The 122,953-nt window shown below is 34.1% G+C and overlaps 6 protein-coding genes and 5 long non-coding RNA genes across 21 annotated transcripts in view; 7 read left to right on the top strand and 4 right to left on the bottom strand.

The window, feature by feature from the left end:
* Nucleotides 1-10,704, top strand: part of LOC142232305 (uncharacterized) — a 32,298-nt gene extending 21,594 nt beyond the window's left edge. For all 3 annotated transcript variants that reach the window (XM_075303057.1, XM_075303056.1, XM_075303058.1), the window contains 5 exons: nt 2,204-2,344; nt 2,405-2,483; nt 3,829-7,972; nt 8,078-8,295; nt 8,375-10,704. In XM_075303057.1, coding sequence (XP_075159172.1) covers nt 2,211-2,344; nt 2,405-2,483; nt 3,829-7,972; nt 8,078-8,295; nt 8,375-10,228 — 6,429 coding nt within the window. In that variant the 5' untranslated portion in view covers nt 2,204-2,210 and the 3' untranslated portion in view covers nt 10,229-10,704. The remainder of the gene's footprint in view (nt 1-2,203; nt 2,345-2,404; nt 2,484-3,828; nt 7,973-8,077; nt 8,296-8,374) is intronic.
* Nucleotides 10,705-11,615: 911 nt separating this feature from the next.
* On the top strand, nt 11,616-12,713 carry LOC142232303 (uncharacterized). Its single transcript, XR_012721087.1, has 2 exons — nt 11,616-12,073; nt 12,131-12,713. It is a non-coding gene; the product is annotated as an uncharacterized LOC142232303 (long non-coding RNA).
* Nucleotides 12,714-13,397: 684 nt separating this feature from the next.
* LOC142232304 (uncharacterized) lies at nt 13,398-13,984 on the top strand. The gene is made up of 2 exons (XR_012721088.1): nt 13,398-13,720; nt 13,787-13,984. It is a non-coding gene; the product is annotated as an uncharacterized LOC142232304 (long non-coding RNA).
* Nucleotides 13,985-15,761: 1,777 nt separating this feature from the next.
* LOC142231684 (uncharacterized) lies at nt 15,762-16,260 on the top strand. The gene is made up of 2 exons (XR_012720863.1): nt 15,762-15,993; nt 16,051-16,260. It is a non-coding gene; the product is annotated as an uncharacterized LOC142231684 (long non-coding RNA).
* Nucleotides 16,261-17,651: 1,391 nt separating this feature from the next.
* LOC142232301 (uncharacterized) lies at nt 17,652-55,969 on the top strand. Of its 2 annotated transcripts, XM_075303054.1 has the most exons (7): nt 17,652-17,793; nt 18,132-18,267; nt 18,415-18,555; nt 31,049-31,127; nt 48,495-51,762; nt 51,836-52,056; nt 52,119-55,969. In XM_075303054.1, the coding sequence occupies exons 3-7, from the start codon at nt 18,422-18,424 to the stop codon at nt 55,602-55,604; spliced, it is 7,188 nt and encodes a 2,395-aa protein (XP_075159169.1). In that variant the 5' UTR covers nt 17,652-17,793; nt 18,132-18,267; nt 18,415-18,421; the 3' UTR covers nt 55,605-55,969. The 2 variants fall into 2 exon arrangements, with proteins under 2 accessions (XP_075159169.1, XP_075159170.1); XM_075303055.1 differs by lacking the exon at nt 18,132-18,267.
* Nucleotides 55,970-64,409: 8,440 nt separating this feature from the next.
* LOC142232300 (uncharacterized) lies at nt 64,410-65,981 on the bottom strand. The gene is made up of 3 exons (XR_012721085.1): nt 65,406-65,981; nt 64,985-65,340; nt 64,410-64,920 (listed from the first exon to the last, which is right to left on the bottom strand). It is a non-coding gene; the product is annotated as an uncharacterized LOC142232300 (long non-coding RNA).
* A 465-nt stretch (nt 65,982-66,446) lies between these two features.
* On the bottom strand, nt 66,447-67,568 carry LOC142230254 (uncharacterized). The gene is made up of 3 exons (XR_012720626.1): nt 67,397-67,568; nt 67,227-67,332; nt 66,447-67,161 (listed from the first exon to the last, which is right to left on the bottom strand). It is a non-coding gene; the product is annotated as an uncharacterized LOC142230254 (long non-coding RNA).
* A 1,851-nt stretch (nt 67,569-69,419) lies between these two features.
* On the top strand, nt 69,420-87,972 carry Crag (DENN domain-containing protein Crag). Of its 2 annotated transcripts, XM_075303052.1 has the most exons (16): nt 69,420-70,352; nt 70,402-70,948; nt 71,009-71,159; nt 71,227-71,328; nt 71,390-71,559; nt 72,054-72,267; nt 72,321-72,476; nt 72,549-72,713; nt 72,783-73,017; nt 73,079-74,294; nt 74,359-74,658; nt 79,035-79,121; nt 79,490-79,871; nt 79,934-80,359; nt 80,420-80,598; nt 87,432-87,972. In XM_075303052.1, exons 1-16 carry the CDS (start codon nt 70,052-70,054, stop codon nt 87,748-87,750), a joined length of 4,950 nt encoding a protein of 1,649 aa, XP_075159167.1. In that variant the 5' UTR covers nt 69,420-70,051; the 3' UTR covers nt 87,751-87,972. The 2 variants fall into 2 exon arrangements, with proteins under 2 accessions (XP_075159167.1, XP_075159168.1); XM_075303053.1 differs by lacking the exon at nt 79,035-79,121.
* Nucleotides 87,973-93,216: 5,244 nt separating this feature from the next.
* LOC142229949 (uncharacterized) lies at nt 93,217-93,981 on the top strand. The gene has a single exon (XM_075300547.1). The coding sequence runs from the start codon at nt 93,282-93,284 to the stop codon at nt 93,861-93,863; it is 582 nt and encodes a 193-aa protein (XP_075156662.1). The 5' UTR covers nt 93,217-93,281; the 3' UTR covers nt 93,864-93,981.
* Nucleotides 93,982-97,345: 3,364 nt separating this feature from the next.
* Caf1-180 (Chromatin assembly factor 1, p180 subunit) lies at nt 97,346-103,125 on the bottom strand. The gene is made up of 4 exons (XM_075303050.1): nt 102,262-103,125; nt 99,497-100,745; nt 99,264-99,439; nt 97,346-99,193 (listed from the first exon to the last, which is right to left on the bottom strand). Exons 1-4 carry the CDS (start codon nt 102,982-102,984, stop codon nt 97,841-97,843), a joined length of 3,501 nt encoding a protein of 1,166 aa, XP_075159165.1. The 5' UTR covers nt 102,985-103,125; the 3' UTR covers nt 97,346-97,840.
* A 3,681-nt stretch (nt 103,126-106,806) lies between these two features.
* Nucleotides 106,807-115,896, bottom strand: LOC142232295 (uncharacterized). 7 transcript variants are annotated; one of them, XM_075303048.1, is made up of 4 exons: nt 115,365-115,503; nt 112,978-113,067; nt 112,816-112,923; nt 106,807-107,051 (listed from the first exon to the last, which is right to left on the bottom strand). In XM_075303048.1, exons 1-4 carry the CDS (start codon nt 115,441-115,443, stop codon nt 107,005-107,007), a joined length of 324 nt encoding a protein of 107 aa, XP_075159163.1. In that variant the 5' UTR covers nt 115,444-115,503; the 3' UTR covers nt 106,807-107,004. The 7 variants fall into 7 exon arrangements, 4 of the variants coding, with proteins under 4 accessions (XP_075159163.1, XP_075159164.1, XP_075159161.1 ...); XM_075303049.1 differs by having other exon boundaries at nt 112,825-112,923; XR_012721082.1 differs by adding an exon at nt 115,157-115,275 and having other exon boundaries at nt 106,914-107,051; nt 112,816-113,067; nt 115,365-115,505.
* Nucleotides 115,897-122,953: the final 7,057 nt, after the last annotated feature.

Raw genomic sequence — 122,953 nt, 5'->3', positions numbered from 1 at the left:
TATATATATATATATATATATATATATATATATATATATATATATATATATATATATATATATATATATATATATATATATATATATATATATATATATATATATATATATATATATATATATATATATATATATATATATATATATATATATATATATATATATATATATATATATATATATATATATATATATACATATATATATATATATATATATATATATATATATATATATATATATATATATATATATATATATATATATATATATATATATATATATATATATATATATATTTAAACCAAATTTGGCATGCATAGCTATAATGCTAATTGTACTCCCTGTGCAAAATTTCAACTAAATCGGAGCAAAAATTGGCGTCTGTGGTCATATGAGTGTCAATCGGGCGAAAGCTATATATGGGAGCTATAACTAAATCTGAACCGATTTCAACCAAATTTGGCACGCATAGCTACAATGCTAATTCTACTCCCTGTGCATAATTTTAGTTAAATCGGAGTAAAAGATTGGCCACTGTGGTCATATGAGTAAATCGGGCGAAAGCTATATATGAGAGCTATATCTAGATTAGGTTAGGTGGCAGCCCGATGTATCAGGCTCATTTAGACTATTCAGTCCATTGTGATACCACATTGATGAACTTCTCTCTTATCACTGAGTGCTGCCCCATTCCATGTTAAGCTCAATGACAAGGGACCTCCTTTTTATAGCCGAGTCCGAACGGCGATCCAAATTGCACTGAAAACACTTAGAGAAGCTTTGAAATCCTCAGAAATGTCACCAGCATTACTGAGGTGGGATAATCCACCGCTGAAAAACTTTTTGATGTTCGGTCGAAGCAGGAATCGAACCCACGACCTTGTGTATGCAAGGCGGGCACGCTAACCATTGCACCACGGTGGCTCCCGATAATCTAAATATATCTAATCTAAATCTGAACCGATTTCAATAAAATTTGGCACACTTGACTACACTACTAATTGTACTCATAGTGCAAAATTCCAACCAAATTGGGGTAAAACTCTGGCTTCTGGGATCGTATTAGTCCATATCGGGCGAAAGATATATATGGGAGCTATATCTAAATCTGAACCGATTTCTTCCAAAATCAATAGGGTTCTATTCTGAGCCAAAACACATAGTTGTGCCAAATTTGAAGTCGATTGGACTAAAACTGCGACCTAGACGTTGATTACAAAAATGTGTTCACGGACAGACGGACATCGCTATATCGACTCAGGAGCCCACCCTGATCTCATCTCCTTCTGGGTGTTGCAAACATATGCACTAACTTATAATACCCTGTTCCACAGTGTGGCGCAGGGTATAAAAACAGACGGAGTAACTAAAATACTGTGCAAACATGAGGAACACCAAAATAAATTTATATATTAAGTGGATTTTTTGTGTTTCCCAGGTGTGATATTTACATTAGATTTAAAAAATGGATCTGTTATGTTTTTGTTTTACTTAATAAATAAAAGTTTATATGAAATTGAAACTCAAATGTGACTGGTTTTGCTTGTCCCGACAAATCCCGGATTTCGGCAACCATCAACTCGGCGAAAACGACCCGTTATAGCAGATATCAGGAATGATATCTGTCGACTTGAGAATATTAGCATATCTTGTACCACTTGAAAACTAGAAAAGAGTAATTTTGTCGGACAACCCTATCGTATATCTCTTAACGGAAAAAATGTTTCGCCTACCGCCTTTCGCTATGGTTACATTGAAGCGGGCTTCTCTATTTAACATAGCCCCACACGCCGAACTTGTCTCTCAATAACTCCATTGTTACACCACACAGCACCATCTTGTTAAGAAAACATTCAATATTCTCGTTTCGATTCATTTTCACAGTTTTATCCACAATTTGGACATACACCAGATGAGTTATTATGAAATTAAATATTCAAAAGTTAATATTTGAACAAAAAATTGTGACCAGAATTAGGAAATTACAAAGTTCAACTTTGAGGAAATTTTCTCTTTACGAAAAACACAAAACGAAATGTCAGATGATTCATTTGGGATCTGTAAGATTTTCATCTATTAGTTGATTATCTATGAATTTACCTCCATCAGATATTTATCTTTTTCATAAGCACTACATAGCACTCAAACGACTAGAAAATGATTTTGTAATAATTTACAATATTTCTTCTTTTCTTTCTAGATTTACAATGGAGAAGAAAATCACGGAGAAACTAAATGCGCTTCAAAAATATATACCTTTTATCGATTTCATTATTGAAATCGATAAAGAAAAATACTTCAAATTTATTGAAATAAGAAAATGGATTATAAATAAGACGAGGTATGTAATTATATCAAATCAATCTTTATTAAGCCATAATTTTATATTAATTTTTTGCAGATATCCATTAGGTGATCTTAACAAAATAGAACAAAGTATAATAATACAGTATAAAAATATCATTGATGGTAAAACAGCGGTAAGTTTTCTTTATGTCTTAAAAGTTGGAACTATGTTCCTAAACTCAAAATTAAAAGTGCAAAATATACATATGATGATGATTATCTTACCAAATAATGAATGAAAACCCACCGGGATAGATCAGAACCCCAGGTCCACAGTATTGTGCAATCTACCGAAACCAAATTTAGCACCATACCCTTCCGGAACTGTTCCGGCCTAACATCACTGCGGGAGTATAGTCAAACTTGTGCCATCGGTATCACAATATACTGAATATTCTAAGTGAGCCTGCAATAGGGCTGCCACTGTATCTAACCAAACCTAAAGAGGATCTGTCCTTAATTAAAGGAAAATAAGATATAGTCTTGTCGGCAATTATTGTGCAAAAAAGCTGGTATCTAAATGAACTAATTGGATGTAAGATGATTGTACTAATTAGATACAAATTTGCTTCACTTACTTATGACGGGAAAATTGCCTTTGGCGTGAATAGTTGCTAAGGTTATTCCTCTCGGAAAAAAGGATCTAATGGTTTGCAATGCAGTCATTTCCTCCCGATTCTTTATTACCTGCACTATCTATAGTTTTGGAGATTGTACTTAAAGATCAGATTTATCTTTGATTTGTGCCAATCTGGTTTCAGAAAAAATCACAACAACCCTAATGTTACATCTCACAGTGACAATAAGAAGGACTATAGATGACCACCGGCCAGGTATACTTGTCATTTGGGACTTATCTAAGGCATTTGATTCAGTCGATAAACTATATAATCAGTTTAATTTTTCCCGTTCATCATGCAACCTTAAGGCTTCTGTATGTATGAGGACAATCATACAATGTGATTCCCAAAGGAAAATATTCGCAGACAAGAAATATTGCATTCGGTATATATCAGGGATCGATATTTGAATCAGGATTTACGGTTTACCCCAAACAAATTGGAAACTTTTTTGCATTATGGCTTATACGTTTTTTTTCAGGCACTATCATGACTAATATTTCAAGATTCTAATCATGTTACCATAAGATTCTGAGAAATGTTTATGGTTACAACTGTCATTATGACTATTCATTTTTCTCATCTGAATTTAAAAGATGCAGTTTTTTTAACTTCCTAATACTTTTACCAAATAATAAGAAGTGGAAAACCAGCTTATCTTAAGAACATCTTCATATTCTTCAGTTCAATGAGGAAATCCCAAGCTAGGATTGGGCATAATAATAGCGCTAACTATGAAAGAACATTAGCGACTCGTTTACCAGCGCAAGTGAAAAAAGTCAAATTAAAACATCGTTCCTTAAAAAAAGTATTATTAAACGCAATAAATAATAACTTGTCTAATTTTAATTTTTTTTAGAAAATACCCCAAGAAATAGAGCAAATATTCAATATTTGCATTGATCTTTCTTCAGATGATGAAGATGTACCTGAAGCAACGAAGCCAAATGGTGTGAAAAAAGAAAATAAACGTGTCTCAGAATCCAACTGTGACGACGATGATGATATTGAAATTGTTTCGTACATAAAACCTGAACCTCAAAATAAAACTGTAAAGAAGGAAGAAACTATAATAAACCAGGCCTTGGATGATACTTCCAGGGACTTGCTAAATTCTATTGATGGGTTTGGCAGTGAGGATGTCACGATTAAGCAAAGTTTATCACCTACAGATAGTCCTATAAAACTTAGTACTTGTAAAGAAGCTGAGAAACAGAAGACAACCACATCAACAGATCTGCCCGAAAGACGAAATTCCATTGATAAATCAATAGTAAGCCAGCATGGATCAAAAGAATCTGCCAATGAAAACTCTATAGATAAAGCCAAATGTGACGAACCACTCGAAACAATATCACTTGATTCCAGCGATGATGAAGATACTCATGAGATTGATATGGCCAAGACTGAATCTAGAAGCGATAATAATGAAAATAACCAAATATCATGGTCGTCCAATCCCGAAGAAGAAAGCAAATTATTATTTACCCGCCTCTCCGATGTAAAACAAAAACAACAACAAGCTAATGCTAGTAACACCACCAACATTCCACCTACAAGTAATTCTGATATTGATATTGCTAACGGAGAAAAACATAAAGAGAACATTCCTTCTCCAGATACTTCTGTCAATACCGTAGCCAATATTGATTCGAAACATCAATCCCATGAGTCTACAAAGGAAACGTCTGTTGCTAAGTCTAATGACGATTCAAGTACTATATTACTTGATTCAAAATCTTTAGAAAAACTTAGTCCAGAGGAATTTGTTAATCAAATATCGAAAGTGGTGGATATCAGAAATCTTTTGACCAGTGGAGTATTAGTAGAACTGATTAAACGTTTACCACCAGCAAAAACTGAAGAAAAATCTACGGAATCGAATTCCAGTAGTAATGCAACAGCAGATCATGTGGCTAATACATCGCAAACTAATTCAGGTTCTAATAATTCAGTACAACCATCAAATAAGGAGATGTTATCAAAACCAGACTATGAATCACCTCCTCCTCCACCACCGTTACTGTCAGCACAACCATTATCTCCACTATATCCAAATGTAAATGCAAACTATCAACAATCAATAGCAACACCACCAATTCCACCATATGGGGAAGATTACAGATATCCTTCTACTGGCCAAGCTTATCCAAATCAGAAAAGGCTAAATGTAAATGACCCACGCATAAGAAACCTTTTAAACAAAATTAAAAATTCGCCCCTTTTGAGCGCTTCCGATAGGGCCACGGTAAATGCGAGCATATTGCAGCAAACTAGTCTTCCACATGTATACAATGCTGCTGCAAATTCCTTCGTTCCTCATCCAATGATTAGTAATCAACCAAGCAATGTCTGTCATCCAAACTATCCACCTGTGCAAAGACCAACATACATACCCGGAGCTGAGAATCAAAACAGATATAGAGCACCATATCCAGCACCTGGATCTCAAATGCATAGCCATAAAAATAGACCACAAGCAGCAGGTTGTACGAAAAGTAGCATCACCTACTTGGAGTACAAACAAAGGAAAGAACGAGAGAAATTAGAGCAAGAGATAAAGGAACGGCAAGAAATCGAAAGAAAACGCATCGAAGCCGATAAAAGACAACAAGAAGAAGAAAAGCGCCTTCAAGAGGCACTTGATAGTGCAACAAAACGTGATTCTCTGAAAAAAACTGAAGAAATTCGCTCCATACTTTTAGATACTCTGAAACCTTATGGAAGTAAAATAGAATCTATGTGGGGATCCAAAAACGAGACTCTTAAGTGTAATTCAACAACACATAGTAGCCCCAAATCCCCTAAGAACGATGACAAATCAATGGATACTACACCATTGCCGACGACAAGCCCCAAGAAGAAATCAAAAGAAAAATCTATAGAAGATCAAAAAATTGGAAGAACGAATCGAGTTTTTAAGAGTCTTGAGTGTACGGTCAAAGGATTTGATGACTTACAAGACTACATTCCAAAGACAATAGGAGGTCGGAGGCGCTCAAGTATGCATGCCAGAACGGCTATAACGGAACAATTGAGCTCGTTAGATGATGGCGAACTTAGCTCATCACAATCAACGACGAATGAGTTCTCCGTTAAATCTCCCATCGCTAAGAGGAGAAAAACTCTTGACAAATGCAATTCGGACGGAAGAAAAAGAAGACAAAGTGCGTCTAATGGTAATGTATCAACATCTCTAGTGCTGCATTCAGATTCTGACGATGAAGAAATTCAGTCTATTTCCATCAGAAAGAGACAAAATTATAGAATCGACGATGAAGATGATGATAATGAGTGTCAGCGCTATAAAGAAATCATTGAAAAGCAACCCATGGTAGTAGTTACAAGACTCACGGAGCAGGAAATTCGAAAGCACACAATGTCACGGCATCAAGACAATACAACGGAAAATCCTGTTCTAAATGTACAATTAGTTGCATCGAAGACAACCAATATTGAATCGGAGGAGAATCCTACGAAAACTTCTACGAAGGCTGGTAGGAAGGCAGCTAAGCCAAAGAAACGTAACAATGACTGTGAAATGACTGAAAGAAATACGTCATTCTGTGCCTTATGCAGTTCTAAACCTTCCGACTTGACAAATCATTACATAAAAAAACATAAATCCGAATCCTACGTCTCGAGACTGACTTGGTCACAGTTAGATGATCTCTGCATAAATACTCAATTTGCCAAAGCAGTTGCAAGTAGCACAAAATCTGGTTTCATTCGTTATACCGTGAAATGTCCTTTTTGCGATGACGAAATAACAGAACCCTTTATGAAACTATACAATCATTTTTCTACGCACACCGGAGAATATGCCTACCAATGTTCCAATTGTCAATTAGAACAACCATATCGTGTCCATATTGAATCTCATCAATTGCAACATAAACCATGTAAATCATCTAATCTTCAAATTTTATATCGCTATCCACCCAATAGTATGGTCATCTATTTGCATTACTGCACCATTTGTAATTTTGTTCAGCTGAACGAAGCTAATATATTGAAGCATCTAAGGGAACACCACGATGAAAGGCAAGCTAATGCAAATAATGTTGGAAAATGTATATTGGTAGCTATAAACGATGGACCTGATATATCAAATGGTAAGCCGAAGGAAGTGCTTGGCAATGAAAGTAATAGGGACATGTCCCCAACATTGACGAATGTCCCAAATGATTCAGTGAAACTTGAAAACACATCCTCTGAAATGCACGCGAATATTGATGATAACATACCAGTCTGCAATGAGGCTGTTAACGAAGACGAACTAGTTGATCCAATAACGATGCAATTAAACAAACAACTTAAAGCTATGCATGACGATTCACCAAACACCAGTAATATATCAGTTCCCATGACCATAGTGCATATGGATAAATCGAATGTATGTAGTGGTGATGGGCAAAATTCTTTTGCTGGTAAGCATATTCCCAAAATTCTTAAAGACGAACCTTTGGACATTGGGCATATACCAAGCGCTTCATCTCCACCTCCTCCCAGACCTATACCTATGGAAGCTAAAGTATGCCCAAACAAGACCTATTCCTATAGATCAAACTATCGTGACTATCCCTTGAACGTAAAGTATTTGGGATTGTTTAAATGCTTAGCTGACGATTGTTATTATTCAACTGATTCTCCAAATGAAATGTTGAACCATTTGGAAGATCATGGAAATCAGGATATCGTGATGATACCTGATGATTATTTGCAGTGTGCCTATTGTATCAATTCAGAAGGTCCATACCGAACGCCACAACAACTTGTAGATCATATACAAGAACATCATCTACACATGATATATCAATGTTCGATATGTTGTTACCGCAGTTGCGAGCCGTATAATGTGGTGCTCCATCAAGAAGCTAATCATTCGAATATATTGGAAAATTGTCGAGTATACAAAGGTCATGGCGTTGATCCAACCACACACAAATATCAAAATCTGAACGATAAAATTGCCGAAAATGTGAAAAAGCTGCAATGTATATGTAAGTATTATTTTACACAGGAAGAAATAAGTGGCCCAAATGACCATATTCTTTGTACTTTTTTTTAAATATGGAATAATCGGGATTTTTTTTTTTTGTTTTCAGATTGCAATAATAAATCATTTTATCATTCGAATATTCTGGAAAACCATATTAGAATGGATCATAGAATTCAACTGCAAATGCCTTTAAAATATTCTTCTTGTATTTATTGCTCGATGAGAGATTGTGATGAGCTGCTAATGAGAAAACATGTGGCCATAAAACATCCTGAAGATTTGCCATATATTTGTAGTCATAACAAACCAGCAATAGAAGGCGAGGTAATTTTTTTCTTCTACCAAATAAATCTGACACTAAGCTCTACCACAGCACTTGCATTTAATAAAAATTTTCTTTTAGGATTTTCTTCACAATCTCCAGCCATTTACGATTTCCCAAGAAGTTCCCGTTATAGAAGTTGAGCCCACTTTGAATTCAGTTATTCGTGAAACATCAATGCCCATGGACCAAGATATTAAACCAAATGCTGCTGATCTAATTAAGTGTCAAGAAGAGATAGTTGCGAACCGTATACGTAAATTAACCCAGAAAACGGGTGTGACTCCTGATTGTCTATACCACTGTCCAGAGCATTCATGTGGAGGATTCTTTTCAAACTACGATTTATGGTTGCATCATATGCGAAGAAAACATTGTTGTTTTGAGTGTCAGTGCCCCCATTGCTCCACAGTACTACCTTTGGAGCAATTCCAATGGCATTTCGAGAATCACCGAAGTCACACATACATTTGTTTTCATTGTCCCTCAACGTTTAGAACCAAGCAAGAAACTTTTGATCATGCTGGAAATGTTCACATAGCATTGGGACCAATGCGCCTCGAAGTCATTCCTTTCCATGTGAATTTTTCGTATTCCGTAATCATACAAAATCAATTGCTAGTGGACCGTATGGAATTCATGGTCGACTTTTTGAATAAGCTGGACGAGCGACTAAAGGAAATGGAATTAAATGAATCGAAATCATTGAAATATAGTTGGCTGGTATCTGTTTTGTACTCCACTTGGCTTGAAGATTATCCCAGAGCTATTAATCGTAAACTCAAAAAGAAATGTTTCACTGGTAACTGTGACTTTGCCACTACCGACTCTGAAATATTGTACCAACACGTTCGTGATACACACAATATAAAGGGAAGTACATTTAATTGTTGTCACTGCGATTTCCACATAGAAAGGTGTCAACAATGGGATGAAGTTTTAAATCACATACGAAATCATTCAGATGGCAGCTTTTTCATATGTGGTGCTTGCTACACGCATCACTATACTCGCTCCAAAATAGCTCTCCACATCCGCCAAGAACATGCTGCACGCGATGTACCTACCATCAATCTCATCCAAGAAAATGGTCAAATTTATTTCAGTCTATCCGTGGTATTTGCCAACGAATGTTTGTCTTTTTCCACCTTGCGCAATTGTTTTTGTTGTGAAGAGCGGGGTATGAAGAGTGATGCCTTCATTTCCCACTTGAAAAGATACCACAATTTTGTACTCAAATATTTTTGCGAATGGTGCAACAGTCCCCTTGATTCATTGCAATTAGCCCAAGACCACTACCGAAATATTCACACAGTGAATAAATTGAAAATTCGTTGTGAATTCGGTTGCAAGAATGATTTGTCAGTTGTCTCAATAAGGAATTTCCAACTGCGTTTTACGGATAAGCCAATAGCAATTAAACAAGAACAATGGTCACAGGATCCAGACGATAGTGTAATACTAATGGAAGACGATGACATTGTGGTGGAGAATTATATTAGAGAAAAACAGCTAACTGAGGAAACTATTGAGAAACCTACATTGAAGTGTATTCCCACGACGAATTTACTTAATCCATCGGTAGTTTCATCATCGCCACCTAATAATTTGCAAAACCCATTACGAGTAATACGTTTACCTCCAAATATAAAAATTGTACCCCTGAATAATGGTACAGGATCATCAACGCTTCCTGCAACTTGCTCATCAGTAAATTCTACTTCGTACTTACCATCATATTCTATGGCAGGAACCTCTCATAGCTTTAACAACAATGTTGCAGTATCACAACCGCAATCAACTTCAGCAGTTCATAATTTAAGTAGCGGACATATCTACCATTATTCGAATTCAATTCATTCCGGACCCACCAATGTAAACAGTGTCCATAGTAACACCACTACAGTCGAAAACAACCCCATAAGTAGGATTTAAGAAATACGTACCTCAAGAATATTTAAATGTTTAAGCTATGGCAAAGTCATGAAGTCATGTGAATTACTCATTTTACATACATATATGTTTTTAACATGAATTGTCATGTCCTAAGACACGGCATACATATTTCAGTCGTCACTTTTTTATGTGAGAATATCTTAATTTTGAGATTTAAAAAGATAATAATAATTATTAATGTGTGCCATTACCAAATTCAGTTTAGTTCTCATACTAAGCATAAAATAATTGCAGCTTGGCTGGATTTTTTATTTTACAAAATAAAAAAAAATAAAAAATAGGTTAATTTTTATTTTAGATTTTTTAGTTTTGATAAAATATCGTTATTATTCTTTAAACTCATAGGGATGCCCTATTAATTTTGTTCGAAATCATATTTATCATTTGTATGTTCTTATGAAATTTTATTTAAATAAAATGTAATTTAATGAATTTTTTATTTATACAAAACAAAATTGTGATATTTTTATTTGATCCTCTTGTTGTCCTAAACATCACAGCATATATCACGTGGCAACAACATTATTTCGAATACACCCAAAGAAAATTGTTAGTAGACACGGCACAAACACTTGCTAAAACAGCAAAATGTCTACTGGAAAGGGTATAGTAGTCAATGCTTCTTGAAATAACAAATATTTTCTGCTATTGTTTAAAACATATGGATGAAAAAAAGTGAAATTGGTTGAAAAAAAAAAATTTTTTTCGCTTTTTAAATTTATTCATTCAAATTAACTTCCAGGGCACAACTTCTAAAGCAATGCAAAGGATCCAAAAAGGGAGTACTTCCGTCCTATGACAAGCCCATGTAAAATTCATTGGAGATGATCCAAGTTTGCACTACTTCCGGATCACAGATTGGGGATCCAAACTACTTTTTTGGAAGCTCTTTTTTTGCTGGGGAAATAAAAACATAAGGTAGTCTAGAAAATATATTGTATTAAAATTAAATCATAACATCAAACAAACTGGTGTGCTGGATCTCATAAACTTATAGTCTGCAAACCGCATTAACACTACCAGCATTTTAATGTTCCATTTCATCCATTTTCAGACTCGTAAGTGACACTACAACAATCGCCAACTGTGATGGAGCAAGCGTATCAAAAAGTACAAAATGTACATGAAAGTATTTTGCCATCACTATTGTTACAAGAGCCATTTTATATTTTATGAGCAACTAGCTTCTTATAATTTATTTACATAAAAACGAAAATGAAGTCCTGAAAACATAGTTATTACGCTTAAAATTGTAAAAGGTATATTCCCTGCCAGCATTTCAAAGTTCAATTTCATCCTCATCGCTACCACAGACTCGTAAATGTCACCACAAGTATTTTGCCATCACTACTGTTAGAAGTAATGTTGGAAATTTTGATTACTTTTGACTACTCGTTACTACTCGTTACTTTTGAATTGAGTACTCGTTACTACTCGTTACTTTAATAAAAAATTCAAAAAAGACCATTTGTATAATTTTTAATAATATTTTCTTTCCCAACAGTTAATAATATATATTTGGTGCTTTTTGCATTTCGGGAGTTGGCATCACTGATAAACGGCGTAACAACTTTGAAAGGCGTCAATTTTTGTTTGACCGCCTTTTGCAGAACCGATTTTTTTATTTGATAGTATTGTTTTGTTTACTTACATGTATTATGTATGTGTATCTATTTTATATGTATTAGTAAAATTAGTATTTTCCAGAGTATTTTATTTCAAATTGCCTGCATATTAATGAACAATTTTAAATGGCTTAAATATAAATATCAAATTAAAAATATCTGGATGGAACTGTTTGGAAATTATTTGAAATTATATTTGGTAAGTTAAAATGGAATGAAATGTTAAAGAAGTCTCTAAACGCATATTTATTTGCAGAAAACTAATATCTTTGGATGACACATTTTTGGAAGCATTCAGAAGCTGATCGATGAAAAAATATGGTGTCTCATCGACAAGTGCAATTTTCCACAAATCTTTCAAGTGCAACCAATGGATGGATAATCTATCCTTTTCCATATCTACTAACTACACCTAGAAAATAAATTCGTTGCCTCAACCGAATTATTCGCCAGCTGTTTTGGGATAATTATTTTATTATTATTCAGCTGTTGTGGGAATCCTAGTCGAACGAAAGCATTCGTTTCGGATATGAGAAATTGGTTGTTATTTATATGGTTTGTTGGTGATAGATATACTTACCAAATTCCAATATTAAATGAAAAGGGCAGATTATATTGAGATTATATAATTCAATTTTCATATATTATGCATGTACGTACATATTACAGTTTTTATAAATATAAAATTATAATTCATAGACTTATACTTACCAGAAATGTCCTCCTTAAGTCTCTAGATATAAATACAGATCTCTGAAGTAGTTCTAGAATTTTATGTGCTTAATACAATAAAAGTATTTGTGTTGGTTGGTGTATGAAGCCTGCAAACTTTATGGAAACTTTTGTAATATTCCTTTTTTATAAATCGGTGCGATACTTACCTTAAGCCAAATTCTATTCTATGGGATAAACTATTCAATTTATTGCGGACTATTATTAAGTACATTTAGTGACGCTGTTCCCCGTTTTGCAAATTATGTAGCGTCATATCATCTAACATGTCGATGTTGATATTAATAGTTATTTGTTTGCAACAACTGCCTTAAGCGCGTCCCATAATTTGACTAAGATTCTATTAGTTTACTCAACTTTTGGTTGTACCAACCATTTGTTGATTCCCATGCTGGTGGTTAGCTCAACAATTTTATACGACATAAAACCAAATTTATCGGCATTGGTTATCGTAACCAATTGAATGGTTATGGGAATTTCTATTTGATCCTGTGAACTTTTTTATGGTCGTGTTGAATATATAATGGGTAAAATAATAAAAACATTGTTCTTGTAGCAAAAAATAACTGCCTGTTCATGAAACTCAAAATCGTCCCGCGACGAATCGTTCGTCTAGAGTGAAACTAAAATAACTTTATATATATTTGCTACAAATCCTCCAACTTTGCCATGGACTCATCCTTTATGATTTACTATCGACCACCGAAACAATTGTGATTCAACGGACTCTAGTTCTCGAGATATCAACGAGTGATTTTTGACGTTTCTTTCGTCTCGAGGCGAACGAAAATTCCAGTAAGTTCTGTAATGATCGAATATTATAAATATTCCCTAATTGTTTGAAAAACAGATGAATTTTAGCATTTTTCAAACGTTTGTGTTTATTGGGATTGTATTGTAGATATTGAGTACTCATTTAACTGTAACGAGTACTCAAAAGATTAGTCAGTAACGAGTACTTGCAATCAAATACTCGTTACTTTCCCAACACTAGTTAGAAGAGCCATTTTATTTTTTGTGAAACGCCAAGCGCAACCAGCTTGTTATATTTTATTTAAATAAAAACGAAAATAAAGTTCTGAAAACATAGATATGACGCTTAAAATTGTGAAAGGTATATGGTGAACAATTTCGACTTTCCAAATAGAATAAAGTGATCGTTTTTCAAATATTTTTCCAGGCACGCTGTCTCCATCGAAAACAAACAAACTGGCTGATAGACGCTGCAATATGTAACTTGCTACTTAAAACTCAACATCATGCAAAAAATTATGTTAAATGTGATGAGATAAACCGAAAAATGTTATATTTATAAGAAATTATAAATGTTTAATCAAATCAATAAACATCTACACAATCGTGTTTTACTTGACCACAATGATTCTTCTACAATTACCTTAAAATGCAATTTTTCTGATAGTTTACAGGGGTTCTTATTGTCGTCCTTCGAAATTGATCTAAATAGGCACCTAGTAATTGCACTGATGAGAAACTTTTTCGTAGTAACTTGGCGTGGTACAACTTCTCAATAGTGACGGCGCTTTTCCGACGAGTTTTTGATGTCGTATATGATTGTTTTCGACGTAGTGGGGATTCTCAGAAGCGCCCCCAAATTCAAAAAATGTTGGCAGGGTTGGTGCACAATTTTCGACTTTCCAAATGGAATAAAGTGTTAGTTTTCAGATTTTTTCCAATGATTCTTTGAATTTGAGGCGGCTCTTATTGACGTCGTTCTAAATTTATCTAAAAAGGCAGTTTTGTTGAATTTTGGATATCGTATACGACTGTTTTCGAAGTGGTGGGGATTCTCAGAAGTGCCGTCAAATTCAAAAAATGTTGACAGGGATCGATTTTGCTGCTTGTTCATGGGATCGATATCACATTTATCGTATTTTACTTGCGTCTGACAATTCTTAGAGTTCGGCCACAAGTTTCGTTACAAACACAGACATTCCGACCGGAAAAACTTAAAGTCTGGAAGGCTCATAAAATCCCAATAAACACAGGATGAGCGTTTTTCAAATGCAACAACTTTTCAGTTTGAGGGTAAATATAATTTTCAACATAAATTCAACTTGACTTGAAATAGCTCATCTTCAATACATCTTCAAATTGTTTGCGAATTACTTCCAATTTGCCAAAATGTTGACGAAATCTTTGAAAAGGTGTTGAAGATACTATGAGAAAACTTTGACAAAACACTACCCCCAAAATGCAACGAAAAAACCATGTGGTTTTCAATACTTATTTGTGCAACGTGGTCAATTGCAAGAAATAAAAAAATGGAAAATTTTAGACAAATAACCAAATAGTTTATAAAAATAGGTAAGTGAAAATAAAAAATGAAATAAAACTTTGAGGAAGTCACTAAATGTATATCTCTTTGCAAAATACTAAAATTATGGATTCTACGTTCTTGAAAACATTAAAAAGCAGACCGATGAAAAATGGTGGACAATTAACTGGAACTGCTTCAAATAGTTTATAATAATTGGTACGTCAATATGAAAAATTAAATCAACACTTTAAAGAAGTCACTAAATTTAAATCTCTTTGCAGAAAACTAAAATCTTTGGATGCTACATTCTTGCAAACATTAAGAAGCTGACCAATGAAAAATGAGTGGCTTATCGACAAGAAGAAGTATCCAGAAACATTACAAGTGCAACCAATTATGTTTAATAAGATTATTGTTTATCAATTGGTATTATAGTGTATTATGTAGTGTAGTGTATTATTATATATTTTATTTTGATGAAAATGAATAAATTATACAAAATTCACAGAATTTTGGCTTTGGCTTTCGATTTGAAGTGGGTATATCATTCATACAAATTTAGGTTGAAAAGTATTTGCAACGATGTTAATTTTGAATTTGACTCGCATCGAAAATTGTTTGACAAATTATTGAGTAGCGATGCATTTCAATTTGAGGATAACACTTGAGATATTATTGCTAATGTGTTGAATTTCACTGTTGAGGGCAATGTCTGCTTTTTATTGAGAACGCGATTTTCTCAACTTGAATATTACCCTAATCCTTTGAAAAAATGTTTGAAAAGTAGTTGAAATTTAGCATTGTTCAAATGTTTGTGTTTATTGGGAGTCGTCTAAATAAAAGTATAGTTGAACTGTACGATTTGAACAGTCCCTGCCAGCATTTCAAAGTTCCATTTCAACCTCATCGTTACCACAGACTCGTAAATGTCACTTCAACCATCATGAAAAGGTACATCAAAAAGTACATGCAAGTAATTTGCCATCCCTACTGTTAAAAAAGCCATTTTTTTGTGAAACGCCAAGCGCAACCAGCTTGTTATATTTTAATTAAATAAAAACGAAAATAAAGTTCTGAAAACATAGATTATACGCTTAAAATTGTGAAAGGTATATTGGTGAACAATTTGGTGATTTTCCAAATGGAATAAAGTGATTGTTTTTCAGATATTTTACAGACACGCTGCCTCCATGGAATAAAAACACTTGTTGATAGACGCAGCAACATGTAACTCGCTACTTGTAACTCAACATCATCATTAATGCCAAAAATTATGTTAAATGTAATGTGATAGTGGTATAAATGTTATATTTTGAAGAATTTGTAAATGTTTAATCAAATTAATAAATATCTAAACGTGTTTTACTCGACCACAATGATTCTTTTACAACTATCTTAAAATGCACTTTTTCTGATTGTTTGGAGGGTCCCTTATTGGCGTCGTTCTAAATTGATCTATAAAGGCACCTAATAATTGCACTCATGCGAAACATTTTTGTAAAGGGTGATTTGTTAAGAGCTTGATAACTTTTTTTTTAAAAAAAACGCATAAAATTTGCAAAATCTCATCGGTTCTTTATTTGAAACGTTAGATTGGTCCATGACATTTACTTTTTGAAGATAATTTCATTTAAATGTTGACCGCGGCTGCGTCTTAGGTGGTCCATTCGGAAAGTCCAATTTTGGGCAACTTTTTCGAGCATTTCGGCCGGAATAGCCCGAATTTCTTCGGAAATGTTGTCTTCCAAAGCTGGAATAGTTGCTGGCTTATTTCTGTAGACTTTAGACTTGACGTAGCCCCACAAAAAATAGTCTAAAGGCGTCAAATCGCATGATCTTGGTGGCCAACTTACCGGTCCATTTCTTGAGATGAATTGTTCTCCGAAGTTTTCCCTCAAAATGGCCATAGAATCGCGAGCTGTGTGGCATGTAGCGCCATCTTGTTGAAACCACATGTCAACCAAGTTCAGTTCTTCCATTTTTGGCAACAAAAAGTTTGTTAGCATCGAACGATAGCGATCGCCATTCACCGTAACGTTGCGTCCAACAGCATCTTTGAAAAAATACGGTCCAATGATTCCACCAGCGTACAAACCACACCAAACAGTGCATTTTTCGGGATGCATGGGCAGTTCTTGAACGGCTTCTGGTTGCTCTTCACTCCAAATGCGGCAATTTTGCTTATTTACGTAGCCATTCAACCAGAAATGAGCCTCATCGCTGAACAAAATTTGTCGATAAACACATTTCGAACCGAACACTGATTTTGGTAATAAAATTCAATGATTTGCAAGCGTTGCTCGTTAGTAAGTCTATTCATGATGAAATGTCAAAGCATACTGAGCATCTTTCTCTTTGACACCATGTCTGAAATCCCACGTGATCTGTCAAATACTAATGCATGAAAATCCTAACCTCAAAAGAATCACCCTTTAGTAACTTGGCGTGGTACAACTTCTCAATAGTGACGGCGCTTTTCCGACGAGTTTTTGATGTCGTATATGATTGTTTTCGACGTAGTGGGGATTCTCAAAAGAGTCCTCAAATTCAAAAAATGTTGGCAGGGGTAGTGCATATATATTCCGTGTTTCTGAACGCAACATTATACTGTCATTACATTGTTGTACCATGCTAAGCGTCTCGATTTAGTGATAGTTTTTAGAAACATTAAATGCGCACCAACTGCGTTTATTTTATTTGTCAGTTACGAGTACTTATAATCAAATACTCTTAACTTTCCCAACACTAGTACATAGGAGTCGTTGTTTGTTGCGGTTCATAGCAGACTGCTGTTTGTTGTGGTTCCGTATTCAATAAAAATAATAATAATATGGAAGAAAAAATTAAATATTTATGATAATTATAGTGCATGAAAACCGAAGTGCTGTGTTATAAAAAAAGAAACAATAGTGAGTTCTCCTAATTGAATATATATGGAGTGAAATTGTATTGTATGTAATGTGCGCATTCACCTGTTGCATGGATCCCAATAAAATCAAAAATAGTTATTAGCACAATAATAATAGTACAATAATAATAACTATAATAAAAACTACAGTAGTAGTAGTGGGGCATAATCAAGAATCAAAAAGGGTTCATTACACTTACTGCCGGTTTGTTTACGCCGACCATAGCTAACGAAAGATGGCTCCCACATTGCAAAGATTCAATGTGCAAAAGATTTTTTTGGAGACTAATAATGTAATTCTGAGTTGCTGATTAAAAGTTCTCTGTCTCTACATTTTAGCACTTATCCACCACTAAATTAAACCCTTGTAAACGTGTCTCAGTCCATTGACCGAATTCTCATCCTCCTCGTAATACGAGTGCCTGATAACGTGGAGAATGCTTTTAATTTAACGAAAAAACGATTAAGAAGAATATTAAGTAGAAGGCTTCATTTTTAAACAAAATTAACCTACTGGGTTCAGATTTAAATAAGTTTCACAATGAATTTTGTATATAAATTTTTGATCATTGATTATAAATTCCTAAATTTGTAAAATAAATTAATAATTTTATATTTCTAGGCATAAAATGGATCCTCGAATTAAATCAAAACTGGAAACCTTTTCAAAGTACATCCCATTCATAGATTTTATTGTTAAAGTTGATAGAGTAAAGTACGCGAAATTCGTTGATATAAAAGGATGGATTTTGGATAATAAAAGGTTAGTAACATTTAATAAACTATAATTTTTCAAGTACAACAAAACCGAAAACCGGTTGTTGTGGTTTTGAAAACACCATTTCCACCAGTCCAACCAATTACGTTTGTATCAAAATAGGGATCTCCAGAACTATACAAGTAACAACTAGATTCATTATCATCTCTCACATTTCTCACATTCGCTATTAGTTTTTCTTTCTGTACCCTTTACATATGGACAGCTATCTTTATCAGTTGAAGGCTTCCGTTTGGACATGAAAACAAAAAACCAAATACTGTGATTGCCTCTCTAAATGTGTTAGAAAATTATATTGAATTTTTTTTTCAAAGTGGAAAAATATACTGCAGTGACTATGAGAAAAAAAGGGACAGTTTTTAAAGTCGACGGGAGAAAGCACTGATTTTCAGGTAATATTGTACCTGTTTGCTTATCGAATTATAAATCGTTATCATGATATTGATAAAGTTGTCAAATGCAATTGCAACAACACAAAAATGGTTCAGCAAGGATGGGACAAAAAAAAAATGAAAAGAAAATAACGTTTTATAAGTAAAAATATCTCAAAATTTTGCACCATAACTAATGTCATTGATAAGATCAACAGCAATACTATTCTAAAAACACACAAAACTAAGATATACAACAACATAACTAAATGCAAACCATAAATATCAAGTTATTGCTGCCTTAACACAATATCTCACTAAGGGTGCTACGCACACACAGAGACACAAAGTTTCTTATCCGTATTGATTATTATATGACATGCTCATAAATTTGGGAAAGGATATAAAATATATACCTGTATAAACGTATGTTTAGACATTTTTTTTTTTATATTTTCCTTATAATTTTTATAATTTAATTATTAAAAAAATGGATTGCTAAATTTGGATTTCTAAAATTTTCAACCGTTACTAATTTAAATATTTTTTGTATAACAGTTTAAAATTAATGTGTATCTGTTAATGTGTTTCCACCAGTCCATCGAAGATAAGCCGGTCCTCCGGTTTTGATCACTCTATTATTTATATAACGAATACAAATTTGTTGCTCTGTGTGTAAATTGTTACTTTTGTATCGCACAACCAATTACGTTTGTATCAAAATAGGGATCTCCAGAACTATACAAGTAACAACTAGATTCATTATCATCTCTCACATTTCTCACATTCGCTATTAGTTTTTCTTTCTGTACCCTTTACATATGGACAGCTATCTTTATCAGTTGAAGGCTTCCGTTTGGACATGAAAACAAAAAACCAAATACTGTGATTGCCTCTCTAAATGTGTTAGAAAATTATATTGAATTATTTTTCAAAGTGGAAAAATATACTGCAGTGACTATGAGAAAAAAGGGTCAGTTTTTAAAGTCGACGGGAGAAAGCATTGATTTTCAGGTAGTATTGTACCTGTTTGCTTATCGAATTATAAATCGTTATCATGATATTGATAAAGTTGTCAAATGCAATTGCAACAACACAAAAATGGTTCAGCAAGGATGGGACAAAAAAAAATGAAAAGAAAATAACGTTTTATAAGTAAAAATATCTCAACATTTTGCACCATAACTAATGTCATTGATAAGATCAACAGCAATACTATTCTAAAAACACACAAAACTAAGATATACAACAACATAACTAAATGCAAACCATAAATATCAAGTTATTGCTGCCTTAACACAATATCTCACTAAGGGTGCTACGCACACACAGAGACACAAAGTTTCTTATCCGTATTGATTATTATATGACATGCTCATAAATTTGGGAAAGGATATAAAATATATACCTGTATAAACGTATGTTTAGACATTTTTTTTATATTTTCCTTATAATTTTTATAATTTAATTATTAAAAAAATGGATTGCTAAATTTGGATTTCTAAAATTTTCAACCGTTACTAATTTAAATATTTTTTGTATAACAGTTTAAAATTAATGTGTATCTGTTAATGTGTTTTCAAAGTACATCCCATTCATAGATTTTATTGTTAAAATTGATAGAGTAAAGTACGCGAAATTCGTTGATATAAAAGGATGGATTTTGGATAATAAAAGGTTAGTAACATTTAATAAACTATAATTTTTCAAGTACAACAAAACCGAAAACCGGTTGTTGTGGTTTTGAAAACACCAGTCCATCGAAGATAAGCCGGTCGGTCCTCCGGTTTTGATCACTCTATTATTTATATAACGAATACAAATTTGTTGCTCTGTGTGTAAATTGTTACTTTTGTATCGCACAACCAATTACGTTTGTATCAAAATAGGGATCTCCAGAACTATACTAGTAACAACTAGATTCATTATCATCTCTCACATTTCTCACATTCGCTATTAGTTTTTCTTTCTGTACCCTTTACATATGGACAACTATCTTTCTCAGTTGAAGGCTTCCGTTTGGACATGAAAACAAAAAACCAAATACTGTGATTGCCTCTCTAAATGTGTTAGAAAATTATATTGAATTTTTTTTTTCAAAGTGGAAAAATATACTGCAGTGACTATGAGAAAAAAAGGGACAGTTTTTAAAGTCGACGGGAGAAAGCATTGATTTTCAGGTAATATTGTACCTGTTTGCTTATCGAATTATAAATCGTTATCATGATATTGATAAAGTTGTCAAATGCAATTGCAACAACACAAAAATGGTTCAGCAAGGATGGGACAAAAAAAAAATGAAAAGAAAATAACGTTTTATAAGTAAAAATATCTCAAAATTTTGCACCATAACTAATGTCATTGATAAGATCAACAGCAATACTATTCTAAAAACACACAAAACTAAGATATACAACAACATAACTAAATGCAAACCATAAATATCAAGTTATTGCTGCCTTAACACAATATCTCACTAAGGGTGCTACGCACACACAGAGACACAAAGTTTCTTATCCGTATTGATTATTATATGACATGCTCATAAATTTGGGAAAGGATATAAAATATATACCTGTATAAACGTATGTTTAGACATTTTTTTTTTATATTTTCCTTATAATTTTTATAATTTAATTATTAAAAAAATGGATTGCTAAAATTTTCAACCGTTACTAATTTAAATATTTTTTGTATAACAGTTTAAAATTAATTTGTATCTATTAATTGTGAATTTTATATCGATAAAAAATAATGTGTAAAAACGATTAGCGATACATCCTCGGATGTACAAACCCAAGAATTACTTCACTTGCACTTCGACTACCAACTGGTGAGCCACCTATATTTAATAAAGGATTACTTGCACTTGAAATATATTCTGTTTTTCTTCTTTTCCCTCGTATAATGTCTCTAATACGGAGATTTTATACCACATAGGAATTCAAGTCGCTTTCCCTGCAACTCCAGTTTGATATTGGTGGGTCATTTCATTCCTGCTGTGATTACAACAACCCCGCAATACAGTCTACAATTTTATTTCCATTCGTGTTTGGCAGCACACAAGCAGCAAGTGGATGATAGTGACAAGATCCAAACATTGCACTCCTGGGTTTCAATTGCTCTTTAATCCCACTATTTCTCAACATCCACTCCCTTGGTCTTTGCTCAGCTGTCATCCAAATGTTCAATATCTGAACACTGTAAATATATGGAAGCAATGCCTTATCTTAGTAAAACAACAAGTGTGAAAGTAGAAGTAGATAAGGCAAAACATTTATTAAGTCAAGTATAGAGTTTTTATCCCCAATGGGTAATCAATTCAATGTCAAACATAGTGTGTGTGGGCGAATAAACGAATGTCTTTCAATTGTATACTTTCTATTAGGATACTTATAAGAAATATTTTTGAACCTCTCTTAAATATTGTTCTTCAACGACAAAGTGGAATTGCGCCTTCACAATTTTCAATTGCCACTATCATATTTCTTATGCCTTTTTAGCACAAAAACCTATCATGTTTATAGCAGCCGCGGTGCAATGGTTAGCCTTGCATACACAAAGTCGTGGGTTCGATTCCTGCTTCGACCGAACACCAAAAAGTTTTTCAGTGGTGGATTATCCCACCTCAGTAATGCTGGTGACATTTCTGAGGGTTTCAAAGCTCTCTAAGTGGTTTCACTGCAATGTGGAACGCCGTTAGGACTCGGCTATAAAAAGGAGGTCCCTTGTCATTGAGCTTAACATGGAATCGGGCAGCACTCAGTGATAAGAGGCAAGTTCATCAAAGTGGTATCGCAATGGATTGAATAGTCTAAGTGAGCCTGATACATCGCGCTGTCACCTAACCTACGTTGCCAATATATAAATTCCATTATTTAGTTCTTATGACCATTCGAATATAATAAATTTTTTGACCTGAAATAAAAAAAACTGAATAAGTTCCAATATTCTATTGGATTTAAAAATGCTTCCATTATGCATTTTAACCTTTAAAACGTATTCATATAGATTCTGAAGAAATCAGCCTCATTAGCAAAAAAAACACAATTTCGGCCGACAACTGAGTACATAAAAGTATTACAGTAATTTAACTCTCTAATGGGTAGCAAGGTTCTGTGGAAGTTTTTGACTTCTATTATTTCATAACTCTATATTTTACCTGGCTCAAACATGATCGTTCATGACTACCTGTACTAATTGGTACAGAAAGTTACAAACCATCATATCTAAGATCATATAAGATAGATTTATGCATGAATAAAGGAACAAACAGTAAAAAAATGGTGGAATTGCTTTATGTAAGCGGTAAAACATTAAAAGTGTCATCGTTTGTCTGATTTGTGGGCAAAAACCAATCACTAGCGTGACAAATTAATAGCAAAAAATGGTATAGAATGCATACAATTTGAGGTGAATATTTCGCGACCTTGGAAATATTACCACAGCAGTGAATATTTAATTCACTACTAAACAGATACAAAAATAAAAATGTTGTACAACTCGTTCTCCCGAAGATTCTAATCAACTTATTGAATACATAAGCGTCAAAGGCCAAAGAACATTAAACAGAAATCAATAATGATAGAACCAGAATAAGACCTCTGACAATGTATTAAGAAACAAATTCATTCCCAAACATTCCTCTCTATCTTTACACTTTAACACTTTGAGATAATACAAATGCAATGAATAATTCATAGTGTTCTTCAACACCAGAATTACAAATTTCTTTACAACTCTATTATTTGAAAGAGAAGTTAACAACCAAATAACTCTGGACAGAAATCACAGACAACAGAATCAAGAGTTCTGATAATAACATTGTAATCAGAACCAAAAAATCGAATTTTAATAAGAGTTAAGGTTGAGTTACATACCATGCGTTAATGCGTCTGCTGAATGAAGAGTTGAATTTTCTCTTTGAAAGCAACAGTTTTGTTAGAGTGCTTCAAACTGAAAATATCAACCCTTCGATCAACGCACGGATTAACGAATGATATGTAACTCAACCTTTATTCTTTTAGAATTATTATTTTTTTTAGATGTTTTCAGATTTTGAAATAGTCTATTTTCTCTAGACTTTAGAGAGTTTTGGAAAGTCAACTTTAGTATAACTTAAACTGTAATGTCAGACCCCTTGAATAATTGAAGGAATTCTTACCTCAATGATTGTAAAAAAATTTTATAAACCATTTAATGTTTATTTTTAAGACCGATATGTACCTCTTGCGAAAATTTTGGGTGCCAATAACACAGTTTTGTCATGGATTTTTTTTATGGAAGAAAAACGTAAAAAAGTTAATAACGCCTCACGAAATTTTCGTTAATAAATATATAACAATGCATTTGTTATGGGAAATTTCCACTAGATGTGCATACCGCCCTTAATTTGTCGGAGTTGTCAGCTATCATTGGTGTAGCTAGTAACTTACTCCTAACTGGTAAAATCTACAATACATGCACCTTGTTAATATACCTCAAAAAATTGGGGGGAGATGGGAAGAACACAGAATATTTAAATGTAAAAAATGTGTAAAATCTAAAATGAATACGTAAAAAAGTAATAAACATAAGAATATAAAATAAAACAAGTAACGAAAGTCTACCCTGCACCACTTTGTAGATCTAAATTTTCGATACCATATCACATCCGTCAAATGAGTTGGGTGCTCTATATAAAGATTTCTCCCAAATACATACATTTAAATATCACTCGATGTGGACAGAATTTGATAGACTTTTACAAAATCTATAGACTCAAAATTTAAGTTGCCTATTGCACTAGGGGTGAACACAATTTTAGTAAAAAACAAGTAAGGAAAGTCTAAAGTCGGGCGGGGCCGACTATATTATACTCTGCACCACTTTGTAGATCTAAATTTTCGATACCATATCACATCCGTCAAATGTGTTGGGTGCTCTATATAAAGATTTCTCCCAAATACATACATTTAGATATCACTCGATGTGGACAGAATTTGATAGACTTTTAAAAAAACCTATAGACTCAAAATTTAAGTTGGCTATTGCATTAGGGGTGAACACAATTTTAGTAAAAAAAATATGGGAAACAATTAAATCTGAAGCAATTTTAAGGAAACTTCGCAAAAGTTTATTTATGATTTATCGCTCGATATATATGTATTAGAAGTTTAGGAAATTAGTCATTTTTACAACTTTTCGACTAAGCAGTGGCGACTTAACAAGGAAAATGTTGGTATTTTGACCATTTTTGTCGAAATCAGAAAAACATATATATGGGAGCTATATCTAAATCTGAACCGATTTCAATCAAATTTGACACACATGACTATATTACTAATTGTACTCCTAGTGCAAAATTTTAACCAAATTGGTTAAAATTATATATGGAAGCTATATCTAAATCTGAACCGATTTCAATGAAATTTGGCACACATGACTATACTACCAATTGTACTCCTTGTGCAAAATTTCAAGCTAATCGGGATAAAACTCTGGCTTCTGGATCCATATAAGTGCATATCGGGCGAAAGATATATATGGGAGCTATATCTAAATTTGAATCGATTTCAACCAAATTTGGCACGCATAGCTATAATGCTAAATCTACTCCCTGTGGAAAATTTCAACCATATTGGGCCAAAACTCTGGCTTGTAGGACCATATTAGTCCATATCGGGCGAAAGATATATATGGGAGCTATATCTAAATCTGAACCGATTTCTTTCAAAATCAATAGGGTTCTATTCTGACCCAAGTTAGGAACATGTGCCAAATTTGAAGGCGATTGGACTTAAATTGCGACCTAGACTTTGATCACAAAAATGTGTTCACAGACAGACGGACGGACGGACGGAAAGACGGACAGACGGACATGGTTATATCGACTCAGGGACCCACCCTGAGCATTATTGCCAAAGACACCATGTGTCTATCTCGTCTCCTTCTGGGTGTTACAAACATATGCACTAACTTATAATACCCTGTTCCACAGTGTGGCGCAGGGTACAAAAAGGTGTTGTAAAAATTCAAGTTGTGATAATGTAACAATATTGATGTAAGAATAAAAGATAATTAGAGTAGTACATTGTAACTAGAGTAGTATTACATTGTAAGTCGTTAATTTGGTAGTACATTGTAATTAGTTAAATTGGCCTTTTAAGGGCTTTCAATTGCTTGAATAAATGGAAATAAATAAATAAATACCAAAATGTAAAAGAAAAACTCATTAATGTAATCTGAAGATGACAGAAAATATATCAGATATTTATTTATTGGTTTTTTCCGACCTTTTCTTATATACAAAAAAAATCAAAAACAAAAGAATTTCGGGCGACTAGTCGACTTTTTGCAAAAAAAGTCAAGTAAATAAATTGAGTCTTTGCTCAATAAAGCATAGCTTTGTAATAAACAAGCCCAAGAACAAATCCTCCATCAATAATGTGGCTGATTCGCCACAATCGGTAAACAAATATTTATGCAACATAAACAACAATGTAATCAAAAGTAAACACATTGTTCTACAAATAGGTTTGTTTACGACTGCTTTACTATACAGTGAATTGAATGGATGCCATGATTCAATTTATATTATTGTTTGTTTATTGATTTTTTTTTTTGATTGATTTGGTGTAAACATAAATTTTAATTAAAAAACACTCATGTATATTGCTTTACTATAATATCCTTAAAAGCTTGTAAATGCGATCTGATGTTATGTCTTAATTTGATAGATATTGAGATTTTTGCCACGTATATTCTTAGAATGGATTTTCATTTCATTTATTTGCTCAATATTGTAAAGCCGTAAGGCCGATGCAAGATAAATTACAATAGAACTACTCAAAAAATATAATTTAAACATTTTGTGATTTTATTGATTTTTAGAACCTCTTGTTTACCTTTTTTGTTTTTCAGCCAAAGACAAATATAGCAGACAATGTTTGTTATTTTAACAAACTGTGGCTTTCCCTGTTTCAGCAGGCTTTACTGCTGTCTCTACTAACAATTTTTTTTTTGGGTGTAGCTTTGCTTTCGTTTTACATAGAAACAATGTCGATTGGCTTCCCAAAGCGGAGCACTAAACGAACAAAAAATTAGGAATCGTCATTCTTCACTTTCATTCCTTGAATGGTTATTACACAAGGGAACAATGGTTCTCTTGATTAAGAACTGAATATTGTTTTTAAGATTATTTGGGACGCTGAATCCAAATCTGCAAACGGTATATCTCGAAAAGTCGAGCTGATAGAAAAAAAACCAAGTGCAGATTTGGATTCAGCGTCCTCACATTAGTAAAAATTTGCTATAAATTTCAAATCAACACAAAAAAAGTTCACTTTTGTTCCCTTGCGTTATCGTTCCAATCTTCTATGAGATGCATCTAGTGAACAATATGCTTTTCATACCAACGATATTGACTAAAATAGTATAAACAGTTAATTTTCAGCCATGCAAATCGAACTGTAGTGTCCATTTCCAATTTATTCTTTTAATCTATCATGCATTCTACGTACGTATTTCGATATCAATCTATCTATCTGTTTATCAATGCAGTTACTTATCTGTACCTGTTCTATCTACTTATTTCTTTGTCTATTTACTTATTTCTATCTAATTCTATCTGTCTATCTCTATTCGACCAATAGGAAACCGAAATCCATAAAATATTTATGTTTGGCTAGAGGACCCCTTTTGTTGATACTTGATACGCACAATTCTACCCGACTGTTTTTGTAACCACGAAATTTTAATTTCATGGACTCAAAATTGTTGTTAAACTCTTCTCCTCATTGTTTCCATATGTTTATACAAACATATGAAACGGCAATTTGTGGTGAAGTAGTTTTCATTTTTCAGGAAGCTCTTGAAAAAAATTAAGGTTTTATATTTCAGCATTTCCAAAAGAGAGAAAGAAGAAAATTTTATTTATTAAACCAACTACAACAGAACAACACTTCTGACATGAGGTTGTATAACCTTCATGTGGGTGGCCCAAGATGACAGAGTAATTTCTTTCGATAAGTCGAATTAGATACGCAAAACCCTTTATGTTAGTTGGGAGACAGTTATATGATCTGGCGATATTATGGCGATTTTGGCAAGTGGCACAGTAATATAACGATAAATCGTGGAGACTGAGCTTTGCATGTCTTGTGGAAAAGAACAAAATTAATTAAAATACAGAATATATTCTAATTAATTTTTCGATAAACACCATATCCCAACACAAGCACAAACAAAAATATATCCAAAATTTTTCCAATTTAAATTTCAATTGTATTCTAAAAAATTTTTCAATTAAAATTTAATTGGTTTAACAAAAATTAATGAACAAATTAATTGCATAAATTAAATGTTTTATTGGATCAATTCATTTTTTTTTTTAATTGACGTTGGTGATTGAAGAAATTTCAATTAAAAATTAATAGTGATTGAAGCCAAAAAAATATTGATTTCTGCGTAAGAACGTTTGCCTTTTTTCGAAAGAAACCTAAAATCCATAAAACATTTATGTGCAGCTACAGGACATTTTCCGTTGATACTGATTTTGTGACGTACAATTCTACCTGTCTGGATAATATTTTATTGCTTTTGTTTTTATAACAATGGAATTTTAATTTCGTAAAGTCAAAATAGTTTTCATACTTATTCCTCATTGTTTCCATGTGTTTTATAATGCTGAAAGTGAAACGACAATTCGAGGTGAAGTAGTTCTCATTCTCAAGAAACACTTAGCATTCTTGATGGGTGGTTGTTTTTTTTTCTGAAAATGTCTGTAAAAATATTTTTTATTTTATTTTTTATTAGTTATTGAGGTAGGTAGAAAAATAGTTAGACGCCGCTACTACTACTACTACGACAGATAGAACGATATGCGGGTATAACGACAGATAGAAAGTAATATAATTCGATAGTTATATAGATATATGTATTTATTAGTCATGGATATACAGACCGATATGTCTGTATATACAGGACTAATAAATTACACTAGTTTACAAAAAAAATTCATGTACACTTAATGAAAATCAACTTTTCTTATGTATTTTGAGCTGCTGAATTCGAGCAAATTATGGAACAGTTTTGGAGATATCCCGTTATTTTAAATTTTCGCTCTTTTTTCACTAAACGCAATATATATCGAGTTAGAAATGTCCGATTATAACGTTGTTGGTACTTAAATGAAAGGTAATAAGATGACGAATAATCGTGTGTAATAGGGTCTGTGAGAAGTTAAGTGGTTCAAAAAATATCAATGCGAAAAATCAAAATTTTCAAAAAAATCTTATTTTACAATGGACCTTTTCCGCCAGAAAAGTATAAACCATTAAAAATTTTTTTCTCTTCACGGTCGTATAGACGATACTCTAACGTAAGTAATAAGACCAACTAGAAGAAAAACGACAAACGAAAAATGACAAAGTTATAAGCAATTGAATGATGTGAAATCATGCATATATGAGCCAATCACCTACACAAAAATTTCTCTCGGCCACAGAGAAATGTATTTTTTTTTTTGAAAATGTTGACTTTTCGCATTGATATTTTGAACCACTTAATTTATCACAGATTATTCGTCATCTTATTAGCTTTCATTTAAGTACCAACAACGTTATAATCGGACATTTCTAACTCGAGATATATTGTGTTTAATGAAAAAAGAGCGAAAATTTAAAAATAACGGCATATCTCAAAAACTGTTCAATAAAAAATTTTTAAACATTTTTTTTTCGAATTCAGCAGCTCAAAATACATAAGAAAAGTTGATTTTCATCAAGTGTAAATTTTGAGTATAAACTAGTGTTATTGATTAAAAATTTATTTTATCAGTTAACCCTCTCATGCCCGAATTAAAATGCACGAATTTAACAAAATTTTACGCGCTATATATGTTAGTCTTGACTCAAACATGAAATGAAAAAATTCAAAGTCCTTGCTATCCTGGTTCGTCACACAATGCAAAAAAATCGCATGTCGAGCAAATAACGAGACTTAGAATCATATAAGCACAATATTTCTATAGGTAACATTGGGCATGAGAGGGTTAATTTTTTTAATTGACTACGTTTTCAACTGTTCCATTGAACCTTTTAATTGGAAATATTTTGGTGATATTTCTTTTTATATCAAATGTGGATTGTTGTGCAAATCCAATTTGTTGGCATTGAATATTAGAATTGAAATTTGAAGCGGATGACATCAGATACAACCGATTCTACACTGAAAAAAAAGCATGCCCGGTTCCAAAGATTTTGTCTTTACTTTAAAAATTTTGGTATTGATTCCGAGCCAAAGAAGCGGAGAATACAAGTAAGGATACTTTTAAGACACAATTCTCGTTTAAATATAGGTTTTGTGTATTTGCTTCTAGGAAGCAAATTTTAATTTTTCGCTTTTTCTGCTTTTGTTCTTCATATGCTATCAAATTCCTTTAAAAGTTAACGACTACTTTATTTTTCAAATTAAGACTCGACTTTCAGTAGAAATTATGATATGTTTCAAGTAAAAAACATCTTTAAAATAAAGTATTGAAAAACATGTCCTATATTTGAACGATTTTTTGCTTTGTAGTCATGATGCAAAAAGACAACAAATTTAAAGACAATTTCATTAAATTTAAAAAATTTTTCTGAATTATTAAAGTCAAGGTGATCTTAGACCAAACATTTTTTCTTTCATGTTATGATACCCATTTTTATGTGAAGTCACTTAATTATAAGGATAATACGACTTCATTGAAAATTTTATCGACTTTTGGACAAGGAAAAAAAATTATATTAGAGAAATACGTCTTCTATGCTAAGAAAAATTTGCATTCGTATTTTAAAGACATGAAATCTTTAACCTCACGACAATATTTTTTTTCAGTGTACTCATACTTGTCAATGTATGTACATATTTTTCTTTATTGTTGGTTAACGTTTTATAGATACAATATTCTATGTACAAGCCTGGGAATCACATGATCAGCATCTGTTAATCTAAATTAGAAGTTGTGTATTAAAACTTATAGAGTTTTACTAAGATAAACTTGTAGTTGAGTATATCACTTCTTTAAATATGATGTAATGTTTTTGGCCATGTAATAATAATCAATCATTTTTATGCTTATTTTACAGATATTCACTTAGTGACCTTAAAAGAATCGAGCAGTCGATAATAACGCAATACAAGAATCTTATGGTTTTAGATGATAAGGTAAGTGTTATGTATTCGTTAATTGGTACGTTAACAACATCGTTAAAATTATTAATGCATTCACCAGTGATCCACCCCCAGTCATGTTTTATATTTTATATCTTAACCAGCTATCCGATTTTTAGGGACTCTAAAAATTTGATCTAGTTTAAAAATGCCTGTCTACCAAATGACATGTTTTCTAACTTGTGGAAGAACGGCAATTACATGAGTAGTATTCCAAAGAAAAGGACATAAGAAAAACTATCACCAAAACATTCCCAATTAATTAATTGAATTTTAAAAAATATTCAATTAAAAATTTAATTGGTTCAACAAATTGTTTAATTGAAACAAAATTCAGTCACAAAAATTAATTGTATCAATTAATTTTTTAATTAAAACAATTAATTTTTTTATTGACTTTGGTGATTGATATTGTATTGATTAATTTTCAATTGAAATGTCTTCAATCACAGAAATGATAGTATCAATGAAAACATTAATTGAAGGTGAATTAAAAAATTAATTGATACTATTTGTGATTGATTTTTGTTTCAATTACAAATTTTTTTGATTCAATTAAATTTTTAATTGAATATTTTTTAGAACTCAATTAAAATTTTAATTGGAAAAATTGTCGTGAAATTTTTTTCTGTGTACTATCATTTCCGTCATTGAAGGAATTTCAATTTAAAATTAATTGGATCAATTATTATCATGATTGAAGCCCATTTTTTTGTGGAGTGTGGAGCATATGTTCTCACATTGTGATCATCATAGACCAATTAAATATAAGACATCTCAAATGAATTCACAGAGCTGTAGTTTGTCTGCACACCATAGAGGGCTCTTTTTCGTCTGCAATTGAGTGATTTTTTAATTTGGCTTTATTTTTGTTTTCTTTCCTTTGTTCTCTTGATGAAACACAAAATATTGTAAAAGCTTATAAAATTTTATCCATTCACACCTTTTTTGTAATGCAAATTGGCTGATTTGTACGGTAATTCTCGTTTTCCAAAAAGAAATTGAGTCACTTGACTGCGCAATTGAGTGGAATGACTGCGCTCTGCAAATAAACAAAACCATGGTGAATTCACTTGAGATGTCTATACCTTCCTTGGTCTATGGTGATCATAGACCAAGGAAGGTATAGACATCTCAAGTGATGTCTATACCTTCCATCTACGGCTGTAGTTTGTCTGCACACCGTAGATGGCTCTATTTCGTCTGCAATTGAGTGATTTTTGAATTTGGCTTTAATTTGTTTTCTTTCCTTTGTTTTCTTGATGAAATACCCAAATATTGTAAAAACATATAAAATTCTATACATCCACACCTTTTTTAATGCAAACTGACTGATTTGTACGGTAATTCTCGTTTTCAAAAAAGAAATTGAGTCACTTGACTGCGCAATTGAGTGGAATGACTGCGCACTGCAAATAAACAAATCATGGTGAATTATCAAGGTATGTCTCTATATTTTCTTGGTCTATGATTGTGATAATTTGAATTGCACTTTATTCACAGTTAGTAGTCCATTGTAATTTATTTTAATGAAAATAATATAAATAAATAATCATCCTGTCCAATATTTCTGATACAAAATCACCAAACTTACTCTTGTATTTCATAGTGTTAGTACAAACCAACATACACTTATGCACGGCAATAAAAATTATTCTTATTTGAATTTCTTCTTGATCAATATGAATTTTGAATTTTGTTCTCTTGAGTTTTGTGAATATCAAGAAGTCCTACGGTGCCAAATCAGACGGAAGTTGTACGGTACGACTTATCGAAAAATGTAATCTTGTTCGTTTGGTAACGACAAACGTAAATATATTCTCCATTGCATGCATACTTTTGGCCCAGCTGATGTCATCAACAATCCTGTCAACTCGAGAAAAAAATACTTAAATACGGGACTTTGTAGTTTGGTTTTAATTTCTCATATCTTTAATGTTTATTTACATGGGTGGGGAGCCTTTCAAGATTATAAAGTAACAATCGCAAAAGGAGAATAACAATTGCTTACCATATTTATACATAAAACTAAACAGAAATAGATATTCAATATTAACAGAATGGTATACTAAATCAATAGCTTCGGGAAGAATAATAAACTTTCATTCGACCCAACCACTTAAACAAAAGATAAATACAGCTTTGAGTATAATTCAAAAATCAATTAAATTATGTGATGACAAATTTCAAGAATCAAATATACAAAAAGTAAAAAAAATATACTCTTCAACAACTAATTCTCACAACACATTATAAATAATTTAATTAAGAAAGCCACTAACAAATCAAATTCCCAAAATACTACCGACGTTAATCAATCTGGCAATATCACAAAATATTACAGCCTCTCATATATTACAAAACTCACAGAAACTGCAATGCTTAAAGAAATAATATATGACAATCAATAACCTTCGCTCACAGGCCCAGCAAAAAATTAAATGCAATATTTAGCAAAACAAAAACAACAAGTTTATACGGCCGTAAGTTCGGCCAGGCCGAATCTTATGTTACCTCCACCATCGATTGCGTAGAAACTTCTACGAAAGACTGTCATTCACAATCGAATTACTTGGGTTGTGGTATCTTAAAACTTCTTAATATCGTTTTCTAAATTGTGAGTTAGTCCATACATGGTATATATTAGATAAAAAGGATATGTGTAGGTAAGTCTACAAATAATTACGAATCGATATGGAATCGATTGCACGGTACGTAGAGAGCCAGAATTGAAATTGATATGGACCAATTTTTGTGTGATTGGGGATCGATTTATCTGAGGGCTATATATAACTATAGACCGATATGGACCTAGTTAGGCATGGTTGTTAACGGCCATATCGTAGCACAATGTACCAAATTTCAACTGACTCGGATGAAATTTCCTCCTCCAAGAGGCTCCAAAACCAAATCTCGGGATCGGTTTATATGGGGGCTATATATGATTATGGACCACTTTTGGCATGGTTGTTAAATATCATATACTACCACCACGTACCAAATTTCAACCAGATCGGATGAATTTTGTTTCTCCAAAAGGCACCGGAGGTCAAATCTGGGAATCGGTTTCTAATGGGGCTATATATAATTATGGACAGATATGAACCAATTCCTGCATGGTTGTTGGATACCATATACTAACATCACGTACCCAATTTCAACCGAATCGGATGAATTTTGCTCTTCCAAGGGGCTCCGGAGGTCAAATCTGGGGATCGGTTTATATGGGGGCTATATATAATTATGGACCGATTTCGACCAATTTTTGCATGGGTGTTTGAGGCCATATATTAACACCACGTACCAAATTTCAACTGAATCAGATGAATTTTGGTCTTCCAAGAGGCTCTGGAGGTCAAATCTGGTGCTCGATTTATATGGGGGCTATATAAAATTATGCACCGATGTGGACCAATTTGTGCATGGTCATTAGAGACCATATACTAACACCATGTACCAAATTTCAGCCGGATCGGATGAAATTTTCTTCTCTTATAGGCTCCGCAAGCCAAATGTGGGGATCGGCTTATATGGGGGCTATATATAATTATGGACCGATGTGGACCAATTTTTGCATGGTTGTTAAAGACCATAGACTAACACCATGTACCAAATTTCAGCCGGATCGGATGAAATTTTCTTCTCTTAGAGGCTCCGCAAGCCAAATCTGGGGATCGGCTTATATGGGGGCTTTATATAATTATGGACCGATGTGGACCAAATTTTGCATGGTTGTTAAAGACCATATACTAACAGCATGTACCAAATTTCAGCCGGATCGGATAAAGTTTGCTTCTCTTAGAGGGTCCGCAAGCCAAATTTGGGGGTCCGTTTATATGGGGGCTATACGTAAAAGTGGACCGGTATGGCCCATTTGCAATACCATCCGACCTACATCAGTAACAACTACTTGTGCCAAGTTTCAAGTCGATAGCTTGTTTCGTTCGGAAGTTAGCGTGATTTTAACAGACGGACGGACGGAGTCGACGGCTCAGGTCGACTCAGAATTTCACCACGACCCAGAATATATATACTTTATGGGGTCTTAGTGCAATATTCCGATGTGTTACAAACGGAATGACAAAGTTAATATACTCCCATCCTATGGTGGAGGGTATAAAAATAACAAAAACACAACAAACAACGTAGTCTATGAAATCAAATGCATAGACAAAGAAACATGCAACAAATAGTATGTGGGGACAACTAAACGTAGATTAGCGACGAGGGTAACAGAGCACGAAGCAGATATAAGAAAAGCAAAACAAACGACAGCTTTGGCTCAACACTGCATAGAGTTCGGACCAGAGAATGAAGCCGCCGAGTCGCGCCGCCGATTTCAGTCGCCGCCGACCATTTTTTGCCAGTCGACGCCGCCGCCGAATATGTCGACTCACCTCGACTCAAATTTAGCCGCCAAGTAATGAAAAATATCGATTTAAATCAGAAAAATGTTTATTGAATTGTCGTATTTTTTCCAAAATTTTGAACACAACCAATCATATTTAATCTGCTATAATAATTTAGCAAAAATTTAGCTCAGAAAATTTGAACGAAAAGTAAATTTGTTTGTAAGATAGGTTGTACAACTAATCTCATTACCATTCGATTAACTTCAAATTGATTTTATAATGGATAATTGTCCGCCGCCGAGTGAACAAATTTATATCGGCTCAGCCGTCAAGCCGCCGCCGCCGGAGGCAAAAATTTAGTGTCCGCCGCCGCCGACAAAAATGGGTCGGCTTCATTCTCTGGTTCGGACATACAGCAGGTTTGGAGAATGTGAAAATCTTAGACAAAGAGAGAAGAGTAAACAAACGATACACTTTAGAGAGTCTAAGAATACAACAAAGAATTCAATGCGCAATACACATAAAAGAGGACAAAGACAACACTAATGCTGCTTATACATTAGCGCTCATTTAGTTTAAGTTCAATCATCTAGTTTTTATTTATTTATTTTTGAAATTATTTTGAATTTGTGGTTAATATTATAGTGTTCATCAAGGTATATTTAGGAAGGTAGTTTCAAGCTATCAGATGATTACAATTTTTTCATTTGAGCAGAATTTTTATTGTCGGTATCTGCTTAATGGCATAGGCGTAGCTAAAGGGGTTTTATGGGTTTTTCATCTCCCCCTACCAAATACCATTCAGTATTTCTTCAAATCATGATTATATATCATTGAATTAAATATTATGGTTTCTTCCCATCTATAAGTATTTATTTTTTCTCTTTTTGAGGTATCTTCACAATGAGCACACATCGTAGCTTTTACCTCCTACGAAAATGTTGCTACACACAAAAAAAAATTTTTTGATTTCAATCACGAAAATCGCGGATTCAATCATTTTTTTAATTGAAATGTCTTCAATCACGAAAATGATAGTATCAATCACCCATTTTGATTGAAAACCAACACGATTTTCAATTAAAAATTTAATTGACTTTTGTCACGGAACCAATTAAATGTGTGAGTGAATCAATTAAAAACGTGATTGATTTTTAACATAAAATTCAATCACAGTTTTAATTGAATCAATTAAAATTTTAATTAATTTCGCGACACAAATCAATCAACTATTTGATTGATTCAACTAAATAATTAATTGAAATTGGCTATAAATTTCAATCAAAAAATTTATATTACGCCCCCAAAATCGTATTTAGTTTTATTTGAAATAAAAAAAATATGCGTTTCTTATAAAACATATTCAATATTTTATTATTTTTTGAATTATGCAATAGATAAATAAATTTGGTTCTTGTCATTTGTGTGTTTTGTTCTAACATAACACATACAATTACTATCAATACAACTAAAGGGTGAAAAAATAAAATATATAAATCATTATCTTCCTTATCATAATAACCATGTCAGAATGTTCCTTCTAATAACATATTTAGATGCGCAATAAATCAGCAGCCTGTAAGCTAAATTAGTTTTTCTGAAAGTAAACAGAATAATTCGAATTTAATTTTGTTCAATTAAAAGTTAATTTGTTTAACATTACCTGCATAGAATATCAAGTCCAATTCTTAGTTCCAGGTTGCAGATTTATAATCTTCCTTTGGAGTTGTAGTCTTTTAGCATAAAAAGGTGTATTAAGGAGCTCGGTAATTTAATTTTAGTATCAATTCCTTTGCAAAATGTCCACATATTGAAATCGTCTATTAAAATTTGAATCAATCAAAGACAAAAATAATAGGAAAGCAATGTAATATTTGGTATTATATTGATGATACTTTGAAATTCTGGAAATAGAAAAAAAATATAAATGGAAAATACATATTTTTAAATTCAAAAGAGAACTTTTTACCATTATATAATTGAGCTCATTATTTTATATACCAGATAGGTATACTGATCTCTACTTGGGTACAAACTGAAAAAGGCAGGTAAAACAAAACTGCAATTTAATACAAACGCTACTTCGCAACATCAAGGTGAATCTTCCAACAAACCCATACCGCTCTTGGTTTTAAGAAAACTAGGAGTGAAAAAAAATTTACAATTTTAAAAGTTCCTTTGATTGCAAACATATTCTTATATTCTTACATATTTGATAAAACGATGGAGTTGATTGGTCAATTTCACGAAATAAAATTGCTTACTATGTTAAAAGAAATGAATAAAAATATATTATTTTAGTCCGTTTAATGTAAACAGACTTAAATGGAAAATGGTATTCACATTTCACAATTACTTACCTTCAATAACCGTAGATTGTTTTCCATTTTTACAATACCACACAGGTAATTTCAAATGCGTTCTGCCATATATTTTTTCAAACCTTTACCACGTGGCCATTTGTTGTTGCACACTTTATTTATTTCAACCCTTTGCTATGATTTGTTGTTGCGTTCAATGCATTTATGCACACATTTCGCACGCAGCAGACAGAATGTCGCCAATAATGTTTTTCAATTTACGCGAAAAAGAAAAACTCAACCGTTCGCTACGAGTTACTTCCACAGACTGATCTCTCCATCATTCAACAATGTGCATAAATACCCATTCTCTTGTTCTCTTTTCGCTCTTTCCATAGCTCAAAATTATTCAATTTCAATCACAAAGATGATTGGATCAATCACATGTGTAATTGGAAACGGAAAAATTTTCAATCACGTTTGTAATTGAAAATTATTTCCGAATTGATTAACAAATTGATTGAATCAATTAATATTTTAATTGGAAACGTAACAAATATCAATCATTTTTTTAATTGGTTTTTATTCGGATTTGATTAAATATTTAATTGAATCAATTAACATTTTAATTGAATCCGTTTCCAAATTCAATTAAGTGTTTAATTGAAAAAATGTTGGTGATAATTTTTTGTGTGTAGCTACGCCAATGTTTAATAGACAATTGTGACAAATAAAAATAACAATTCAAAATAAAATTATTTTATACCAAAAATTTTGAATTTTCAATTTGCTTTAAATTTATGACAGAAAAGTATCGAAATAAATTATCCTCATAATTGATGGTAAGAATTACTTCAATTATTCTTGTAGACCGTATCATATTTCGAAGCATACATCGATCATTTCCAGATTTTCTCTATTTTAAATTTCCAACTTGTTGAACATATTGTTCAACAAGTGAGAAATTTAATTCAATTTGACTGACAATCAAAGTTTCAATATGGCGACTGACATTTTTGTTTTTTTAATACTAAAACTACCTTACTAAATCTGCCTTGGTGTTGGTGTGCCGTCACATTTTACCTTTTAACAATGATATCGAAAATATGAAAAAAGACTACATGTAAGTTTAGAGATTGACTTATGGTACTCCACATAGATGTAATTTGTCCCCCTTTTTGTCAGAGAGTATTAAGAAAACAAGAGAACGAAACTGTCAAGCGAAACTGCGACAGTATGTGGCAGTCATGAGGAAATTTATCTAATGTCATGCAGTTTTTGTCGGCGCTTCTCTCAAATATCATACAGTTAGCGTCGGCGTCACCCAGTTCAGTTCTCTACCGGCCTTATGAAACGTACGAAAAATAGGATTTGGAACCTACTTTGTAGTAACAAATGTTCTTTTATATAAATCTTTTCATTCTATTAAATTTTTTGGCAAACAATTTGAAATTATAACTGCCGACGCCTTAATAAAGAATTTATCAAAACAGCGCTTCGACCGCAACGTCGGTTATACCAAAGCTGCAGGCATCGTGCGACATCTATACGGTTGACATTTGTTGTTTTTATAGAAGAGAAATTTTCGTCCTCTTGTTTTCTTAATACTCTCTGTTTTTATACCCACCACCATAGAATGGTGACGGAGGTATAATAAGTTTGTCATTCCGTGTGTAATACATCGAAATATCGATTTCCGACTATATAAAGTATATATTCTTGATCAGGGAGAAATTCTAAGACGATATAAACATGTCCGTCTGTCTGTCTGTTGTAATCACGCTACAGCCTTCAATAATGGAGCTATCGTCCTGAAATTTGGCACAGACTCGTCTTTTGTTTGCAGGCAGGTCAGGTTCGAAGATGGGATATATTGGTCCAAGTTTTGATATAGTGCCCATATAAACCGACCTCCCGATTTGGGGTAAATGTAGTTTTTATCCAATTCACCTGAAACTGGAAATCTAGAGGTATTTTAGGACCATCAAAAAGTGTACCGAAAATGGTGCCTATCGGTCCATGTTTTGGTATAGCCCCCATATGGACCGATTTCCCGATTTTACTTCTTGGGCGTCTAGAAAGTGTATTTTCTATCCAATTTGCCTGAAATTGGAAATGTAGAGGTATTCTAGGAAAATAAAGTGATGTGCCGAAAATGGTGATTATCGGTCGATGTTTTGATATAGCCCCCATATAGGCCGATCTCCCGATTTTATTTCCTGGGCTTCTAGAATCCGTAGTTTGTATCCTTCCATGTTTTGGTATAGCCCCCATTACAACGAACTCCCGTTTAACTCCTAGGGTTTCTAGAAATTGTAGTTTTTATCCGATTTGCCACAAATTGAAAATATACTAGCATTACAGACCCATAACAAAGTGTATATGATTTAGTTTTATCGGTCCATTTGGTAAGGCCTCCATATAGACCGATTTCACTTATTGAGGGTAGAGAAGGCGCACTGATCTGCTTGGGAAAATATCTGTCATCAAACCTCCCTGAAATTTTCAAAGGAAACTATTATATTTGATTCATGGTGGTGAGTATTTAAGATTCGGCCCGGCCGAACTTACTACTGTATACAGTTGTTGGCAAAGATAATTGAGAAGAAGATGCAGTCTTGTCATAGCAAAACTGAAGCACCAGAGGACTCTGCCAACAAAATATCATAAAGTTTGCGTCGACGTGTCTCTCAAATGTACTGCCGTTTGCGTCGGAAAATATCATAACATTTGTGTTTTTCATACATTTCTGAATAAAAACCCACAAAAGCAATACCGAAATGATTGTAGAAAATTAAAATAAAACGTATGTGTATTTTAAAGCGAATATTCATTATGATTTTATGTGAATATTGTCGTTATGAATTTATTCCTGGGCAGAGCTGCTTTGGAAAAAATTGACAAAACAATTTTTTTCTCATAGCCCTCTACACCTTGACATTTGCTTTCTCTTTATAAGAGCACAATGCTTAATCTTGTTATACTCAATTATCTTTGGTTGTTGGTACTTCTATCGTTGCCAGATTTCAATAAAATTCATCCCAGAAGAAGTTGGAAATTACCAACGAAACGTCGGATAAAAAAATGAAGTAAAGTCTTTTTATTTGCATATTTAGAGATCTTAAAAGCCCGATTTAGAATAAATCGTATAAAAACCACCAATTTAACATACATTATAAAGTAAAGAATTTTCATAATTTTTACTTTATAAACTTTAAGCAGTTGCCTAATGTATCGATTTTGATCATAATATGTAGAGCATATAATAAGCAATGGGCACATGATACATTTCATATTTAGGCAAAACAAAATAAACATACAAAACGTAGTAAAATTTTATTTATCTATTTTCATATGTAACTAAGCCTTACAAAGGCCTTATACAGTTACTTAAAACAACATTGTAAATACTACTCAAAACAATTCTCTTAATTCTAACATTAATATACTATCAATAATAAAGGGTGATTCTTTTGAGGTTAGGATTTTCATGCATTAGTATTTGACAGATCACGTGGGATTTCAGACATGGTGTCAAAGAGAAAGATGCTCAGTATGCTTTGACATTTCATCATGAATAGACTTACGATCTGCCACAACGTCGAATTTTCAGTGAATGGGCCCTAGAAAAGTTGGCAGAAAATCCGCTTTTTTATCGACAAATTTTGTTCAGCGATGAGGCTCATTTCTGGTTGAATGGCTACGTAAATAAGCAAAATTGCCGCATTTGGAGTGAAGAGCAACCAGAAGCCGTTCAAGAACTGCCCATGCATCCCGAAAAATGCACTGTTTGGTGTGGTTTGTACGCTGGTGGAATCATTGGACCGTATTTTTTCAAAGATGCTGTTGGACGCAACGTTACGGTGAATGGCGATCGCTATCGTTCGATGCTAACAAACTTTTTGTTGCCAAAAATGGAAGAACTGAACTTGGTTGACATGTGGTTTCAACAAGATGGCGCTACATGCCACACAGCTCGCGATTCTATGGCCATTTTGAGGGAAAACTTCGGAGAACAATTCATCTCAAGAAATGGACCGGTAAGTTGGCCACCAAGATCATGCGATTTGACGCCTTTAGACTATTTTTTGTGGGGCTACGTCAAGTCTAAAGTCTACAGAAATAAGCCAGCAACTATTCCAGCTTTGGAAGACAACATTTCCGAAGAAATTCGGGCTATTCCGGCCGAAATGCTCGAAAAAGTTGCCCAAAATTGGACTTTCCGAATGGACCACCTAAGACGCAGCCGCGGTCAACATTTAAATGAAATTATCTTCAAAAAGTAAATGTCATGGACCAATCTAACGTTTCAAATAAAGAACCGATGAGATTTTGCAAATTTTATGCGTTTTTTTTTTTAAAAAGTTATCAAGCTCTTAACAAATCACCCTTTACAACAACAACAGGATACTACTCCATTAAAATTGTTCCTTTTGGATCTATAAGTGGTTCAAAAGTGGCGCAGAAACGATGAATTTAACATGGGTTTGTCATAGGACCGATGTCCACCATTTCAATTACCGTTGCACTGAATTTGCATCGCTCCTGAATTAAAAAATTTTGTAATATTTTGCCAAATCAATAATTTTTATAATTTTTTATGATTTTTAGCATTAGACAATGACCTCAAATATTTTCAAAAATTCATAATTTTTCTCGATTCGATGTTTTTCGATAAAATTTTAACCCTTTCACTACACAGAAAAAAAATTCACGAAAATTTTTCCAATTAAAGTCCTAATTGAGTTTTAAAAAATATTCAATTAAAAATTTAATTGAATCGACAAATGTTTTAATTGAAATAAAAATCAATCACACAAATTAATAATATTAATTATTCATATTCATCTTTATTTAATCAAACCGAGCCCATGCGGACTATATGTTGATAGATAATACAAATGATTACAGGTATTTGCTTGAAATGATTAAACTAACTAATACATATTTTAAAAACATTAAGTGAAAAATACTATAATAAAACGAAATATATATGAAAATTATGAAAATAAAAACAAAGAAATGTGATGTTTAAAACTAATATCCTAAAACTAAAAAACCTAACGCACACTTTTATAAAAAAAAAAATAAAATAATTATGAAAAAAATAAATGGTGATAAAATTATTGTCAGTGAGAAACATGACTAGTTCAAACGATTATTATGAAAATGCAAAATCAATCTATCTTTAAATGTATGAGAAGAAATTGAAAAATCCTTAGCAATAGCAGGCAAATGGTTCCATAGCCTTGTTATGCGAATTGCAAAAGATTTCTCAAAAATGTTGTGACTGAAATGTTCCACACGGAGTTGTGAATTTCTTGTGGAGTGTAAAAAATTGAAGTTATGCAGAAGATAAGAAGGTTGTCTGCGTTTTATGACATTAAAAGAGAAACAAAGACATTTTATGGATACAAAATCGTTAAAAGAACAACCCAAGAACTGCGAAGCAAAGTAGTCGTAGTCCCTCCTACATAGCTGGCCGTAAACAAAACGAAGAATACCATGAAAACACGAAATAAGTCTGTTAACGCAGGATCGATTAGCACCCGTATAGACCTCAATACCGTAAAGTATATGCGGCATGAGCAAGGAATGTGCCAACATATATTTAATTTGTGTAGGAAATATAACATTAAGGGAATATAACTTCTTAAGTACAAAATTCAATTTCGCACACACATGGGCGATATGTGAGCCAAATGTAAGACCGGTGTCAAGTTCGAATCCGAGCGAAGTAATACAACTAGACGGAACGACAACACTATTCTGGACAACAATACAATTATTAGCACGTAAATTGTGAGATCCACCAAATACTATACATTTAGTCTTATCTACATTAATCCTAAGTTTATTGCAACGGGCCCATTCACAGATACGACCAATATCATCATCTAGATTGGACACAGGTATCCAGATCCTCCGTATTACTTGTACTTAGCAACTGAATATCGTCAGCATATATAGCTAAGTTAACATGCCGAACGTAAAGATGTAGGTCATTCACATACAACGTAAATAGAATCGGTCCCAATATAGAGCCCTGGGGTACCCCGGCAAGTATCGTGTTGACACCCGAACATTGATCCCGATATGACACGAACTGCGAACGACCAGACAGAAACGAGGACATTAGCTCGCATGATGACACTGACAAGTTGAATTCATGATTAAGTTTATAGCACAGGATGTTGTGATCTACAGAGTCAAAAGCTTTGCTCAGATCCAGAGCAGCCAGAATGGCTGGGTTACGATTATCCATCGCACGCCTGATATCATCAGTCAACTTGATCATAAGCGAGGTAGTGCTATGAAACCTCCTAAAACCGGATTGACTAGTATCCACCAACGAGAAACGATTGAGATGATCCACTAACTGATCCTTAATTAATATTTCGAAAGCTTTCGACAAGGCAGGCAGAATAGAGATGGGTCGGTAATCAGAACAATTAAAACCTGATGTACCTTTTTTCCTTAGTGGAATGACTCTTGCCAGCTTCCATGCCAAGGGAAAGTTGCAAGTCATTAAGATAGTATTGAACAGGTGGAGAATGTGCTGTTGTATATACGGAAATATCAACTTGATAAACCGTATTGGGATATGATCTGTCCCAATAGCATTAGACCTAATACTAAATATTGCACTATGTAATTCAAAGGGATCAACTCTACGAAAATTGAGACGATTGTCACGCATATCAGAAGTGTAAGAAGTACTTAAACTAGGCGAAAAAAGGGACGACACATTAGTATAATAATTGTTCAAGTTATCAACATCTATATCACAGTTGGCATTACAGGAAGTTTCAGAATCAAGACCACCAGTCGAGCGAATCTTGGACCAGAGATCTTTAGAACTTGTAGTTCCGCTGAACAAGCGAACACCATATGATCGCTTAGCACGTCTTATATTTCTCCGAACAATAGCATTATACTCTCTATATATAAGTTTATCCCTAGTTGAGTTCGACTCCAAATAAGCCGCATATGCCAGATCTCTGTTAATGATAGCATCCTTTATGTTCCTATCATCATACCAAATTGGTTTGCCGTGCCTAATCAGACGTGTCTTTTCGGGAACATGATGTTCGAACAAATTAATCAGTATACTATTCAAGTGGAAAAGTTGCACATCAGTATTATTAGTTCTGTAAATAGGGACAAAATCATTAGAGAATAAGTCATTTAATAAGTATCCCATATCAACTGATTCGTAATCACGAAAAGTGACATATTCAGGCACATTGCACATAGGTAGACGATATTGCACTAGCATAAAAGCATGGTTGGATCTAAGAGCAGGGAAATTGAACTGACTACTACTGACGATTGCACCTGGATCACTAACCAAAGCGTAATCAATTAAAGAAGAAGAATGCCTTGTCACATCAAAATGTGTCGGAATATCATTGTGCAAAACAGCCAAATTACACCGCGTAAGCATGAACTTAAGAATAGAATATTTCCTAGGATCCAAAATATCACAGTTGAAGTCACCAATAATAATAACATTAGAAAATCTATTAACAATATCAGTAGTAAACGTTTCTAATGCGTCAATATCACCAGTCGGCAGGTAAACAATCCCAACAACTAAATTTAAGTTTCCAGAAGTTATATTCACAAACAATGCTTCGCAAGAATTTGAATCAGATAATGTAGCCACAATTCTACTTTTAAGACTTTTAGATACGTATAATCCGACGCCTCCTCCGCGTCTGCCGGAACGATCGTTCCGAAAAAGATTATATCCCGATATATTCACTGATTTAGTGGGAACGTAAGATTTAAGCCATGTTTCCGAGACTCCTATAATATTCAATAGTCCATTACTCAAAATGTTGTTCACCTCATCGAATTTAGAAGATGAATAACTCGGTTTCAAGGACTGAGCATTAAAAAATCCAATATTTAAATTATTACCAGTGCAGAATCTTTGAATATAAGAGTCGTCACTGACAATATCACCAATACAGCTAGCCGAAATCATAATAAGAATTTATAAAAATGTGCGTTAGGAAAATGTAAAACCTAAAAATTAATAACATAAAAAAAAACATATTCTTCCATTGCTGACTACAATGAAGCTAAGAGAAAACATTCGAAATCATCGAATCGGGCTAATTATATCATGAACTGCAAAAAATGAAGGAATTCTCGCTCAATATATAGAAATAAAGTAAATAAATAAAAACAAAGGAAATTTCCAAAGGAAAAAGTTAGTAAATAGATAATAGTAATAATCATAAGCATAAGCATACGAGGTAAATGAACGAAACTTCCCTCAGATTAGCAGTCAAATAGAATTAGCCCGATAACTAACCCACCCACCCTACCATAACAAATGGAAGTAGTAATTAGAGTCTAGTGTAACGATATGTAGTTTATGCCAGCATAAACCACATATCCTTACCCACCCACCCAACCATAGATCCAATTACCATCCATCAATTTGCGGAAGGAGTTCCAAACCGAGGCGTTCCAATAATAGCGGATTGAGGTGCAGCACTTCTGCGACCCGGGCGACGATGTATTAAAAAGTTTCCTTCGCCGCATTCGGATGCAAATGAGGATAGCTGAAAAGCATTATAAAATGATTTATCACCATTGATGTGAGTTACCCTGGCAGCAGGAATTGATGCAATTATACGGAAGTTTTTTATATGTCTGTTCTTCTGTAGACTTCTGCATATATTTTTCGCTTTGACAGCCGCTGGAGCCAGATTATCATTTAAGTAAATCCTTGATCCTATTTCAGTTGGAACGATTTGGTTCAGCTTGAGATTTTTCTTGATGAAGTATTTCTTCATTAATTCATCTCTTTTAATGGCAGAACAGAATTTAATTAACATCGTCTTCTTAGATTTACCCAGCCAGAAACAGCAGTCAATATCCTCCATCTTTACATCAACACCAACTGCTTTCCCTATATTTATGGCCATTAGGGATGGTTCAACATTAGGTGGCAGACCGTAGACGAGAATATCGTTTCTACATTGTTGTTGTCGTACTTTATGGTTTTCGCGCTCCAAAGCATCCAATCTGGCATTAACTAGGGACTGATACTCTCTATTCGATGACCTTTCCTCTTCGATCGAGTTTTTGATAGAGTAAAGACTGGCATCAATCTCTTGTTTTATGGAGGAAAAGCTATTGTCAATCTCCTTCTTAATAGTAGACGGCAGGCTCTGAATTAGATTGTCTAATTTTGACGTCAAAGAATTAAGAGCTTTCCATATTTTTTCATCGTCATGCAATATGCTGAAGGACGAACACTCTTGACATCGCCAGCGTATAATTTTATTTTTAGCTAGCAAATTATAAGCATCATCCGTAATTTGCGAACAGTTTTTACGATGAAACCAGTTGCAACATATAAAACAGGAGACACCACCAGATGTTTTTGTTAAATTTTCTTTGCACACTGGGCAAACAATATTTGATGTTGCGGGCGCCATTAAATGTAGGTGTGTTTATGTAAAGAAGAACTGAAGAAAATAGCACGGTAAACAAATGAAGATAATGCCAAAAATTAAAACTTGAGATGGCTGTTGATTATTGTGAAAATCCAAATAACTCGATGTTTTCCGCACAGCAGGAATGATGTAGATTGTTTTCATTAAAAAATATATGGATAACTTGTTGTTAAATTTAAAAAAACTCAGATAAGTCAGCAGTCGCAGAAAAATTACTCTTTCATGTTACAGTGTTGCCAAATACAATTAATTATTTTTTTAATTGGATCAATTAATTTTTTAATTGACTGTCAATTAATTTTTTAATTGATACTGTGATTAAAGCCATTTCAATCAAAAAATTAGTTGGATCAATTAATTTTGTGATTGAATCAGAAACAATTTTTTTTTTTTTGTGTGTACTGATGTCCACTTAGAAGGACATTCGAAAAAGACATCAAATTCTATTTTCCCACTTAGTTTCGATTTATTTCTCGATGTTATTTTAAAGTAGAGGCTTTAATCTAAATAAGCTATAAATATTGTCCATATTGGTGAGGTCTAAAATAAATTTTTATAAACTTCTTTAACAATAATCGAAAAATACGAAAATTTGAGACAATTTTTGTACTGTATGTTTCTAGTAAATGGACATTTATACAAAAACTATAGCTTATACTTTTACGGTTTTCTTTGCGGTATTTTTTTCTCACACTTTGAAAGATGTTATTTTCGTAAGTCCATTTGGTCACAATTGGAAAATCAGGTTTTCAGAACAAGTTCATATAGCTGTTGAAGTAATTGAGGTAGGTTTTCAAAATGACAATTTTTGTTCTATGTTACATGCTTTTAGTACAAGTAAAAACAGAAGAAAAATAAAAGTTTTTATCAATAGGTTTATTTCGGTAGTGAAAGGGTTAATAATTTATACCATTTTATTAATTCTTAATCGGGTTTTAACCTATGTGAGATAAAAAAGTTAAAATTACTCATTAAAAATATGAAAAATGCAAGTTATAAAAAATAGAACTAAAAGAACTTCCTATGTAGTTAAAATAAAGAACTTCTTTGGTAGCACATTTTTGGAAGTGCTTTTAAAGTGGTGCCTTCCATTTTTTTTTTTTGCTGAGATATTAAATTGAATTTCTCAACCAAACTTATTTTCATGCACATCATCATCATCTTTATACCACGATATCTCTATTGTGTATATTCAACAAAATTTTATTCTCTTACATTTTCTCCCTTTAGAAAATTCCTCAGGAAATAGTTAAAATATTCAGTGATGATGTAAAAAATCAATATATTAATCTATGCTCCGATGATGAAGATGAACACAAAAATAATGCCAAAGAAATTCCAAATAGTGCTAACAAAAACATTGAAACTAAATCGCCTAGCAATCCTGAAGTCAAGGAAAAGCAAGCGACGGGTGATTTTTTAAATCAAATTTCAGATGAATTGTTAAGGCAAATTGAAGAGGTTTCCGGTGATCATAATAAAATTAATAATAAAAATGTACATGCTCGAGAACAAATGAAAGATTTCCATACGAATGCAAATGAAAAAGTAAATGTAAAATGCAAAAATCAAAATGAGAACAAAAAATTCTCATCTATTCCTATGATAATCGACACAATATCACTAGATTCAGAAGATGAAGACTCTTGTCCTATCATACCAAACGAAAACAATGAAATTGCAACTTTGGATGAGAATGTTAACTTTTGTTCAGATAAACAATCGTACAGTATAACAACGGGTGATGAGAACAATCATAAAAATGATGTGAGTGCCCTTGATGACTGTGAACAAATAAACTGTCTCGATCAAAGAGCAATTGCACTATTAAATAATCAAAATATGGGCTCACCACGACAAGAAAAATCTGGCCATTGCGAGAAAAAACGAAAATTAATCAACGATATGTCGTCAGAATCGGAAGCAGAAAATAGTACCAATAAAGGATCCCCTAAGCGTCAAAAACTGTCCGAAATGGCATTCGCAAGAAAAAACACAGAAACTATATGTTCAATACTTATGGATACCTTGCAACCATACGAAGGAAGAATTGCTTCCATGTGGGAATCACATAAAAAACCTGTGAATACGAAAAAAAATAATCATAATGACAATGTTAATAATAACAATTCGCCAAAGCCAAATAAGCCAACGAATGAACAAACTCAAATGGCATGCATTGAGAGGATAGTTGGTGAGGAAAGTCGGCCCAATAAGGTGAACGAAAATGTTGTAAAAACTGGCGAAAATCACAAGGCAAATAAGGAAAACAAAACAAACTCCTTGGAAAATGAAGATTTAATGAAGAAAGTTGATCAGGACACGTTGGACAGACCTCTTGCAACAGAAAATAAATCGCAAAGCGTGAACGGCTCTAGCGAATCTTTGAATGCCCCGGACAATGCAAAGAGAAAAGGCAAATACCATATAACAGCTGATCGTCTTTTCAAAGAATTAGAATGTTCCTTTAAAGGCTTCGAACAAATACAAAACTCTTTGCCCCAGCTTATTGGATCAAAGAGACGTTCAAGCATCCATGCTCAAACATTAATATCAGAATTGTTATGTGGACAACAATCTACAGACTATCAAAATGATAATAAGCGGCGTTCAAGTATGCAAGCTCGTACCGCCATATCGAAACAATTAAATCCAGAGTCTGAGGATTCACGTGATGGTGCTGATTTTAGTTCTTGCCCATCATCCCCGCAATCATTTGTGAAGAATGTGAATTCGGAAGGAGAAAATTCAACGGATGACAGTGAAACTAATTATTCACTGACTTCAAACAAAACCGCCACAAGCTCACTATTGTGCAAAAAAGGAAGATCCCTCCAAAGCAAACGCTCTTCAGTCGCCTCTAGGAGAAATTCACAGTCAGATTTCTGGGCAAACAACAGCAGTAGTTCCGATTCCGATTCTGATTCAGAATTAAATGATTTTGAAAAATTTCGTTTAGCTAAACTAAAAAGAAATATCATAGAAAATCAACCCATAGTTCTATTAAATCCATTAACCAAAGATGAAATACAGAAGCTCTCCAGACCAAAGAAAGCGGATGTTTTAGACGTACACTTAGTTGCCTCACGCAGTATGCCTGTCTCCACGAACTGTAACAGAAAAAAATCCACAGATGGCAAAAAAACTTTACGAAAAAGGCCTAACAATGACCCATCCATGATATCCAATAATACTACCTTCTGTGCCCTTTGTAGCTCCAGACCTTCAGACTTGACAAATCATTATGTCCGCATGCACAAATCGGAATCGTATGTATCTAGATTAACATCCAACCAATTAGATGAGCTTATAGCAAATACTCCCTTTGCCAAAGAAGCAACCTCCTCGAAAGCAAGTAATCATGGATTAACCACATATTCTGTCCTATGCCCTTTTTGCGAAGATGAACTAATAGAACCTTTTATGAATTTATACGATCATTATGCCTCACATACCGGTGAATACGCCTATCAATGTTCAGGATGTAAATTGGCCAAACCATTTGAAGCAGACATTGAATCGCATATATTACATTCCAAACCCTGTAAGAATTCAAGTGTACAAATTATGTATCGCTATCCATCCAATATAATGACTATTCAGATGCACTATTGTAAAATTTGTAATTTTGTTCAACTGAATAAAGCAAATGTAATGAAACATTTGAGAGAACATCATGATCAACGTCAGGCCATTGAAAGTAATGTGGAAACATGTGTACTGGCAGCAATAAGTGATGGACCCGAAGAGGAAGAGCAAAGCGTCAACGAAGAACAAATATGTAATGCCATACCAAGAGAAATGCAAAACGGAGAGCCGGATGATGATATACCCGTATGTAATGAGGCTTGCTTGGATGAGACCTTTGATAATTCCACATATCAATTGGATCAAAAGCATATACATGCAAATGAAAAGTGTGTTAAGAGTGCAATATCGCCTCCTCGATTGTCGTCGAAGGAAGCGTCAAAGCGTTGTCATATTGAAATTTGCGACAATCAATTGATAACACCACCCCGACCTTCTTTACATAAAATTGTAGAAGAACCAAAGCCTCTAGGAGTGGCGAGACCTGTATATCGCATTCACCCAGAAAATGTCAAATATTTGGGTTTATACAAATGCATGGTTGACGATTGTTATTATTCAACAGATGATTCAAACCAATTTCTCGATCATTTGGCAAAACATAGCCGTGAGTTAATGACAAATGAATACTTGGAATGTCCCTATTGCAATTTGATTGAGGGAGCCATAACCATGCCAAATCAATTATTGGATCATATAAAAGCACAACATCAGCATATGGTCTATCAATGCTCTGTTTGTTCTTATAGAAGCTGTGAGGCTTACAATGTCATCATTCATCAAAAAGAGCTGCACCCATCTAACATAGACAAATGTAAAGTATTCAAATGTCCTGGGGTCGAAAGAGCTGAAAAGCCTGGTTACACTAAGGATAAAATTTCCAAAAATGTACAAAAAATTCCATGTCCATGTGAGTACAAACAAAACACAACAGCATTCATCAGCAATATTTGCTTTAACACAATTTTTCTTTATTTCTACAGATTGTACTGGAAAAACATTTTATCACTCGAATCTACTGGAAAAGCATATATTAGATGACCATGAAACAATGGTTCCTCAAATGTATAGAAAATTTTCGTGTATTTACTGTAGCTTAATGGATGGTGACCAAAGAGTCATTCGGCATCATGTGGCGCTCAAACATCCCGATGAACTGCCCTACATCTGTAGTCACTGTAGTACTAAGGTTGCTGCATCCGAGGTATACTATTTTGCATTTTAACATTGTTTATACACTAATATTAACCGATTGTGTCTATTTAGGATTTTCAACATAATTTACAAATATTCACACAAACTCAAACAGTGCCATTTATAGAAGTTCAGGCCACATTGGATGAAGCTGTAAATCAATCGTGCAATGAAAAAGCGAATGAGACGGAAAGAGAATCTAAACCCAATGCGGAACAACTACTTAAAGGTCAAGAAGAAATAATCAAAGTTCGTTTACGTAAACTAACCGAAAGGACGGGCATTGCCCCTGATAGTCTATTTCGGTGTCCCGATGCCCTATGTGGAGGTTTCTTTTCTGTTTACGATCTATGGCTGCGCCATATGCGTTTAAAACACCATTGTTTAGAATGCCAATGTCCCCATTGTTCCGAGACCACAACGATCTCATTGACAGACTACAAGTCTCATTTTGAAGAGCACCGCAGGCACACCTATATTTGTTTTCATTGTCCTGCAACATTTAGAAATAATGACGCTGCTAGTGATCATGGTTTAAGAGAACATCATGCCTTGGGCCCACTGAGGCTAGAGAAAGTTCGTTGCAATTTAAGTTACTCATATTTCATACTCCTACAAAGTGAAATGCTGACAGATCGTTCGGAATTCGTGGCCGAACTATTGAATGTCCTTGATGTACGTCTAAAGGATTTGATTGTTAAGGATTCTCTTAATATCAAATGCAGCTGGCCAATATCCAGTCGTTCGTCACCTTGGTTCGAAGATTATGAGAAAACCATAACACGAAAATTGAAAATGAAATGCTTCAATCATAGCTGTGATTTTCGGGCCGTAGAAATCAAAGCAATTTACCAACATGTTCGACAAAATCATAGTATCAATGGCACTTCATTTTCCTGCAGTCATTGTGATTTGCATTTGAAGACTTGTCGCAATTGGGATGATGTCATAAACCATGTTGATCAGCATTCAAATTTTGGATTTTTCATTTGTACATCCTGTGTTAGTATACATCATTCACGCTCCAAATTAGGTAATCACATACGACAGGAGCATGCTGCCCGTGATGTGCCAGTGATAAAATTGATGAGAAACAGGAACAGGCATACATCCATGGGCATAGCTATTGTTCTTGCAAATGAATGCTTGTCGTTTTCGACGATACGCAATTGTTTTTGCTGTGGCGAACGTGGTATGAGAAGTGATGCGTTTATTTTACATTTGAAAAGGTATCATAAATTTGTACTGAAATACTTTTGCGATTGGTGTAATCTGCCTATTGAATCATTGCAATTGGCAAATGATCATTACCAAAAGGTTCACACTACGAATAAATTAAAACTGCGAATTGAATTGATGTCGAAATTCAATATCTCTGTTGTTTCGTTGAATGACTTACACGTTCACATAGATAGTGGTGGCCCCGATGGTGCAAATAAACAATTGACGGCAGTTAAAACCGAGTTGGAGGAATGTCCAGGCAATGATGATAGTGTGATAATTCTAGAAGATGATGATGTAGTGGCTGAAAGTCATGCAAAAGAAAAGGAAAAGCTAGACAATATGAGCGAAAAGCCAAAATTAAAATGTATTGCAATGACGAGTCTGTTAAACCCGTCAAAAACATCCATTGAATACTCAACGGCTACACAGATGAATTTAAATTCCAAAAATTCGCAAAACATTGTGCAACGTATGCAAACCATTCAAGCGTCCTCCAATTCAAATCACCAAATGAACACATTTCGTGGACCCTGCCCTGAACCAACAAATAACGATTCAAATAGATTAAGAATACAAAGTAATTCGTATGTGCCATTTCAAAAATCAAATGAAACGAATCCAACCCAAACAATGTCTTTACGGCCACCTATGAATGGCTCCAGTTTAAACCCTCCTTCAACACAAGGCATTAGAGTCTCAGCTGTGGATAATACTAACCAACCCATAAATGGTTCTGTTAATGTGGAAACGACCCAACAAGTCCCAAGTCAAACCAGGTCTATGCGACCTTCCTTGAACAATACGTTCTCGAATACTCCTTCAACACACACCATGATTCATTCTTCAGTTATAAGCCAAACCAATTACCAAAGAAATGTACAAATCGGAATGCTACCGCAAGTCTCCCAAATTATTCCGCAAAGTTCTGTCCCCAATAATCCACAAATGGGTAATTTAGTAAATAATAATCAGTTAAGAGTAACGAACAAACAGACACATTACACCCAACACCCAGGAATACCACCAGCAGCTAATAGTGGACTTCAAAACTCCATAAACCAGGTCGTTGTAAATAGCGAATCAACAACTGGTAATCGGATATCTATGAATTCCAATGGAATTTCACACAGTTCTGCCCCCAATATTCCTCAAATGGGTAATATAGTAAATAATAATCCGGTGACAGTAACGAACAAACAAACACATTATACCCAACATCCAGGAATATCACCAGCAGCTAATAATGGTCTTCAAAACTGCATAAATCAGACTGTCATAAATAGCGAATCAACAACTGCTAGTCGGATTTCTATGAATTCTAGTGCGAACCATAATCAATTGACACCAATGAACAAACAAACACATTACACCCAACCCCCAGAAATGCCACCAACAGCTAACATTGGCCCACAAAATCCTGTGAATCAAGCTAACGTAAATAGCGGATCTGGAAGTAACCATATGTATTTGAATGCCATCCCAAATCAATCGGGACATTATTCCTATTACTCGAATTACTACCAACCACCAACCATGAATTGTGAACAACCCACAGTAGCTTCATATGGCGGTTATGCAAACTCAGCAACAGCTCCTCAACATTCCCCTATTAGGTATATAATGCCAAATAATCCCACGGCTAATCAAGTACCCTATAATCCAACAGTGATAAATAATCTACAACCGATCCCTCCATCGTATGTCCATCCAACATATACAAACTACCAGGGATCTTCATATGTTTCACATGCCACAGTTACACCACAATACCAGCATCACATAGGGAGCAATCGGCACCAACCACCACAATCTTCATCGGTAACCATGAATTATGGCCAAAATGGCTTTACATCGACATCAGGGTATGGCCATGGTAATGTTGCGTACGCTAATACTCCTACCTATACAGAATCACTAAGGAATAACATGCAAATGTACCCCACACAAAACCACTTGGGATCACCTTCAATATACAATCCACAACAACCGACGGTAGCAATGATGCAAAATGCAAATAATGGCATACAAAACCAGCATCAATCAAATTACATGCAACAACCAGCAACAGCTCAAACGATGCAATATCCAAACAAAGGAAGTCAAGACCAACACTTAGCTGGACTAGGATATAAACAACAAAATCATTATGTGCCTCCAACGAACACAACAAATCATACCGCTCAGACTATTAAAGGATCAATGTCAACCTCAAAAGCTCCCACTATAGCACCAAGAACAATTACATCGACAATATCATCAACTACAGGACCTACAATTGTTTCCCAAAAGCCTATAGCTACTGTGGCCGCCACGCCTAAGCTTCCACATGCCTAAAAGGTTGAACCAAATAGTCTGTAATCTCATTTGAAACATTAACATTACATTATTTTTTCTTTTGTATTGAGTACAAGAAAATTTTTACAGCATCTGTGTATGTGCTGAATACAATCTATATATAACGAATTTATTATAATGAAGTCTTGGGCACAAGATTCTATATATGCATTGATTATTTTACATATAGCTTTATATTATTTCCATAAAATGTTTACTTAAAACATATATGTTCCAATTACATATATCATTTATTTTTCCCCCCTGTTAACTATATTGATAGTATTAAATGAAGATTTTTATATTTTTTTTTCTTGTTTTAGAAAGAGTTTAATAAAATGAATGAAGTTTTTATTTTTTTATTACATGTATGTTTTATTTATCATGGCGAGTTTAGAGCTTAAAATTTCCCCGTGCAGAGAGCGCGAACATTTTATTTATTCTTTTTTCACGAATCCAAGCCGCAAGGCCAAATACGGATTTTAAATCTACAAAAACGTAACAACAATTATAAATTATAAAAAAGGTACATGAGCTTAAAAACTGGATAAAAGTAACATAAATAGTATTAATTAATTTAAAACAAAGGGATACACATTAATTAAAACAATTAACAAACAAATTATTAAAATTTCAAAAAATATATATATAAACAAGTAAGGAAAGTCTAAAGTCGGGCGGTGCCGACTATATTATACCCTGCACCACTTTGTAGATCTAAATTTTCGATACCATATCACATCAGTCAATTTTGTGCTATATATAAAGGTTTGTCCCAAATACATACATTTAAATATCACTCGATCTGGACAGAATTTGATAGACCTGTACAAAATAGACTCAAATGCACTAGGGTGGAACACAATGTTAGTAAAAAACACAATGTTAGGAAACATTTAAATCTGAAGCAATTTTATGGAAACTTCGCAAAAGTTTATTTATGATTTATCGCTCGATATATATGTATTAGAAGTTTAGGAAAATTAGAGTCATTTTTACAACTTTTCTACTAAGCAGTGGCGATTTTACAAGGAAAATGTTGGTATTTTGACCATTTTTGTCGAAATCAGAAAAACATATATATGGGAGCTATATCTAAATCTGAACCGATTTCAACCAAATTTGGCACGCATAGCTATAATGCTAATTCTACTCCCTCTGCAAAATTTCAACTAAATCGGAGCAAACAATTGGCCTCTGTGGTCATATGAGTGTAAATCGGGCGAAAGCTATATCTAAATCTGAACCGATTCCAAAAAAATTTGGCACACTTGACTACACTACTAATTGTACTCCTAGTGCAAAATTTGAACCAAATTGGGATAAAACTGTCTTCTGGGACCATATTAGTCCATATCGGGCGAAAGATATGTATGGGAGCTACATCTAAATCTGAACCGATTTCAATAAAATTTGGCACACTTGACTATAGTACTAATTGTTCTTCTTGTGCAAAATTTTAAGCAAATTAGGTTAAAACTCTGGCTTCTGGGGCCATATAAGTCCATATCGGGCGAAATATATATATATATATATATATATATATATATATATATATATATATATATATATATATATATATATATATATATATATATATATATATATATATATATATATATATATATATATATATATATATATATATATATATATATATATATATATATATATATATATATATATATATATATATATATATATATATATATATCTATATATATATAGACGGACATGGCTATATCGACTCAAGAGCCCACCCTGAGCATTTTTGCCATCGTCTCCTTCTGTGTGTTGCAAACATATGCACTAACTTATAGTACCCTGTTCCACAGTGTGGCGCAGGGTATAAAAATTAATTTTATTTACTATTAATTTTAAAAATTAAAAATAAAAAGTAAAACAAAATTTAAAAAAACCCACATGAATACAAAACTACTCCGTGAGTAAGTCAATATTACTAACATAAAAAGCTAGTAATAAGACTCAATAAAATAAAAAAAAAATAATTGATATGAAATAATATATAACGAAATAATAGAAAAACATAAAACAAATGAATTAAAGAATTAAAAACTACTCATAGCAACTAGTCAACATCTGCTATCACAACGTTAGGGATGCAAATTTTATTAACATTTAAAAATTTCATTAACATTTCAAATAAACAAAAAAATATATATTACTATTTGACATAAATTATATAGAACATAGTACTTATCACACATTTGACTCATGAATTATATTTTTTATTTATTTCATATGTAACTTAGGGTTGAACTACACACCATGCGTCAATCCGTGCGTTGATGGAAGGGTTGATTTTTTCTGTTTGCGGCAGACTATTCGGGCTTTTGATTTCAAAGAGAAATTTCAACTCTTCAATCATCGGACGCATTGAACGCATGGTATGTAATTCTACCTTTACAAAGCCCTTATACAGTTACTTAAAGCAACATTTTAAATACTACTCAAATTTTTTACGAAATTTGAAATGCATTTTTGCTAGAGAAATTTTATCACCATCTGCACCTCAAGCGGACATTTCGTTTGCATACACTTTTTATGGGAGATAAATGCGAACTATTAATAGTAAAGCTCGAACGGAGTTCGGATTCAGCGTGATAAGGTCGATTAACCGAAGCCGAAACTTATTTATCGTTCGTACTATGTTGGGGTTGGGTTGCTAGAGATCGCTGTAATTTGGTCTCTTCAGTCAATAAGGAAGTGAAAAATTTCAATAAGATCAGAAGCAAAATGTAGCAATTGCTAGAGCTCGACCGAAAAATTAGCTTGGGCATTAGGCCAAAAATCGAATCGGCCTTCGTGAAACTGCAAAGTAATCCGTAGATTATTTCATTATTCATCACTTTATAAGACTTGGTCGACAATTCATAAAGCCTAGCCAAATCCTACCTAAATGAGCTCAATTAGACGAAGAATATGCTTAGACTGTTTCTGACCACAAAACCAAACGTGACGTCCGATAAAACTTTGCAACTCACAGAATAAACAAGTATAAACGGCCGTAAGTTCGGCCAGGCCGAATCTTATGTACCCTCCACCATGGATTGCGTAGAAACTTCTACGAAAGACTGTCATCCACAATCGAATTACTTGGGTTCTAAATTGTGAGTTAGTCCATACGTGGTATACATTAGACAAAAACAAGTATGTGTAGGTAAGTCTACAAATAATTACGAATCGATATGGACTTTTGCACGCTTATATAAAGGGTGATTCTTTTGAGGTTAGGATTTTCATGCATTAGTATTTGACAGATCACGTGGGATTTCAGACATGGTGTCAAAGAGAAAGATGCTCAGTATGCTTTGACATTTCATCATGAATAGACTTACTAACGAGCAACGCTTGCAAATCATTGAATTTTATTACCAAAATCAGTGGCAGAAAATCCGCTTTTTTATCGACAAATTTTGTTCAGCGATGAGGCTCATTTCTGGTTGAATGGCTACGTAAATAAGCAAAATTGCCGCATTTGGAGTTAAGAGCAACCAGAAGCCGTTCAAGAACTGCCCATGCATCCCGAAAAATGCACTGTTTGGTGTGGTTTGTACGCTGGTGGAATCATTGGACCGTATTTTTTCAAAGATGCTGTTGGACGCAACGTTACGGTGAATGGCGATCGCTATCGTTCGATGCTAACAAACTTTTTGTTGCCAAAAATGGAAGAACTGAACTTGGTTGACATGTGGTTTCAACAAGATGGCGCTACATGCCACACAGCTCGCGATTCTATGGCCATTTTGAGGGAAAACTTCGGAGAACAATTCATCTCAAGAAATGGACCGGTAAGTTGGCCACCAAGATCATGCGATTTGACGCCTTTAGACTATTTTTTGTGGGGCTACGTCAAGTCTAAAGTCTACAGAAATAAGCCAGCAACTATTCCAGCTTTGGAAGACAACATTTCCGAAGAAATTCGGGCTATTCCGGCCGAAATGCTCGAAAAAGTTGCCCAAAATTGGACTTTCCGAATGGACCACCTAAGACGCAGCCGCGGTCAACATTTAAATGAAATTATCTTCAAAAAGTAAATGTCATGGACCAATCTAACGTTTCAAATAAAGAACCGATGAGATTTTGCAAATTTTATGCGTTTTTTTTAAAAAAAAAGTTATCAAGCTCTTAACAAATCACCCTTTACAATTATTGATATGGACCAATTTTTGTGTGATTGGGGATCGATTTATCTGAGGGCTATATTAACTATAGACCGATATGGACCTAGTTAGGCATGGTTGTTAACGGCCATATACTAGCACAATGTACCAAATTTCAACTAACTCGGATGAAATTTGCTCCTCCAAGAGGCCCCAAAACCAAATCTCGGGATCGGTTTATATGGGGGCTATATATGATTATGGACTGATATGGACCACTTTTGGCATGGTTGTTAAATATCATATACTACCACCACGTACAAAATTTCAACCAGATCGGATGAATTTTGCTTCTCCAAAAGGCACCGGAGGTCAAATCTGGGAATCGGTTTATATGGGTGCTATATATAATTATGGACTGATATGAACCAATTCCTGCATGGTTGTTGGATACCATATACTAACATCACGTACCAAATTTCAACCGAATCGGATGAATTTCGCTCTTCCAAGGGGCTCCGGAGGTCAAATCTGAGGATCGGTTTATATGGGGGCTATATATAATTATTGACTGATTTCAACCAATTTTTGTATGGGAGTTTGAGGCCATATATTAACACCACGTACCAAATTTCAACTGAATCAGATGAATTTTGGTCTTCCAAGAGGCTCCGGAGATCAAATCTGGCGATCGGTTTATATGGGGGCTATATATAATTATTGACCGATGTGGACCAATTTTTGCATGGTTGTTAGAGACCATATACTAACACCATGTACCAAATTTCAGCCGGATCGAATGAAATTTGCTTCTCTTAGAGGCCTCGCAAGCCAAATCGGGGGATCGGTTTGTATGGGGGCTATATATAATTATAGACCGATGTGGACCAATTTGTGCATGGTTGTTAGTGACCATATACTAACACCATGTACCAAATTTCAGCCGGATCGGATGAAATTTGCTTCTCTTAGAGGCCTCGCAAGCCAAATCGGGGGATCGGTTTATATGGGGGCTATATATAATTATGGACCGATGTGGACCAATTTTTGCATAGTTGTTAGAGACCACATACTTACACCACGTACCAAATTTCAGCCGGATCGGATGAAATTTGCTTCTCTTAGATGCCTCGCAAGCCAAATCGGGGGATCGGTTTATATGGGGGCTATATATAATTATGGACCGATGTGGACCAGCGTGGTTGTTAGAGACCATATACTAACACCACGTACCAAATTTCAGCCGGATCGGATGAAATTTGCTTCTCTTAGAGGCCTCGCAAGCCAAATTTGGGGGTCCGTTTATATGGGGCTATACGTAAAAGTGGACCGATATGACCCATTTGCAATACCATCCGACCTACATCAATAACAACTACTTGTGCAAAGTTTCAAGTCGATATCTTGTTTCGTTCGGAAGTTAGCGTGATTTCAACAGACGGACGGACGGACGGACGGACATGCTCAGATCGACTCAGAATTTCACCACGACCCAGAATATATATACTTTATGGGGTCTTAGAGCAATATTTCGATGTGTTACAAACGGAATGACAAAGTTAGTATACCCCCCATCCTATGGTGGAGGGTATAAAAATGACTTTTTACCACAAAGACGAAGATATTGGAACACTCTTGACAATATAATATATAAAATTTAATAATGTAATAATAAAATAATTGTCAACTTATATAACAAAAGGATATAACTACTTATCAAAACTTTAAATATGGTAAAAATTTTAAACAATGGTCGATTTGCACAAAGATTATAAACTTGGGGAGGATAGGAAATTGGCTTGCGCCATACCAAATATTGCTTTTACCATGTTAGTTCAATACATGTTTATAATCTTTTAGTTGTTTTTCGTTTTTATTTTTTAAATGAAAAATGTAATTTTATTAATAAAACAATGTTAAATTTTAGGCAACAATTTTGTTGCTGATTTTAGGCGCTAATACTTCTTCTTAAGATTATGAGACTTACGCGCTGCCTACTGCGCCATCGAGGCAATATAGGCGCCAGTGTTGGGCGTTATTCAATAAATTTTTATTCAAATAACAAATCATTTTTTATTCGTTATTTTTCATTTGGAATTTTTTGAAATCAAATTTCAACTGTTATCTGTTTATTTGTGTCACAAATAATTATTCGTCATTCGTTAGTTGTTATTTGTCATACAAATAATAATTTTTTTGAATCGAAAAAAATAAATTGAATTTATTGAATTCTTCTGATAAAATAATCTTTTTTTGAGGAGCGATAATTGTCTTTATAACTAGGAATGGAACCGGAAGTTACAACATTCACAAATAGCGATTCAAGTTAATCTGGTTTTTCCATTTTTGATGGAAAATTCTACAGAATTTGTCCTTGGAATCACTCATTATACCCGATGTCTGGAAGATGGGATGACTGATTCCACTACGGAAGCCAGGCAAAGATTCGAGTAAAGGTGAATCGTACAGACCGATATCCCTTCTCTCGCCGGTAGCCAAGACACTTGAGGCACTACTCTTCCCCAGCCTTGTGGAGAATTTTACAGCTGCCCACCATCAACATGGATTCCGTAAGATACACAGTACGACACCAGCCTTACATGCCATTTTGACACATATCAATAGGGGACAGAATTATATGTGCGGACGCCTTTCGTACGTGGAATTCAGGGACAAGAAGAGTTAAATAGGGAGTTCCCCAGAGTGGGGTGATAACTCCGGCACTGTTTAATCTCTACCTGTCCTCGATTCCACCCCCTCCTGACGGCGTCGAGATTGTACAATCATGGCATCCGGACCCATTTTTGATGACATATGACATCGATTGAACGTCTACCTCGCTGATCTTACCAGTTATTTCACTGCAAGGATATCTCCCACCAAATCCTCAGCCACACTATTCACTACATGGACTGCGGAAGTACACAGACAGTTGAAAGTCAGAATCGACGGCGAACCACAAATTACCCCAAGATTTTAGGGGCACATTCGACAGTCTTTTCAAGTCGTCTGCCCATGCCACTGCAATTTGTGATAAGCTCCGCGGTAGAAACAAGGTCCTCAAGTCGTTTGCCGGCAGCACTTGAATTGCGGATAAAGAAACCTTGTTGACTAATGGTGTTTTCTTTTCTGAAAAAAGTGCTTTGCCTTCATTTTGTCTGTACAGAATGCGCATTTTTAAAATGTTACCAGCAACCTAAAAAAATGCTATCATTTCAGCGGGCAGAAAAGAATTCAAAGAAGGAAACAGGGCAATCGCAGCACTCTCGTTTGTTGGCAGTGCTGAAAATGCCCGTAATTTGCCTCCCAGCGTGGCGCTATTTTCACAACAGAATTCGAAGCCTTTTCGCACTTTTGCCTGTTTTTTTTAGAAAAGAACCTAAAGAGTACATTTTCCGGGCAAAATGCAAAAAAAGTGTGCATTTTTTACAAGAAAAGAAAACGCCATAAATATAAGGCAATTGTCCGGTATGTGGTAAATTATGCAGCGCCAGTGTGAACACCTCACTGCGACAGGATGTACCCGCAGCACACCCCTGGATCACCTTTATGCGGAGACCAAGATCATCCCAGAGCATCGACGCAATAACATGTTGTCAAAGCAGTACCATCCAAATCACCATCTTGTGGTATACCCAGCACCCAGGAATGTAAGGATTGATCTTCACCTTCTAGGGATCCAGCGTTATAAAAGAGAGCCTCTAGATCAGGCAGGTCTGAACTGAACAGGATTGATGAGGATACTGTAGCTGAAGCGGTGAGATGTTACAAGGTTAATCACCGAAGGAGAGAGACCTCCCACGGCAGACAGGGGTAGTTTTGGCCCAACTAAGATCAGGGAAGTGCAGCCGCCTCAATTCATACCTATCAGTGATTGATAGCAGCGTAGCTGACGTGTGTCCCATCAAGGGCCACATGACACTCGTCACCTTTTTGCTTGCCCAGCTAAGTCTACCCGTCTCACTACCAGATCACTCTGGACACACCCCATCCTTGTCGCAGAGTTCCTTGATCTGGCTACCAGCTGAACTACACAAGCATAGAACAAAATGGATGAAACTACATTCAAAACTGTTACAACAACAACCACAACCCAAGTAGTACCATTGTGGATGACAGTCTTTTGTAGAAGTTGCTACGCAATCCATGATGGAGGGTACATAAGATTCGGCGGCCTGGCCGAACCTACGGCGGTATATACTTGTTTACTGATTATATTTTCAGTTTCAATCAATTTTTTAATTGTATTGCTTGCTCAGCTAAACGTACCCGTCTCACTACCAGATCACTCTGGACACACCCCATCCTTGTCGCAGAGTTCCTTGATCTGGCTATCAGCTGAACTACACAAGCATCCCAATAAACACAAACGTTTGAAAAATACTAAAATTCAATAATTTTTCAAACATTTTTTCAAAGGATTAGGGTAATATTCAAGTTGAGAAATTGTTGAGAAAATCGCGTTCTCAACAAAAAACAGACATTACCCTCAACAGTAAAATTCAACACAATAGCAATAATTTCTCAATTGGAATCCTCAAATTGAAATGCATCGCTACTCAATAATTTCTCAAACAGTTTTCAACGTGAGAAAAATAAAAAATTAGCATTGTTGCGAATACTTTCAAACCACAATTTGTATGAAAGTCAATCCTAGTTCTAACTGAAAGTCAATACTAAATTTCTAGGGATTTTGTAAATTTTATTATTTTTTTCGTTAACAAATATAATAATCTGAAAAATGACATTAATAATATATACAAATAATAATATAATACCAATCAAAATGTAATTATCTTATTAAACGTATTAATAAATAAAACTATGAATACAACTTAAAATGTCTTAAACATTTTTACATCTATAATTCCATTTCCTCCATAATGTTGGTGTCAAATAACTATTAATTAATATGCTGGCAATTTGAAATAATTAGTATCGAGGAACTTGCTGGCTTGTGTGTTAGAATAGATTCCAGCAAGAGGAAATCACAAAATATCAACCTGATGACGGGATGTAAATTGATGTAATGCACATTTTCATCCAGAAGTTCTTGATATAGGAATTGTTGCACTTTGTTTTAATTGGTTGCACTTTGTAAGTTTTCTGAAAACTTTTCTTTGTTGTTTCCTTCATTGGTTTTTCATCGGCCAACATCTTCCAAGAATATACCATCCAATGATTTTAGTTTTCTGCAAAACAATCGAGTTTTGTGATTTCCATTATGTTTTCATTTCACTTTTTATTTTGACTTACCAATTTGTATTTCTTCCAACTGACCACGTACTTCGTGATTTCCTCAAGAACGTTGGTGTAACAAAATTGTTGTTATTAAAATATTTCAGGAACTTGATGACCAGATAATTGGAATAAATTTCCAGCAATTTCAATTCACAAAATAGCAAATTAAACCGATGATGCGATGTAAATTAAACTATCGATGTGATGCGAATTATCATCCAGTAGTTGTTGATATGGAAAAGCATAAATACCAAGTTTTTTTGGTTGCACTTTGATTTATGGAAACTTTCTCTTCTCGATAAGCCACTACCATTGTTCATCGGCCAGCCTCTTAATGTGTCCAAGAATCAGCATCCAAATATTTTAGTCTTCTGCAAAGAGATTTGAGTTTAGTGACTTCCTTAAAGTTTTCATTTCGTGTTTTAGTTTTACTTACCAATTATTATAAGCAATTTCAATTGATTATTAAAAAATTTCCACATTTTTGTATTTCTTCCACGAACTTTGTTGTCCAAAGTAGTATTGAAAACCATGTGGTTTTTTTCGTTGCATTTCAGGGTAGTGTTTTGTCAAAGTTTTCTCCAATTATCTTCAACACATTTTCAATGTTTTCGTCAACATTTTGCCAAATTGGTTGTAATTCGCAAACAACTTGAAGATGTATTGAAGATGAGCTTTTTCAAGTCAAGGCCGGTATGCACCTCTAGCAAAAAATTTCATTCCCATAAGAAATGCATTGCTATTTATGCTAACGAAATTTTCGGTAGCGTTCAATTTCGTAAGCTGGTACGCACCTCTAATGAAAATAACAGGGTTGTCAAAAGCATATTTTGGCAGCAAACATTTAATTTATTACAATCATTGTGTGCGTAAAAGTTTTAAAAGGTCTGTAAATAATAAACAATTTATTTGAGGAATATTTGGAACATATATTAACAATTTTTAAAAGCGATTAGCTGGTTTAAAATTTGTGTACACAGCCCTGTTTTTTTTGTTGTAGACTTAAATAAATTTTTGGTACCGAAAATTTCGCTAGAGGTGCATACCGGCCTTCAAGTTGAATTTATGTTGAAAATTATATTTACCCTCAAACTGAAGAGGTGTTGCATTTGAAAAACGCTCATCCTGTGTTTATTGGGATAGAACAAAATGGATGAACCCAATAAACACAAACGTTTGAAAAATGCTAAATTTCAACAATTTTTCAAACATTTTTGCAAAGGATTAGGGTAATATTCAAGTTGAGAAATTGTTGAGAAAATCGCGTTCTCAACAAAAAACAGACATTACCCTCAACAGTAAAATTCAACACATTAGCAATAATATCTCAAGTGTTATCCTCAAATTGAAATGCATCGCAACTCAATAATTTGTCAAACAATTTTCGATGCGAGTCAAATTCAAAATTAACATCGTTGCAAATACCTAAATTTGTATGAATCATATCCCCACTTCAAATTGAAAGTCAAAGCCAAAATTCTATGAATTTTGTATAATTTATTAATTTTCATCAAAATAAAATATATAATAATACACTACACTACATAATACACTACAATACCAATTGATAAATAATAATCTTATTAAACATATCGACAAATAAGAACAAAGAAAAACAAAACAAACAACAAAACTTTAAATATCTTAAGGCCGGTACTCTATTCGGTTTTCGCGTTGAAACTCCATACAAAACCAAAAAATGCGAAAAATTTGCGAAATTTTTTCCATTTTTCGCAAGAATGAACATAGTACCGGCCTTTAAACATTATTAGTAAACACTTTTCCATTGATAATTCGATTTCCTTCCTTTTGGTTCCTTCCTTTTATTAACATGTGGGCAATTTGAAATTAGGAACGTACTGGACCGCGTGTTAGAATTGATTTCCAGCAGAAGGAAGTCACAATATATCCATTTTAAACTGATAATAACATATGAATTAAACTGACGATGTGATGCACATTTTCATCCAGAAGTTGTTCATTTCAACAATTTTAATTGGTTGCACTGTGGTATCACAATGGACTGAATAGTCTAAGTGAGCCTGATACATCGGGCTGCCACATAACCTAACCTAACCATTGGTTGCACTTGTAATGTTTCTGCAACCTTTTTCTTGTCGATAAGCCACTCATTTTTCATTGGTCAGCTTATTATTGTTTGCAAGAATGTGGCATCCAAAGATTTTAGTTTTCTGCAAAGAGATTTAAATTTAGGGACTTCTTTAAAGTGTTGATTTAATTTTTCATACTGACGTACCAATTATTATAAACTATTTGAAGCAGTTCCAGTTAATTGTCCACCATTTTTTCATTGGTCAGCTTTTTAATGTTTTCAAGAACGTAGAATCCATAATTTTAGTTTTCTGCAAAGAGATATACATTTAGTGACTTCCTTAAAGTTTTATTTCATTTTTTATTTTCACTTACCTATTTTTATAAACTATTTGGTTATTTGTCTAAAATTTTCCATTTTTTTTTTATTTCTTGCAATTGACCACGAACTTCGTTGCAAAAATAAGTATTGAAAACCACATGTTTTTTTCGTTGCATTTTAGGGTTGTGTTTTGTCAAAGTTTCTCATATTATCTTCAACACCTTTTCAAAGATTTCGTCAACATTTTGGCAAATTGGAAGTAATTCGCAAACAATTTGAAGATGAGCTATTTCAAGTCAAGTTGAATTTATGTTGAAAATTATATTTACCCTCAAACTGAAAAGTTGTTGCATTTGAAAAACGCTCATCCTGTGTTTATTGGGAAACTACCCAATAAACACAAACGTTTGAAAAATGCTAAATTTCAACAATTTTTCAAACATTTTTTCAAAGGATTAGGGTAATATTCAAGTTGAGAAATTGTTGAGAAAATCGCGTTCTCAACAAAAAACAGACATTACCCTCAACAGTGAAATTCAACACATTAGCAATAATATCTCAAGTGTTATCCTCAAATTGAAATGCATCGCTACTCAATAATTTGTCAAACAATTTTCGATGCGAGTCAAATTCAAAATTAACATCGTTGCAAATACTTTTCAACCTAAATTTGTATGAATGATATCCACACTTCAAATTGAAAGTCAAAGCCAAAATTCTATGAATATTGTATAATTTATTCATTTTCATCAAAATAAAATATATAATAATGCACTACACTACATAATACACTACAATACCAATAAATAAAATAATAATCTTATTAAACATATCAACAAATAAGAACAAAATAAAAACGAAAAACAAAACTTTAAATATCTCAAACACTTTTGCATTGATAATTCGTTTTCCTTCCTTTTGGTGTCATAAAACAGCATTAAAATTTATTAACATGCGGGTAATTTGAAATTAGGAACGTACTGACCGCGTGTTAGAATTGATTTCCAGCAGAAGGAATTCACAAAATATCCATTTTAAACTGATAATAGCATATGAATTAAACTGACGATGTGCTGCACATTTTCATCCAGAAGTTTTTTGATTTCAACAATTTGTTGTTTTTAACAATTTTAATTGGTTGCACTTGTAATGTTTCTGGAAACTTTTTATTGTCGATAAGTCACTCATTTTTCATTGGTCAGCTTCTTAATGTTTGCAAGAATGTAGCATCCAAAGATTTTAGTTTTCTGCAAAGAGATTTAAATTTAGTGACTTCTCTAAAGTGTTGAATTATTATAAACTATTTGAAACAGTTCCAGTTAATTGTCCACCATTTTTTCACCGGTCAGCTTTTTAATGTTTTCAAGAACGTAGAATCCATAATTTTAGTTTCTGCAAAGAGATATACATTTAGTGACTTCCATAAAGTTTTATTTCATTTTTTATTTTCACTTACCTATTTTTATAAACTATTTGGTTATTTGTCTAAAATTTTCCATTTTTTTATTTCTTCCAATTGACCACGGACTTCGTTGCACAAATAAGTATTGAAAACCACATGGTTTTTTCGTTGCATTTTAGGGTAGTGTTTTGTCAAAGTTTTCTCATATTATCTTCAACACCTTTTCAAAGATTTCGTCAACATTTTGGCAAATGGGAAGTAATTCGCAAACAATTTGAAGATGTATTGAAGATGAGCTATTTCAAGTCAAGTTGAATTTATGTTGAAAATTATATTTACCCTCAAACTGAAAAATTGTTGCGTTTGAAAAACGCTCATCCTGTGTTTATTGGGTACATTCAAAACTGTTACAACAACAACCACAACCCAAGTACTACGATTGTGGATGACAGTCAGTCTGTAGAAGTTGCTACGCAATCCATGATGGAGGGTACATAAGATTCGGCCTGGGCGAACTTACGGCCGTATATACTTGTTTAGTTATTTTCAGTTTCAATCAATTTTTTAATTGGATTGTATTGAAGATATTGAGTACTCATTTAATTGTAACGAGTACTCAAAAAAATTAGTCAGCAACGAGTACTTGTAATCAAATACTCGCTACTTTCCCAACACTATTACACTATTTTGAGTTATTATAGCCTTTCAGCCTTTCTTAAAAAATAAGGTGTTTTAATAAAAATGGTTTAAAGTAATCAGAACTAGTTGGATTTACTTTAAGAAACAGCGGGAACTAGTTCCTATTGGAATATTGCGCAACACTAATAAGTATTTGTAAAATTTTGATCCACGGGCTCCACAAGATCCATCCACAGGCAAAAAAATACAATGCAGAAAAAATAGGAATACATAAACAAAGGCAGGCAGATTTAACAAACGGAAACGAATAATTTCCATTTAAGGAGAATCTGGACGCAGCTTTTGCTGTTTTTATTCACGCAACATAACATAAGTGAAAAAATAGGGAGTAACATACTATTGAATCATCAAAGCAACTTTGAGACATTCAACGAACTGAGATTAGTGGGGAAACAAGCAGAACTTGTTTTATTGCAGAACTTCATTCCTTAAAGCCTTCGATGGTTTTCTTTTGTCATTCATGAGTTGTACTCAACTGTCAAGGACATTATACAATTCATCTTTATTTGTGTTTGTTGTAAATTTGTAACTATTGGACATATATTTGCTACGAATACATACATATGTAAGTCAGTGTGTGCAACTGCAATTGCTCTGATAAGTTGCTATGGAAGACCGTCGAATTGCGGATTATTTTGTAGTGGCAGGCATGCCAAAACAGCCACAGCTATTACAGGAGAGTAATTTTAAAGAATCGGGTCATTTACGAGCTGCGAGTTCTATAGAGCCAATTACAGATATAGGAGTGTTTTTTCCACTATTGGGCGAAGAAGTGCCTGAAGGTTATGAAGTATTGGAATCAACACCTTCCGGTCTGCCGGCTAATTTGAACTTTGGTTCATTGAGATCCACAGAATGCTTCATATACTACAGACGTGGCAAAGACCGTCCACCCTTAGTGGACATAGGTAGGAAACAAAAATGGTTAAAAAACAAAACTAACATATTCTCTTTCAGGTGTTTTGTACGAAGGTCACGAACGTATCATGCCCGATGCGGAAATTGTTGCTGAGACACCTGGTGGGCGTATAGCAAATGTTAATAATTCGTCAGCCAAGACGTTTCTAACATATCGTCGTGCCCCACCTGATATGCCATGCAACGAGCTTGTGGTTACGGATCTGTGCGTCATCATTCGAAGCAAAGGTGAAAAAGCACCACATGCCTTTTGTTTAATTTATAAGTCCCTCAACAAAGCCTTTACGGGTAGCGACGTTTATTTGTGCTACAAAAAATCCATGTACCGTCCAAAACACATCAGTTATAAGCCGGAGATTTTACTTCGTTACCCTGCAGAGGATCATAATGATTTTCCTCTTAACTTGTGTCCAAGCGTACCACTGTTTTGCCTGCCAATGGGAGCCTCTTTGGAAGCATGGCCCCATGTTGGGCAGAATAAAAAACGAAAACCTACAGCTCCAGTATTTTCAACTTTCGTATTAACGGTCAACGATGGCACCTACAAAGTTTACGGATCCGCATTAACATTTTACGAAGATTTTGAGTAAGATTCCTCATAATAAATGTGCGTATTTATCTTCTAATTATTAATTCCACCAAACAGTGCATCCCAATTATCCGAACAACAAAGCGAGTTGCTTGGATGGAACGAAGAATTTGGCCAAAAGCATTCGTTACATATCATTAAGTCCATATGCCTTTTATCTCATTATCCCTTTGGTGATACATTCGATAAATGGCTCAAATATTTACATGTAAGAATTGGTTATTTTTGAGGAATCTGTAGTCTCATTTCACAGAGTTTATTTTACTTATTCATAGCGTATGGTTGTATGTGGTGAAAATTTACCGATTCCAGTTGAACGTTATATAACACAATTATTAGACGAAGTTCCATTTCCTGCTCCAAGCATACATTTACAGGTGAATAGTGGTAGTCATAGTAGCATTTGCGAAAATAATTACGTCTACATATGTTTTATAGTTATCAAGCGAATCAAATGATCGTATACTACTGACTCAACCTGAGGATTCACCTTTGCCCCGCAGTGGTGCTGGTTTTCATATGTTATTGCAGAATTTGGGTACAGAGAACTGTTTGCTTGTATTGCTACTCGCATTAACGGAACAAAAAATACTCATTCATTCATTAAGGTAAGTTTGTTCGCCACGGAAGAAAGCTATTACATTTTGTAGCATTTAAAAGTGTCGTAAGTAATTCACATTTACGATTCGATTAAAGACTAAAATTTAAAAGTTTTCAAACAAATTAGTTGCAAGCTGCACGGTGTGCGATTTCTTGGTTCATTGCGTCTATATTGACATGTTTTTAAGACTTTAGCTTTAAATCTTTAAAATGGCCTGATTGTTAGGCATGCGTGGTTTATATGAAGATCGATCATGGCCACTGCTACATTTATCGCTATAATGATTTATAATGCGTAGACATTTTGTTCACATAGAGACGGTTGTGACTTCCCAACCAAATATTAAACGCATGAGCTTTTCATCTCTGCAACACATTTCAAATTTCTCAGACTCATACACTTTTGTTAGCTTGCAAAAACAAAATGGCCCTCTTTTCTTATTAAAAAAATCTTATTGATCTCCTGCTGATAACTTCATCCTGTACTTCTATATAAATTTAGACCAGCAACATTAACCGCTGTCGCAGAGTCCATTGTTTCATTACTGTTTCCATTTAAATGGCAATGCCCCTATATCCCATTGTGCCCACTTGGACTAGCTGAAGTTCTTCATGCACCGGTTCCATATTTAATTGGAGTAGATTCACGATTCTTCGATTTGTATGAGCCACCAACAGATGTTACATGCATAGATTTGGATACAAATAACATTAGTGTAAGTAGGACATTTTTATTTAAATATTTTTACTATGGTCATAATATTTATAGCTCTGTGAATCGCAAAAACATTTGAATATTAAACTATTGCCAAAACGTGCTGCTCGCATTTTGAGCCAAACTTTAGATAGCCTGGAGGCATTAAAACCCTTAAATATCGATTGTAACAATAGTCTGGATAGAGACTTGCGAAGACGAAGACGCGAGGTAATTTTTCTTTAAATTTACAAGCCCATTGTAGATTTGAATTTAACCATATATTTGTTTCTCTTTTGGCAGCAACATTTGGAGCAGCGCATACAGGAAGCTTTCTTACTGTTTATGGCATCAATTTTGCGTGGATATCGAGATTATTTAGTACCTATTTCGAAAGCGCCATCGGTAGGAGCCACTGACCCCAGTGCCTTATTTCAGCTCAAACCATTTTTACGTTCAAGAGATAAGGTATAAAAATTTACATTAAATTTGGAAATTCTAGTAGCTGCTTGATATTTACAAAATTTCTTTTTGTAGGCTTATCATAAATTTTTTGAATTACTTATGAAAACACAAATGTTCATACGGTTCATCGAAGAGAGGTCATTTGTTTCGGATGGCGATCACGGATTAACTTTCTTCGATGAATGTGCAGAAAAAGTAGGTTCATATGATGATACACCCTCAGATGTACGTTTAGTTGATTGGGAAACTGGCCAAAGTAGTGAGCGAACAAAATATATATTTCCACCGGATGTGGGACCGTCCAAAGGTATTTTTCAGCATGCGCATGATTTCTTGGCACGCACATTGTGAGATTATTTTTATTACAGATAATACCGCTCCTGAGCCAGCTTATAACTACGATAGCTTTACTTTAGATCCAAGCCTATTAAAATCATCAAACAAATCAACATTGACAAACTTAATACAACAACAAATCAATGGTTGTTTGGCTCCTGGTTCACCAATTGCCCGTCGTACCAAACATGAAATAAAATTATCACAGAAAATGGCACGTCGATGTCTAAATCATCCAGAACTATGGTCAAAATATTTATTAGCAACATGTTATTCGTTGTACTTTTTGATTCTGCCCGCCATGGTCCTGGACAGTAGGAGATCGGGAAAAGAGCACGAGACTCTTAGGGATGCATACAATATATTATTAAAGGCCAGCAAAATCAAAGTTAACTGCGATGAGTTTTGCTATCGAATAATGATGCAATTGTGTGGCACCTATAATATGCCAGTATTGGCAGTACGTCTTCATTATCTTATGAAGAGGTCAGGTGTTCAACCTAATGCCCTTACATATGGTTTCTATAATCGCTGTGTTTTGGAATCTGAATGGCCCAGCGACAGTACGACTCAAAGTCAATTACGCTGGAATCGCATCAAGAATGTTGTCTTGGGGGCTGCCCATTTCAAAAGGGCTGGTAAATTGAGAGCATCTAAGAAGCCACTGTCAGCTTCTTATGACAATAACCTAAGTACATTGGAAAGTGTGGATGGGACTTCTAGAACAAGTTTGGAATCGTCGAACTCGTCGCAACACCTTGCAGTAACAAGTGGAGCAGTTGATAGTTATGGGGTTAATATTTTGGATTTTTCTGCTTTTGATAAATTGAGAACAAAACTGGGCAGTATTGTCCGTCAATCGACTGGTTCACAGGATGCAACGGACGATGTCATATCGAGTGCTGGATTGTTGATACCGGGTGACTCCAAATATCCTGCTGGAACAACACATTCTAGTATTAAATCCCACGTTGCATCTAATGCACAAATGGTGGGCAGCGATGTGACGAAAATTCCAATATCAAATAGTGGAATTTTTGGAGGTGATACTGATCTTTTAAATAAACTACAAAGACAGAATACAGCAACTGAATCGCATAATAAAAAAATAATGAATATTGGTGGTGGTGATGACGATGAAGAAAACGATATTTGCCAACAAACACACATTGATGTAAGCGGTTCACAAGAGGAGTTAGAGGACAACATAGAGCATGATTTGACCAAAGAAATACAAAGCCCCACAAAGTAAGTGTACCTTTTTTTAAAAACACAAAACCCAAAAAAAAAAATGACCCTTTATATTTTGTAGAATATCGCCACGAACCCCGGTTACACAAAATGATCCTCTAGGAGCTTTAAATGAAGATGAACATCCGTCCATTCCAACGACAACCACGTCCATACAAGATCAATCGTCCGAAATTACATCATCTTATAATAACAACACCATGTATAGTGATAAACCAATTTTGTTCAAAGGCCAACGAAGTGCCACATTCGATGAGTCCACACAACTAAACAAAAATATGCATCGCTCGGAAACAATGCCAGGTTCAAGTGTTGCTTCTAGTTTAGCCAATCTGGGTTCATCATTCAAACTAAACTTTGGGTAAGTATCAAGCCATTCATAAAATTAAACAAATTCCATCGACATAATTGGTGAGATACGATACGATATCGTTTTAGCTGTTTTACGTTTCACGTTACTTGGCCAAATATGAAGGTATCCCTTTGATGAAACACTATTATTCCATAAATTTCAAAATTACTCGATTGGATTATACTTATGTAGATACTTGAGTCAATTATTTCGTATGGAACTGTTCATTTTCATTTCAGAAGCACCAATCATTTTAGAAACAACAAATAATGTTTGTTGTGAATATGATTTCTACACTCATGTTTTGTTTTTATTGCTAAGACTTTTTTAATTACAATCACGTTATGACGCTTTCTATTTTGATGAATTGACTTTAAAGGTACTGTAAAGGTAGATAGTTAAGTTTTAAGAAATATTGTGCTTTTAGTTCTAGTTAGGTTCATCCATCCCTATATTTCAATTGACAAAAAATTTCAAACTAAAAGAAATATTCTCTTGAAACTTAGCTCAAAGACCTTTTATTGCAATAGGTAGCCTTGTATTGCATATATACCATATATCGATCCAAATAAACTTCATTTGAACTGCCTCCCGAAAGCCTATTTTTCATGCAGTGTGCTCGAAATTCTGTAGTAATTTGCATTCGATTTCTGGGGATCTTCCAACTACAATGAGCTACATTTTATGGATTTTTTACAACTGTATAATTATAGAATATATATCAACACTTCGAATATATATATATATATATATATATATATATATATATATATATATATATATATATATATATATATATATATATATATATATATATATATATATATATATATATATATATATATATATATATATATATATATATATATATATATATATATATATATATATATATATATATATATATATATATATATATATATATATATATATATATATATATATATATATATATATATATATATATATATATATATATATATATATATATATATATATATATATATATATATATATATATATATATATATATATATATATATATATATATATATATATATATATATATATATATATATATATATATATATATATATATATATATATATATATATATATATATATATATATATATATATATATATATATATATATATATATATATATATATATATATATATATATATATATATATATATATATATATATATACATATATATATATATATATATATATATATATATATATATATATATATATATATATATATATATATATATATATATATATATATATATATATATATATATATATATATATATATATATATATATATATATATATATATATATATATATATATATATATATATATATATATATATATATATATATATATATATATATATATATATATATATATATTTACTGATTACGTCTTTAGATGTTGCAACCCAATTTTTAGTTTGTTGTTATCTTCCACATCCCTAACAGGTGCGTCGTACTTTTGAGACATAAGGTGGGTATTATGTCAGTATTTCGCTGTGAGAATCATCATTTTTCCAAGACTTTTTTTTTTATTTTGTTTGGACTGGAAACACATAAATTTTTCGATTTGATTCTTTTGGTTCGAATTAGTCCAGCCAAGTCTCGCCGAGAAAAGGCATGTTTCATTAAATTTTTGCACTTTTGTTGTGGTTTTTTTGATTTCAGCTTAAAACCATACATTGACTAAACTACAAGTGTAGCTTAACCAACAGAGGAAAATAATGTTAGTCAAATTTATTTGGGCAAAGCCCTATAGACTGCAAGATGGTTGGATGGACGCACGTTTCGGAATTACCACATTCCTCATCAGTATCCTCTACTTGCAGCAAAACTATCAACCAATTATCAGAATAAATTCAGGCAGTTCATTAAACCCAACAATGAACCACATTTGAACCCTCCGAAAAAAGGTTTTACATGATAGCCGGCTTATGCCGAAATAAATTCATCATCAATTTGAGTGCAGTTGGCACTTTTATTTTTAATTTTTTCAGTTAAACTCGGTACCAGTATATAAACTGTACTGATTCAGTCTGCTAAATTCCAACTTTCCTATTTCTTTAGTTCAGTTTCAATCACCATCAACTCTCTTAATATCAGCACTACCTTTAACAGATTCGCTTTTCCTCTTGCCAACCCATAATCGCACTTGTCGCATTATATGTACTCATGGGTTTCTTCCCTTTCACAGCAGTTCGATTTTTAGAGCATTACTAGATTGATTGGTTGTATCACTTCACTTTAGTAGATATTGAAATGATTCTGGGAAAGATGGGAGCAGCAAGACACCTATGATATATGGTCAATGAAACTTTTATTCCCAAAAATTTAGACGCCATAAACTTCTCAAGTAGTTTTTTGCGTTTTTGCACGCTTTGGGCCGAATTCGTTATGACCAATTATCATTGAATCATTTGAAAGTGCCCAGCAAAAAAAGCGTCGGCAAAAAAGTAGTGAAAATGTTCTTTTTGGATCCGGAAGTGGTGCAAAATTGGCGCAGAAGCGATGCATTTAACATGAGCTTGTCATAGGACGGATGTCCACCATTTCAACAGCCGTTGAACTGAATTTGAATCACTTCTTAAGGTGTGCTGTTTTGGATGAGAATTAAGAAATTTTGTAATATTTTAATAAATAAATAATTTTTAAAAATTTTTTATGATTTTAATGCATTTAACACATGTCTGAAATGTTTAACATCAAATGTTTTCAAAAATTCTCAATTTTTCTAGAAAGTATTTAGCATTTTTTTCGGCAAAATTTTAATAATTTGTACCATTTTATTAATTTTTAATCTGTTTTTAACCCATTTGAAGGGAGCCACCGTGGTGCAATGGTTAGCATGCCCGCCTTGCATACACAAGGTCGTGGGTTCGATTCCTGCTACGACCAAACACCAAAAAGTTTATCAGCGGTGGATTATCCCACCTCAGTAATGCTGGTGACATTTCTGAGGGTTTCAAAGCTTCTCTAAGTGGTTTCACTGGAATGTGGAACGCCGTTCGGACTCGGCTATAAAAAGGAGGTCCCTTGTCATTGAGCTTAACATGGAATCGGGCAGCACTCAGTGATAAGAGAGAAGTTCACCACTGTGGTATCACAATGGACTGAATAGTCTAAGTGAGCCTGATACATCGGGCTGCCACATAACCTAACCTAACCTAACCCATTTGAAACAAAAAATTTTAATTTTCCTATTAAAAATATGAAAAAAGCGATTTATAAAAGGAATGACTCAATTGAACATCCTCTGCAGTTAAAATAAAGAACATCTTTGGGAGGACATTTTTGGAAGTGCTTTTAAAGTTGTGCCTTTAGAAGAACTTCCAATTTTTTTGCTGGGTGCTTTAGTCATGCATAAAGAAGATGACTGATTCGATTTGTGGCCGGTGTGCCGAGTTCACCACTTGTTCACATGTCTGTTACATTTACATCCGGTCGCACTTCCATTGCATAAATAAAGAAGGCTTTATCGACACCAACAAAGAAGCCATAAATATTGCTAAATAGCACATTCACCCCCTGGAGAATAGTGGCGAAACTCACCCATTAACAAAACAGCTATTAATCTAAATCCGGATAATGTAAACAGTGACATTAAAACAGGCTATCATAATAATCGGAATGAGGAATAATGATTTTCAAATCAGTTTCCCCAAGCTACTTCAACAACAAATATCGATTGGAATTTGGAATAAATTAATGTTTCAACCATTGTCACATATCAACATAAAAACTTGGATTTTTTGGGTGAGTTTTATGCTCCGGGAAAAGTTAACACACAACTCACACTTAAATATTCGTGAATGATATGATATATAAGTTCAATTGTGAGTTTTTTAGGGTTTTCGCCGCTAACAACCTCTTTGCAGACTTCCTAGTGTTCACAGTTTCCGGTGTACATTTCATTATGCCGAAACTAAATTCTTTCTCAACATATCTTCTACAATAACAAAAATTGCTCCGCTCAAAATGCTACAAGTCATATATTTTTTGCTACAAGTATTAAATGTATACAAGTGAATTTTCCTATTACCAAGGATGTCCTGGTATCCTTTTTCAATTTTTTTCCTTAGCATATTCTTTTTCCAAATTTCAGAAAAGAAGTCAACCTTACCTTTTCCGTCTTCAGTATTGTGGAATTTCTTATTTTGACATAACATAATAGAATTGTATGTACCTCAGTCAAGTACTATACATAGGTCTTCATCAAAATTGGGTAGACGTGTTTTTATTCCTTTCCATTTTACTTTTTTTATCCTATCATTCAACTGTATGAATGTCTTTGTTTTATTTTTTTTATAAACCTACCAAATTTTGTAAAAATTTGTTCATAGACGTTATTCACCTGCACGCATGTCCACCTTTAAGAAAGACTTGAAATTGCCCACCAATATTATTGAAAATATTGCTCAAAATATGAGGTAAGTGCTGCGACTATTGCCAAATGTTAAGGGCTGTATTTAACGTAGCCATTAGTAGTTGTTTTGTATAATTACATTTCTGTTTGGTTTATTGTGTTCTAATATACAACAAAAAAACAAAAATTATATTAAATTATGTAAGGTGATAACTAAATGCATAATTCATGTATGGTGATGGTTGTGGTTGTGGTGGGTACAACATTTGAATTTAAATTTCAGGTCACATATCACTAATTCTACATACTTACATATTTTACTTCATACATTTATCCTGGCTTTTTCTTAGAAGTCTTTTATTTGTTATTATATATAAATTTAATTTCACAACCATGAACTTACCGGTTTTACTATTCTGTTGCATTTTGTAGTCCAAGTTTTAGCGGAAAAAAGTCCAACGAAATTATACAAGGAAGCTTAAGTAGCATTAAACATGCTGCCACTTCCATTACTCGAAAGTTTGATGAAATTAAGGGTGCCATATCGGCCAATACAACACCGGTAAAATCAAGTATGTCAGCACAAACGTATATCGACAGCGGCACAAATGAAGAAGACCTAGCTATCCATGAAGATGGGGTATTAAAAATACGTAGAGTTTCCAGCGACTTAGAGCATCCATGGGGAAGATTAAGTGAATCTCGTAAATCGAGTTATAATAATTTAGTACCGTTGGGGGAGAACACATCTACAATGAACTTAACTACAGCCCTCCAGGCATTGCCGGAAAATCTGTATACACCTCCACAAGATGTAAACCATTTTCACTTTATTATATGTTTAAAATCTAATATTTACTATTTCATCCTATTAAGGGCCCTGATGGTATAAATGATTGTGATGTTCTGATACAAATGACTTCATGTTCTCAATGCCACAATTGTTCGGTCCTGCTGTATGACGAAGAAATTATGGCCTTGTGGTCTGCTGAGGATTCCAATTTAAATACCTCATGTCATGCTTGTAAAAAGTTTACCGTTCCATTTTTAAGCGTCCGCTTGATTATCAAGGATGCCAAGAAGGAAGAGAGCAATAAAAAGTCGGAAACACTAACTATACCATATTTGAATCCTTTAGTTTTACGCAAGGAATTGGAAAATATTCTAACGCAAGATGGCGATTTAGCATTACTAAAACCTAGTTTTGTAGAAGAACATCCCATTATATATTGGAATTTACTGTGGATAATGGAACGCATAGAAAGTAAAACACATCTGCCCGATTTATGTTCACCCTCAATGGTATGATATTTATCAAAATAATTTGGATATACTTTGAAAAGTATTTTCTCTTTTTTGCAGGATGACAGAGACATTGATCCCTTGAGTAAGGTTAAAAATGTTAAAATTCAATGTCTATGGGATAATTTACAACTTCACAGTGAGGCTGGTTTACCTATGTATATTTTATATAGGCAAACTCAACCTACAAGTCCACTCATCAAAGCCTTGCTCACTGACCAAGCTCAATTAAATAAAAGGTACGTTTTTTTTTGTTAAGATTTGGAAAATTTCTTTTTTAGGTTAATTTAAAAGTCTACAATTTTTGATCAAATGAACACCGACCCTTCAACTTTTCGATACCAGTTTTGTAGCATAATTTGTCACTTGCTTTAAAGAAGGCCTCAACTTCGACAGAAAATAGTTTTGGAGAACCAGATCTAGAGAAAACGTTAGTTCGATGTCCAATTCATGAATATTGACCAACATTTTCGCTAGGGCGCGTTGTTTTGTGTAGTAAAATTCAATTTTCTTTAAATGCGGTCGTATTCTAATTTGACGAGTTCGTCTTTCATACGACCCACAAATTATCCTTTCTTTTTCAAGGTAGTCAAATATTTGTAAATTGTTTGCAGGTGATTTCCCAACTACATCACTCAATTTAAAACTACTGTCACTTAATATTGTTTCTCTTTTTTGTGAAAACCTCTATTGCGTCTTCGGAAGTAGTTTTAACGAAGCATACCAATCCTTGGTAGTTGTTTTTCCTGAGGTTGTCCCAGAAAATTGATAACATATATAATATAATTCATGAAATTTTCTCCCTTTTGTATACATACTGTGACATCTGTGTAACATGCCGCATCAAAATACTATTAAAGACCTAATCCCACGGCAGCGGGTTCTTTGTACCGGATTGACCCGATGGGCCCTACTCATCGGCCAGCGGCTGCCACACCAGTGTGCGTGTGGTTTCGTCCGTATTTTTGTGTTTGAGGAGGTGCATCCCGCAGAGCCTTCTCCATTTGCTGTTGGTCCGACCCGGTATAGAGGAAAACCCCGGACTATGGGACTGTTTGGTCTGCCGAAACCTGATTCACAACCGTTCGGTTTCAGTGGGGTGTAAACGGTACTTGGACTTGGGCACTTCCGGAACTGCTCTGGCTTACATCGCTGCAGGAGTATAGTCATACTGACCACTTGGCTGGATACTGTGCCAACGACAGCAGCAGACTATGCGAACCCCCCGAAATTTACCGCACAACAATATTCTCCGGCGCAGCATCTTACACCCAATATTGTTGTACCAGATTCAGATAGTGAATCGTTTTTGCAATTTAATTGCAACGAACTCCGAGGTAAGATTAGTGAGATCGTGGACTTTATGAATCGGAAAAGGGTCATGGTCACGGCGATCCAGGAAACTAAGCTGAATGCCTCCCCATAGTTATCACCACTCACCATTAATCGACCTTTCGACTTCATAACATCTGAACGCCGGACGTATATCAACCAAAAGAAAGCCAACTGGGAAGGTTTCAGAGAACATACAGAGGTCCAACTTCCCTAGAATCAGGGAACTGAATCTAGAGATTAGTAAGATAGTCGACGAGCACAAGCGGAGCACTTGGTTAGAGCACTTGAAGCAATGTAACTTAGGCACAGGAACAGGTAAATTGTGGTCAACAGTGAGAGCCCTCTCGAACCCCACCACAAGGGATGATGGGTTCGGAGTCACCTTTGGCGGCGTGACGGTGACTGATCCGAAGAGATGCGCCAGATTTTTCAACCGACAGGACGCTCGACATCCTGAGAGTGATAGAGCAAAAAGAAGAGCCACTCGTGCCATTCGTGGTCTCCGAGCCGATAATACTTCACTACTATATTTACTATAGCCGAAGTTACCAATGTAATCAACAGCACGAAACCATCTATGGCGCTGGGCCCCGACGGAATCTCTATGCTAATGCTGAAGCATCTGTGAACACTGGGAGTTGAGTATTTGACCAGACTCCTTCATTTATCCTTGGAATAACTCATTATAACAAATGTCTTGAAAATGGGTAGGGTAATGCCACTACTGAAGCGAGGCAAAGACGCGAGTAAAGGTGAATCGTACAGACCGAAATGACTTCTCTCGCCAGTAGCCAAGATACTTGAGGCACTATTCCTCCCCTGCCTTGTGGAAAATTTTCCAGTTGCTAATTATTAATATGTATTCCGCAAAGTACACAGTACGACCACGGCTTGCATGCCATTTCAGCATACATTAATAGAGGACTCATAGGACGTTCCTCGCGGCGCTTGACCTATCGAAGGCATTCGATAGGTCAACCATGGCCGACTCTTCGAGGACATCGAGATTACGTCCCTACCGGCAGGAACCAAAACTTGGGATTTAAATTATATGTAAGGGTGCCGTAGAGTGAAACATGGTGTTTCTCCATGGCGTTTTCGTTTCGCAATAAATATGTTGCCTTGGTGTTACACTACTTTTTCCCTCATTGTATTTTCGCCCAAATGATAGTGTAATTCCAAAGTTATTATTAATTCATAACATTTTGAGGGATACAGGATCCAAAATCACACTGTCATATCCTTCATATGTGGCAATCTATTTCGAGAATGTTGCACCTTTTTTCCAAATCGAAATCGCCATAAGTTAGCGTCACAAAATAGAATGTAGAAAAAACATATTTTTGGAGGTTTCAAAGTAAAAAGTAAATGGTATTGCATTATATCTTATGGACCCATATCTCTTTTTACATTCCTCCGAATTCCTTCCTAATTGGAGGATGAGATGAAAATAAAAAAATTCGGCGACAAATAAGGAATAAATGTGCACATTGTTATTGGTGAAAGTAAATGGTTTTGAAATGGTATGCACTGACAGAAAGTCACCCTTTGCAGGCTCAATGGACGATTTTTTCGAGTGGAAGACTTCATAATTCACTATTCTTACAAGGTGGTCCAGAAGCGTTATGTTGTCACGGAATGGTACGATAATGGGTTGATCACAATCCCTAGGATATCGATCTAGCATGTGCACTTTATATATGGTTCTTTGCCAAGCTAGGATGCTCACTCCCGAACTCGGCTATGACCAATTTTTGTTTAACTTTTATTGGAGTTGCATTAGTCCTAAATATTCAAAACATGTTAATTATATGTAAATTTACTACAAATTAGGAACAACTCGAACTAAAACTAATATATTTACTATTCCTATATGGCGAAAACAATGTAAAAAACAAGTGAAAAATGTTTTACGATTGCAATTTACCAATCGAAAAAATTGTCGATCAAAAAACCTCGATATCGACTCCCGAGATCCGAAAAATTTAGATTTCGATCAAAAGTTCTCGATATCGAATGCCGTGATTAGCCCCCTGTTCTCGGAGCTCGACCACCGCCCATAACACCGGAGGAGAGAGAACTCTCACGGCAGACTAGTGCAGCCGCCTCAGTTCCTACATATCAGTCATTGATATCAGCGTAGCTGACGTGTGTCCCATCTGTTATCAAGGCCCCCCACGACACTCGTCACATTTTCGCTTGCCCAGCTAAACCAACTCGTCTCACCACCAGATCACTCTGGACACATCCTATCCTTTTCGCAGAGTTCCTTGATCTGGATACTAACTGAAGTACCAAAGCGTAGAACAAAGTGGATGAAACTACATTAAAACCCATTACAACAACAACTCGTAAATATCGGATTTATGGATCGACAACTCTTGGTTTTTGCAACACAATAATGTATCATCGCATATATCTCCCCAGCCTTGTGGACAATTTTCCATCTGCCAACCATCAACATGGATTCCGTAAAGTGCATAGCACATTCTCGGGCAAAGTGTACAGGCTTTCCGCAATTAACAGAAGCACTATGCTTCTTGCCTTTACTGATATTTCTCTTTGAAACTGCATTTCATGTGCGTCCCTCTTCCTTTGCCTGTCTGGCTTGGCCTTCTTCTACAATTTTTATCCTTAGCACTGATGGGCTCGCTAAAGTCTCCTGTTTCTAACATCTCAAAAGATGTTGGCAAGCTATACAACAATAAAATCGTTGAAAGGTCGTCGCCAACTGTAACATTTATTTCGTTTAATTTCGCAAGATTACCAAGGCAATCATTTAATGCCAATGCTACTCTATTCAGAAGGAAACTAAGAAAATGAGCTTTGCCTTCCGCGCTTGCCCTTTTTGACTGGAAATTTGACTCCAATATTGTCCAAATCTCTGTTGACGTCGCACACTCAGTAGTCAGCCTCAACTCCGATGGCGTTACAGATGTCACCTTCGAGTTGTTTTCCGACAAGAAAAAACAAGTGGACGGCGAGTACTTTAGGCTTGGTTTATTCTTTATTAAATACAAATACATTAAATTTATTTCTTAAACAAAAATAGAATATTTACTTAGTCGGTTAACACACTCCTTCTAACTCAAGGCACAATCTGCTTCTGAGAACATTAATGATTACTCTTACAAATGATCACTTCCATTACCTCAGTTGATAAATTACAGTGTTTACAACTCAATTCACGACAAAGTACGTTACTCGCCGATATTGACATCCTCTCCCCCGTGAGTCGATTCCGTAGGTTGAGATTCACCACTTTCTTCCACGTCTAATACAGCTAACTTGTTTACTGGCCTCCTGAGGAGTCCGTTTGCCGTGCGAATTTCGGCCGATCTAGCAACCCCATCCTTTCCATGAATAAAGTGGACCACACGACCTCTCCTCCACTTCGACCTAGGCTCATTATCATCACAGACAAGCACGAGGCAGCCAATATGAATGGGTTTGGCTGGACGAAACCATTTCGATCGTCTTGTCAACTCTGGGAGATACTCCTTAATCCATCGCTTCCACAATCCATTTTTAAAATTCTGTAACAATCTCCATTGTTTTCGAGAGGAACAGGCTCGGTGATCATATTCTCCCGGAGTTTGCGTCGAGCTGCTACATCCAAGGAGAAAATGGTTAGGAGTTAATGGTTCTGGCTCATCTGGAGTAACAGGCAGGTGCGTCAATGGCCTCTAATTAATAATGTTTTCCATTTCCACGAGGAGGGAATATAGCGTGTCTATACGTGGTGAATGTTCTTTCAATACGACCCCTAAAGATCGTTTTACTGACTGCACTAAGCGTTCCCATGACCCTCCTGCCGACGGATTGGATGGCGTATTGCATTTCCATTTTATTCCTAATGGCACAAGTTTAGACTGCATAACTCCATAGTCTAGAAATCCCACCTCACCTGATAACTCCTTAGAAAGACCAACAAAGTTAGTACCATTATCACTCCGGATTTGCATAGGTACCCCTCTTCTATTAATGAAGTTTCTGATACATAGTATACAGGCGTCACTAGAGTTATTGTGATTGTTAAGCATGTGAACAATGCAACCCATCTCTTCTGGCGTTGCCGCCTGATTGTTACATCTAAGGGCCCAAAATAGTCCAAGCCCACGTAGGTAAAAGGCCGTATGTTTTGGAAGTTGGCCCATTATTGGCTGTTGTGGCGCCGCCTTTCTAATCTTACATTTGGTGCATTTCGATGTTACCTTATTAACGGCCGACCGAAGGGCTGGAACCCAATACCTTTGCCTGATCTCATTAATTACAGTACTGGTGTTTCCATGATGAAATTTGCAGTGATACCAATTTATCATGATATGGGTGAAATTGTGGTTTTTGGGAAGGATACATGGCTTTCGTGCTTCATACGTTATCGCGACTGCATTATCCAACCGTCCTTGCACACGCATTAACCCTTCTTCATCCAGAAATGGGCATAAAGATATTATATCACTTGATCTGTCAACTAGCAATCTCTTTTCCAGGCATTTGTATTCCAAGTGGAAAGGTGACTTCTGGACAAAACGGCATAATATCTTTTCAGCCCAATTCTCTTCTTCAATTTTGAGGTCGCCTCTTATCTTCGTCTTCGAAACATTAGCATTATTAATGAACCGAAGGGCCCATGCCATAGTTCTTTTGAGTCTTCTAAAGTTGGAGAACCGAGAAAAATCAACAATTACACCGTCCTCTGCGACTGCAGTCAGCACATAGTACTTTGATCTCAACTCTGAAGAATCATGCTCATTGTTGACTATTTCCATAATTGGCCAAGTATTTTCTGGTTCTAGTAGAAAGGAGGGTCCATTTTTCCAACGATTTTCGGGATTATACGTTTTCAACGGCCAAGTGGCGTCATCGGCTGGATTCATTGTTCCTGGTACCCATTTCCATTCATCTGGCACAGAACCTTCCAGTATTTCACCTACACGGTTCGCAACATATTACTTATATTTCCTGGCTTGAAGCTCTAAGCGAGGAACGGATTTGCAACAAATGTCTTTCCACAAATAAACAATACATTGTATCCATCATTTCTCTTTATACGTCAATATGCGACAACAGCCATCGCTAGTTCGCTAGCATCGCTAAAGATATTTAATTCTTTAAAAGAATTATTAAAATCATGACAGTAGCATCTTGGTATTCTAAAGTCCTTTACCTTTTTCATTTCACGCCACCAATCAATCCACCTATCATACAGCTCATCAGGGAGATAATCATCCCATCCCATACCAAACCTCCATAATGACTGCATGAATATTTTCCCCGTCACCATGATATTAGCCACATATCCAAATGGATCGAATGTAGACATAACAATGCTTAATGCTTCTCTTTTGGTCGGTTTCCTCCGTAGTTCAACTACATCACTAGCCGCACGATGGTATTTCAAAATAAAGATGAACTCGTCAGTGGAAGGGTTCCATTGCAGGCCCAGAATTCTTTCCACTTTGTCGCCCGATACATCCACCATAGCGACCGGCGACTCTTCAAAGTTTTGCATGACCTGTTCGGAATTGGACACTATTTTGCATAATTCGAAACCTGTTTTTTTTTATGAATATTTTGGACTTCTTTGACGATTGCTATAGCTTCAGAATCGGACTTATGCAATTAGGCTAATATTATGCTCAATTCTTCAACGATCGTCATCAAATTTTGAAACTTTCGACTTTATTGCTTGCTTTCTAAGTTGTTTTTGTTTTTTTTTTTTTTAATTTTTCAGTGTCATCCAACAGATTGTTACATCCATACGTTGCAATGACCTGTTAATGCCAGTAAAAAAATTAGCAAACGAACGCTATAAACTTCAACACAAAGGTGTAGATCGATCTCTGTCTATATACCGTGATATACTTTTCCTGGCTTTGACGGCTATTGGTCGCTCCAATGTGGATTTGGCAACATTCCATCGGGAATATGCAGCAGTGTTCGACAAATTAAGCGAAAAGGAATGTAATATGTATTACCGCAATCAAGATTTGCCACCATCTGCGGCAACAATTTTCTGTCGCGCTTATTTTAAACCTTTAAGTATTCCTTGACGAGAACAGCATTTGATGCAGCAACATTTTTCCAGAGAATATTTCATTAACAAGAAGACATAATGCAATAAACGAGAAAGACAAAACAAACTAAATGTGGCAATCATCAGACAACACTTAAAAAGATTTAATATACTTAGTACTAACAACATTTAGTAGATTAGTATTCAATAAATATCTATGTATACATAGAATATGCATACATACTTTATATAGGTGTAATGTTTTTGTTTTTATTTTTTTTTTTTTTTTTGTTTTTCAATTTATGCAAACGTAGAAGATAGCACACAACATGTTTTCTTTGTACTACTTTAAAACATTTTGATTTAATGTATTAATTATTACACTTAACAAATTGTTATAAAATAACTTTTTCCTCTGTTTTCACACATAAAGAATAAACACGACAATTTATTATGAGACAATATGTTTGTATAAAAAAAAATATATCAATAATCGAGAAATGTGCGACATTTGTATGTATGTAGAAATCTTGTATAGTCTTTTAACATTCTTAAAACAGAAAAACTACAATACAAAGATCTTATGTATTTTTTATCTCTTATTAATCATATGCCTTATTAATGTTAATTCTACAGTAATCGGTCGTATCATGTAAACCTTTTAGAGTTTTTATAACAAATGAAAATATTAACAATTTCATGTGTACATTATTGCAAACACATATAATACGTTCACGTTTCTATTATGTATTACTGTTTACTTCATTTCATTTCACTTGCATTATTTCTTTTTTGGAACTACATTTTATTTTTAGCACTCTTATTGTATGATCATCAAGAGGACGATATTCTCGTAATAAAAATAAGAATGATAAACACAATAAACGGAAACGTTTCAACATAAAAACAAGTTTGGTTTTTATTGATGACCAAAATCTTATTGATATTAGGCTGGTTGGCTGAAAGCGATAACTCACAACTATTCTATTTGGAGAGCCATTAAGACAAATCTGCCATAATGGAACCACAGAAATAAATATCATCAAAAATTTTCGTAATATAATTAATTTTTTAATCAAATAAAAAATTAAAGTCAGTTAAAGGTAAGTACTATGTTCGCTTTTCCCGTTGAAATTTTCGTGGTTACTTTATTAAAACAGTTCAATATAAAGCAGACAAATTAACTCAATTGATGCGTAGTTTCTTGTTCCTCTAGATTTCGGCAAGACTTTACAGGAATAAGTTTGTTTTCATTTATAATTTTGTTTATTTAAGGAAAAGTAATCGCGAAAATACCTACCCTAAGAACGGTATAATTAAAAAAAAAGTTTTTGTTCAATCGGACAAATGACTCATAGTTCAGTAATGTTTGAGCCTTAAAAATGATTGTTTAAACTTTTGAATACTAACAGGTTGGCTGATAAGTCCCCGGTCTGACACATAGATGGCGTCGCTAGTATTAAATGCATATTATTTTTATATAGTACCAACCCTCAAATGATTCGTGTCAAAATTTGACGTCTGTGAGTCAATTAGTTTGTTAGATAGAGCGTCTTTTGTGAAGCAACTTTTGTAATTGTGAAAAAAAATGGAAAAAAAGGAATTTCGTGTTTTGATAAAATATTGTTTTCTGAAGGGAAAAAATACGGTGGAAGCAAAAACTTGGCTTGATAATGAGTTTCCGGACTCTGCCCCAGGGAAGTCAACAATAATTGATTGGTATGCAAAATTCAAGCGAGGTGAAATGAGCACGGAGGACGGTGAACGCAGTGGACGCCCGAAAGAGGTGGTTACCGACGAAAACATCAACAAAATCCACAAAATGATTTTGAATGACAGTAAAATGAAGTTGATCGAGATAGCAGATGCCTTAAAGATATCAAAGGAACGAGTTGGTCATATCACTCATCAATATTCGCGAGCTCACATTTGACCAAAAACTGAGCCTTGTGTGCAGCTGTTAACTCGTAATACACCCGAGTTTTTCCGTCGATATGTGACAATGGATGAATCATGGCTCCATCACTACACTCCTGAGTCCAATCGACTGTCGGCTGAGTGGACAGCGACCGGTGAACCGTCTCCGAAGCGTGGAAAGACTCAAAAGTCCGCTGGCAAAGTAATGGCCTCTGTTTTTTGGGATGCGCATGGAATAATTTTTATCGATTATCTTGATAATGGAAAAACCATCAACAGTGACTATTATATGGCGTTATTGGAGCGTTTGAAGATCGAAATCGCGGCAAAACGGCCCCATATGAAGAAGAAAAAATGTTGTTCCACCAAGACAACGCACCGTGCCACAAGTCATTGAGATCGATGGCAAAAAATCATGAATTGGGCTTCGAATTGCTTCCCCACCCACCGTATTCTCCAGATCTGGCCCCCAGTGACTTTTTCTTGTTCTCAGACCTCAAAAGGATGCTCTCAGGGAAAAAATTTGGCTGCAATGAAGAGGTGATCGCCGAAACTGAGGTCTATTTTGAGGCAAAACCGAGGGAGTACTACCAAAATGGTATCAAAAAATTGGAAGGTCGTTATAATCGTTGCATCGCTCTTTAAGGAAACTATGTTGAATAATAAAAACGAATTTTGACAAAAAAATGTGATTTTCTTTGTTAGACCGGGGACTTATCAGCCAACCTGTTATATCAGTAGAAAGACTTATCTATTACACTTCTCGAGCATTATTATTATTGAGTGAGCAATCTTTAACCCATTTCCTGCCATTGCACTATGGGCGAAATCATGATTTTAGCGGCAAAAAATACTTCCCACCAAGTTAGCTTCAAAAAATTTGGTGAGTAGATTTGTAGTTATAAAAAAATATTTTTTAGAAAAATTTTTTAGAGTAATTGCTATAAATACCTCGAAAAATAGTGTTATATGTTTTTGCATCATTCAGCAAAGTTGTAGCTCTTGACTAGGCAAACAAAAATGCTGAATATGTCGAAAAAATTACAAATTTCCACCGATTTTTTTTTTTTTGGGTTTTCCTACTACAGCTCATGAACTATTGAACATTTTACCAAACAATCAAGGTAAGAAATTTAGCATATATATATTTATAAACAACTTTCTAGTTCACACAAAGTTCATACGATTACTCCTGTTTTGCAATTTTAGTCGTTTTTTTTTTTGTAATCCAAGCCTCTTACAACGTTTAGTGACTTTCCGAGTAAATTGATGTTTTTCGTTTTCATTTCTGTTTTGTTTTATTTTTTGTTTGTTTGTTTTTTTTTTAATTATGGTATGTGTAGGTTCTTGTAAACAAGAAATAAAGGGTGATTTGTTAAGAGCTTGATAACTTTTTTTTAAAAAAAAACGCATAAAATTTGCAAAATCTCATCGGTTCTTTATTTGAAACGTTAGATTGGTCCATGACATTTACTTTTTGAAGATAATTTCATTTAAATGTTGACCGCGGCTGCGTCTTAGGTGGTCCATTCGGAAAGTCCAATTTTGGGCAACTTTTTCGAGCATTTCGGCCGGAATAGCCCGAATTTCTTCGGAAATGTTGTCTTCCAAAGCTGGAATAGTTGCTGGCTTATTTCTGTAGACTTTAGACTTGACGTAGCCCCACAAAAAATAGTCTAAAGGCGTCAAATCGCATGATCTTGGTGGCCAACTTACCGGTCCATTTCTTGAGATGAATTGTTCTCCGAAGTTTTCCCTCAAAATGGCCATAGAATCGCGAGCTGTGTGGCATGTAGCGCCATCTTGTTGAAACCACATGTCAACCAAGTTCAGTTCTTCCATTTTTGGCAACAAAAAGTTTGTTAGCATCGAACGATAGCGATCGCCATTCACCGTAACGTTGCGTCCAACAGCATCTTTGAAAAAATACGGTCCAATGATTCCACCAGCGTACAAACCACACCAAACAGTGCATTTTTCGGGATGCATGGGCAGTTCTTGAACGGCTTCTGGTTGCTCTTCACTCCAAATGCGGCAATTTTGCTTATTTACGTAGCCATTCAACCAGAAATGAGCCTCATCGCTGAACAAAATTTGTCGATAAAAAAGCGGATTTTCTGCCAACTTTTCTAGGGCCCATTCACTGAAAATTCGACGTTGTGGCTCGTTAGTAAGTCTATTCATGATGAAATGTCAAAGCATACTGAGCATCTTTCTCTTTGACACCATGTCTGAAATCCCACGTGATCTGTCAAATACTAATGCATGAAAATCCTAACCTCAAAAGAAACACCCTTTATATGAGACAGAGCTATCCATAGCTCAGAGATGCATGTGAAGTATATTGTGCACTCTTGATTCCTTACGAGCGGTACCTGCTCGATCTTTTTTTCAACACTTGTTTCGAGCCTCAGATTAATTTTCTGCACGGAAATATACATTACTATTGAAACCTTGTTTCTTTGAGATAAATATACTAATATTTTGTATATTGTGGCAGACATCGGGGACCATTCATATTTTGTGAAAAAATATTTCACTATTTTTAATGTAATGATGACGATACTTTTGAGTACCATTTTCAAATTTCTATAATATAATTCAAATAATTTCACTTATTTGCCAAAAAAATCTCAAAGATTTCAAAATTTTTAAACCTGAGTGTTTCTGCAGAAAAATCTCTCATTCATTCATTAGCAGTCAAATGCAGACAGTTTTGCCATGGCATAAAACTGGAGATTTCCACAAACAATCACATGTGAAAATTTCCCATGACACTTCAAAACATTTTTGGTTTTACTCCATGAAAAACGATAAAACTCTTCAAAATTTCCCAAAAAAGTACACACAAAAAACCATCAAAATAACTACGAAATACAACATTTAGTAAATTCTATTTGTATATAGTTAAACTTCTCTGCTTGAGTATTAGAACTAATACTTATTTTTTTTTTTTTTAATAAAAATATTCATCTAAAAAACTGAAGTTCAGTGTAAATATATAAATGAATTTAACATTTTTATTTTATTTTAAATGGTCTTGGCGTGTAATGGGTTAAGTCATTGTAACAGCCTTTAAATTAGACAAAAGGCAAGAACGCCATCTGAATGCCGTCGAAAGAAAATTGTCCTCATAGTTGATGGCAAGAATCATATTTAGTAGTAAACATGGATAAATTTACATTTCCAACATAATGAACTATGTTTTTGACTGATAATCAAAGTGGCAATATGGCGAATGACATTGTTGTTTTTGTAATACTGAAAGTACCTTCCTTATACTTGGTATCTTCCTTAATATACCGAAAAAAAAATTCACGAAAATTTTTCCAATTAAAGTCTTAATTGAGTTTTAAAAAATATTCAATTAAAAATTTAATTGATTCAACAAATTTTTAAATTGGAACAAAAATCAATCACCAAAAAAAATTTTTTCATTAATTCATTTCTGTGATTGAAGACATTTCAATTAGAAAATTAATTGGATCAATTAATTTCGTCATTCAATCAGAAAAAAATTTTGTGTCTATGCATTGAATAGATACATACAAACATTTTCAAAATGAAAAAAATAATGACAATAGGTTTTCGACTACATAAAAATAAATCCCATAAATACTACCTAGTATCAAATTTTATCTGGTAAGGGAAATGAATAGCGTGTGGCTTGTTTTTAAATTGTTCGAGACCCTCTTTGGATTAATCTGTCTGGGCTATCACACACGAGGCTTTCTGAACATTGACTTTGTTCAAAGTCACTATACATATTGTTTTATATTCGGAGGAACAACGTTAATGTCTATGTTCGGCAGCATCGCAATATGTCTAAAGGAAACGAGTCATCCCTTGTGGGAAGGTGGTATGAACTCAATGGCAGCTTTATGTCTATTTGGTGTGTCCTTAGATAGCATGTTTCATGCGGAAAAAGATTTTTACCTTACGTATTTGGCGTCAATGGAAAATATAGATGATGACCCCCCGTATCCATTTTTTAAGCACTCCAAGGTCCAAAGTATAGCCGCCTTATGTTCGGGCTGCCTCTATCTCTTACATTCAATTCTTGCATTTGACTTGTGTTTCGCTGAAGATGCAGATCGGGGCAATGTCGGTGCCAGCGATTGCCGCGAGGAAGACAGTGGAGAAAATGGCATTGTTCACCAGCGACTGTATGTTTGTGGGAAAGGGGTTCATAAGTGGTTAGAGAAATACGAATGGTTTACAAAATTAGACTAAATGGTTTTTTATATTAAAAAATACAAGTTAGTTGTTTTTAATATCTATGTATGCAACGTATTGCATTGTCCAAGCCTAAATTTGATGGGTTTAACAATTAAATGTTGACTATAATAGAGTTATATTCACTTTTATTGTGTTACAAATCTTGCAACGCTTTTTAAATCGCTATGTCCACTGTGAAATAGAAAACTCGATGTTTAGTAACTGGGTACAGCATAAATAAGTGCTGAAGCATTAAAAATGTCCCTACAGATATAAACCGTAGCCTAGAATTAAATGAGTCGAACAAGTCTTCTTTTCCAAAACTGCTTGGCTCTACCATCAGGTAAACTTGGATATATTCCATCCAGTCACAGTGCTGCTTGACCTGGAAACAGGTTAACAACAATATGTCATGCGGTTATCAATCGCACCGCACCGTGGTGCGGTGGTGCAATGGTTAGCATGCCCGCCTTGCATACACAAGGTCGTGGGTTCGATTCCTGCTACGACCGAACACCAAAAAGTTTTTCAGCGGTGGATTATCCCACCTCAGTAATACTGGTGACATTTCTGAGGGTTTCAAAGCTTCTCTAAGTGGTTTCACTGGAATGTGGAACGCCGTTCGGACTCGGCTATAAAAAGGAGGTCCCTTGTCATTGAGCTTAACATGGAATCGGGCAGCACTCAGTGATAAGAGAGAAGTTCACCACTGTGGTATCACAATGGACTGAATAGTCTAAGTGAGCCTGATACATCGGGCTGCCACATAACCTAACCTAACCTAACCTATCAATCGCTAGTGTGCATTATAAGAAAATAACAAAGATCTTCCGTGAGCAGCTAGCAAGAGTTTGGAAAATCAGCGGGTGTCACGAGTTCAGTTTAATAATACGGCGATTTTGATGTTTTCAATCCTACGTTTTTATTATGTGGCTCACCACGAAATAGAGTTCGACCGAAGCATCGGCTTCGGCATTGGGCCAAAAATCGATAATCGGCCACGAATCGGCCTTCGGCGTCAAGAGGCCGATTAACGGAAGCTTTTTGTTCTACTATTTACGTCAATTCCACGAACGTGAAAATTTGGTGTTCTTAATTCCACGCTCGTTTTTGAACTTTTCTGTAACCAACTGGGTTGCACAAATCACCCAAAAATTCACTAAGGCGGAAATCAAAATAAGTGGAATCAATAGACTTATTATAATTTATTATTTTTTTTAATTAAAAATGACGCAGTTTTAATAAAACTCATGTATTAAATATAAAACATTTCACATTTTTTACGCGAGTACTTTTTTTAACCGGAAATACACCCATCTTGGACATAATTCAACTTTCACCAAAACTTTTGCAAGTGAATTGATTTCACGAAAATTCCGGTGAAAGTGGATTGTAGGACACGAAAATCGTGGAATTGATTCACATTCACCTGGAAGTGGATTTGGGAATATGGGCAAATATCAAACTACTGGAATGAATTACCTTTTATTGTTGTATTTATGCATTTGCTGAAAAAATATTCTAATATTGTATTAAAACACACCAAATTTCTTTAAGTACAAATTTGAGGAAAATAATCGGCTTCGGCCGATTATTGCTTTTTTTTACCGAAAATCGGCTTCGGCCAAAAAACGTTTTGGTCGAGCTCTACCACGTAATAACCCAAATAATTCTAGTCCTTGCGTTTATTACGCTAAGGAAAGATTTTTCCAAATGTTATTGGCTTTTAAACACTCTCAAAATTTAGATTTTAAAGTTAACCCTGGTTGATTCACAATTTTTGTGTATCACAATATTTTCGTTTTCGTGAATCCGATCGTGAACAAAATTTTTTCTCGTGCGTCTTTAAAAGTTGTTCATATGTAAAGGTGAGTATTAAGTTCGAGTTTAGCCGCTAAAATCGTCATTTTTTCACGATTACTTCTCTTTAATAATCCATTTTAAGGAATACAAACTTTGTGAAAATTTGCTTTGGGATATTCCCCATCAAGTTATAATGAAATATGCAACAAATATGTATAATTTTATGATTTTTTTTACTGATTTAGTTTTCACTTTAGTGAAATTTAGCGGCTAAACTCGAACTTAATACTCACCTTAAATATAAATCTTTCCTTCGTGAGTGTAAGTACCTCCAGACAGTGTTACCGTTGTGCGACTTTAGTCGCATTTTGCAACCTTTCTCATGTCATGCGACTTTTTGTGCGACTTTTGTAAAATATGCAAAATTTGCGACTTTAGTCGCATGCGTGCGCACAAGAGAAGTGCTTCAATTTGAAGCAATTTTTATAAATGGGAATTAATCGCCGTGTGCCTTACATGGATTCAACCCCAGTTTCGATCAAACAACAAAATGTGTTTCAGCGGCGGATGCTGAGTGTTTCAAAGCTTCTCTAAGTACTTCACAACAATGTGAAACGCCGTTTGAACTCGGCTATAAAAAGGAGTTAATTTGTCATTGAACTACTCATAGAAGTAAATCACTTATAGCATCACAGTGGACACCTAACCTACGATACCCAACCTACATGGTGCTCTGGTTTGTTCAATCGTTATTTTATTGCATGCCACTTCAACAACTAGATCCGTTCTAGTACAAATTTTTACTGGAAAAAGCCAGCAACATGTTAGATTGTCAGAGAGAGAGAGAGAGATCAAATGTGACATTTGAGAAATAGAGAAGTTGCAATTTTTTGCTAGGAATTTTTTTCCAGTAAAAACTTGCAAGAGTTTGTCACAAACAAATCATGCGTGCAATATATTTCACAGAGACAATTAGAAGTGTAGTATAAAAATAAATATTTTTATTAAATTTAAATTGGTTGATGGTAAATTGGTACTCTATGGCGTTCGCGTACATTTCTGCTAATTTTAGAAAAGAGAAAAAAAATCCATTTTCGTTTTACTGGATTTTATGTTACAATAAGTTGGTAAAATATCTTTTTATGTTAAAGACACCGTTCCTTTATTGTTTTTTAGAACATTTTTTGTAATAAAAAGACCTCACAAATGTAAGCGACTTTTTTGTGCGACCTTTTTAGAATATGCGACTTTTTCAAAATTTCCAACGGTAACACTGCCTCCAGAAATATATGGCATCACCGTGTGATTAAAAATCTTCCATCATTAGTGCTTATAAGCATGAGTGGAATTTCACTTTCTTGACACGCCGTTCCGTTTAGGCTAAAAATTTTTACCTAGGGATACAATCGACTTTTGATGTTGGTCGAAGTCGATTGATCGAAATTTCATAGTAAGCAAAGTCGAATAATCGATCTTGGACTAATTTGAACTTAATGGAATTCGACTTTTGATGTTGGTCCAAGTCGATTGATCGAAATTTCATAGCAAGCAAAATCGAATAATCGATCTTGGACTAATTTGAACTTAATGGAGACAGAAAAAAGCCCTAAGTTATGACGTCAAAAATAAACTTATTCATTACTCAAAACAAAATATTAAAATATAGCACAATTAAGACAAAAGTATATAATAAATTTTATCTATCGGCGAATGGTGTGATGACCAATTTATTAATAAAAAAAAATATTAAACATTGATGTGTGTTTGACTAAGTCTGCTTAGTATATGTAACTTACATTGGAAACTGAACCAGATATTTTGGAAATTTGTTTACCAATTGTTATTTTGTTTATTTCTTTCGTGAAGCAATGATTTAGAAGAGTATAAATTTAAACACATTTACAAACTATAACTCTTTTTGTTCTCGATATATGTATATATGGGTGAGTGGGGTGGGGGTGTAGTTGTATACTAAAAAAAACTAAATCTAAGAGAAAACTAAAAAGAAAACGTTATATATTACTTAGGACACTAACATATATGAATACATATCTGAGCACCTATAATTATGCCAGTTTTTAGGTTAAAGGACGCATTAAACAGGGACAATAGCGTACGACTTTATATAAACATATACATGGCAAAAATACAATTGCCAAATATTTTTTTAATTGATAAGGTGCTCTCTATCAATCTAAAATAACGACGTCATCATCATCGGCCATCGGTGATGATGAACCATTTGTTTTTCTCGTTGGACTTGCAGAAACTGTGTCATTATGATTACCCTTTCGTAAGAACTGACTGATCAATTTATTTTTAGCTGGCGTAGATATTTGTTGACCACGACCAACAGACATTAGCAGGGGTACTCTTTTCTTCTCCTTGTTTGCTGAGGGAGATTTCATTTTATTCTCCCCAATTTTCTTACTATCTCTAGGGGAGTTTTTGGTGGTAGTACTACTGGAGGACAATTTTTCTAATTGAAGGGCCTTCTCTTCAGCCGTAAGTACCTTTGTAAATTTTGTTATTTGCGATTTTTTATCCTTTGCCTTATCCGCTAAGTTTTCGTCAGAGCAATTTTTATTTTTAGTCCCCCCTATGGCTACTGGTTCCGTCGTGACAGTGGATGTTGCTTCTTCGCCCTTCCCCGACTCTTTTTCTAACCTTAATTTTGGTGTTAGTGTGTACTCCCAGTTATTTTGTAAACACAGTGATGACATTTCTAATTTATCAAGGGTTTCCTGATTTACCACCCAACATAAGCGTTTTTTACTTTTCTTCTTTTTTTTCGCACTTTCTTTTGTGTCATCATTTGTTTGGTCCTTGTAAATTGCTTCTGAATTTATTACTTGCCACTCTGCCATCTGATCTATCTTTTCCCTAACAAATGCCTTTAAAGGGTTGCTGAAGGCACCACTTTTTATCGCCTCTTCAGTTTTTTCAACGTATGCAATATATTCTTTGATTAGAAAACTCTTTGAGTTATTATTGCCGTGTAGTAATCTGGCCAAATCCTTTAGCATGACGTCGGTTATTGCCAGAGGTTTCATTTTATCTGTGGTGGATTTTTCAGTATTACCGGCATTTGATGCTGATGGCGAAGATGGCTCTTCGACTTCCGGTTCTTCCAATATCGGGGGATCTATACAAAGCATTGATCTTACGTTTAAAATATCCCATATCATTTTGGGGCACGAATTTGGCTGATTGCCATTCGCATCAGTCCATAAGCAGCCGATGAGACGTGGTTTGATCTTTTCAGTTTTCTTTTTCATTTCTTGCGCAAACTCTTTTTGAAGTAATTGAAGCTTTGCTTTTTGAGCTTCTCTGGTATTAGCATCGCCGTTTTCAAGTTCGTCTTCGTTTTGCATTTCTTCATCACTTAAATGACCATGAGGGACAAACCATTCATTGTCCACTTCATAGTCATCATCTTCGGACTCTTTTTCTTTGTCATCATCGCTTCCATCTTCTAGTGATTCACCAGGTTCCTCTTCTTCCCATTCATCATCCGAGTCAACTTCGTAATCAAAAAATGTCTAAAGAAGGAGGAAGATAATCATCATATTTCAATACAAAATTAACTAATTACTTTGCTAAATCACTTACCTTGTCTTGCGCAAAAGGCTTCTTTGGTTTGACGACTGAAGATTTCTTTCGCCATGTCCCATAGTAAGGAGGTCGACGGTTATCGTGAAATTTATAGAATTTAACACGCATTTCTTCCCTTACGTAGGCTGGAGTATCCGCAACAATAGCTTCACCAACACGCTCCAATTCATTTTCTACATGAATAAACAATTTATAAATAAGTACAAAAAATTTTGTATGAACTTATATACCTATTATGATGACGTCATCCTTAGATTCTGTCGACGGTCGTCTCCACTTTCCAGGCAGTATTTGTCCTGTTCGAAGTTCGGATAAATATAATTTAGATTTTGGCATTTGCTTTACAGATGAATCCGCAAATCCTAAAATTGAATCAAGCCTGCATTTTGCATCTTCTGATAGACACTTGCGGTTAGTTGGAGCCAATTTCATGTCCCCTTTGATTTGAAAAGGACGAAATGCCAATGTCTTTGTTCCATCACCCGTATTCTCATCTTCGTCTATATTCTGTTGAGTGTTGGACGTAGTTTTAGGAACAAAGAACTTTGTAAAAGCTTCTGCAGCCTTTTTCTTCTTAAGTTCTGCTTCTTCTTTTTCTTGTTCCTTGCGCTTCCGTTCCTCATCCTTTTTGCGCATTTCCTCCTCCTTCGCCTCATTACGCTTTCTTTTCTCCTCATTTTTTGCTTCAACTTCAGCAATTCGTTTCCGCTCCTTTTCTTCTCGTTCTTTACGTTTTTGTTCCTCCTTTTCTTCTCGTTCTTTGCGTTTTTGTTCTTCTTTCTCTTCACGTTCTCGTTTTTTAGCCAACTCCCTTTCCTCCTTTTCTTGTTGTTTCTTTCTCTTCTCTTCTTGCAATTTTCGTTCTTTCTCCTCTCTGGCCTTCTGACGTTGATCAAGTAACTTCTTTTGTTTTGGTGTTAAGTTTTTATCCTTGGAACTTATAGTTACTGAGTCCTTTATGGAATCAACTGTGGTGTTATGTTTACCTTTAGAATCTTCACTAATGTCCGACGAAATGTTGACGTTGTTAGTAGATACATTATTTTCGGTTTCATCGTCTGCATCCTCGCCCTTTTCGTCCTTTTCGTCCTCATCGCTGTCTATAAGAACACACTCCTCCGCTTCTGAATTCTTAGATTCACGATTTTCCTCAGATCTACGGTTTTTATTTTTCACAGTTTTTTTCGGACTTTTAGGCTTTAGGTTTTCCTCTGTACTTTGTTCTTTTTGTTCAGTTTTTTCCTTCAAATTATGTTCTTTGTCCGTAGCCCTCCGCTTATGATCTTTGCTTTTATTATCTAATGTAGATGTTTTGTTTTCCTGACATTTTTCAGGAGTTTCATAACATTTTTTAGATGTTTCAACTGTTCCAAATTCAGCTTTCTCTTTGTCAAACTTTGAAATTTCTTTTGAGATCTCAATAGAATTTGTTTCAGACTTCTTATTTGATATATTTGTTTCAGATTCATCACTTGGATTCTAAAAGTGTAAATTAATTTAATTGGAGAGGACAAATAGTATTTAAAAATTTCCCATCTATACTTTTTCATTTGAATGGACGAGTAAAAAATTTGTCCTTTGTGAACGAATAAAGATAGTTCTTTTAAAATTTAAACATTTTGTGGGCCTACCCACTGGCTTTGCAGAAACTTGGCTCGGATCCGAAATCTTAATTTGTTGTCGGATTTCCATGTACATGCAGAATAATGCTCAAAAAATTCTACAAAAATCAATCAAGGATTTGCAACAGATTTTTAATATTTCGATATAAATTGTTTGAAACATGTCTCCATCATCGACTATTATCAAAGTGGATCGTACAAAGTAACTATTATTACATGGTTACAAATTGTATAATACAATTTCAAATAAAATTGAGAAACTTTACTTAAATTATCTTTATTCAATGTTTGACTTTGAGTTTTTGAATTATGGATGGTAATTTTTCATATAAGCAGGAGCGAAAATTGGGCCACATCTCGGAATTCCAAGGATCCCATTTCGGAAAAAAAGACATACACCCGATGTGCACAAACGCAATTACTAGGTCATTAGAAGCTTATTAGACTTTAACCATAGAACTGGTAAAGGAGACAACGTTCAACAGAACGAGATATATACTGACCAACTACTACTAAATTTAATTAGGTACATGGTTTACATTGATTATGCTGTTTCAAATCACACAATAATGCCAATGTTCCAAATTTTTCGCGCCATCCAAACACGAATAAAAATTTATGAGGGTAAAAACACATATGTATTTCCTATAAACACCCTTAAGGGGCAGTGAGACATTTCTCTCATGCGGTTTCATGACCATCTTAATTATAAAAGAATAAAGTTTTTTATTGAACGTCCCAAGAGGACATTTCTGTCATGCATTTTCATTATATGGGCATAGAATTTTAAAGCGATAAAGTTTTTATCTATATGTTTGAGACTAACTATGAAGGAAAATTGTGAATAAGGGAATTAATACAAAAAAATCCTCCATAGAAATTCCAATAAATTGGTCAAAGGGAAAAACAAAGATCCTCACAAAACTTTTTGAAACTCTGTAATGGTCATAAGTGGGCGATAGATATTTTAGCCCTATATCCAATGGTAAAAACGGATATTGCAAAATTTGTTTGCGATTCTCGATATATAGGCAATAAAAAAGCGGATGCAGAGATATTCGAGAGAAGTGTCTCCTATGGCAATGCATTCATGTTAGCGATTGTAATCAGGAGCAAAGCATGAAAATAAAAGTGCTACTTAATCAATGACAAAGCGGCATGTAACAATTCAGTGAAAAATATTGCAAAAATCCCGGTCTCTCTCTCTCTCTGAAGCTATATTACAGCTTGCATATAGAATAAATCCCTATTTGGCCATTTTTCATTTGCTATGGTTTGTTGATCTGTGGCTGACAAGAGATGCATGTCTTGTAGAAAATTTCTTGCTCCTATGCGAAACATAAATATTTTGAAAAACAAGAAATGAATATTACCTTATCAATAGTTTCATATTCCAATTTAGTGCGTTTTTGGGGATTAAGTTCACTGGAAACTGTTTCCACATCATCACTGGATTCAGCGAATGAACCATTTTGAAGAGATATATCATGGGATGAGGAATTAGCTTTAGATTTTCTCCTCTTATTTCTTTTCCCACCGCTAAGAGGTAATTTTATTTGTAATTTCGGTTTAGTATCTCCTTTGTCTTTTTGTGAAGAATTATTCTGAGGTGTTCCAGCACCTTTATTTCTACCCTTCGACATGGTTGGAGTTTTGAGTGTAGTACCTTTGCCTCTTGATTTTTCAATTTTGGATGTATCCGCCACGACTTCATCTCCATCATCATCGTCGTCCAAAAGGGAAACTATTTCTACATCATTACTGTCAACAATTTTCTTCTTTTTTGTCACTCCTGTAACTTCAACATTTTCTTTGCTCACATTTTCTGGATCTAGATCGTTTTTAGCATCATCTTCAGATTCATACGATAACTTTCGTTTACGTGCATCTTTTGTAGAAGGCTGTCTCACATCATCGCATTCCTTGGGTGTATGTGAATCTGATGTAGTGACAGACGGCGAAGAACCTGGAGCAATAACTTTAAATGGCAACCGGGCTTGGACTAGTTTTTTTGCACTATTTTTCTCTTCATTGGTGGAAGCAATATTTTGACCCTTTTTTGCTGAGGACGATGTTCCACCTGTGGAATTCCGCATATTCGCAAATTGTTGTACACAATTTATACAGCACTAGCAATTAATTTTTGTCTTTCAAATCGAATTTAATCCAAGGCAATCCCGATGAAAAAATGTTTTGTGTTTAAGAAAATATGACAATAAAATGAAAAACGCGCGAACATATACTATGATAGAATTGCCAGACCAAAAAATTTGCATGGGTTTGACAAATATATCGTTACTTACCTAAATCGCGGCGTAAGATATTTAAACATTAAAAAACGTAGTGTACATGTATGTACACATGCGATACGCGAGAAAAAAATATATTGGGGGATAAATTTGATCTAATTGTATCTGGTGGGGAGTTGCACAATGTCAATCAAAGCCTATGGTGATTCATTCTGTATAGAGGTGGGAGATACATCAAAAGAACAAAGGAAAGAAAACAAATTAAATCTAAATTAAAAACTCACTCATAGTTTGTCTGCACACCCTAGATGGTACTTTTTCGCCTACAAATGATGAATTATTTTTTAGTATGTATTTTGTTCTTTTGATGAAACACCAAATGTTGTAAAAGCAAATAAAATTCTGTACATCCACATATTTTTTGTAATGCAAATTGACTGATTTGTACGTTAATCATAGACCAAGGAAGGTATAGACAACGAAAGTGAATTCACAGCGCTGTAGTTTGCCTGCACAACGTATATGGCTCTTTTTCGTCTGCAATTGAGTGTTTTTTAATTCAGCTTTAATTTGTTTTCTTTCCTTTGTTTTCTTGATGAAACACCAAATATTGTAAAAGCATATAAAATTCTATACATCCACACCTTTTTTGTAATGCAAATTGACTGATTTGTACGGTAATTCTCGTTTTCCAAAAAGAAATTGAGTCACTGTGACGGCCACCATATAACATATGAAATACATTTCGTACAATTTTACCATTCATATGATATATTGTACAACTTTTAAACATTTGAAGTATTTCATTGGCTACTATGGAGTTTCTGGCATGTCTCATATTCTTTGCGCAACACGTCTATATTAAGGCTGATTCGCCATTTCCCTTTATTAACTGTTGCCATCATCATGATTTGATAGGAAGGGTTCGGTAGAATTACCCTATACCTTACCAGACATCACGTCTAAAAATACCATTGTGTACACATGAGTGCCATCTATTGGTTAGAATGGGCAACGCACATATCATACATGGTTGTATAGAAAGGGGAGTAGCGAATGCAGAGTTGTGATGAAAAAAGAGAGTTGTGGAGACTGACCTTACACAAAGTCGTGAGACAGGCTTAGCACAACTTATTGCAACTCACGCTTGTCATTAGTGAAGTCAAAGTCGAAGTCAGTGCGTGCAAATAAGGTACTCCCACATAGGAGTTGAATTGGCAGTATTGTTGTTAGTGTGAAATAACCTGCAAATTTGAATTTTTAAATCGGCATCGGTATATGGAAATATTAATTTTTTCGGTAAAGTTTTGGAAATTATAGAATACTCTGGACGGGACTATAGTGTTTTATTTTTTTTAAATATAGATATTATTGCAACATTAATAAGCGGATATATTGGATTTATGTTAACTTTTCGTCATTTTATAAAATACACCTCGGGTAAGAATAAATGAACAATGTGCGCCAGCACAAATGCTACATTTCTTTTTATCTAATTATTATATGTTGCGAATAATAGGATTTGTGTCAAGACTAAAGGAGTTTGGGATTAAGAAACCCTGTGACACTACTGGTTTCGCTAATTGGGAATTCGCCTGTCATTTGGTCTATGGAGTTTTGGGACATATCTACCCTGAAGGCACTCGAAATCCCGAGGTTAATAACCTCTACTACACGGAAACAATGTTAAGTGAGTAGAAATATTCCAACATGCAGAAACAATATTCATATGAGCAAATTCATTAAAAATTTACCACTCAAAATTAATAAACTATAAAAAAATATTCGGGAAAAAAAGAGAACGTAAATTTTGCATAAACCTTCTTACGTAACTTGAAATTCACGTGGCTTCACTATTTTTACTTCGCCATTTGTAAAAACGGAACAGAAAATAAAACAACAAAAAAACAAAAAAAGAAAAATCAGTAAAACTTCAAAATTTATTAAAAACGAAATTAATCTAATTAAATAAAAAAATTAGAAAAAATTAATACAAATACAAAAATTAAAAAGTAAATTTTTTGTTGAAAATAAATATGTCACTAAAATTAAAAAAAAAAAATCAACTCTTTGAAACATATTTGAAATCTTATGTAATGAATTAAATCCTAAAAATCAATAAGCCAAATTTCTTGAAAACAATTTGAAAGCTTATATTGTGAAATTATTTACAAAAGCAAAAAGGAAAAATCTTTAAGAAAATATTTGAAATATTATTTAAACATTTTTTTTTTAAAGAAAACGAACAAAAATAAAATAAAAACAATTATGTACAAATAAATCGAAAAATTGCTACTTATAAAAATTTAAGTAAAACAAAAAAGCAAAAAAGCTCATATGAAAACCTGTAATCGATAAAAATCATTTTTGTATTCAAATAATAATAATAACATCCAAATACATTATCAATATTTTGTAAAAAAAAAAAGAGAATAAGTTTAGCGAAATAAAAAGTATAAAGAATGATTTTGATAACATAAAAACTTAACACAATTTGGATTTTATTATTATCATTTCATTATTAATTTTTTTTATTATTATGTATTTATATTTATATTTCTAATTGATATCTAGAAGTAAGTTTATATACAAATTTATCTATACAAATTTTCACGAAACCCTTTATAACGAATTCGAAACAATATATTGAAATGTGAATCGATTTTTGAAATTAAAATGTGCTGAGTTTTTAATTAAAGGATTGAGGATGTAGCTGGTTGGTAAGAGAAGTGTCGCGGCAATTTCTTGGGAGATTCCTTATATAAATCAATGGCTAAAAAAGGATCTCAAGGATGATCTAAAAAAGGGTCATGTTAAGGGGGGGTAGCCTAACGAACCACATCCAACAGGTTCGATAAATCATTAATAAATATTCATTTTCATTTCCGGAATTATATCCAAACGTTTAAAGAATGTCCGTCCGTCCGTCTTGTAGTTATAAAAAATTCATATTTGAATTTCTACTTGTTCACCGTTAAGAAAAATTAAAAGAGAAATTATTATCAACACCTGGCACTTATTTTAAATGGATGGATAATAACGGATCGAAACCCCACATTTCCGGCGAGCTACAGCCGCAGCTTAAATTCATAGTGCCACCGTTATCACCACAAATCTTGTCCATCATATTTTGGCGCCCAGCAACGTGGGACAGTAGTATGGTTCTAACTTGCTACGCTGTGCAAGTCTATATCATTTGAATTCTAAATAAAAAGTTATTAGTCTGTATAGTGCATTCGAACCATTCACTGTCTACCTTAAGGAAGTGGAGTCTTAAATTTTTGCTACTAGGCATGGTTTTCGTAAACCCACTTTCTCCCATGTTTGAGTATACTAGATATGTTTGTAAGTCCCGGGAAACAAGTGTCTTTTGTTATACCAGTGTAGCGACATACATTGATAGATATTCATACATGGCTAACTATTTAACTTTTGACTATGTATAACTAATATAGTAAGTCATAATTAAATAATAAATTTTCTTTTGATTATTTGCTACTATATTTTTATACATAGATTGATGGTTATGTAGTTAACAATATATGTTTATATGTTTTGTAATTTGTGAAGCCAAATTCTTTAAATTGTTTTTATAAAGAAACTATAAAACAGATAACAAATCATTATAAAAAAAATAATCACAAGAGAAAGATACAAAAAGTAATATGATTATAGTTTCTGAAAATTCTAGGAATATGGAACGATTTATTTTAATGACATATGAAATGAATTAGAGAATAATATAAACAATTTCGTATATACTAAAATATGGGAAATTGATCAAAACTTATTTAATTAAAAATTATAAAAAAAGTAAAAAGTAGAAACAGGTTCCAAATTCGTTGAATATTTTTCGCCACTTCTCAATCAGTCAGCTACAAAAAACACCTCAATCCGAATAATCCTTGAATTACCTGAAAAGAGAAAATTTTTTTTAGAAAATTTTGAAGTGTGATTTTTTTTAATTGATCATATAACTCAAAAAGTAAAAAAGAAAAGAAATAATTGTTAAAAAAACAAAAAAAGGAAAAAAACAAAAACGTCTGCGAATTCTAAAAGTTGAAAATAGTTGGTTAAGCAAAAAATTAAAACAAAATCTTATTGGGCCACTTTTACCGGTATTTTCGATTAACGTGAAACAACGTTTTCTTTTAATTTTCAATTTGAAATTTACGTTAAACTTCGTTACTTTCATTATCAATACAAAGTGAGAATTTTGAGTTATACATAATGAAGCTTAGATCAAAATCGGCCAGTGATACCATGTCGAACATGACGAGAACTACTACAACAAATACAACAACTACTGCTACTGTGACTGCAACGACAGCCACTTCAACCACTACTGTCACTACGTTTACTACAACTGCCACTACTTTGGCAAATGCTAACACTGGATTAGATATTGATCAAAACTTAACATTGGGTCCTAATAGTTTTTCGTCTACAGGGAGTGATAGTACGTTTCCATCTCCCACGTTCAGTAGCCTTACGGCGATTGGAATTAGAAATAATTTTCAATCACAAAATCGTGAAATGACAAATTCCCAATCAGTACCACAAAATTCAAACGGACTGTCAATTCAGGATTATGTTGCAGCCTCAGTAGGTGCTGCACAGGCAGGTTCGATGAGGGAAATGCAGGAAAGTCTTATGAGATTAATACCAGAAATAGTAAGGGAGACCATAAGGTCTGAACGAGCATTGTCAGAATCGGACAGGAATCAGGCAGATCCAATATCGACGAACAATGTTCCACCACAACAAGTACGAGGACGAAATCAGCAGATTTCGAATGCACCAATAACGCATACTCCTCAACAACAACATAATTTGCCACCGACTAATTTTCCTCAGGGGTCACATAATGCTAGTTACCACGGGGTTAATAGGACACCACAACAGGGACTAGGGCAAGGTCAACAAATTCGTAATCCGTCGAACACTAATACATTTCAACAACGGCAACATAATTTGCCACCACCTCCCGTTTTTACCAATTTCCGAACTGGTAATAACCAGAACTACCAATTTCCATCTGATAGATTTAGTTATCCACCACCACCGATTTCTAATCACTGTCAGTCGAACCATAACCAGAACTATCAATTTCCAACAAATGGACCTATTTGTCCACCACAGCCTCAACAAAATGTCATTTCATCTTCTGCCTTTGGTTTTGTCCCAAGGACACAAAATACTCTTGATATTGATAAATGGGGCATACAATTTGACGGCAGTAGTAAATCTGTTAGCGTAGAAGATTTTTTGTTTCGTGTGGAAACTATCAGGGCTGATACTGATTGCCCATGGGCAGTCCTTATGAAAGGTTTTCACCGGTTGCTATCTGGAAACGCTTTCGAGTGGTTCTGGAATTTTCGAAGACAAAATCCGAATTGCGACTGGGATAACCTAAGATATTATTTCAGACGAAAATTCCAGAGATTCGAGAGCGATTTCGAAATACAAAGCAGGATCATGGAGAGGAGGCAACATTTTAATGAAAATGCGGATAATTTTCTTCAGGATATTTTGACACTAAATAATCAGATGAGAGTATCCATCCCAGAAAATGAATTGGTTAAGATTGTCAAAGACAATCTGAAGGATGGACTGGCTCAGCTGATATTTCCAATGAATATTGTCAACATGGACCATCTGTTAGAAGAGTGCAGGCGTGCGGAAAGAAATCTTTCCAAACGAAGCTCTTTTAGGCCACAACAACAACAACAACAACAATTTCGTAGACTGAATGAATTAGAATATTCTAATGATTTTCACTATGAACAACCACATGATTTCGGTCAAGACCACCATATTGAGGCATTAAGGCTTAGTAACCAGTCTGTGAAACAGCTTATATGCTGGAATTGTAGGCATTCAGGCCACACATTTGTTGAATGCGAATCCGAAAAACGCAACCTGTTTTGCTACAAATGTGGGTTCGAGAATGTTATTACACCGAACTGCCCAAGATGTATGGGAAAAGAACAGAAGAGCATGATGAGGACGGGGCCATCATGTTCGGATGCCAACCCGCCCCAATAAGTATTTCGGACTGTAACATTTCGTTACACGTTCCACACTCGGATTTTACAATTTACCCAAATGAGTCGTCAAATGAATTTATTAGACCAGCACAAAACAATCTAAACATTATCAAAAGAGATGAGTACAATTCTCAGAGCGTAGATATCACCCCTGAGAATCGGAAACCAAAACTGAAAGTTTTGACTCCATATGAAGATAGACTTTTGAATTACAATCGAGTTAGGGAAGAAATCTTCAAAGATTTCAAAGGGCCTTCGGAAAAGATAATGAAAGCAAGGACGCGATACAACAATAGAAAAAATGAAAGGAAATTGTTATCCATTTCAAGCTTATGCTCGGATAATGATATCAGACCATATTTAGACGTCCTGGTAAACAATGTCCCTATGAGAGGTTTAATGGACAGTGGTGCCAATGTTTCCTGTCTAGGGAAGGATTGTTTGGAAGTCGTTGATGAATTGGGTGTAGAAATTTTTGATTTTAAATCCATAATTCGAACAGCAGATGGAAGAGGAAAATCTATTGTCGGCAAAGTGAGAGCCAATATAAAATGTAATGATATATCCCATATCATGACATTTTATTTGGTTCCTTCGCTGTCGCAGAAACTTATTTTAGGCTGTGATTTTTGGAACACGTTTGGGATCACAATTTCGTTTAAAGATCCAAAAATCAATGAATTACATGTAACCGAAGGAAACGAACCTAAGATACATGAGCTAAGCTATGAACAACAGATCCAACTGGAAAGTGCAAAGCTGGAGTTCAAATGTTTTACTAAATTTGGTTTGGGGAAAACGCATCTGGAATGCCACATAATAGATACTGGAGACTCTGAGCCAAGAAAAATGAGATATTTTCCCATATCACCGGCTGTTCAGAAGTTGACATACGCCGAAATCGACCGTATGTTGGCTTTGGACGTTATTGAACCAGCTACTAACGCAGCCTGGAACAATAGGGTAACTCTAGTCATCAAACCGAATAAAAACCGGTTATGCTTAGATGCTAGAGAGTTAAATAAAGTGACAAAGAAAGATGCCTACCCGTTACCAAATATTGATGGTCTTTTGAGCCGGTTGGGAGAAACTTTTTTCATTTCCGCCATCGACTTAAAAGACGCTTTTTGGCAAATTCCGTTAGAGGAATCGAGTCGGCCAAAAACAGCTTTCACAGTCCAAGGGAGACCACATTACCAGTTCAAAGTAATGCCCTTTGGACTGTGTAATGCTGCTCAGCGTATGTGCCGACTCATGGATAAAGTTATCCCATCCGAGCTCAAAGACAGAGTATTTGTGTACTTAGACGACTTGCTGGTAGTGTCATCGAATTTTCCAGACCATGTGGAGATGTTGAAGATTGTGGGTAGACGATTGTCTGACGCCGGCCTTACGATAAACTTAGAGAAATCTAAGTTCTGCTACAAAGAACTTCGGTATCTAGGATACATCGTAGGCGACGGAAAATTGAAGACTGATCCCAGCAAGGTTGAAGCAATCACCAACATAAGGCCACCAAAAACTCCTAAAGATGTCCGCAAATTTTTAGGGAGCGTTGGTTGGTATAGGCGGTTTATACCGGATTATTCAACCTTGACTGCACCGATCACTGACACGTTGAGAAAGTCAACTAAATTTAATTTCACCCCAGAGGCTCACAAATCATTTGAATTATTGAAGGAAAGATTAGTTTCAAGTCCTGTTTTACGAAGTCCTGACTTTGCCAAACCCTTTTTTGTTCAGTGCGACGCATCAAATGTGGGAGTTGGAGCTGTCTTGTTCCAGAAAGATTCGGAAGGTGAGGAACATCCTATCGAATATTTCTCAAAAAAGCTTAACCCTGCTCAGAAAAATTATTCGACAACAGAAAAAGAATGTTTAGCAGTGGTTCTAGCTATTGAGAAATTTCGACAGTATATTGAATTGATGGAATTCACAGTCATCACAGACCACTCCAGTCTGCGATGGCTGATGAAACAACAGGATCTCCATGGAAGACTTGCCCGTTGGAGTTTAAAACTTCAGGGTTATCAATTCAATATAATACACAGAAAAGGCTCGAAAAATGTTGTCCCTGACATGCTTTCTCGTCTGGATATGGAAGAGCTCAGCTTTGAGGATAATGTTTTTGTTGACTTGAGCTCTCCAGAATTCAGTTGCCCCAAATATGAGGAGTTGAAAGAGACTGTAAGACAGAACGAAGGACAATTACCGGATTTGAAAATTGAAGACGATATTGTTATGAAGAGGACGAATTTTAACCGCAACGATATTGTAGATGAGAACGCTTGTTGGAGAATATGGTTACCAGATGGTCTACATGATAGTGTTATCAAACGTTCTCATGAGTTAAATACATGTCATGGTGGAATAGGAAAGACAATCTACAATGCAAGAGAGTTTTTCTATTGGCCAACATTGGCAACTGACGTCAGAGATTTTGTGAGAAATTGTCAGAACTGTAAGGAGAACAAGAATCCAAAACAAATTCTCAGGCCAACCATGGGTCAAGAGGTAAGGACTGAACGTCCATTCCAAAAAATATATGTGGATTTTCTTGGACCATATCCCAGGACACGTAGTGGTAATACACATATATTCATTGTCCTAGACCATAGAACAAAGTTTGTTTTACTTAAGGCTATGCCTAAGGCAACTTCTAAAGCCATCATAAAATTTCTAACCGCTGAGGTATTCCATAAGTTTGGAGTTCCAGAAACTCTGCATTCCGACAACGGAAAGCAATTTACTTGCGAATCATTCAAGGAACTCTTAAACTTATATGGAATTCATCATATGCGCACCGCTATTCATGCACCTCAATCTAATGCCAGCGAAAGGGTGAACCAAAGTATCCTGAGTAGCATAAGAGCATCATTGGAGAAGGAACAAAATAAGTGGGATGAAGATTTGTCGCAAATAGAGTGTGCATTGCGGTCAACTGTTCATTCTTCGACCGGCGAGACACCCTATTGTGCACTTTTTGGTTACAATATGGTAACACATGCTCAAGCTTACAAAATTTTGAAAAAGTTAGGAGCTTTGTCTGACGGCGAGATCTTGGTGATACCAAAGTCATCAAAAATGCAAATTATCCAGAAGAAAATATCTAAAAAACTTCACGACGCATATGTAAGGAATGAGAAATACTACAATAAACGCGCGAGAGAGATTAAATTTAGAGAAGGTCAGGAAGTTTACCGAAAGAACTTTGTGCAAAGTAATTTTTCTAAAGGTATCAATGCCAAATTGTGTAAACAATGGCTCAAGTGCAGGATAAGGAGACGCATTGGGAAAAACATGTATGAGGTGGAAAACTTAAATGGAAAACTGATAGGTACAGTTCATGCTCAACACCTAAAAGTCTGAAATACTCTTGTGAATGTGAAAATATTTTATCATATCAGGAAATATAAACGACAATGGGAAATAATAGGAGAAAATAAACATACGCAACGATGTACCGATAGAGGCATGAGACGAAAATCAGTGAACACTTTTTTTTTTTTTGTTGGCAGCCAGACGCTAGCGCAGAAGGAATGCAACCTAATGTTCCAACATTTAATGAAGTTTTCCAAAATTCGCTAGAACCACACCAAATTCACTAAAACTACCAGTGATTACTTACAGTACTTACAACAATAGTATTCCAATGGCTGGGGATTGTCTGTCGTAAATAAATGGTAGATCCTAGTCCTGGTAGCTTGCAAACGTTGCCATCTATTCCAGTAGTTATCTGAAAGGAAGAAGAAGCAAATTAATGATAGTAAAAATAGTAATCGATAGATACCAGGATACGATTCAAAATTTTTGTTGGATTTGCCTCGGAGTGAGATATTGGGCCGTAAGAGAGCCACCAACCAGTCACCAGTCCACGAACCTACATTAAAGGATTATAAAAAGTTTTAATTCAGAAGTTTGAAACAATTTAAAGAAAAGTTAAAAAAACTCGATTTATTTTATTTGATTTTGTGGCAAGACAACGGCTAATCACATCAGTTAAATAAATCAAGTTTTAATATACTGAGTCTTGAAAATTTTCAATTAAAATTCTAATGGTTTCATCATTTTTTTTTAGAACATTAATCAATCATAAAAATTAATAGTATGGATTAGTATGTTTAATTGGATCAAATTATTTTGTTTTTCTAATTCTGTGTGATTACTGATTGAAGCAAGATTTTTTTTTTTCGTGTGGATGGATCTTAATATCCTTGTGCATGGAAAGTATACCACAAATGTTTTCAGCTTTTCACCGAAAACAAAAACTAAATAATCCAATTATCATGAGTTGAGCTAATGCCTATCTGGTATGGAAAGCTCTAGTTCAAAAGGAAATTTTGTCAACAAGTATTTCTCTAGAAAATCTAATTGCATTTCTGTAGGAAATTTCAGTTCATTTCTATAGTAAACTATGTCAAAATTCTATTTATACAGAAAAGTTTGTCAAAATTCTATTTTTATTGGAAATTTCATTTCTTTTCGAAATATTATTTCTATACGACATTCAAACCTAAACGCATTTGACCGCTACAGTAAGAATTCTATTTCTCTAAGAAATTTAATTTCATTTCCTTAGTTTTTTTTTGCAAAATTTCATTTCTATAAGAAATCAAATTTCATTTTAAATTTCTATAGGATATGAATGTTATTGGTATTATTCTCAAAAATTTTTGATAGGAATAGGAATTTGCGCAAAATTGTTGATATATAAATTTTGTTATATTATTGCGAAAAATTGTGTGTAATTTTATTTCTATAGCTAAATATGCTATAATTTTATTTCTACACAAAACAAAACAAAAATTTTCTAATTCAATCAAGAAATTAATTGATCCAATTGTTTTTTTAATTGAAATATCTTCAATCATCAAAATGATAGTTTCAATCACAGTTTTAATTGGGTACAGAAAAAATTCTCGATTAAACAATTAATTGATTTCATTTGCAAATTGCAATTAATTTTTTTTAATTGATTCAATTAAAAATAGAATTGATGTTGATTGGAAAACTTAATTAATTTATTAATTAATAAAAGTAACTAATTTCAATTACTTTCTGAATTGGCTTACCCCTGTAAAATTGGTGGATCTAAATAGATATAATCATATCTCAAAATTGGCCGCTTCAGATCTAGGCAGATACACCCAGATATGATGATATAGAATTAGATATAATTATGTGTAATTCCATATATAGGGAGATCTGACACCAGATCTACTTACATATGGGGATACATATAATAATATCTAAGACATTAGATCTGGGCCAATTTTGAGATCTGATCAGATCTATTTCCATAGTAATTAGATATGATTAGATCTTACCATTTTTCGGATCTACTCATATCTAATCATATCAAATTAGATCTCTCAATTTTTACTCGGGTTAGAGTTTTATTTGGATTCACGCTTGATTGTTTCAAATACATTTTTAATTGAAAATTACAAAAAAAATGTCCGTCATGTTTTTTTTTTAACTGAAGACTAACTAAATTTGATTAAAAAGTTAATCGTATCAATTAATTTTTTTTAATTAACAATTTTTAAATTTTCAATCATCGACTTAATTAACTTAATGTTAATATTTTAATAAAAACGTTAATTGTATCAGTTATTAATTGAAAAATGTTTCAACTTCAATTAACTTTTAATTGGAAATAATTTAGTGATATTTTTTTTCTGTGTGGGGGGAATTTTGTCGAAATGATTATCTATAGAAATGGTTGTTAAAGTATTAGTTCTAGACAATATTAAATTAAACAAAATTGAAACTAGAATCAGTTGTGTTACATAGATAAAGAGATGGGGGGAACCCATATCCATCTGATATGCAATTCATATATTTTGAAAGATGGCAATTGTACGGGACTAGACACACATGTCGTTTACTTGATACACATTTTGATGACAAGGGCCAATTTTTATGGATGGATTGGGTTAAACAAGTTCTGATTGGTTGAACTCAACTTATACGTATTGTGGATTTCTAGGATGAACCTTCATTTTCTTCAATGATGGATCCACCATTGTAAGTGGTCATCGTGAGAGGTGTTGTACAACCCAGTGCTGGGGATTGGAAAGACCTACTGGAATATTATTCTTGGATATTGGATTTTGAGTCGCCGACCAACAATACACCAACTGAAGGGTTAGAATTGTTTTGGTATATACCAACCATTTATTGAGCAGCGTTTTCCGTATTGAGGTGACATCATGAATGGGAAACGGCGATAGTAGTACTTCGGGGGTTGCATACAACATTTTTGTATTTCGATCCTTGATGCTAAAATAGGTTATTGCATGGTTTGTTGCTCCGCCTAAAAGTCAGCCAGCTGTCTCTACCCTTACAATGGATTTTATACGGGGTTAATAATATGACTCAGAGAAATGGGTATGGCTGCAGTTATGATGACTCTTGGGAGATGGCTAGCACGGTTAGGCAACGTAAAACCCGCAGTTTGTTTATTTGGACGATCAAAAAAATTAGTTTCTTTGCGGGGGAGTAAAGAAACAAATTGTTTGCAGGGTGATCCGATTGGAGTCGCTAGGTCTTTGTGTAATTCCTCGGGATACGATATTGAACGTTTCAGACCATTGACTAGCAAAATTTAGTTTTGATGTAGCTTTCCTATTTGTCAGGTATTAATGTAGAACAGAAATGCTTTGCTAGTGGAATTATGCAATTGTTTTTCGATAGTTTTCATAGCGTCTATGTTCGTGCCAGTTAGTGTCGGTGATGTACTACATTACGATACGTCTTGGAAACGCGTAGACAATACCTAAACGAATGCGTTATGGGACAGCGTATGCTGACATTAGGGCTGTTCGCGCATTTTTTTTTTAGCAGAATACAGGGAGTTGAATGTCGACTTTATTCATTTGAATGTTTATGGTAGCTAAAAGAGGAAATTTCTGTTCAAGTGGGAAGATTCATTTGTAGTTTTGCTGAGTAATGGACAAAGCACTAATACTATATTCGAATAACTTGGTGTCCGACTTCGTACTTCCCAAATTTTGTTTCTTCATTGCTTCCGAACACAAAAATTTGGCTTTGTGACGGCCACCATATAACATATGAAATACATTTCGTACAATTTTACCATTCATATGATATATTGTACAACTTTTAAACATTTGAAGTATTTCATTGGCTACTATGGAGTTTCTGGCATGTCTCATATTCTTTGCGCAACACGTCTATATTAAGGCTGATTCGCCATTTCCCTTTATTAACTGTTGCCATCATCATGATTTGATAGGAAGGGTTCGGTAGAATTACCCTATACCTTACCAGACATCACGTCTAAAAATACCATTGTGTACACATGAGTGCCATCTATTGGTTAGAATGGGCAACGCACATATCATACATGGTTGTATAGAAAGGGGAGTAGCGAATGCAGAGTTGTGATGAAAAAAGAGAGTTGTGGAGACTGACCTTACACAAAGTCGTGAGACAGGCTTAGCACAACTTATTGCAACTCACGCTTGTCATTAGTGAAGTCAAAGTCGAAGTCAGTGCGTGCAAATAAGGTACTCCCACATAGGAGTTGAATTGGCAGTATTGTTGTTAGTGTGAAATAACCTGCAAATTTGAATTTTTAAATCGGCATCGGTATATGGAAATATTAATTTTTTCGGTAAAGTTTTGGAAATTATAGAATACTCTGGACGGGACTATAGTGTTTTATTTTTTTTAAATATAGATATTATTGCAACATTAATAAGCGGATATATTGGATTTATGTTAACTTTTCGTCATTTTATAAAATACACCTCGGGTAAGAATAAATGAACAATGTGCGCCAGCACAAATGCTACATTTCTTTTTATCTAATTATTATATGTTGCGAATAATAGGATTTGTGTCAAGACTAAAGGAGTTTGGGATTAAGAAACCCTGTGACACTACTGGTTTCGCTAATTGGGAATTCGCCTGTCATTTGGTCTATGGAGTTTTGGGACATATCTACCCTGAAGGCACTCGAAATCCCGAGGTTAATAACCTCTACTACACGGAAACAATGTTAAGTGAGTAGAAATATTCCAACATGCAGAAACAATATTCATATGAGCAAATTCATTAAAAATTTACCACTCAAAATTAATAAACTATAAAAAAATATTCGGGAAAAAAAGAGAACGTAAATTTTGCATAAACCTTCTTACGTAACTTGAAATTCACGTGGCTTCACTATTTTTACTTCGCCATTTGTAAAAACGGAACAGAAAATAAAACAACAAAAAAACAAAAAAAGAAAAATCAGTAAAACTTCAAAATTTATTAAAAACGAAATTAATCTAATTAAATAAAAAAATTAGAAAAAATTAATACAAATACAAAAATTAAAAAGTAAATTTTTTGTTGAAAATAAATATGTCACTAAAATTAAAAAAAAAAAATCAACTCTTTGAAACATATTTGAAATCTTATGTAATGAATTAAATCCTAAAAATCAATAAGCCAAATTTCTTGAAAACAATTTGAAAGCTTATATTGTGAAATTATTTACAAAAGCAAAAAGGAAAAATCTTTAAGAAAATATTTGAAATATTATTTAAACATTTTTTTTTAAAGAAAACGAACAAAAATAAAATAAAAACAATTATGTACAAATAAATCGAAAAATTGCTACTTATAAAAATTTAAGTAAAACAAAAAAGCAAAAAAGCTCATATGAAAACCTGTAATCGATAAAAATCATTTTTGTATTCAAATAATAATAATAACATCCAAATACATTATCAATATTTTGTAAAAAAAAAAAGAGAATAAGTTTAGCGAAATAAAAAGTATAAAGAATGATTTTGATAACATAAAAACTTAACACAATTTGGATTTTATTATTATCATTTCATTATTAATTTTTTTTATTATTATGTATTTATATTTATATTTCTAATTGATATCTAGAAGTAAGTTTATATACAAATTTATCTATACAAATTTTCACGAAACCCTTTATAACGAATTCGAAACAATATATTGAAATGTGAATCGATTTTTGAAATTAAAATGTGCTGAGTTTTTAATTAAAGGATTGAGGATGTAGCTGGTTGGTAAGAGAAGTGTCGCGGCAATTTCTTGGGAGATTCCTTATATAAATCAATGGCTAAAAAAGGATCTCAAGGATGATCTAAAAAAGGGTCATGTTAAGGGGGGGTAGCCTAACGAACCACATCCAACAGGTTCGATAAATCATTAATAAATATTCATTTTCATTTCCGGAATTATATCCAAACGTTTAAAGAATGTCCGTCCGTCCGTCTTGTAGTTATAAAAAATTCATATTTGAATTTCTACTTGTTCACCGTTAAGAAAAATTAAAAGAGAAATTATTATCAACACCTGGCACTTATTTTAAATGGATGGATAATAACGGATCGAAACCCCACATTTCCGGCGAGCTACAGCCGCAGCTTAAATTCATAGTGCCACCGTTATCACCACAAATCTTGTCCATCATATCACTTGAGTGCGCAATTGAGTGGAATGACTGCGCACTGCAAATAAACAAAACCATGGTGAATTATCAAGGTATGTCTCTATTTTAATTGGTCTATGCGTTAATTCTTGTTCTCCAAAAAGAAATTTAATAACTTGAGTGCGTTGACTGCGCACGGAAAATAAACAAAGTAATTGTGAATGAATATGAGACGCCATTCCAAAAAGCTTAGAATTGTGAAAGGTATGATGGTAAACAATTTTTATCCATATTAATAAACATATAAACAATCGTATATTACTTGACCACAACCCTGCCAGCATTTCAAAGTTCCATTTCATCCTCATCGCTACCACAGACTCGTAATTGTCACCACAACCATCGCGAACTGTGATGGGGGAAGCATATCAAAAAGTACAAAATGTACATGAAAGTATTTTGCCATCACTACTGTTAGAAGAGCCATTTTATTTTTTGTGAAACGCCAAGCGCAACCAGCTTGTTATATTTTATTTAAATAAAAACGAAAATAAAGTTCTGAAAACATACCCTGCCAACATTTCAAAGCTCCATTTCATCCTCATCGCTACCACAGACTCGTAAATGTCACCACAACCATCGCGAACTGTGATGGGGGAAGCATATCAAAAAGTACAAAATGTACATGAAAGTATTTTGCCATCACTACTGTTAGAAGAGCCATTTTATTTTTTGTGAAACGCCAAGCGCAACCAGCTTGTTATATTTTATTTAAATAAAAACGAAAATAAAGTTCTGAAAACATAGATATTACGCTTAAAATTGTGAAAGGTATATGGTGAACAATTTTCGACTTTCCAAATAGAATAAAGTGATCGTTTTTCAAATATTTTTCCAGGCACGCTGTCTCCATCGAAAATAAACAAACTGGCTGATAGACGCTGCAATATGTAACTTGCTACTTAAAACTCAACATCATTCCTTTATTAATGCAAAAAATTATGTTAAATGTGATGAGATAAACCGAAAAATGTTATATTTATAAGAAATTATAAATGTTTAATCAAATCAATAAACATCTACACAATCGTGTTTTACTTGACCACAATGATTCTTCTACAATTATCTTAAAATGCACTTTTTCTGATAGTTTGAAGGGGTTCTTATTGGCGTCCTTCGAAATTGATCTAAATAGGCACCTAATAATTGCACTGATGAGAAACTTTTTCGTAGTAACATGGTACAACTTCTCAATAGTGACGGCGCTTTTCCGACGAGTTTTTGATGTCGTATATGATTGTTTTCGACGTAGTGGGGATTCTCAGAAGCGCCCCCAAATTCAAAAATTGTTGGCAGGGATGGGTCCATGAACATTTATTTATTTATTTATATTTATTTAATCAAACCCAAAGGCAATACACGTAGGCACGCGTCACACCAAATGTTGCATTGACAGTGTTAGTTACATACATGTTTGTAATTTTTTATTTGTTTTTCGTTTTTATTTTTTAAATGAAAAACTTAATTTTCTTAATGAAACAATAGGGCTGTTTTCTTTTTGCACTGGATGCAACATTTGTATGGGCTATCCAGAACATCAGGGCTGTTTTCTTTTTGCACTGGATACAACATTTGTATGGGCTATCCAGAACATCGTTGCACTGGTGTTCTATCCAGAACATCCCATCAGTGCAAGTCGCGCCGATCTTGCCAGATTGTGTTTTGATAAAGTGACGCTTCATCGATTCACAATAGCACTTTATTGTGACTAATTTATCGAAAAACATGTAATTCAAAGTAGTATAGTGTCATAAATAATCGCAGCAGTAAATATTTATTACTAATTGGAGCATTTCATACATTAAAAATGAAAGATTTCACTTCTTTTCTGTGATTGTTTTTAAACAGCTGATGACAGTGTTGCATATTTTTGGAGATGTCCTGGATAAACGAGTACTCTGTTTTCTTTTAGTCCTTCACGGCTTAGGGTATCCAGTGCTAAAAGAAAACAGCCCTATCGTTGCACTGGTGTTCTATCCAGAACATCTCATCAGTGCAAGTCGCACCGATGTTGCCAGATTATATTGTGATAAAGTGACGCTTCATCGATTCACAATAGCAATTTATCGTGACTAATTTATCGAAAAACATGAAATTCAAAGTGGTATAGTGTCATAAATAATCGCAGCAGTAAATATTTATTACTAAAGCTGAGTACTATGTTCAGTTTTCAAGCTGAAAACCCGCTTATTTTCACGGTTACTTTTTTAATTTAATTAAATTATAAATACAAAATAGTTCACAATCAATTCCTTAGGTCTTTTCCATTCATTATTTCGCAAGACTTTTTATAAATATAATCGTCTTCATAGAGATTTTTTTACTTTTAATTTAGTGTTTTGATGAAAAATACGAACATAGTACTCACCTTAATTGGAGCATTTCATACATTAAAAATGCAAGATTTCACTTCTTTTCTGTGATTGTTTTTGAACAGCTGATGACAGTGTTGCATATTTTTGGAGATGTCCTGGATAAACGAGTACTCTGTTTTCTTTTAGTCCTTCACGGCTTAGGGTATCCATTGCTAAAAGAAAACAGCCCTAATGTTAAATTTTAGGCAACAACAAAAAAATTACATTTTCCCCTTTATGGAAATTTATTTCCTGCACTTAATTTCTTTTTATTTTTAATGTTATGCCAATACTTGTAGTCAAAGATTATAAACTTGAGGAAGATAGGAAATTGGCTTGCGTCATACCAAATGTTGCATTTACCATGTTAATTCAATACATGTTTGTAATCTTTTAGTTGATTTTCGTTTTTTATTTTTTAAATGAAAAATTTAATTTTCTTAGTGAAACAATGTTAAATTTTAGGCAACAACAAAAAATAAATACTTTTTCCCCTTTATGAAAATTTATTTCGTGCACTTAATTTCTTTTTATTTGCATTTTAATGCAATGTATAAGCGTTTGGTTCGATAAACGAAAAGTATGGACCTAACACCGTAAATGGTTTGATGTGCTCAGTAGCCAATTTCCCATCTTCCTACGAGTCATTTTTTTTAGCATTGATTCAAAATACTAACATATATGACCGTAAGTTCGGACCGAACCTCTAATACCTACCACCAGGATTCAAATGTAATAGTTTCCTCTTAAGACTCGTCGTAGTCAAAACTCGCCCCTTGTAATTGAGATAATCGGGCAACACTCAGTGATAAGAGAGAAATTCACCTCTGTGATATCACAATGGACTGAATAATCTACATGAGCCTGAATCAGCGTTACCAATTTAGCTAGCCCGCTAGATTTGGCTTTTTTTGAAGTCGTTTAGCGGGAAAAAAATGAATTTAGCTTTTAGCTTTTTTTCTGGCATGACCGTTTCAGCTATTTTTGGCTTTTTTATTATCGACATGTTTCTATTGAAATATGGATAAAACGGCGTTTTCTATCTAAGTTGCCAGAATAAGGTTTTCCACATATTTCAAAGCTCAATCGAAACATTACATTTAGAATATTAGCATTTGACTCGTTTATCCTTTTTATGTTATTATAATATTCTGAATTTATTATGATATTATTATATTAAAATAGGTGATGTGAATTGCTTAGTACGCTGAAAAAATATTGTCGTGAGGCCAAAGAGTTCATTCAAAATACGAACGCGAATTTTGGTTATAATAGCATTTGTGAATTTCTCTTATATAAACTTTTTTCCTTGTCCAGAAGCCGATAAAGTCGTTTTATCCTTATAGTTAAGTGATTCAACTTAAAAATGGGTATCTTTACATGAAAGAAGGCTAGGGTCTATTCTCTTAAAATTAAAGAAGAAGTCTTTAAATTGGTGGAGTTTTTGTATCTTGACCACAAACCAAAAAAGCGTTCAAAAATAGAAGATATTTTTCAATACTTTATTTTAAAAACGTATACATAGAATAATTTCTACTTGAAGTCGAGTCTGAATTTGGAAATTTAAATTGTCATTAGCGCTTTTTTAAAGCTCTTTGATAGCTCATGAAGAAAAAGCTGATAAAACGAATAAATTCCAATTCGGAATCAATACCAAAATCATTAGTGTACAAAATCTTTGGAACCGGACATGCTTTTTTCAATGTAAGAAAAAATTGGGGCATTAGAGGGTTAATGGAATGGATTTACTTTTACGAAAATTGGACAACAATAGGTTTGTTTAGATAATTTTCCAATAAAAGTTATTCAGTATAAACTTGCAAGATAGTAAGAATGGGTTTTATTCTCTTGGGTAAAATTAGTAGAAGTGTACACGTTCACGAATTTATCATTAATTCAGCGGTTTTAAACCAATTAAAACGAAA

The sequence above is a fragment of the Haematobia irritans genome, chromosome 3 (genome assembly GCF_050003625.1).
Source record: "Haematobia irritans isolate KBUSLIRL chromosome 3, ASM5000362v1, whole genome shotgun sequence".
Taxonomy (NCBI): Eukaryota; Metazoa; Arthropoda; class Insecta; order Diptera; family Muscidae; genus Haematobia; species Haematobia irritans.
Note: the sequence above shows the minus strand (reverse complement) of the source record. Positions and strands in the feature narration are given on the sequence as shown.

Coding starts and splice junctions, on each gene's coding strand:
- LOC142232301 (XM_075303055.1), top strand. CDS start 18,422: ATGGATCCTCGAATTAAATCAAAACTGGAAACCTTTTCAAAGTACATC. Junction 18,556..31,048: donor TGGATTTTGGATAATAAAAG/GTTAGTAACATT, acceptor CTTATTTTACAG/ATATTCACTTAGTGACCTTA. Junction 31,128..48,494: donor TTATGGTTTTAGATGATAAG/GTAAGTGTTATG, acceptor TTCTCCCTTTAG/AAAATTCCTCAGGAAATAGT.
- Crag (XM_075303052.1), top strand. CDS start 70,052: ATGGAAGACCGTCGAATTGCGGATTATTTTGTAGTGGCAGGCATGCCA. Junction 74,295..74,358: donor GAAATACAAAGCCCCACAAA/GTAAGTGTACCT, acceptor TATATTTTGTAG/AATATCGCCACGAACCCCGG. Junction 80,360..80,419: donor ATTTATGTTCACCCTCAATG/GTATGATATTTA, acceptor TCTTTTTTGCAG/GATGACAGAGACATTGATCC.
- LOC142229949 (XM_075300547.1), top strand. CDS start 93,282: ATGAATAGCGTGTGGCTTGTTTTTAAATTGTTCGAGACCCTCTTTGGA.
- Caf1-180 (XM_075303050.1), bottom strand. CDS start 102,984: ATGCGGAATTCCACAGGTGGAACATCGTCCTCAGCAAAAAAGGGTCAA. Junction 100,746..102,261: donor AATATGAAACTATTGATAAG/GTAATATTCATT, acceptor TTACACTTTTAG/AATCCAAGTGATGAATCTGA. Junction 99,194..99,263: donor AGCCTTTTGCGCAAGACAAG/GTAAGTGATTTA, acceptor CTCCTTCTTTAG/ACATTTTTTGATTACGAAGT.
- LOC142232295 (XM_075303046.1), bottom strand. CDS start 115,443: ATGCAACCCCCGAAGTACTACTATCGCCGTTTCCCATTCATGATGTCA. Junction 113,068..115,364: donor AAAACGCTGCTCAATAAATG/GTTGGTATATAC, acceptor CCTTTAATGTAG/GTTCGTGGACTGGTGACTGG. Junction 107,052..112,815: donor ATACTATTGTTGTAAGTACT/GTAAGTAATCAC, acceptor TTCTCTTTTCAG/GTAATTCAAGGATTATTCGG.